We start from the raw sequence: 119,995 nt of genomic DNA, 5'->3' as shown, positions 1-119,995 counted from the left end.
AGTTAATTAATGAATAATATACATCATTATTTAAAATACGGGTCTAAAATCAGCCATTCATTTGGAGAAATTAATTAATGAATATTAAAAGTTTTATAGCTATTTCAAACCAATGGGTCGCATGATGTATAAATTGTAATCAAGCTCTCCCTCAAATAATATCTTGTCTTTGAAAATTGTTGATAGTAAGATAAATGGTGACAGAGATGTCTCTTATTCAGTCGGTGGTCTGAATTACTGTTTATTTATGAGAAAAATATATATAATATAATAAAATAAAAAACTCAAACACAAATTTGGAGTTGAGAAAATTTCATTCTAATTATATAATCATGTTTTTTTTATTGTAAAATAAAATTAAATTTTATGAAAATATTTACAGATATATATATATATATATATATATATATATATATATATATATCTAATTGGAGCAATGCGTGTCCATTTCTGTGTATGTCTATATATATGGAAAACACTTGTGTGAGACGGTTTCATGATCAGTCGTATTTTGTGAGATGAATATTTTATTTGGATCATCCATAAAAAAATATTATTTTTTATGCTAAGAGTATTATTTTTATTGTGAATATCGGTAGGGTTGACCCGTCTCACAGATAAAAATTCGTGAGACCGTCTAATAAAAGATTTACTATATATATATATACACACACACAGAAACGGACACGCATTGCTGCAATTAAGGAGCAGTACTAATTGCAAATATAAAGTCAGTTTCGCCTAAATGCGACAACACTGAAATATACTGTGTGGTTTGGAAATGAAAATAATTCAACGAAAAATGAATGTCGATTTAAGCAATGAAGAACAATAAGTCTTTGAAAATATGATATTTCGACAGATTCTTTTATTTAATAATGGCAGTCCATAGCTAGTAAACAATGCAAACATAACAAATTGTTTCAAACTCTACTTTAATGTTCATTAAATTATAGGAATGCATGGATATAAATAAATTGTAATATAACATATTAGTTTATATATTATATTTTTGTGTGAAGTACATCGAATGTTAAATTATTTTTATATCTAAATATAATGTTTGATGGTTTATCTATTTTTTTAAAAATGGTATTTTAAAAAAAATTTGGTATGTCATGCAAGACCGAAATCTAATTGTTATTACATGGGACTATAGCTTTATATATAGTAAGTAGACATAATTTGGTATACGAGATATGGAAGGGATGATAAATAATCCTCTTATCATACGTTTTGTACCTTTTTAGAAAGCCTATGATAATATCATGGACTTTTGATAAATAACTTTATATAAAGATAAAATATCTCTTCTATTAGGTGTAATATTTTTAATTTAATGATAAAATACACTTCAAATCACTTAATTGCCCTCGATTTATAAAAATCATAAACCATATCTTCTCTCATATCATATAATATAATATATAAAATTAAGTAAAAATAAATAAATCATGCAAACACTGTCGGCTCATGAACAGATAAGAAATATATACTCAAGCAATAACTTTTAAATTATAAAATTTATTATTATAAGGTTAATTTTGTCGTTACAATTTAATATATAAATTTAATCACTCTTATTAAAAGCATACCAAACATTATATATAATATCCTACATCATATTTAAGGGTGGATACGGTACGGTATACCGTACCGAAAATATCGGTATGGAATTTTTCATACCGATACTGATACCGAAAATTCGGTATACCGCACATTCGGTATACCGAATTTTCGGTATAAAAAAAGTTCATACCGGTACCGTACCGACACCGAAAATTTTGTCGGTATACCGAAAACATTTAGGTATACCGACAATTTTTTCGGTATACCGAACATAAATTTTAAAAAAAAATTATTTTCGGTATTTCGGTATATACCGAAATACCAAAAAAAATATTTTGTTACCGATACCGAAAATTTCGGTAAGGTATCATACCGTACCGAAATTTTCGGTATACCAATTTTTTCGGTAAGTTAGGTATTTTTTCGGTACGGTTTTTCGGTATTTCGGTATTTATTCCCACCCCTAATCATATTTATCATTAACTTATCTTTATATTATATATCACATGTTTATCTTATCATGCGTACCAAACTATACCTAAGATAATTAATATATATATTGACAAGAATAAATATTTAAACACAAAAATCATATAATAACATCTCACAAGTTAATTTTGTGAGACATATTTCCAATCTGACTCAGTTCATGAAAAATAACTTTTTGTGTCAAAAATATTAATTTTCTATATAAATATAAATCGGTTCAACTCGTTTCACGTATATAAATTTATTACTATCGTCTCAAATAAATGGACCAATCACAATTGTGGTTGGGAGTAAGAAATATAACATGTCTGGGGTTTGTTGTGTAATGAATGGGCCAAGTGAATTGTAGAAGATGATGGCAGCCCACTAAGCTTCTGCCTGCACTCAATTTGTCAATTATTGCTGGACTGTGCTACTAATATCAAAGTATATGCATTTTTAATTCAGTACTAAATTCCTTAACGAGATTTATGGACTATGAATTTATATTTGAAAAAATAATCTTGAATCAATGAATTTATAATAATAGTTGTTTATAATAATAATAGTAATATGATCATAGTATGTATAATAGAAGAAATACTTTATATTAGTTTATAGTATAATGATAATAATAAATAATTGAAAATTTAAATTATAATAACATTCACATAACCATAATAATAATAATAACATAACCATAACAATAATAATAACTATAATTAGTAGTATTAATGTATTAATTTAATAAGGAAAATATCTATAAAATAATAATAAAGTTAATAATTGACTATTAATCAATTTATATATTATGTTATACAAGGATAATTTTAAGTTGTTATAAAATATATAATCATAATTTGGTATTTAAAAGACATTCAAATCAGACTTAAAAAATAATTTAGAGGTGTCATATTTTTTAAAAATACCTTATAAGATGTCAAGCAATTTATTTTGACATGTTATAAGTTGTTTTTTTTTAAAAAAAAAATTTATCAAACAAAATTTCATAATTTCAAAGTTCTAAAGCATCTTATAAGCTCAGTCAAACACCTAAAACTATTTCAAGACAATAAATATTATTACTACATATTTGCTTATGCATGTTATCTCCATATGTATTTCTACTAATTCATAATTTTCATTCAATTGATGGGCTTAAATCTCTTTTACACATTATCGCATCTTCCAAATTTGGACATAATATCAAAGGATGGTACTAAAGGTAAACAAAAATATTGTATAACATTATTTACATCAATTATCGTGAGATTTTACTATTATATTATGAGATTTTATATTCAATGTATCATAAGATTTTGATAAATTAAATTTTTAACGAAATACTATTGTACATATAACACACTTCATATTAAAAACGTGTTCAAATTATCAATACATATTTTTATTAAATAATTTGTTTTTAAAGTATTATTAAATAATTTCTAAAAAACAATTTATCAAAAATAATATAACTACAAAGTTAGTGAATCAGCGTACAAAAAGGAAACAACATCGCCCTTTTGTGTTTAGGTAAAATTTATTATACATTGGGCTTTTCTCTAAAAAAATAAATAAATAAATTCCTTCGAGCACATTTTTAAAAATAAAAAAAGTCCTTTAACACAATTTATAATACACAAAAATTATTGTGAGATCGATTCACATTTCACGGTTCTCCAATTCGACACAACTCATAGAAAATGTTATTTTTTATATAAAAATTATTTTTATATCTCTAATTCGACTCAACTCATGAAAAATATTATTTTTATGAAAACTTAACGTTTTCCACGCGTGGGAGTCCACGTACCACAATTAGCAGGCATCCTTGACCTTTACTTCAGTATGTTAACCCTCACAGTCAACGGCCAAGGGCCCAAGTGATGCGTATATACATATACATATATTTTCATTTTATACTTTCATAAATCATAATATATTGTACTAACTAAATGAATTTCAAATTGATTTTTGTGTAAAAATACAGGTTTTAAAATTTTCAATGTATACATTAACTTTTATTTATACATATTGATAATTAAAAATTTTAAAAAACAAGAGATATTGTACATAAAAAATAGTTTTAAAAATTTAACTATGTCATGGACTCATGGTGCAAATTTTAGGAAAAAAATACTAATGATTGCTTTAATATATAAATTGCTATAATTTTGAAAATAAATGTGTTCATTTATACCCACACTTTTTTATGTATGAAAGATTTGAAATATCAATTTTTAGAATAATGGACTGGTCATTATGCACAACTTTTTTTTCCCTCTTTTTTATGGGTACAAATCCTAATCATGTCAAAATCAAGCTCTTAAATAAAGTATAATCATGATTATTTATCGAATCATGGGCAGGTAATTAGTCTTTTTCCGTTTGAAAGATAGAATTGAATTTTTGTGATGCAATTGCCCGTGTCAATCAGCAAAAAACATTTGTTAGATGTTCTCACGACTCAATTTTGTGAAATAAATATTTTATTTAGATCACTAACAAAAAAAGATTATTTTTTTTGTCAAAAATATTATTTATTATTGTAAATATGATAAGAGTTGCCCGGATCCATGAGACCGTCTATGCTCTATTAAGTAAATTATTATTTTGATAACTAACTCTTTATTACTCCAACTAAATAGTTTTATGTAATAACATGAAATTTTGAATTAAATTAAACCAAATTATCTGATTTAATAATTACATATTAAGCTTTAATTGCAGCAAGATTCCACTTGTATCAGGTCATTATACTCTTTACTCCACCTTTACCTCTTGTAAATGATTCTTTATTAGTTTCCTCTCTCCAAAAAGTTTGCCAGCTTCCAGTTTACATTCAATATATTTCAATTGGGCTCAAAGATTTTCAATTAAAATCTATTTCTTGTAAACTTCAGGTGAGATATCTCTTGTCATCTGGTCTTCCATGGATTGATTATACTGAATCAGATATTGCTCCTGCTTTCTTGGTGGGGTTTTGTTTTTTTTTTTTTTGCTATTTAAGTGTAAGCCTGAGATTTTGTGTTGATTTTTGGTTTCTAGATGTGAAATTTGATCCGGGCTTGATTCCTAAAAGGTTAAAGAAGAAAGAAAGGATTTTGATTGCAATTTGGACTATTGAACCTTGAACTTTGATTGATTAGTTTAAAATGGAGGCTTTAGCTACGCAACAAAGCTTCCATAAAAAGCAGATGAAGAAACAGTTAACTCGAAAACGAGATGATACGGCGTTACATTCGGCCGTAAGAGAAGGGGATTTGGAAGTGGTTTTGGAGATACTTAGCAACAGTGAGGAAGATGAATTAAAAGAATTGTTATCTAAACAGAACCAATCGGGCGAAACGGCGCTTTATGTAGCTTCTGAATGTGACTATGTTGATCTGGTTAAGGAGCTGATAAAGTACTATGATGTCGGTTCTGCTGCAATCAAGGCCAAGAATGGTTACGATGCTTTTCATATCGCTGCCAAGATTGGTGGATTGGGTAAGCGTTTCTTTCGTTCTTGTTAGAAATCCTATATGATGTTAAATGATTTTATATATCGCCTATATGGTAATATATACTAAGAGAGATTAATAGAGTTTAAGTTTAACTGTTTAAGCATCTTGCCATGATGCAGGGTCTCTATGGCTGAATCACACAAATCTATCTGGTGTCATGTGATCCTTTGTGTTTTCTTGTTTTTGTTTTATATTTAGCTCTAAAAAATCAACATATAATCTTTGATACATGGCGGTTATTCATCACCTTTTACGCTTCGTGCATTTGTCTGGTCTGTCACTAAGGATCGTGTTAAGATCCCTCGAAGTTAGATCGAAAAATTTGTTATTACTTAGACCTAATATGTTGGTTAGTGTAATCTTGAAAGTTCTTTTTTATAACAGAAGTTCTAAAGGTCCTAATTGACGCCATTCCCCAACTTCTAGCGACAGTGGATCAATCAAATGCTACAGCCCTTCATACGGCTGCAGCACAAGGTCATGTTGAGGTGGTCAAGTTTCTGTTGGATAGAAATAGCAGTCTTGCCACCATAGCGAGAAATAATGGTAAAACTGCCTTGCATTCTTCTGCACGAAACGGCCATCTTGAGGTGATCAAGGCCATTTTAAGCAAAGAGAAAGGAATCGCGACATGGGTCGATAAGAAGGGACAGACAGCTCTTCATATGGCTGTCAAGGGAACTAATGCTAACACGGTTGTTGAGCTTCTTGCATCAGATGATACTTTACTTAATATTGTCGACGGGAAGGGAAATTCAGCATTGCACATTGCCACGAGGAAGGGTCGACTGCAGGTATGCTTATTTTTCGTATGTTATCTCTTTCTATGTAAGAGCACCCTTTAAAAACACTTCTCCGAAAGTGTGTTATAAAAACTTGTCATAAAAAAACGATGGTATTTTTGGGAAACAACTCTATATTTTTGTATTTCACTTAGGGAAATCATTTCGTGGAAACCAATTCAATACTCTAACCATAGACTTCAAATATAAGTCTCAACTCGAGTGAAAGTGAAAGGATGGATATGAAGAGGACACCAAGTATAACGTTTGAAAAATAACCCATCCCCAATTAAAGATTCCCAAAATCATTACTATTAAAATATTATCAATCAAAGAATTATATTCAATCATAAAATTTTCAATTTTAATGGGGTGTAATTTTTCTCTATTAGTTTATATGTAAATTTTATCTTTCCAAAAAAAAAAAAAACTACAATGAAATTCTTAAAATAAAGATTTCAACAAACTTTTAATTTAATACATACATAAAACAATAAAAGTAATTTTCTTGATATCAAGTCATACACACAAAGTGTGCACATCATTGCTCGTATAGTTTTAAGGAAGAAGGAATCAAGCTTATAGCAGAAGATACGAATCACAGAATCATATGAATGATGTAAATTTCCGACCAAATCACTCTGTTATAAAGCTGTTTGTTTTGAAGATATTCTCCTTAGGTTTGAGTCACATTAGGTGAGTCGATATAAATTTTAAGAGGGCAACAATGACGACGACGACGATCATAACAATAATAGTAATAAGTTGTCATGTAAACTTGCATGTATCTGGACTTCTGTAAGGCTCCGTCTTGCTAAACTTTGTATTTTACATTTAGAGCCATACCTATGTGCAAAATATAGCTAATTCTGAACCCAAATCATGCAGATTGTTGAAACTCTATTGAAGCACAAAGAACTTAAAAAAGATGCCATGAACAAATCTGGGGAGACTGCTTTTGATACGGCTGAAAAAACTGGGCATGTAGAGATTGTAAGTATCCTACAGGAGTATGGTGTTAAGAGTGCAAAGTCCTTAATTACTCAACCACCAAAAAGTGCGGTCAGAGAGCTGAAACAAACCGTAAGCGACATAAAACATGAAGTTCATGACCAGATCGAGCACACACGCCAAACTGGAAGAAAGGTTCGTGGTATAGCCAAAAGGCTTGACAAAATGCAAACAGAAGGGCTTAACAATGCAATAACTTCAACAACTGTGGTTGCTGTTTTGATTGCCACCGTTGCTTTTGCTGCCATCTTTACTCTCCCCGGTCAATACGCCGATGAACAAACTGAAGTTCCTCCAGGGTCTTCTCTCGGAGAAGCTAACATCGCACCAAGACTCGAATTCTCGATTTTCTTGATATCTGACTCTCTGGCACTGTTCATATCATTAGCTGTCGTTGTCGTTCAGACATCTGTGGTAGTTGTTGAGAAGGAGGCGAAGAAACTTCTGATGACCGTTATCAACAAGCTTATGTGGTTGGCTTGTGCGTTTATTTCAGTTGCCTTTCTTGCTATATGTTACATCATTGTGGGGGATCAAGAAAGATGGTTAGCTATTGGAATAACCGTTATAGGGACACTAATCATGGCTACGACACTTGGGACATTGTGTTATTGGGTGATAATGCACCGAATTGAAGCTTCTAACTTGAGAAACCGCCGCTTGTCGGCAAGAAATAGTAGATCACAATCGTATTCTATGTCGATGATTGTGTCAGATGAGGAAATCCCGGAGGATGACTTTAAGAAACTTTATGCACTTTGATTTTCATATGTAAAGGTATATATCCTTCCACGCACTGTTGGTTAATAAAAATAGTCTTTGTAAGTGATCATATGTGTCATATTGTGTGATATGTTGTCTTTCAATAGAAGGAAATGGATGGTGATTGAATTTTCGGATTGTAAATAGAACAAGAATTAGTATAGAATCAGAATCACTTGCTGACACTCTATTACCTAGTAATTATGAAATAAGTTGTATTACCATAATATATCTTGTTTAAGTTTTCTGTTAACGCTTTTCCTTCTTCATGTGGTTTAGAATCATAAGTTAAGTGCAGTGAAGTAGCAGTGTTTGTTATTTAAGAGGGAATAAAGTGAGATCAACACTTGAGTATTCGCTTTCAAGAATTTATAGATTCATTGTATGGATCGACGCTTTTGTCCCTGGAACATAAGAATCTGGCCGTGGTGGAGATACAACACGAGTGGATCAACAAAACAGGGGCGGTAGACTCGAGAGTGCCGAAACAACGCTGTTAAGTCATCGGCGCGCACTCTTTTGTCCAGTAAGGAGAACTACTGTACCAATAAGTTGTTTGGGACCGAGCAACTTTGGCCTTTTCTTTCATTTAGCTCCTCCTATTTCTACTTTCCAATATTAATAATATTCAGGGGAGTCCTACTGTTCTATGTGGCCTAATATCGAAACCAGACATAGTGCTTGTTTAAGGTTTAAAAATTTCAACAATCGTTTTTTTCGTTGATTTCCTACTCTCATCCAACAATTGATATATAGTTATCTTCGTGACATTTGAACTGTTGTATAGTTTAAAATATTTCCCTTTCCGGCTATAGCTTTTGATTGACCGACCGGGCAGCTCCCATTCCCACCACGTGCAGCATACCTGAAACCTCCAAATCTCTTGCCTGAACATTACACGGATCGCCTGGTCCCATTGCCACCACATGCAGCATACCTGAAACCTCCAAATCTCTTGCCTGAACAATACACGGATCGGTTTCACATAGGTTCTTTTGGTGGGTTCGTTTCATTGATATAGTTAATTTGAATGTGTTGCACGTAATTCTGGATCACTGGTTTCACTTTTAAGAAATTGAATTTCAAGACAAAAACGAGCGCAAATAATTTGAAGGGTGTCACAGCAAAGACTTGATGACACTTTATGCTCAAGAACAAAAATACTAGCTGGTTTCTTGTATTTCCTCCCTAAAACTGAAAAATTCAGAATAAGCTCCATTAGCAAACTGGTCCTACATTGCTAAAGGTGGCCACGAAAATACACGTGATGGGTTTTTAAAAGTGTCCGATACACTCACACTTTAATTACCATAGGAAATTGACAAGATTGGGTGCAAGAAGAACAATCTAATCAATGAACCAACATGTCCAAAGGGATTGTTCTGAATTTCTTGGATGTGGAATGTTTTTATCCACAATTGTAGGATTGCCTTATTTTCTGGGACATTATAAAAGAAGTAAGGATTCAAATCCTGTGAAGACTGTTTCTTAGGTGTCCAAGTATTCAAGTATCTTGTAATCAATTCTTTTAGGTCCAACAGATAGTAAATATATTTAATAATAGTACTGAAATCATACATTTTTTTGTCATTTGTATTTTCTTTTTTTGCTAAGTTTTGAGATTTTTTTTTTTATACCAACAAAATTGAAAGTCGAGATTAATTTCCGATGTCTCCAAAATTCAGGAGTAAATTTGAAGAAAAATTAGTGGGGCACATTGCAATCAACAAGCTTCATTATCTAATAATTAATCCCTTTTTTTAACTCTAAATTGTGTTCAGATGTAGCCCTTCTTGAAAATATTATTGGCAAGTGGGAAAAGAAATAATTGCCAATCCGTGTTCAAAAAAGTACTCAAGGAAACAATGCTTGGTCCATTTTCAGCAATCAAAATTAGATGCATCTACGATATGACTTGTCTGTACATTGCGAGTACTTCTGTGTTCATGTCTCTTTTCTTGTGAAGAGGGTCCGATTCACTAAGATTTCACGTGCTTTTCTCCTCTTTTTGCTTACCCTTTTATGCCATGGGGACGGTCATCCTTCGGAAGGGGCAATGGGCGGAGAAGAAGAGGAAAAACCGCTTGCGCGAACATGATCCCGGATAATTTTTAAAAAAAAAAACAAAAATATTGTGCATAGATATACTTGGGGAGTAGATTAAAATGCCCTATGATGAACAAATTTGAGATTTAAATTATTGGTTTGGTGTAGAAGTTAAATTGTCAATGGCTTCAACATGTCACTTTAAAGCATGTGAGATTTTTGTTTTTTGTTTTGATTTGAGGCCAAACACGTGTACATGTTTACATAAATGAGTGAGAAAAATTAGTTTGAACGTTAGGCTTATGCATGTTTCACAATATTGACAATGGATGATATTTTTTTTATGGAAATTCTTGGAACTTTTGCTTGGCCCGTTTGATTCTAATTGCATGGTTAAACAATCGAGCATAAAATATCAAATAAAAAATCAGGAGTTCAGAAAGGAAAATTTATAACTGCCTGCCTAAAAAAGGTGATGAAAAGTCCTTGTACTTTAGACAAAAACTTATGTGAGACGTTTCACGGGTCGTATTTTGTGAGACGAATATCTTATTTGGGTCATCCATGAAAAAATATTACTTTTTATGCTAAAAGTATTACTTTTTATTGTGAATATCGGTAGAGTTAACTCATCTCACAAGAGACCTACTCTGTACTTTAATAATGCATGTATTGGTTTATTCATTTATAATGTGGAATATCTTTACAATTTTGGCAATATTTTAATCGTTATCAACGATTCAAATGCACATTATTAATGTTATCATTGAGTATCTGTTTTCTTCGTCATTGATTTACACCTCTCAAGTAAAAAAAATGAATGTAGATATTGCGAGAATACAACTATATGTTAAGACAACTGTTTCGTTGTGAAAATTTAACCTCTTATAAAATATTTATGTGGACATGTATCAACCTTTAGAAGCATATATATTTTAAAGTGAGGTTTATGAGCCAAAACAGATTATATTAGGCCATCTCCAACCCAAAACTCTGTTTTAAAGCAACTCTACTCTAAAATAGTGCAGTTTCTGCATCAAATACAATATTCATCTCCAACCCATCTACTTCAAATCTTACTCTAAAAAAGAATATTCTCGGAATATTCTTTTTATTTTATTTATTTCATTTTTTTATAAGTTATTAAATATATACTTGAATATTTAAATATTATTCAATAAATTTGTGTGTTAGACGTTTAATTATAAAATACTTTGTAAATTTAATATAATTAATATTTTAATTTTTATGATTTATATTTAATTATTAAGATTATATAATAAATATTATCTAATTATTAAAATAATATAATAAATTTTATACTATTATTTAAATATATCTAATTATTAAATTAATATATCTACTAATTTAAATATATCTAATTATTAAATTAATATATCTACTAATTATTAAATTAATATAATAATATCATATTATTATATAAAAAATATTTATAATTCTTAATATAAATACTTATAATTAAAAAAACAAAAAAAAATTTTAAAAAAAATAAAAAACCACTCTGCACCACATTTGGCGCAGAGCTTCTCTCTGCGCCAAATGTGGCGCAGGGAAGAATGGAGCTGCGCTATTTCCATTGGAGAATCCCAAGCAGCAAAATAGCGTTTAGCGTGAAACGCTATTTTGCTGCTTGGGTTGGAGATGCCCTTACAAGTGGTTTGAGTCGTATATGTCGGCTCTCGTGTTAGCATTAAGTGAAAAACAAATAAAAATATGTTTTTTTTTCCAATTATTTATTTATCATATATATTTGCTCGTCGTGCTTTGGCAAGTGATTGGTGTAGCACAGCGAAGTAACAAGCAAGTTGAATTTCCATGTATAGTGCCATAATTTTGGAGGAGACAAGAATCTCTGAAATTTAATTCGGAAATACAATTATTTCATCAGCAAGAGACTGCCACAAATCTTATTTTTTAAAAGAAAACACAAGCTAGCCTTGAATTAACAAGTACTTGCTACTACAAATCTATACAGTAACAATCAAGAAACTTGTCTAAAATCGGCTGAGAGTTCTTGCAATGATAAATGGCTGCCTCTATTGAACCCTCAATCTCAGTGGCGCTGCTGCTCCTTTTAAGCACCGAAGAAGAAGAACTCGACGAGGATAGGAACTCGACCGGAGAATTTTGATTCTTGGCATCAGAAACTGACTTCCTGCACACATTTTCCTCGACCCCTTTATCAGTATTAATCTTTGTTACAGCATCTGCAGTTTGATTTGTATCCTTTCCAATGAATCCAAACCGTTTTTTCTTGGCAAAAGTGGTTAACTTATTCGAACATTCCTCGGTTTTCTGCAAGTTTTGGGGTTCTGAATTGGGATTTGCTTTGGCACAGGAGGACTCATCTGTTACTGCGCCAGCAGATTTATGGAAAAAAAAATTCAGCTTCTGCACAAGAATGGAATTCTTGATCAGCTTAAGTTTCTTGGACCAAGACCTTTTCGTTGGGTGATTATCGATGAAACCGGTGAATTCAACAGGCCATTCGAATAAACAGTCATCAAGATCCATTTCGCAGCTCTCTCTGCAAGAATCCAATGGCAATGTGAACTTATTAGCATCTTCTTGTAAGGGTTGCTTGGCAACTTCAACTGGGGCAGCGGCCGTGTCGTGGTGGAGGAGGATGTCTTGGACCATTTTCCGGCGAAGAGTGAGGTGGAGCGGGAGGATTTTGCCATTGTAGAAGAGCTCATCAGCTGTGGAAATGGTGGGCTGTGTGCTATTGGAAGTGGAAGGCATTTGGAACTCAAATTCTTGGCTTTGTGGGGAAGAATTTGCGGTGACATGGAGCGAGTTCGAAGGTGAATATGTCATTTCCATCTCTATGTATCCTTCCTCTTCACATTCATATAATGCAAGATTTATAGCCATAATGGAAGAGAAATGGCAGACCCGTGCTTGTGTGTGTTTGTGTGCGAAAATGAACCATTGAGAATATTAGATGAGGGGACAAGAGAGAGTTTTTTAAATAAGGGGAAAAATTAGGTAAATTTCTTTAGCCTTTATTTATTAAGGAAAAATATTTATAAATGTAACTAATCAAACAGTGTCAGTTGTATACGATAAACTTTTGGGCTAAATAACATTAATTGTGCAAGAAGTTTTTTCAATATTCATCTTTTCATTGGCGAGATTTCAAATTCAAGACATTTGAACACATTATCATTCGAACCAACAAAAACTAAAATCTTAGGGAAATATGTAAGGCAAAAACTTGTGTGAGACGATTTCACGGGTAGTAGTTTGTGAGACGGATTTTATATTTGGATCATTCATGAAAAATTATTGTTTTTTATGCTAAAAATATTACTTTATATTGTGAATTTCGGTAAGATTAACCCATCTTACAGATAAAGATTCGTGAGAGCGTCTCACAAGAGACATACTCAATATATAAATGTTTTACTTATCAGTATATGCATATATCTAAATCTATATACAATACACTTTCGCATTGTTTATACAACCTTTTGGTTTATTCCGCATCGATTGATCACATGACACCTGACAAACTTGAAGAAGTGAATTCCCAAAAATCCCTTGACGTGGCCCATACACATTGGCTTCTTATTATTTTCAGAAGTGCTGACATGTAATTCCAGGAGGGGCAAATGGGGTATTGCAGAGCACATCCAAAAGACCCTTTTTCTAGCAATGCACTCGAGCACATGCGACAGCTACACTCTTAGTTGTAGATATATTCATATTTGAAATAACGATAATTTACATAGTACATTAATATAACATTAGTTATAGAAACAAAGATAATGATATTTATTGTCTAATGTTTCATGATTATAATGAATTTCCAAATTTACAAATCTCATAGAAAAAATATGACCCGGCGCATTTCATCGTATCTTGATGTTGTCTCGCGATGTTTTTTGTCAATGGAGTTGGGACCTTTAACCATTAGATTTGGATCATCATGGTCGTCTAACAATTCACCATCTTGTTGGATGACTTGGTCAATAATAGTGGGTCTTCCTTGGACTTGTTCTACATGCATTTTCGTGTGTTTAGCCCGCGAAATGTTGTGCTTATAATTACGAGAGAAATACAGACACAATGATTATCCAATCGGTGTGATCCGACAACGGTTCCTTATTTTGAATCTGTGTCATTAAACTCCTGGTCTCAATCTAAAAATTTTAAGAATTTATATATGATAATACATCGAACTACCAAATTTTCCAAAACGATGATCTTTTACCAATTTCAGTGAATTGAAAGGAGAGCTGAAAATGATCTTTCTGGATCCTATTGAGTTTTACGAAACAAATTTCACACCACAAAATTAAGCATTTCGATCAATGGGCCAAATCAAACGCCAAAAAGCTCCACTTATTTTACACATAGTATTTGTATGTTAACAGGTCCAACCGACAACATATAACAAATCCCCATTTAATATCCATATTTTATGGATGAGTCCACTGTTCTTGGCTCATCTCAAGTCCAAATAGAAGACAGACTCATCAAGGGTTCAGGTATTATCTTATAAATATCAGGTTCGAGTGTATAACTCAGGGATTCATATTATTATTTTTCAGCAGCACCCTTAACTGCTCCCCTTTATATCCTCAGTCTATGACTTGAGCGTCGGAGGGGCTAGGCCAGGACACTCTCATGGCCACTTCTAACGACCTTATTCGCGATTTCAGGCTCAGGGCTCAGGGGCGGAGGCACTCATTTGTTCACCCGGGCTAAAAGCCCGGGTGTTCCAAAAAAAATTAAAAAAAATTATGTGTAATTTTTTTAATAATTTTGGATAAATTTGATATTAGCCCGGTAGATCAATTTAAAATATTAAAAGATTTTAGAGGTTAATATTCTAGCCCGGGTATAATCAGATTTCTGGCTCCGCCCCTGTCAGGGCTATTTCGAAACCTGCTTCTGGATTAGTGACATTTGCTGGAATCAGACCCTAAATTTTTCGTGAGTATCAAATATGATTATTCATCCATCAAAAAATGAATATAAAATACGTATTATCGGTGAAAGAAAATGATTGATTGGTTGGAATTTAAGCGACACATTAAATTCTAATGTTTTAAAAATAATAACATGATCTAATCAGGACTGAAGCGGAATATTATTGAAAGAGTGAGGATACAAATGCAATATACCACAAACACGGGAATTTAATTGATATTTCTTCAATCCTAGGATCCTTAGAGTGTGTTTCCTTAATCATGGAATTTAAGGAAATTCAGTGGGATTTGAAGTTGAAAATACAATTTTAATGTTTGAAAAGATGGAGAGATAAGTATTTGGTGCAATTTGATTTAGCTATGTGAAATTTTTGCAAAATATGTAAAATTTCATTGGATTTCGTAGAATTTGGGTCATGAAAAGAAATAAAAGTTTTTTACTAATAAATTTTATAGATCATTTATAAATTTTAAATGTTTTTATATAAATTACAATAAAATCCAAAATACATATGATCAATTCACAAACATTTATATCATATATATTTTTGAGAAAATTATTTAAATATCAATTTTAAATAATTTATGTTAAAACTTCTATAGATAAGACGCTTCTATTAAAATTTGTTGTTTCAATAGTAAAAACTGAATTTATCAAAATTTGATATTTTATTTTTAATGATAAACTTTATAATTTTTACATTTATCTACAAAAGTATTTAATTAAAAATATTTTATATATGCTTCAAAATAATTTTTTTTAATAAAAAATGGAAATATTTATATAAATATTGTTAATAAAAAAATCATATTAAAAATTTTAATTGAAGATCTTTTTAATATAAAATAAATCGATTTTAATAGTTAAAATAAAATTCAAATTACGTTTAAAAATTTAACCAAAAAGTGATATAATTTCAATTTTAAATCTATTTTTTTTTCCTTGTCCAAACATACTGTTGATTTGCCTCTTTCTCGTAGGAAGTCGCAGTTGACTTGAATTGCTTCCTTCTGGCGATGCAGATCTTGGGGGCGTTATCGGAATATAAATCCCTGTGCACGCAACATTCAACTCCTTCCTCCGAACATCAGCAGCCTTCAGCCGTCTCCATCGTACCCAAATGACGAAATTATCCTTCTTCTTCCTCGTATTCTCCCTCATTGTCATCCTTCCGCCCATGGCCGCCGAGATTAAAACCATAAAGATTTCTTCCGATACTCGTCCCGTGATTCTCTTCCAGCGATTCGGATTCACCTTCACCGGTCAAGTCAACATATCGGTGTCCTCGGTCTCCGTCGATTCCCCCGGCGCGTCCGCCAATCTCTCCCACCTCGGATTCTTCCTCCTATCTGAGGAATCTCTTATTCAAGTCCTCATTGAACTAGAACAAATTTTTTCCTTCTGCGTTCTTGAATCCAAATACATTACCCACCTCTTCACTTTTCGAGATCTGTCTCCGACGCCGAGTTCCTCGTTCGAGCGCTCTTATCCGATCACTTCCCCGAGTGAGTACTCGCTCTTCTTCGCAAACTGTGCTCCTGAAGCTACGGTGTCGATGGAGGTGCGCACGGAGCTTTATAATTTCGACGGCCACGTGAAGGATTATTTATCGGCCGGGCTAACTCAGTTGCCCTCGTTGTACTTTTGTTTCTCAGTTGTTTATTTTGCTTTTTTTGGGTTCTGGATTTTTGTATCGTTGAAAAATAGGAAGGTTGTCCATCGGATTCACGCCTTGATGGGGTTATTAGTAATTATGAAGGCGTTGAATTTGTTGGCTGCGGCGGAGGATAAGCATTATGTGAAAGTTACTGGAACGCCGCATGGGTGGAATGTGTTGTTTTACATTTTTCAGTTTATTAGTGTCGTTTTGTTGTTTACAGTGATAATTTTGATTGGTACTGGGTGGTCGTTCTTGAAGAATTTCTTACAGGATAGGGAGAAGAAGGTGTTGATGATTGTGATCCCATTGCAAGTTTTGGCAAATGTGGCTTCCGTTGTCATCGGGGAGACAGGCCCTTTCATTAAGGATTGGGTTGCTTGGAATCAGGTTTTGCTGTTGGTGGATATCATCTGTTGTTGTGCAATTATTTTTCCGATTGTATGGTCGATTAGGTCATTGAGGGAGACGTCTAAGACCGATGGGAAGGCTGCCAGGAATCTAGCAAAACTGACTCTTTTTAGGCAGTTCAACATTGTAGTTATCGGGTACCTTTTCTTCACGAGGATTGTGGTGTTTGCACTACGGACAATTGCCGCTTACAAGTACCTGTGGGTGGCTAATGCAGCTGAGGAAATCGCCAGTCTTGCATTTTATGCTGTGATCTTTTACATGTTTAGGCCAGCGGAGATGAACGAGTACTTTCTACTTGATGACGAGGATGAATTGAGAAGCAGCGGAGTTGGCTCTCCGGGATGAAGAATTCGAGCTTTGAGTCTGGGATTCAAATGTTACTCTTTTTTTTCTTTTTACACCAGGCTCACATTTGAAATTTTTGACTCTCTTTAGTCAATATATACATGTATTTTTCTTGAAGTTAAGCTGTGTACCTGTTTCTCTCTCACTTCAATTCTCCTTGAGTACTATATTTTCGTCTCGAATAATAGTCGGACAAAATTCTATATTTCTTCATACTTTTTCAATTTTAAGTGTTGTGAAGATTGTAGTTTTGCTCAAGTTTCATACCCATGTCTGATCAAATTTTCATCTTTTTATTATTGATTCAGAAAGTTTGCACAATGTTGTCCTTGCATATAAATTTTTTTTTAAATATGCCAAAGCCCACCAATTATTTCGCAACAGTATTAGGCTTCTTCACTCCTACAAAGAACCGAAAATTCTTGAAGCAATCTGGATGTTGTTGGTTTAGTTAATACATCACGAATTGGGAGATAGCGTTTATATCTTAGCTCCACTTTGAGCAGGTCTCTCGGTCTCAGAATTTTTATCTGTGAGACGGGTCAATCCTATCGATATTCACAATAAAAAGTAATATTCTTAGCATAAAAAGTAATATTTTTTCATGTATGACCCAAATAAAAAACCAGTCTCACAAATTACGACTTGTAAGACCGTCTCACATAAATTTTTGCATTCAATAACCTAGTTTGATGTTAATTACGATATCGATTGAATACATAAGACAAATTTGATGTTCTTGAGGTTTGAGTTTTTGGTAGTGTATAGGTATAAATTTAATTATTATTTATTTAAAATAAAGTAGTTAATTATATATTTTTTGTAGGGAAACAAATATAAAATAAATAATATATAAAATAATTTAAAATATAATTCGAGCCCGAACACTTTGCAAATGCTCGAGCGTACGTATGTAATGTTCAAATTCAATTTGAACATACCTTCGAATTAAGATAAGTTTATTTTTATTTATAAAATAAAGTGCACACGAAATAAAATATCTAAACTATATGGAACATTAGTGGTCCCAAAACTTGCAATAATTAAACTATGTGCATATACAATATTCGTTGAAAAGTATTTGTTAACGTGAATAACTGTTTATGTTGAGAGCGCGATTGAACCGTGATAATATATAATATTGTCTCACGTATTTTTTTTAATATATAAAATAAGAGTGATTCCAAAAAATGATTACAAAGGCCAACTACTTTATGACCTAAAGGTTTATTGTTATGACAATTGTAATTTAGCTGAGCCATTTCCACTGGTGGATGACCTCAAATTTCTCCTCAGTTTTACCAACAATCGTGATGGATTAATCTTTTGGGTCCGGATCTCTTCGGTTCATGTTTGGATTTGAGAGATATCAATGCCACTTTTTTTTTTTTTTTTTAAATCGGAATATGGTTGTGTTAGTAATTTTAAATGACAAAAACTTGTATAAAACGCACCCGCTGTATTGAATCTAGCCGGCTTACGAGCTCACGGGTCATATTTTGTGAGAAGAATCTCTTATTTGGGTCATCAATGAAAAAATATTATTTTTTATGCTAAGAGTATTACTTTTTATTGTAAATATCGGTAAAGTTGACAGATAAAGATTCATCAGACCATCTTACAAAAACATGCTCTTTTTTCTAAAAAAATTGTCATGTGTTTATTCGCAAAACCAGAAACCAAGACCTTGTTTAGAGATAATTGAGATTCTTTTTCCAATTTTATTTTACTCATTCACAAAGTTGCATACTTTGATTCGGATCCAAAATTTGTGTCCTAAAAGCCAAATAAAATCTTACTAATTTCAGTTAAATCTTCAAATTTGATTGCGGTGACACAATAAATGGGAGTCCGAATGAATATATATACAAAGCAAAGCAGCCGTAAAATGCACATAAATAAAAGAAACATTCGACCACTTAAAATTCACAAATGTCCCAACTTTTATTAATTATTATCGAAAATTGACGTGACACAGTATTAAATTTATACAGAAACATATTAGAAACGAATAAACCTTTTCACTCGTTTCTCCACATCTACAGGCGTAGCGCAGGACCGAAGCTGCCGGAATATGGCTCTAAACGCAGCAGCAGAAAAGTCCTTCACCTCCATCGTCACTACGCGCCACCGTAATTTCCTTCCCGCCGCCACCAACTCCCTAACCTTAACGAGACATTTCAGGGTTTTTTCAAGCAGTCTCTCTTCTCTTGAAAATGTGTAGCTTCTGAGGTACATCTGCCTGCACGATATACTGTCCGTCACCCTACTGTGCAGCCGCGCGCAGCCATGCTCGGCGGCGGATTTCACGAACTCGGCATCGGATTCCGGCCACTTGTAGAGGTTGACATAGGTGGCTCTGACCGGAGATCTTTCGTTATCCACACAGCTGGATATGCAGATTTTGCTCATTTTATCTGATATGTTCTTTCTTTCTTGATTGACTCGGAATACAGATATCGTGTAAAATTAGGCCTTTTAATTGGAAAAAAAGGGTATGCATCAAGAGGTGTACGTGGGGCGTGGCATATTTTAGGATAAAAATATAGAAAATCTAATTAAAAAAATAGCTTTTAGGAAGATGAAGAGTTGAGTCACCATATCATATCGGTTTATTAAGGATATTTTATAAATTAATTAAAAATTATGATTAATTAAAAAATAAGCAACGTGATGAAATGGATTACTTCAACATTTATCAAATCTTAAAAAAAAAAATTCTGATATATATAGAGTAACTATTTGTTAGGTGGCATTTTTACAAAATTACAGAGCTTATATCTTTTAATATATTAAATATTTACGGAATTAAATTTCAATTAAAGAATCAGCCTGTAGCTAAATACATGATAGTAATTTATAAATATGCAAAAACTTGTGTGAGACGATTTCATAGGTCGTATTTTGTGAGATGAATCTCTTATTTGGATCATCCATGAAAAATATTACTTTTTGTGCTAAGAGTATTACTTTTTATTGTGAATATCGGTAGGGTTGACCCATCTCACAGATAAAGATTAGTGAAACCGTCTCACAAAAGACCTGCTCGTATAAATATTTATGATATTACCCAGACTGAAAAATATATCATTCGCAAATTCAGTTTTCGAATGTGCATTTGTTACAATGTCAAGAATAATTTCCATTTACATAAATTAAATGTTAGAAAATAAATCTGATATATGTATTAAACTTAACTAAAATATAAATTAATATACAAAAAAAAAAAAAACAGAGCTTGACAGCGCAAATTTTAAAAGTTATTGCAAATTAACTACAGAAAGAAATAATCTATCGTCGTATATTTATGATATTTAAATTCCTTCGTAAACTAGAGAAGAAATATAAATAATTGTCGTAAAAATTTGAATATTGCAGCATATTTGAACAAGGACATACCCATTGCAACCTTAATTTCCAACATTATATAAAATAACACACAACAAAGGCCGATAACCAGTGGCGGAGCCACATGCTCGGGTGGCCCAATTTTTTTTAAAAAAATTATATGTAAATTTTGAACAATTTTGAAATAATATGATATTAATCCGTGTAGATCAATTTAAAATATTAAAATATTTTATACTTTAAAATTCTAGAGCGGACAATTATATTTTTGGCTCCGCCACTGCCGACAACGCACTACATATCAGAACAATATGAACTCTCATAGATTTCACACTGTATGTCATCGCAACTTATTTAACCTTCACCCTGCATATGAAAATGTAAATCAATCCATGTGAATATCACAAAAGATCAACGCAAAGACAAAAATTTTGCGGGTTTTAGACAGAAAGCAAATAACGTTTTTCCATATCACGACTCACGAGTCTTTCGGGGTCACACTTTGTTGGCTCGTAAGCATCAATCTTGTTTATTGCCTGGACAAAGATTACAACACTGCATATAAGAAGATAGCCTCTGTTTTGCTATTCTCAATCAACTGCTAATCAAAGTGCAAACCACCGGATATATAACCACAAAAACACCATACTGCTGAGGCACAAGGCATCAACAGATTCAAGATAACAATGCACGTTTTAGCGCGTTAAGACCTTTCATTGTGAAGAAACAATAAATGGATTTAATACCTCAATCCATGCTGCGAGCATTGGCCTGCCGGCATAAAATCATGTTTAAATATTATTTGGAAAGTGATTTTAATCCTCTCTACAAATGGAGCATAAACAACATCTACCTGTACACAGATTGACATTAATCAGACGAATACCAAGCTAAAAACAAGCTCTCCTGCAGAAGGTAAACTAACCAGTCACGCAGTTTACCACTGAAAAAACATTAGGTCATCAAAGAGCGGTTCAGCTTCCACTCATCCATAATGATGAAAATAGTTCCAGAATCGAGAAAAACACATACAGTTTTAATCGTAAAATATCGTTGTAGGAAATTCTGATCACCTTTTTGTGCACACTACTTTTTCTAACAAATATTACACATCATCAAGCATTACCAATCACATTAATTTTATTATCCATAAACCAACTCAGAATTTTGAAACAACTCTCTCTAAGTTCTAAAGAGTTAACTAAGCTTCTCTTTTATTCATAAATAAAAATTTATAAATAAAAAAGTATTAATGATTAATGTTGCTGCCCAAGCTTTTTCTTTTTTGTGCTTTTCCTCTTTTGGAGTTCAATTCATTATATTCATACGAAAGGGGAACCTTGGGGGATAAAAAATCACTTACGTGACCGAACTGACAAGGGATGAATGGTCCATCCTTAAACTTATGAAGGCTAGTTTCCAGATAATCAAATCCAGCAGCTGTATGACAAAAAATATTCATACAATTTAAAACCAATCAATATCAAAACACCTAGATTCATGAAGTAAAAATGAGACGTGCTATAAGAATACCAGCTGCTTCTGCAGAGTCTCCCTTGAATGATACATTTTTTTTAATTAAAGAATCAATATAGGATACCAACTGCTTAGCTAATTTCTGCTTCGCCGGATCCTGCTGTGCTCTCACATTGAGATTTACTTATATGAAAAACAACAATGTGAGGAAGGAAAGGACTACATTTAGAAAAAGAGAACTCAAAATATATCTTACATCAGGTAGCAGAGCCGGTCCATCAAAATTGCCATCGACATACTTAATCAAATATAGGCTCTCTCCAATGACTTGGTCATTATGCTCTAATGATGTAACCCACAAAAGAGAAATGATAAAGGTAAGTGGGATGGAGCATCCAGTGCCTTGACTAACTAATAAGTTCATTGCCATCTGACAATAGATCATATCCTGCTATACAACATTTATCATGCCAACACGAGAAAATTCAGCAAAAAAAGAAATGATAGTAATAACAATAATCACATGGATTTTGAAGAGATGCCTTTCAAGAATTTAGATTAAACTATAACAGTGGGGTACCAACCACATGATTTGAAATTATTTTCCCTTTCTTTTTCTTTTCGCAGAAGAAAGGTGGTCCTTAGTTCCAAAATAATCAGTTTACGCGACGTATAAAGGGAGAGATTTTTGTAACAAACCCTCCTCTGGAAATATCGAAAATACACACTTCTCCCATGTGAAAATTAAATGGACATATTAGACTCTAACATTTTATAAAAGTTGCACAAACACCTCTTGCTTGAAGTATTTTGATGATATCTCATAGACCAATGATAAAAATGACCAGCGGTCCAAACAGTTAGAAAGAAAACTCGATTTGCTACAAGTCACATATCAGGCTGTTCAACTCGTCAGATTTCCAGTTGGTGCAGGGTGTTCGTGCAACTTTTATAAAAGGCTAAGGTCTAAGATGTCTATTTAATTTTCTTGGGTGAGAATTGTGAATTTTCTATATTTCATAAGAAGGTTTGTTAGAAAAAAAACCTCTATAAAGGGAGCATCGCACAATGCACATAGTTAAATATTAAATCGAAGGAAACAAAAAATAAAGTCAAATATGAGCAAAAACATGAATACCACCATCCATCAAGAACAGAACTTATTTTCTGGGTCGACTTTCTCCTTATACCAAGCAGGCCTGTTCTGAAGGTCAATTGGAACCAACTTTATTTTATAATGTAAACACAAATTCAAATCAAATCCAAAACTCTCTCGGATATCTCTCTTAGGCTTCAGCCATGAGAGTTGAACAATTTATGTTCCAGTTAACCCCAAAAGCAACGAAACACGCATAAAATAAAAGAAGTCAATACTAATGCATTGATTTAAGCTTAATTTAACAATAGACATACAATACAAACATATTTTGCTACTTTCCAATTTATGAAAAAAGAAGTAATGGCAACAAAAATTGACGCAAGGATTTCGATTCCCCCCGACAAGCATGCTTGGTAGATGGTCAGGAGTTTGCAAGCTATTATGTTAGTTCGTGTTTCTCCCGTGTGGTTTGTGGCGGCGGGTTCTCCTGTCATAAAAAAATGACATAAACTAAAAGGGCACACCATATAGTTCCTGACAATCCACACACGCTGAGCATACGGGCACATGTAATTGATATACAACCTTCAAAAAACACACACACTTGGAATATTAAGCATCGGATCCCTAACATTAGTAATCATGCAATAAAACCCAATTCACGCATAACAATGCCTAGTTGCTCCATCAAAGAGAGGCGGCTGATCCGAAACCGGAGGAAGAACCTCTAGCATGCCGTTGCAAGTTATAAACAAAAATTATTTCGTAGAAGAATTCGTAACACATCAAAATCACACAAAATCAGCATAAATCCGCACAAAAATTAGAAGACATAAGAGTAAGCTGATTTTCAAGAATTCGAGGAAAAAACAGAGTATCAAACAAAAAGCAAAAATGAACTTAAAGATACCTGTTGGAGCACTGGCAACATTATACTCGACATCAGCTAACAAATTACGTTCGATCGTAATAGGAAAAAAAAATCGAATGGCTTTGATTTCGTCACTGATTACGAGTATCGAGTTGAGAGCTTGATTGGCCTGGATTTGGTTTAAAGAGTGGATGAAAAAATTCAAGCAAATAGAAAATTCATTATTAACTTAACATTTGATGTTGCAACTTGCAAGTATTTCCATGGTGATGAACTCGTTTGATTGATTATAAAAAAAGAAAAAGAAATATAATGTTATGTTGCTTTGGTTTTATTGTTGATTAAGAAAAATGGGCAAATCGATATTAGAAATTGGTTTTGGTCTTGTGAGATGGTCTCACAAATATGAGACGGGTCAACTCTACCGATATTTATACTCTTAGCATAAAAAATAATAATTTTTCATGGATGACCCCAATAAAGATCCGTGAGACCGTCTTATACAGATTTTTGCATGTACGTGAGATAAAATTACTCAAGGGCTACTGATGTATTTATCCGAGGTTGGATACGATTTATTGAATAACGAATATGATCGTTAGGACCTCAAAAATTGCAACTAAATTTATAATCGTCTTTTAAAATTTGTTATGATAACGGAAGTCATATAGATAAATCAAAGTTTACGAGCGCTAATTAACTATAAGATCTTCAAAAATAAGGAAGATCGTTGCTATTTCAATGGATTGATTATGCGAGGATAATATGATCGTAAATATAAGTTTCATTATATGAGGACACACCACCAAGCATGTTTGCGAATTTTTTGAACCAATTCGAATAATATTTTATTTGTATTTGAACTTATAAAATTCGAGCTGAATTCGAACATGTTTGAACTTTTTTCAAGTCGAATTCGAGCCTATCAAACACTAACCGCTCGCGAGTTTTAATATTTAATTAATATAATATGAATATATATTAGATAAATAGATTTCGAGTACTTATTTCCAAATAGTTTACGAACATGCTCGAATTTTTCAAATCGAATTTGACCCATAAGTTTTAAAACTTTCGAACTTCGAATCAAGCTTGAACTCGAAAAAATAATTCGAACCTTCAAATTTTCATCATATTCGTCTCGATTAAGTTCTTTTACACCTTAGATCAAGGTAAACTGGGACACTATAAAATTCTCGCCATATACATAGTTTATAATCTAAATAATATATCCCCATTGGTTATAAAAAATGTCTATTCATTTTGTAGTAGTTTTTAACCTTGGCATTCACTTTTTTGATGGAAAAAACTTAGCAGTCACTTTTCCGTGCAGAATTTCTTCAAGAATATTCAAAATATTGTAATGGGCGTTACCTCTTATTATGAATATTGCAGTGAATTTGAACAAGGACATACCTGGTGCATCACATGCTTTATTTATAACAGTATTATCACTTACAGTAACATACAACAAAGTCTTGACAACTCATTACATATCCGAGCGGTATAAGCACAAAAACAATATTATTTCAGCAGCAGAGTATGCATCATCACAATTTAGCTTTCACCCTGCACATGCAGATGTAAATCAAACAATGTAACTATCACATAAAAATGAACATGAGCATTAAAATTTGTGCGGGTTGTGGACACAACTTACCAGAAAACGTTTTTTTACATATGCCAGGAATTTCTCGCGGTTGCACTTTGTTGGCTTGTAAGCATCAATCTTATTTATTGCCTGGACAAAAATTTGCAGACGCTAGAATTTCAGACGCTCAGACAATTGAAGACATGAGCAATCAACTGTGAAATGTGTACAAGGTTCAGGTGAAATTTCTGAGAATTCGTATAAGTAGTTTATATGATCCAAAGGCTAATAGCTTACATGGTATTTAATCGGTTGCATAGCTCAAAATCATATATAAGTGCATTCATCCATAAGAAAACCAAAAAGGGCTGAATCAACTCTTGGGCTACCTCTACGTTTGGCTCGTGGGATGAGATAATCAGTATCTATTATACCGAATAATGTATTGAAAGATATGAATAATATAATTATTTTTAACTCTAAAACTTTTGGATGAGATAAGGACACAAAATCTTATCCTTTGCACCAAAGGGTGAATGTAAACAAAGACGAGATAGCAATATAGCAATCGCAGAAGAGAGAGACATAGGACAAACTGATTTAAAAATTTATTTAAATATGCCATAATCTAAGATCCACATCAAACCCCCTCGTGATGAGAGCACTGAGAAATTGCAAAGATGGCTTGCATCACCCGACCCAAGTCTCCAATACACACACCATAAAGTTAATTTAGCAGATACAGGATGTGGAGGAGCGAGGAGATTTAAAATCACTGGAGAGGCTATTAATTTCTAAAGATTTGCTTAAATTAGGAAAAGGAACTGTGGACAAGATGAAGCCTCTTGAAAAGGTTTGAGCATTCACAATTGCAACAAAACAAAAGACAAAGCATTGGATCCTAATAACAAAATAACACAAATATTGTTAGCTGTAATAATAGAACTCCAACAGCAATAGGCATTCTAATCTCTACAAACTGACATTTACCCCTCCACCAAGTGAAACAGCAAAAGAATCCAAGAATCCAAGTATCCAACAACACAACATTTAAGAAGGCGGTCACTGTTTTGCTATCTGAATCAACTGCTCAAAGTGCAAGCAACTATTTCAATAATAACTACTAAAACACCTCAAGGCATGAGCAGATCCAAGAAAACAGTGCATGTTTAGCATTAGGACCTTTCGCTATCAAGAAAAAATGAATGGATCAAGTACCTCAATCCATGCGGCTAGTTTTGGCCTGCCTGACGTAATATCGTGTTTAAATATTTCTTGGAAAATGATGTGAAACCTCTCCACAAATGGAACATACACAACATCTACCTGCACATATAACAAATACCAGGTTAAAGATCTATTCCTGTGACACGTAAACTACTGGGTCACACATTTTACCTTAGAAAAAGAAACTAGGTCATCCAAGGGAGGTTTAAGGCCTCGCTTGTTTTTTCTTTAAAGTGAGTTTTTTAACCCCCAACAGTTGCTTTAATATTTCGAAGAAGCAAATTATAAATCCTTTATCATGAAAGATAGTTCTATGTTTTGGGAAAATGCACGTCTTTTTAAACATGACACATCGTTTCACGAAATTATGACCCTTTTGGTACACTACGTTTTCTAACCATCATTACACATCATCAACCATTACCTATCACATCAATTTTCGAAAACCATGACCAGAACCAACTCAAAATTATAAAACAACTCTCCAGAAGTTCTAAAAAAAAAATTAAGCTTCTTTTTCGGTTCAATTCATTATATTCATAGAGGAACACCGGTCAGGCGGTTAACGTTGGGAAGAAAAATAACTACCTGGCTGAACTGAAAAATATAAGATTCTTTGTTCGGTTCAATTCACTATATTCATAGAGGAACAACGGTCAGGAGTTGAGCCTTGGGATGAATAATCAATTCTTTTTTCGGTTCAATTCATTATATTCACAGAGGAACAACGGTCAGGAGGTGAACCTCGGATGAAAAATCAATTACCTGGCTGAACTGACCAAGGAAGAATGGCCCGTCGTCAAACTTATGAAGAGCAGTTTCCAGGTAATCAAATTCAGCAGCTGTGTAGCAAAATTATCCATAAAATTTTGAACAAATCAATATCATGACGCACAGAATTATGGAGTAAGAAATAGGACAGGCTGCATCAATACCAGCTTCTTTGACAGCGTCTCCTCTGAGTGATGCATACAAATTTGTTGTGAATGTATCGCTATAGGCTATCAACTCCTCACCAAATTTCAGTTTGGCCGGATCCTGCAGTGATTTCACATTAAGATCTATTTATACGAAGAAACAATGGAGGCGAAAAGACCACATTCACAAAAGGAGAACTCAAAATCATATCTTACATCAGGTAGCAGAGCCAGTCCTTCGAAATTGCTATCGACGTACTTAACTAAATCCAGGCTCTCTCCAATGACTTGGCCATTATGTTCTAATGCTGGAACCTACAAAAGAGATAATGAGGAAAGTAAAAGCAATGGAGCATCCAATGCCTTGACTAACTAATAAGTTCATTGCCATCCGACAGCAGTTCATATCCTTTTATTCAAAATTTATCATGCCAACCATGAGAAAATTCAGTAATAATAATAATGAGGATGATGATAATGACAGCTATTTCTCATGGATTTTGAAGAAAAACCTTTCAAGAATTTAGATTATTTTATCACAGTGGGGAGCCAACCATAGTACTGACATGGCTTGAAATTCTTTTTCCTTCTCTCTTTTTGGGGGAGAAAGGAGGGTTCTTAATTTCGAAAGAATCAATTTAGGCGACATAGAAAGAGTGTATTTCACGTAGTCGAATATCAAAATGATAGGATCAAAAAATAAACTCGGATGTGAGTAAAAAACGAATACCAGAACCATCAAGAATGGATACCTTATTTTCTGGGTACACTTTCTCCTTATACCAAGCAGGCCTGCTCTGGAGGTCAATCGGAACCAACTTAATTTTATCATGTAAACCCTGCATTACATAATTTGGGGGCATAAGAACAAAAGCAATTTAATTAGCAATGGATCAAATCCAAAACGCTGTCGACTATAGTTATAAGACTTCAGCTCAAATATTTCAAATTCGAAATACAATCCGGTATCATTATGCAACTTGACCCAAATATGAAAATTTACATCATAAATGTAAGCCACTATACCATTCAAATGAAAGTATAATAAAAAAAAGAAACTCGTGACGTGATTTCCTTAACATATTATCGTAAATCTACCAATTTATGAAACAAGAAGTAATGGCAACAAAACTGACATAAACTAAAAGGGCAGACCTTGTAGTTCCTGACGATCCACACACGCTGAGCATACGGGCACATGTCGTTGATATACAACCTTCAGAAAACAAAACAAATATCAAATTACTCGACATCAGATAAATCATTTTCCTAAAAAAAAAAAAAAATCATCGCACAAGCATTAGTAATCATGCAATAAAACCCAATTCACGCATAAAAACACCTAGTCGTTCCATCAAAAAGAGGCGGCGGATCAGAAGTCGAATCCAAAACCGGAGGAAGAACCTCAAACACGGCACTGCAAATTCACAAACAAAAATTACTTCCACACCTCAAACGAGTAAAATTAAAATAATCCAGATCTACATCAAAATGATATTAAATTCAGAACAGTCGAAATGGCAAAAAAAAATCCCCAAAAAAATTTGAACTTACGGAGCAGCCATTGATTCTTTTCTTCGCGTTCAAAATCAAAGGTACTGCAGACACCTACTTACAGGAGCAGTTAATCCTTTATATATAAGATTATCAGGTCCACATTAGCCCACAAACTTCGAAAATATATGGCCTCTGATTCCGTCACTGCTTACGCGTGTCGAGTGGGATTTCTGATGGGTGCGTACAAAGTAAACTAAACGTGGTGTTGAATTGAATTTTTGATGCATGCAGACGGGATTTGTGTCCCAATTCATTTAAATACTCATGGCCTGAGCATAGATATCCAACACGGTCTGAAACAAAATCTTAATTTGGTTTGAATATTTTAAATCGGACAGAATTGGAATCCATTGAAATTATGTTATGGAAAGATTTCAAACAGACTAATTTGGAACATATTAAAAATTAAAGCAAATAAATAATAATAATAATAATAATAATAATAACAATAATAATAATAATAATAATAATAATAATAATAATAATAATAATAATGGATTTGTTGTGTAAATTTGAAATGAAATAATCAAATCATTTCATCCGAACGTAATTTAAATTTAAATTTTTAAGTTTAAAAGGGTGAATGGAAATTTCAAATCTACATAATTTTCACGCATACAGACAAATAGAAAGGATTTAAATAATAAATTTAAAATTCTTTCGAATTAAATTCTTGATTTAAAACTACGTCAGATCACTCTTATGATAACATGACGAGGAGAAAGTAGATCATAAAACCCTCTAACCAGGAGTCAAAAATAAATTCAATGAGGTAATTGTAGAACTCCAAGTAGTCTACAATATCAAAATTACAAGAACCAGCATTGCAACAAAATGCGAGTGGGCTTGCGAAGAAATGGCAAAGAAGATAAACATATATGCTCTCTTTTTTGTTTGAATTCTCACTTAATCCACCCTTTCACACATTATTCATCAGAGCTCTTCCGTAGACTGAGCAACACACCTGTGCCAAGAGACGTGGCCACAAACCCAAGAGCAACCTCGGTGGGTATATGGAAACCTGGATGACAAATGTGGAAATGTTGGCTACAACTTTTATGACAGCGGCTATATACGAGTTAAAGAAACTCAATGCAATCAGTTTTACGTACCAAAGAAATCAAATATCATCTTACACCCGACGAACCCAAGAATAACACCAATTGCAGGCTGATCAACAGGATTGGAGATTGATGTTAGCACATGGCTTAACAGTATGAAGAGGAAAAATAATGATATTTAAAAATAGTAGCAGAGATATGGGATACTAGTTTTTCTAATGCTAGCAGCTGGCTGATAGCTTTTGAATCATAGACAAAAAATGAGCATATATAGCAAATGAAATATCAAAGTTAATTCGTAATCTGTCCTTTTTAGATTATGGCATGAGTTGATGATTTCACAAAGCTTTCCCAAAGCAATCTCAGTGGGGACTCCTTTGGTGATTGCAGACTACCACATTACCTTTTCAATCATCTTGTTTATCAACACCCACTAATCACTTATTTCCCATCTTCCAAGACCAAATTTAAATGAAATAATAACACACAGGCACCTACCTCACCAGATCGAGCACCAATGTAAGATGCTATATAGTGGAGGAAAGATGACAAGTGGTTTAAATGAGGGTCCACGTAGCAATATTTTCACCCTGATATTTTTGGAGTTCATCAGAAGGCACATTTTAAGAATGAAAACAATAACATGCTTCTTTACTTTTCAGTATCACTCACTTTGCACCAGCATAAACTAGGTCTGGCATTGGCTTAGTGGGAAAAGTTACTTTGCTCTCTACATTATTCTTGTTGTTTGTTTACTTCTCCTCATGCTAACCTCATTCCAGGCCTAGTTTTAACAACTATCATCAGATCTAGCAAAATCAGAGCAGGAATGTAGAAAGGAAACGCACAGGTTATGGAAAATGGTGGGTGTTGATGATAACAAGAGGATGAGCTCCGGTTATGGAAACTGGTGCGTGTTGATGATAGCAAGAGGATGAGCAGGGCCGAAAGAGCTGGAAGTAGCAGGAAGGGGGCTACAAAATTTCATGGTCACGAATTATAGAGGTGATGCTGGAGGGAACAGAAAAAGGATTTATGGAGTTTGGGGGTTTGAGGATATGGAGGCACTAAAACAGGGTATACATCCTAGAGAATTGCAATTTAATCCTGTGAACTACATGCCAACACTTAGAGCTCCAGCTAGAGCTGGCTTCAATCAGACATAGATTGTGTTGATCATATCATAAACCAATGCAGCCAAACAAAAACTTTGTGAACACAAACTGCATATAAATCTCCCAATTGCACAGCTTCATGCTGAAACCAAATCAAGCTGGAAGAATCTTACTTGCAAATACTCCAACTCTGCCATTTTTGCAGAAATGAGTACGTAATACGATCTTAGACCTACAGAATGAAAAGTGAAGTATAAGAATCCTGGCAAATCATAGATGAACTACGAAGTCCTGGAGCTTTATATTTTATATAAAATTTACTTAACAAACCAGGTGACCTTCGGCCGAGGAAAAAAATCATCTATATATTCTCAGTTCGACAAGAAGGTCAAATACAAATGTCCAAAGATTAAAGAAGCAATTAAAACAATACATTTAGCATTGTGATGTTTACATGTTATTATAATCCAGATTTTGAACACAAAAGTTACGAATGATATTTGTTCCTTGTACAAGGAAATAAATTCATCTTGAAATCAGTAGTTATCTGGCAAACAGGTACCAGATACCACAAAAACAATGGAAAATACTATAGGATAAAGAGCAAAGAAAGTACCTAGAATGGCAAAGAGGTTAGATGTATAAACTATAAAAGGATCCCGTGTGACTCCAAAAACAGCTGGTATGGAATCCACCTGACACACGACAAATATTAAACCCGTTAAAATAGAGAAATAAAGCCTTGGGGCTTCACACATGTTCCCCTTGTTGCTGAGGAATGAAAGACCTACAGCAAATGCAATATCGCTGAGTTCAATAACTGCTACTGTCAGAAGTAAAGGAGTAGCCTGCCCAAAATGTTTGAATCCTGTTAGAAACGAAGTTAAAAATCAAATCAAAGCAAAGTTAATTCTATTTGAACATGGGATGCTGAAGATGCTATATCATAAGCTGTTAGAAATGTAATGACGCGCTCTAGGGCAGTATGACTCATCCAGAGAAAAAGTTTTGAGTCTGTGCTTGAATAGCCTCCAACAGAAAATGGTTTAATAAAAATAATAATGCCACAATCTTGGACACTTTAGAGTAGCCAGAACTGCTGCCATCTGAAAACTTACTTTCCACATGTCATCTTGAATAGTTATAAATCGATCGCCGTCATAATCAGCTGCAAATTGAGAGCATAAAAGATCATAATCAATAACATAATAAAGTCAAAGACTTAGACAACACGATTCAAGATGCGAATATAAAGGCAAAATTCGTTTAGGCACAAAGAAATAACTCCAATCAAACATATATGGGCCCTTGATGATAAGTACAGGAACAATAAGATGGTGACATGATGAGAAGAAGAAAAATGACAAAAATATGGGATCGCCAGTTGATGAGCCAGAAATTTCGGCTACAGCATCGCTAAACTCAAATTCAATATATATTGAACTTCAGTAAAGCTTTTCAGAGCTCGTGTTTTTCTAAATTAGATCATTAAGCTGTCAATCATATGTTACTCTGTATGCACACACACATCCCCAATATATTTGAAACTTTAGTAAGCACTGAAGGCCTTAAACTCTTCTGCATTTATGTACATCTGTCTCTCCCTTACCGGCTTTTTTTTAAAAATATAATAAATTTAAAAAGTTTTTATAAAAATATTGTAATTTGAAAACGTTTATAAAACTATGGCAATCCGTGGGAATCTGCTCCGGATTCTACAGCGACGGTTTACAGCCGTCGCAATTAGCGACGGTTTTTTAATGTTTGCGACGGCTTAAAACCCGTCGCCCATAGCGACGGTTTAATAATCCGTCGCTATTGGTTTCTCTGCCACATTTCCTTTTTATTTTTTTTATTTTGTTTTAAATAAGTCTGAATCCGGTGCAATGAAATACAGATTGTACTAGTTTTATAAACACTTTCATTTTACAACATTTTTATAATGTTTTATTTAATTTATAATATTTTTAAAAAAGCCGACAGAATATTGCATGATATTACTGTAAATAATAATATTGACGGCGTGCGATTAATGTACTCCGTTAATGTCTAGACACAATTTTTTTTAAATTTTTTACTACTAACGACAGCGCATATAAACATGTACACTTTTAGTAATACTATTAACGACGTGTTTTTATTGTGCGCTGCGAAAATTGCATATGTAATTTTAACAACACAGTAAATTCCATAGTAATATCCGCAGAATGCATTTATGTGTGCTGTTAAAATAACATATGCAATTTTCGCAGCGCACAATAAAAACACTTCGTTAACAGTATTACTAAAAGTGTGCATGTTTATATGCGCTGCTGTTAGTAGTAAAAAATTTTAAAAAAATTGTGTCTAGACATTTACGGAGTACATTAATCGCACGCCGTCAATATTATTATTTACAGTAATATCATGCAGTATTTTGTCGGCTTTTTTAAAAATACTATAAATTAAATAAAACATTATAAAAATGTTGTAAAATAAAAGTGTTTATAAAACTAGTACAATCCGCATTTCACTGCACCGGATTCAGATTTATTTAAAACAAAAAAAAAAAATAAAAAGGAAAGGGGGCAGAGAAACAGCGACGGTTTATAATTGTATTAAACCGTCGCTATGGGCGACGGGTTTCAAGCCGTCGCTGTTTGCGACGGATTAACAACTGTCGCTAATTGCGACGGCTGTAAACCGTCGCTGTAGAATCCGGATCAGATTCCCACGGATTGCCATAGTTTTATAAGCGTTTTCAAATTACAATATTTTTATAAAAACTTTTTAAATTTATTATATTTTTAAAAAAAGCCCCTCCCTTACCCACGCGTAGCTGCTCTGCTAAAATATTTCCACCCCTATCGCTGTCACCTCCATATCACCCACTTCTAAGTAATTGCTTTGCTGACGCTGGAACAATTTTCAAGCTTCACAGCTTGAAGTTAGTTCTTTAGGTAATGCTGCACTATTATTGCAGAGATGTACAACACGGGTTCCAAGAAATAGATAACATGCTCTATCCATGGACCTCTCTTTCGTCCCCACTTCTAAAAAATAAATGATCACACGGGTTCATTTCATGCCTTACATCCCTAATTGTAGAGCTATGGGTTGGTTTGTTATGATCACAAAGATATAGACCATCTGTTCCATGATATTTGGCGTCGATGCGCAGTTACACATGAGCGTCTGTTTGCACATGTGTGTCACACACACACACACACATATGGAGAAAGAGAGAGAGAGAACATTACAAGTTACAGGAATAAATTTCTGACACGTCTTTACAATGAAGTTATTTGAGAGATCAGTATCTTCATCTTCTTCAGCAAATAACTAGAATACATCGCAAACCAATAAAGTATATAAGATAAACTAAGTTAACAGTGACCACGTTACAAAATCGAAGAAAAATGGAAATAGATGGTGATATTATTTAGCATGAGAACATAAAAAAAATATAGGATGCCAATCAATTAGCAGTATAAAGATACAAATGAATGATCCTAGAGATATTTCTGGTTACTTCATGAATTGGTACAGGAAAGTTTAATTTCAGAAAAGGGTCAGAATTACACCTTCATCAAGCAAAAGGCACCAAGAAGACTGTTGACAAAAGGAAGATAAGACTAAAAAATATGTTCAATAAGAGTGTCTGAACTGGCTTAGTTACTCATGAATGCACAAGGGGATAAAGTAACTTAAACATCAATTTCACTTTTCACCGTCAAGACATTATAATAGGAAGCAATCCTGTAGTTTCCATTGATACAGCTGAAGACTAGCAGAGCTAACAATTTTTAAAAAAGCACATCTTTACACACTTTATTGTAGCATTTCACAAACTCTGCTAATAATTTCAGAATTACATGTCATGGAAACTAAATAGCCAAAAAACAAACAGAAATATGAAGTACGAAATGCGTAGGTAGAAACCACGATAACAAAGAAAAGCAAAATCTACTTATAAGTGGATCCCAGGCATGCTTATTCAAGTCTGTCAATGAATTAACTTAAAACATTTATCCATTATAAACTTGTAGATGAAATCTGGAGAGCACAGCATGCAGGATAAAAAACAAAATGAATGACAGCCGTAAACGGTTACACGTGAACGGGTAAGAATGGCACCTTAAACGACGAGTATAATAGTATTGCTGCCAGCAATAGATTAACCGCCTCAAATCTCTGGAGATGACATAAAACAATAACTTTAACATATGATTTAAAAGAAAGCTGCAGGATGTAAAGTTTAGAATAAATCAATGTTGATGAACTAAGGTATAGCCAGTGACCTGGAGGGTTGCTGTACCAAGAAGTATCAACAACAATCTGAAGATTATTGCACCAGCAATACCATAAGAGAGAACCCGGTTCTAAACTTGATCAAATTGTGGATGTTAACCCCAAAGAAAATAGTGGATTTCCACCAAATAAATTACAAATTATCAAAGTATATATGACTCTATTTTGAAAGGAAATGAAAATAGGAATTGATAAATGAATGAAACTGTAATACTAAACCTGGTAATCAAGTGGCACTTTGAAGTAGTTAAATACTAAGACAAATACGAATAGATTGTCCACAGATAAAGACTGCTCCAGTAGGTACCTGAAAACAAACAGTATATACATTCATGAACAAGCCAGCAAAAAAAGTTCCACATGGACATTAAAAAAACATGGTGATGACACAAAATAAAGCCAAATCATTCCCAGCATTAGCTAAAAAAACTACTAGTACATATGGTTTTTTTAGCGATTTGTTAAAGAGTGTAATACCAACTTTAGCAACACATGGTATTTCTTCAAACAATATATAAACTATAATCATAAGTATAGAGCAGCAACTTCAATTAAATTATATAAACCTATCACAAAATCCTATAATCATTTTAAATTCAGTTAAAAACAATACCAGTATTTTACACAAATTTACGGTAACATTCCTTTGGTAACGCCATGCAGAGACATTGAATATAAAAAAAGAAATTGATGTGTCATGTATTGTTCTCTTTTTTTTATTGCATATTCATGTTTCATTTTAAGTCGATACAAAAGGGGGTAATGGGAAATTGGGTTCATTTAAGGCGATTAAATATAACACTATAAGTTTAAGTTCGGTGTACTAATGCTAACATACTCTGACAATATACATGAATTTTTTTTATAATATACTAGTGATAGCTGTGTTTCCCAATTTCTTCGACTCTCCAGAAACTGGATAAAGTCTTCAAAAAAAAGTTAATTAATAAAGTCAATATTCACTTCACATTTCAAACGCCATAACAATAACGAATTCTCAAACTGTGTGATCTTTTACATAACACTTTCAAATTTGTATATTTGGTTCAATTACACAACAGAAAGCGAGAAAAAGGTGAAGTTTTGTTAGCTCCAGCTGAAGAAATTTGCATAGAGCATGCATTTGTAAACCTTTTAACCAGTTTGCTAGTAGGTCTACGATCATACCCAGTAAAAAATTCAGAAGCCTTGCTAACTCCATCTTTGAAACCCAGACCAATGCCAAACACCACAGCTGAGAATACCTACAACATCAATTGACTATAATGATACTAATTCAGGTTACTTCAAACCAAATATGAATAATTATGAATTATAATCTGAAAAATCATACGCATAAGGCCACTGTTCTTAGAGAAGAGGAATAATCTGCCATGCTCAAAGGCACTTCTCCTGAATTATCACTAGAGGAATCATTGCAAGAGCTGTTGTTGCCATCAATTCCATCATGGGGCTGAGATCTTGTTATCTCCTTCGCTGCAATAATTATTCACCGGCCAAATGACTTTTAGATATGCCAGAACTTTTCACATTTTCATTAATGTAATTTAGCCTTCATGTTCATTTTAGAGTTGCCACCTAGAAATCCATTTACAAGAGGGGTATACAGCAGAAAGCACATCACATTTTCATATTATCATTTAATGAAGTTCAACCTTCAAGCTCATTCGAGTTATTGCTACCTTTTTTTATTCCCATTCACAAGAAGCGTATACTACTATACAGTAGAAGACACTAGAAGCCATCCACAGGTTTTGTTTCCATACTCGAAAATTGATTCAATCTTTAGCTATATAGTCGTTTGACTAGGTTTAGTCCAAAAAACGAAGCCATTGCTCTATGTACCCCTTGCATAACGAATCAAAGCCAAAATGCCGCCAAAAATCTTAAACAAGTAAAAATTTTTCATGCGGCGAGACATTTTAAAACCAACTAGTTGTGCTGGTAACCCTGAAAGCATGGACTCTACTAAAACTATAGTCAATATCAACAAAGTCACAATCAACAAACCTGAACAGATTAATTAAGTCGATAAACTTTTAAAAATATCCAACTGCTAAGCACTCTTACATCGAACAGACGCTTCTTGCTCCCGCTCAGTTCTCCTTGCGAATACAAATGTGGAACAATAAGAGACATTGCGACCACAAACACACCCCGCTGGAATTCGACAACAAAAAAAAAACGTGAAAAAAAAAATTTCTTTACATATGCAACTACTATCAAGCAGCAGGTGAACATTACCAGGTAAAAAGGGGTACGAGCGGCGAAGAGCGAATCGAATTCGAACACTCGTAGCCGAGGAAGATTTCAGCAGAATGGATGGAAATCGAATAGCATCGGCGTGGACAGTAGAAGCCAGTTTCATGGCTTGAGATTTTGTTGTATGTAATCAAGCTGAAATAAAAATGGAAACCCGCGACGATGCTCGGCCATGGATCCAGTTATCCACAGGGTATTTTGTTAGGAGGGGCGTAATCGTCAATTCCCATGGTAATTTTTGCTTGTTAAATATCTTTAGATCTGATTTAAGATCATATTTTTATACACAAATGTGCAGCTTCGAAAATAAAAGATACATTCCTTTCCAAAACATTAAAAAATCAAAATAACATTCCATCTCACAGCTCAATTTTATGAAACATCTCTTCGACTCGACTGAATTCATAAATATTATTTTTTATATCAAAAATATTATTTTTCCCATTATTGTCATAAAATTTAGCGCCCTCAAAAATTATTTAACAACATATCTTAACTTATCAAATTTTGGTTTTGGAATCAGATTCACTCAGTGTTGTCTAATCAAATTAATGATATTGCTCCACGAGCCCCCGAAGCATCTCTTTTAGAAAGAATTCGCAAACTACAGTGCCAACATCTTTATAATTTAATCAAGTATACTCCTCTGGTTCATCTAATATGGCATCAAATATTGTAGGTTTTAGCTAGATGTGTTTTTAGGTTGCGTTTGGTTGGTTGTATAAGATTAATAATCATATCAAATCAAATTTTTATAGTGCAATTTTGCGATTTATTATATGAGTATGTCTCTTGTGAGATGGTCTCACGAATCTTTATCTGTGAGACAAGTCAACCCTACCGACATTCACAATAAAAAATAATATTCTTAACATAAAAATTAAAAGTATGTCTCTTGTGAGACGATATCGTGAATCTTTATTTATGAAACGAGTCAAACCTACCGATATTCACAATAAAAAGTAATATTTTTTCATGGATGACCCAAAGAAAAGATTTGTCTAACAAAATATGACTCGTGAGATCGTCTCACACAAGTTTTTGCCAAAAATTAATAGTTGTTCATATATGATCCAAATAAGAGATTCATCTCATAAAATTCGATCCGTGAAACCTTCTCACACAAATTTTTACATTATTATATATCGACAACGATAAAATCTTTAGTTATATATATCACGTCAATCAACTCATTGAATTAAAATTATAATATTATATTTCATGTCTTTATTTTATTTATATTAATTATTTATTGTCAATTATTAAAATATAATAAATCATCGTATCTCAAATTTAATCAATCAAATCAGACAATATTCTTTAATCAAAATTATTCTGCATCCAAGTTCACTTTAATGAAAACTAATGTTAGAATAACTACGTTGGTATGACTACTTCGAAATTACAATGGTCACCCTAATTGTTATTTAATTTATTAACTATTTATTCGATAAATATGAAAACTGCTCACGAAAATAGAACATAATTTTCTAATTAATTAAACAAATTATTTTTTTATAAATATCCCGAATAACTTTTTAAGAAAACTTAAAAAATAAAAGAAGCCAAACCCTCGTAAAACTAGAAACCATAAAGGTGAAAATACTAGTCAAATTCCAATGTTCACGACTAAAAAATATTAAACATGAAAAACATTTATATAAATAATTATTATAAAAAACAATTATATAAATAACTATCTATCATCTTCTAAAAATTTTAATATCAATAAATTTTTGTCTAAAATTTTAGAAATTATAATAAAATTTTATTTTTTAATTATATTTTTTTTCGATTTTTTTAATTATTAATTAATTATGATATAGATACGGTGTCTGACTCTGTGTTCACTTTCAGAATAAAAGCGAAGAGCAACCAAATAGAAACCCTGAAGAAATCGTCTGCCATTTCTTGTGCTTCAATTCGCATACGTAACGTTCTAACGCTACACAGAAATACTCCGAACACACACCTGCTATGGCGGCGGCGACTGCTATTAAACTCGAAAACCCTAGAAACCTTTCGAACCTGGATTCGGATCCGACGACCAAAGACGCCTCCTCTGTCATTACGGCGACGTCTTCCGAGTCAGGCGCTGATAAATCGACGGGTAAGTTCGACGAGGTAGATGGGAAAACGAGCGACGTTAATGACGGCGCTGCGGTTACGGATATTCAGAAGAAGATGAAGCGCGCTGAGCGCTTCGGAGTGTCCATCAAGCTTACTGAAGAGGAGAAGCGAAATACTCGAGCGGAGAGGTTTTGTTTTCTGTTCTCTCGTTCTCGTTAACTTCTTTTTTATTTTCGGTGTGTTGCAGTGTAGGACGTTTTTGTGCCAGGATTTAGCTTAGGGGTTGTATGAGGAGCTTCAAGATGGATGCTTATAGAATTTTGAAATGAAATTAGAAATTACGCTATCAATCTTCTCTTTCCACTTCAACTTTTCTTTCCTGTTTTATCTGTTTCTCACCAAGCAATATAGGTTCATTTGGAGATGATTAAACACATTTGTTGTTCTGCCCCTAAGTTTTTCTCCGTAGGAATTGCTGTTATTTGTTGTTCGAGGAAATTATTATCATCTGTTTTGAGTTGGTTTTCAGAAAGTGTTGCTTATGCTATTATCCCTTTATAGTTATCTCTTCAGTATATAATTGCAAATAAAATTTACTAATTTGGTGAAACAATTTTGTGGTCGCATAATTCAAATTTAGGTTTGGAACTGGTACTGCGGTCAATGGATCAGATTCTCCCAAGAAATCAGAGGAGCTGAAAAGGAAGGCTAGAGCTGAGAGGTTTGTCTTTTCTTATTTGATGTTCTATGATATTGTTTTTTGGGCCATTCTGTTTAAATCTTATTTTGTGTTTCCCTAGATTTGGGGTTGTGCAAACTGCTTCCGCTGACGAGGAAGCAAAGAAGAAGGCCCGACTTGCTAGGTTTGGGTCCATTTCCAAGCCTGATTCGGTGGACGAAGATAAAAAGAAAGCTAGGGCAATCAGGTTCCTGTCATTCCACTTATAGCGTCTTTCTTGCATCAATAAAAAGAGTTTCGAACAATTATGTGATGGGTTAGACCACCTCTGTTTCCTCAGGTTTTCTAAAAAAACTCGTTCATTGTCAAGCGAAAAGGGTGAAAAGGACATTGAGGAGGTAAGATTCAAAATTTCCAGCATCTAGCAATTATTTTACTTTTATTCTAATTCTTGGTCTGTTCCTACTTTGTGCTATTTGCAAAAATTTTTAGGGGGCATTTATTACAGGCGAGGCTGGTGTAGGAACCTGAAGAAACTATTGTTTTTGAAAAACTGTAAGACATTGCTTATATATTTTCTTATTTCAAATTTCTACGCTCTTTATTCTGGAAAAATTTTATCACCTCAGATGTTTTTATTCTCGCTTTCTTTCACTCACTTCTGTCCCTAATCGTCATTCTTCTTTTCCATTATTTTCAGGGTGGCTGGTTTGAGTACTAATGCCATGCTTTCAGATTTCTTTCTTTAGTAGCAAGTTATTTTACATTACTATAATTACAGTACATCTAGGGCATCTTGTTTCTGTAATTTTGAAGTTGGTAGTTCTGGTTTACCTGGTGAGTCCTGGAACAACTAAAAGCCGCCTCCGTGGAGTTAATACATTGAAAACAGCCACCAATCTTATCAGAAGTTTGAATTACGTAGAAAACTAGAATCTCGCCAGTCTTATGCAGAATGGGTATAACAAATATTGCACGCCTTGATCTTTCTTCTGTTGATTTTTTTTCTTCCTTTTGACCTGATGGTTATTGTGTTTTGTTCTTTGATGGTATGCCAGTGTCGAATCAAATTTCGTGCTCTATGAAAATCTTTGAAAAATTTGCAGTAAATTTTGTTTTAGTCGAACTCATTTTTAGTTCCAGAAAACTGTTTTAAGTGAACTCATTACTCTTATTTTCAGACTGTTGAGAAAGAATGTCATAATTACAAGATATAATAACGAGCCTAGTTTACGATATTTTCTGTTGATGTGGTGTTAAGATTTCATAGATCGAGTGTATTCTGCTGGCCTAGTAGATGGGGTAAAATCTTTTTCCTCCCGTTTTGCATTTTCCATGTTAGTTTCTGTACATATCTGGAAACTGTTTTTTCAAGCAAGAAACTGGTACGTATATGTTCTTCTGCAGTGACTGCTTTTTCTCTCTGTTTGAGGCTCTACGGCCTTAATAAAAAATATTCTAAAATTTCAAGAATCTTGCAGATTTACTAGCTTGACAGAAAATGGTTTGTTTTTCTTCGGTGTTCATTTTTTCCCTGAATAGGGGAGCTTGCATGTTTTCTAAACCGCTCATGTGTTAACAGAGTTAATGCAAGTGCTTGTGTAGGTCTGGCAGTACTGCAATCGATAGATGACTGTGTTTAAAGACTCAGTAGTCGATTGCCTAATTTATTAAGAGTTACTAGTAACCCTTTCTGTATGACTCATATATTCTGATAAGGTTGGTGGTTGAGATACACACCATTTCTTTGGAGGCGGTTGTTGTTTTCTAAGGTCTGACCAGGTGAATCGGCTATGATTTTTAAAATGTTGAGAAATATGTTGATGTTTCTTCAACTGAATCTTAGTCTAGCTTATTTTCTTCTGTTTTTGGTGATACTTCTAAAGACAAGGTTTACTGATCTGGGATCCATGTATTGAATCCACTCATGTCCATTTTGTGCCTCGATTGCATGAACACATATGTTTGCTTTCTGTTCAACTGGAGAAACCGCGGTGAATGTTTGTGCTTGCTTAATTTTAACGCACACCCTTAATCGGACACCCTTAATCGGTTCTTAAGCTTTTCTTCTCGACCATCAAACTTGTGTGAAAACAGGGCGAAAATCTGTTCTTACATTGTTGTATATTTTATGAAAGCCATTTTTTTAATCAGCGATGAAGTTGTTTTAAATGTAATATTTTCTATTGTCAGATTTAAATTGTCGGTTAAGTTGCTGTTCGGTGCTTGAATCAAGTTTAATACGTGAAACGTGCTACCTCGCCTGTGTGTCTGTGCGACGAGCTCTATTTTTTTTAAAAAAAATTATTTTAATGACGTGGGTTATATTAAATTCGGTCAAATTTCATAATATTTCAGTTGCTGCAAAGTAGACCTCTGGGTTACCAAAGGGTATTCAATTGTTCTATGTTTTGAGTAAAGAAGCGTATGATTGATTATAAGGACAATAGGTGCGAGAAAGGTGGTTAAAAACGTGACAGATTATACGTAATTCTTTTAGAAAACCATTGGGTTTGTGCCATTTAACTTAAATTGAATTAGCTTCTCCTTTATTCTTGTTATTTCCTAAGAGAGCCTTATGTTTGCTCCACTTCCATATGTGCTACTCCTGTTTTCAAATAACACTTTTTGAAGGCTCCCATGTTTCTTTTTTGACTTTACAACGTGTACCAAATTTGTTTTGCAAATCATCAATGTATCTCGTGCGTACCTAGAATGCAACCGTTTTTGGTTTTTTAGGCAGAAATGGTAAATTTGACTGAGATGTGCTTTTTGTTATCCTGGGCTACTCTTTTCAAAATCAACCAAGAATAAAAAGTTGTATTAAATACAACTTCATTTTAACCAATACACCAGTACTCTCATATGCTATTTTTAACAAAGCTTGTCTAAGTGTCCACAAATAAGTATACATGCACTCCAAAAGTAAAAAGCATATGTGGGAATCTGGGTAGAGAAGCTTCTTCACAAAAAAAAAATTATTTCTTTTTTTTTTTTGTAAATAACATGTATTATTATTATTATTATTATTATTATTATTATTATTACAAGTTGTTTGCCATTAAATGATAAATCGGCCCTTTCTCCGAGAGAGTTGTGTATGTTAAATTTGTAATATTGAGAATAACATTGTTTCAAATAAGCAAGGACTAAACTAATTTTTAACTATATAAAAGGGATGCAAATGCAACCATTTCCGTCAACAGCCAGAACCAGAGAGTACTCAATTTAAGCTTTTTATTTCCTTCAACTCTACTATTCAGACATTGATCTATTTTGTAACAAAACCTTAATTTAGCCTACTATATCTGTTCTGATACATCGTCTTTTCTACCTTAAGCTAGGCTACTATAACCGTTTTGATACATTCTCTTTTCTCCATCGAGCTTACCTTAATCTAGCTTACTATAACCGTTTTGATACATCGTCTTTTCTCCATCGAGCTTTTAAGTTGTTCTTTAGCATGCCTTAGAGCATCGAGGACCTCTTTCACAGTAGCATCAAGAACTTCTGGATCGATGGTTTCACTCTTCTGTGGCGTATCAATTAGAATTAAAGCCATCGAATTATCCACAATGTCCTCTGGATCATCTTCTTGGTCATGTCCCTCTTCAGCCGATGATTCTTTACTGTAATTGTAAAATTTACATCCGAAAACAATCAGCATTAGAAATTTAGTGGTTTAAACACGAAGTTGTGCTTGGATTACTGCATTTATCAATACAAGTACTTAAATAAAGAGGAAATCGATTTGAAATCCTCAAATATAATATCCAATCCAAATAATTCAAATGGATTAAATTCATGAATATGAAATTCTTGACCTCAAATGACAGTGTCATAAAAAGATGTAATTTTGAATACCCACCTATGCTTATCCGTGTTTGAAGAATTTTCTGCCGAATTTAGCACAAGGTCTTCCGAAACTTTCGCAGCAATTGGGATTTGATCCAACCCCCTTTCAGTTTCCTTCCAATTGAGTCCATTTTTGCCCATATTTTCTGACCCTTTTTGAGACTTGAAATGCTCCACCGATTCTTGATTTTCACCCCTTCCTTGAATTTCTTTGGCGCCTGAAGAAGCTAATGACGAGACAGAGGAAATGTCGCTTCTGTCCACTAAAATCGACTGCTCCGATTCATCAGAAACATATGATATGTTCTTGGATTCGAGCTTCTTGATCAAGAATCTCAGCTTCCTCTCGGCCCTGTCTCTTGATTTCACCTCCTGTTTTAGCATGGTTTCCAGTTGAATCAGCTGTTATTTTCAGACATTAACGATGATACATCAGCTGATCTTTTTATAGCCTCGACTCTATGAAAAGGTGGAAAAACTGTATATCAAACACAAAGAAGAAGTACCTTGTTTCCTAATTGCTCTGCCTCCTCTTTAGCATTTCTTGAAACCATTCTCTCTGCAAGCAATCTTCCCCTTAAAGAATCCACTGTTCTCACCATATCTTCTCCTTCCAATCTTTTCTCACTGAATAATAAAAATCCCATTTCAAATCGTGGAAAAAATGAAAATAAGCAAAAAGAACAATATAATTTTTCATAAAACATTAATCACCTCCGTTTCGCATCACCGTTGTCTCCTCCTCCTGACATAATATGTTCTTGACCTTTGCGCCTCAAGATTTTTTTTGTGCATCAGGTGGGAATCAATCAATCTGTAGAAAACAAGGAAAACAATTCTGCATACTTTTCTTTATCTCCCATTTTAGTCTCAAGCAGTTGGAAAAACAGTGAGGAAATTTATTTATAATAAGTTCATGGAAAAACATGTAATTTTTTAAAAATAAAATAAAATTTATGTTGCGCCTCTGTTTTTTCGAAAAAACAAAGGTGCTCCCAACCCAACTGCTAATGTTGTAATAATAATAATAATATACAATAAAATAAAATGAATGATTTTTTTGGTGTGTCAGAGTGAAGCTTTGGCCTTTTCCTTGCCCCCCACCATGAATGATTTTCAGGCAACGCCTTCTCTCTCAGTTACTTTACATTAAAGCAGTAACCACGCTTCTCTGTAACTGTTACTTGCACCATTGTTTCTCATTATTTCTTCATTAATACCCATTTTATTTCATTCTAATTGCAATGAATTCTATAAATATGTTATATGTAATTAATTAAATTAAATGCCCCAAAAGTATTACTTGCAAAGTCTTGATCTCGCGAAGAATTGCGATTCTTTAGAATGATGTATAAGAACAACATAAATGTTAAGAAAAACCCATAAATCGCATAATCTATAATGCTAAATCATTAATAATTTGATTGAAAACATAAATGAAAAGTTTTTTTGTTTTCTATTCTGAACTATTTTTTTAACGAGAAAATAGAAAATGGAACGTGATGTCGCATGATCTAGGTACCATGACTCATAAATAGATAATGTCTATCATCATCTTTAGATATTTCTGTTTTAGCTTATTATAAAATCACAAATTACACTTATGTCTTTACATATTAAAAACTTACAATCTATCATATACATTAAAGCTCAATAACCCGAAACTTTATTTGATCACTTTATTTTTTGCTTAACTTAACCAACAACGCATAATTATTCATATATAAGCTCACATAAATAAAATCGATCCAACAAGAAAACCCGATCGACGATTGATTTAACCCTTAAATATCGGGCACCAAGACACAAAGTCATGTAAAATTTGATTTCAATTATTCTATATCACAACATATTCTACCACAATTCTGATGTCTCCAATGACATTGACGTAGTTAAATATTCAGTTGACCATCTTTAATTTTGACATTTTGTTAGTTTAGAATACTTTGAACTTTCAAATGTCAACAAATTAATATATTGCGTTGCACTCCACGATACGAATAATTGTCCAAGTAACCGACAACATGTGTTATAATTTATATACGAATAAACTAAATTAAGAACAATAATTTTCTGGGAATAATATTTAATGCAATATAAACTTTATACCTCTCCGATTTTCAAATTCTACGAATATAATAATTCGATCTCCAGTTTTCTAAGAATAGTTATAAAATACGACATGATCGGGTTGGATACCCGAATCCGAAAACCCGACTCGCGTCCACCCCTAGTTGTACTTGTAATGGCCTACCTATTTGTCCGATAATAAAATTTCTTGATTTAAATTATTAATTTTTTAAAAAAAATTGGGAATTTTTGTATTAAATTTTAGTCACGGGATATGGTGGTGTGGAAATTTCACCGCCCCATGCCTCTTTGTATCACTCTTGGTACGTGTTGTTAACTTCACGTTTAACTTGCTGACACTCGAATTGTTATTATTTCATATTCTCTCTTGTTTTTTTTTAGAAAAAAAAACATGTTTTTTTCCTATGAGACAGTTTTACATATTAATTTTGTGATACGGCTTTCCAACCTAACGCAGCCTATAGAAAAAAATATTTGTTATGTTAAAATTATTATTTTTCATCGAAGTTATAAATCACGAAATTGACAGGTTTCACAAATATTGACACGTGATGTTGCGTTACTCTATACCTATTTTTCATCATTTTGTTGAGATATTTTGGGTGTGTCAGTATAGATTTGAAAGGTAAACTTGTGATGAATATTTATCAAGCTTTTGTAGATTTTGTTTGGTTGATGGTGAATTTTCTCCATCGTTTTTCTCATGGAATAACCAAAGGCCCGAATGTTTTAGAAATTTTCTAATAGTTTTATTTTCTTCGTCAATTTTTAATCCAGTCACTTCAATAATTAAATCTGGTTTTAACCAATCCTGTCAATTGGAAAGAACACTTATTTCCTGTTTCGCATTAATTTTTTTTAAAAAAACTATAACAAAACACTTGTAATTTATTTTTTTAAAAAATAAAATTATTTGTCCAACAGCTAAAACAAAAAATAAAAACATTATTCTTCTAAACCATCTTATTACAGAGGCTAAGGCGCGTATTTGGTGCCCCCAGGGGGCATAGACGGTATGATAAGGGTTTGGAGTGAATGATATTTTAATTTATGTTGGTGATGGATCGAGTCTCGACTTTTCTTTTATGGATAATTTATCTTGCCAACCTCTCCTCTGGATACCTGCTGCTGGTGTATAACCTTGATTTACCTTCTTTCATGCCGCGGCTTGAGGCGACTCTGTGTAGGACTCTCGGGGATGGGATTCAACTTTTTTTTTAAGGCGCGTATTTGGTGTGGCCACTTCTAAAAAAACAAAAAAAAAAATTGTAATAATAATAATTGCCTGTTTACTTTCCTGAGAAGCTAAGCCTGGAGAAAGCATTATCTTATTAATGCCAATTATTGCATCTTCCCATGCGTTTGGGCCATGTAATAAATAATCACCAATGACCAAAATTTACTATTTAACTTTTCAAGTTATTACTTTTACATTTTCTGATATTTTCTTAAACGAGTAAGATGTTGATAAGAGAAATATAGAAATAATCTAAGTTTCGTTCGTCGAATTTGAAACTAAAGATTTCATATGAGGATAATAATTAAATACTTCATTCGAATCCAAATCCTCTTGTACCTGAATCTATTACATGACCAAATTGATGAATTTGGTTTAAATAAATCCGAAAAATAAAATTACACATTTTTTGAACAAATGAACGTGGTTTACATTTAGCCAACAAGGGTTGTACATTTGGCGCAGTGACCAGCAGACCTTCACTCATGTCCATTTCACCAATCTTTTTCCAATCAAAGCACTGTTACAGTGAGCCCAGGCCCAGAACAATAGCAGAAATGGCCAAATTTTCACCTGGGCAGGACCGTCTGCCTAACCCAAAAGGAATTAATCCAAAGCCCAAATATTTCTTCCACCTAAGCTCACAAATTTCTCGGGCCTAAATTTCTCAGGATCCGCCCAAACATTTGGATCGCGGGGATTTCCAAAGAGAGGACAAGTAGTATAGTTCCCTCCGGGATCCAGTATCCTCCCACCGTGCACTCCGCCGAGGAGCGGTGGGGAAAAATAACTGATACCGCAGAATGCAAGAGGAGAGTTTCTAGGATGATGTGGCGAAGATACGGAAGCGCCGCCACGTCAGATTCAGAGATGAGGCTGTCTGTTCTGACATATGTGTCGATTTCGGATTAAGCTTTTTTGAGGATGTGTGAATTATCGAATAACAGGGAAAATGCCCACTCTACAACGATTGCAGATGTTAAAGATAACTATTTTAGAGAACATCAAAATATTTAACTCCATAATTCACTACAAAAAAACGGAAAGATTAGCGATAGCGACGGTTTTTATATAAACCGTCGCCTTTTAAATTATAGCAACGGTTTTATAATACCGTCCCTATAATAGCCACGGTTTTATAAAAACCGTCGCTATAATAGCCACGGTTTTATAAAACCCGTCGCTATATAGCCACGGTTTCTAAAAAACGGTCGCTATTATTGCGACTGTTCCACACACCCGTCGCTATTTTGTTCAACGGGTGAAACAAAAGCGACCGTCTTGTATCAAACCGTCGCTAATATAGCGACAAATTTTCATAAACCGTCGCTCAATTAAACAGACGACGGTGTTATTAAAACCCGTCGCTATATAGCGACCGTGTAAAAACCGTCGCTTAATTTAATAAGCGACTGTTTTGCCACAGTCGTCGCTATATAGCGACGTTAAAGAAAAACCCTCGCTATACTAGCGACGGGACCACAAAACCCGTCGCCGATCTAGATCAGCAAAGGTTATGCAAAATTCGTCGCCGATCTGGATCGGCGACGGTATTTCTAAACCCGTCGCTATATAGCCACGGTTTTAATGTAACTGTTGCTATATAGCGACAATTTTTATAAAAAATCGTCGCTATAATTCTATATATACGAAGGTTCGCGAAAATTTTCTAAACGATTGTTCACGGTAGTAGCGAAAATTTATCTATTTATTCAAAGTTTCGATTTTTTTGTTTTGTACTAACATTTTCTCGTATTTATTTTGTAGATTTCTTCGTCGGTGCGATCTTCCGTTACGTAAAACTACATGTCTTCGCTCAAATTAGGTATTAAAGTTTTTGTTTAACAGAAAATTTTTTAGTAGTTTTTTTACAGAAATTTTTCGGTACGATATTTCGTTCCCAAACTATTCAGTAGTTTTTGTATACGAATTTTATCGATAAACACCGTCGCTAATTAAGCGGCGGTTTTTTTAAAAAACCGCCGATTAATATAGCGACAGATTTTTAGGACCGTCGCTTAATATAGCGACGGTTTATTAAGAAACCGACGCTTAAAGTAGCGACGGTGTTTATATAAACACCGTCGCTATATTCGCGACGGTGTTCTTCATAAAAACCGTCGCTATATAACGACGGGAGTTTTAAACCGTGACTTTTTTTGGGCGACGCAGCATGAGGTCACGGGTTGACTGACCGTCGTTATAACCGTCGCCTTAGGGATTAGCGACGGTTTTAGCGACGGTTTTGACCGTCGCTAATCCCGTTTTTTTTTGTAGTGATTAGTCTTCTTACCCTACTAAAAACGTCTTCAAGTCATTCCATATTTTACATAGAAAAAAATTTAAACAAAACTCCATTTTAAATCGAACAACTGTTCTAAATTGAAAATAATTTCGTGTTAATTATTTAGTATTATTTGATCAAATTCAAAATAATAATAACACATACAACACATATACATCTTTTACTAGTGTATATATATATTCTCTCTCACTGAGGCGAATAAACTTGCTAGATTTCTTGAAATTCGTTTCGGTTCGGGTCAGTCCACGAATAATGGGCTTTGTGATTTGGTATTTCCTAATTGGGCTTTGAGCAACTATGGATGCATTAGGTTGTACTCTGAAATCGAAAGCCCATTGTATCTTATAGTTAAAACTTCAGGATGTGAGAACAGAGAAAAAATATCAGGAAAAGAGATCCAATCTGTTAATTAATATTATCAAATACATCTGACGTTACAACTTCAATGCCATTCAAAAGGGATCCAGGACAAGAAACTAATTGCACGAGTCTAATATCCAATTTTAGACTAACACTTGAAATTTTATAACTAAAAAAATATTCTCAAACAGATAAATCCTAACCTAAACCACACAGAGAAAGATTCAACGACGTTTTTGTTATCACAAACGAGTGATACTCACCACTCATTCTTCACTACCATTCGTTTCATTCTAACACTAGAGATATATTTCATTCTCCAATCAAAGCAATCATAAAACAAAAATAAATTAGTATGTATAATCATTAATTTTATTTTTCTTATAGTAAAAATGACCAATGTTCCAAGTACCCAACTACGAGACATGGTGGAAAATTACATTTAATACTTAGTCCCCTGTTGCACGAGTATTATAGAGTGGCAAAAACTTGTGTGAGATGGTCTCACGCGTCGAATTTTGCGAGACATCTATTTTATTTGGATCATTCATAAAAAAATATTATTTTTTATTGTGAATATCGGTAAAGTTGACCCGTCTCACGGATAAAGATACGTGAGACCGTCTCACAAGAAACATAATTTAGTGCGAGTGTATATGGTTTTCTGATTAGTTTAAAACTGACGAGATTATATGTAAAAACTACAACATATTACCATCTCGGAGACAAAAATTCTACCAGAAAATCTTTGCTAATATTTTCAATAATTGTCTCAATATTATTTACTAGTCAATATGAACTAGACAATCATGTGCAAAAGCAACCGCCGATCCTGGCGAGATCCTCAAAAATCCGATCAATCTCACGGCGGGCGTCATCTGTTGGCAGCCGGTAACGACAGCAGGGGCACGTATTTTTGTTCCGCAGCCACCGCAGTATGCACATCCAATGAAAGTAATGGCCGCACGGCAGCTCACACACTTCTCTCCCCTCCTTAATCTCGTCCTTACATATCACACACTCCCCTCCGGCACTCACTTCCACTGATGGCAGCGCCACCACAGCCGCAGCTGCGGCTGCCGCACTTGTTCCCGCCTTTCCCAACTCACCGCCGCAACCCAGTACATTAACGAAATTACTACATTTCGCCACAATTTGGACGTACTCGTTTAATACTTCAAACGATGAGAATCCGCCGAACCCGGAAAGATTTAATATTTTACGGGAGACGTGATTACACAGAAGAATCCGCCATTGCGAAGGCGGTGTTTCGAGGAGTTGTTGACCGTCGTGTTGATGGAGTTCGCAGAGGAGGAGGAGGAGGAGTACGGCATCGAGGTCCCGGAGTTTCATGGGCGCGGAGGAGTTCAGAGGTGTCGCGGCGGCGGCGGCGCCTTGCATGGAGTTTTTTAGAAGGGTGAGATTGTAAAGAAGATGGCGAGCTATGAGGAGGGACTTGTGGTGGAGGGATAGGGAACGGAGGTGGCGGAGGGTGAGGGAGAAGAGGGTTGGGGAGGAGAGGAGGTAGGATTGGCGGCGGTGGTGTTCGCGGAAGATGGCGGAGATGGAGTTGGTGAGATCGGAGAGTTGGGGAGGGGAGAGAGTGGAGAGGGCTGCCATGATTATGGTTTGGTTTGCCATCATAGGATCATGTGCAAGACTACCAAGTGAAATGGGAAATAATTATTTATAGGAAAAAAGAAAAAAAAATATTTTTACCTTAAAGGAGACAATTAGGTTTTATTAACATGTGTTGTTTGATCACGATGTCTAACATTTTTAGTTTCCCTTCCCATTCACTAATGCGTACATTAATCCCATTTAAACCCAACAGAAAAAAAATTCCATTTAAAATTAACATTTATATGTTATAAAATCAAGATTTTTTTTATTTTTATTTTTGGTTTAGAACTTATGCTATATTTGTTAGTAACTATCTAGTAAACTAAAGTTTGGTTTCCCTAGTTGAACTTTTTAGTAGTTACCTTGTGAGACGGTCTCACATATCTTTATTTGTGAAACAAGTCAATTTCACTCATATTTTCAAAAAAAATAATACTTTTGGCATTAAAATTAATATTTTTTTTAATACGTGACCTAAATAAAATATCTGAATCATAAAATCGATCAATGAAACATCTCACGAGAGTTTTTGTGTAATTTTTTTGTAAATGTAGATTTGTAAGAACGGATTCAGAGTTAATTATTTTGTTATGGAAATTATTGATTTTTTTATATATTTTAGAAGATATGATTTTATTTACACTAAATTTACTCCAGGTACGATGGGGAAAGGTGTGGCATTAGAAAATTGAGGTGGTGGAGTAATATGGAAGGGAGTGGATGGAAATGTTGGGATCTTGTCCACAAGTACGTGTCTTGGTTAGAAAATGGCTCACACTTGTTCACATTTTATGGTCTCCAATTATTCTCTTCTAAACAGTATGGTGAAAAGAACAACAAGAAGAGAATGAAAGAGCCAACTGCTGCTGGATCCCTTGGCCAAACAAAAATAATATACTGAATCAGGGGAGAGAGACTAGGGTTCGATCTCAAGTGATAACGAAAAGGAGAAAAAAATCAACACATACTCATTCAAGAGTAGGTCTCGTTCAAACACAAATGTTTTGCTGATAATTTACTGAATCAAGATGACTCACACTCTAAATAATTAATCTTTAATTCACACGCTTATAATTAATTAATACACATGCACGTAAGTTGAACACAATGTACACAGTTTTTATACATCTAATTATTATCATTATTTTGTGCTAGAATTATAATCTTCCCATGAACTTAAATTTATTTATTTGATTTCGCCCACACAATTTGATCTTTGATATGTGAAATTCACCAGCGACCAAGAACAATGAGCAGCACAATTCCCTCACAGAATCCTCCACAGAAACCTTCGGAACACTTCAAGACCTAATATTTACAGCCGCAACAGCTTTACTTGAACTGGCGAACTCCCACATGAGACCCGACCTCGAGGAGTCGTGCAGCACAAAATCGTCTCCATGTCCCAAAAACTAGCAAATTTCCATGAAGAAGAAGATCGGAGATAAACCTTACTCAACCCTTCGTATATACTTCCTCTGATGGCACCAAATCCACAGCTGCTCCAATAGGAAAGGTACATGGCAGCAACAACCTAACAAAACTATTATTTTTAATGATAATATTGGGGTATTGGTGTTGGTCGAACATTAGTGTTGGTTACATTTTATTTTTTAGTAGTTTTTTGTGAGACGGTTTCACGAATTTTTATCTACGAGACGAGTCAACCCTACTGATATTCACAATAAAAATAATACCCTTAGCATAAAAAGTAATATTTTTTCATAGATGACCTAAACAAAAGATCCGTCTCACAAAATATGACCCATGAGACCATCTCACACAAGTTTTTGCCTTTATATTTATATAAAATCAGAGTTTATTTATTTTATTTTTTAAGTACGTGCGGTATTTGTGCAACATGTTTTGAACAATGGGTACTAGCAATCAATGCACGCCAAATTGATTTTTCCTAATTATTTATTTCTAAAAATCTTTAATTTATTTTATATGATTAAAATTATAAATAATTTATGTTATGTTAATTATTTAGTTATTTCTAGAATTTAAAAAAATAAAGTATAAGTTATGAAAATTATAAATGGGTAATAAATTTACTAAATACGTCCTCATAATAATTTTTTAAATGAAACTCTTGTGAGACAATCTCTTCCTAAGATCAATGTGTTTAACACGTCAAAAACGTTAAGAGGATGTACTTTGGTACAATAGAAATGAAACGAAGCATTTTTTTCTATAACCTATTGCCTGTGTTAATTTTATGTTTAAAGGATTGATTTCAACAATCCTTTCAATTTTTTTAAACAAACAGAAAACACAACATAATATTATAATAATAATGCTCAAATTCAAAACAAAAGCAATGTCTGCAGGCCTCTCAAATCAAAGAAAGAAAGTTTCGAGTACTTCAACATTTCAACTACAATACACTGATAAATAAAGCAGAATAACACACCAACCTCAATGAAGAACCTTAACTCGACCAGATCAAACCAACACTTGCCTTCCAACAATCTCATGGAGACTCACTGCCCCGAGGAGAGCGAATATTATCATTATCATTGTCATCGACAGGGCTTAGGTCATCTCTTGGACTGGGGCTTCTGCCCCGACCATTGGCAGCATAAGGGCTTTCATCGTCCCCTCTCGTAGCAGGGTCCCCAGGGCTCTGACTAACCTCCTTAGGACTTCCATTATACCTATCATCTTGCTCAGTTTCCATTCTGCTTCTCCTCGGAGAAGGGCTCCTTCCCTCAATTGGACTATCATCCCTAATAGGTGTTGGGCTGCGCTTCCTGTTCTTGGAGGGAGAAGAACCCCGTTTTCGTTCAGGACTTTTGCCTGCTGGACTTCTTGATCTCCTTTCATCGTACTCAGCATCACGGCTTCTTCTCGGAGGCGACCTTGACCGGCTGGAAAAATGAAGAATTAAAAATGGGGGGAAATTCAGTGGGAATTTCGTGCAGGAGCTTAGTAGCATCTCTTCACGAGTTAAAACTTGTAATCGGAAAATTTTGTTCAAAAATAACAATCAACCTGTAGCTGCGGCTTCTGCTGAAACTTCGACTCCTACTCCTGCCACGTCGAGGAGAACGTGACCTCACAGGAGAGCGTGAATAACTGCGACCACGTTTACTGAAACAGGGCCAGATAAAAATGTTAATAGCCACATCACAGGGCAAAGCAGTGCACTCACTGCTATATATATTAAACTTACATAAATTAAGGCAAACATGTCCTGGAAAAAACATCAGGTGGAACTTAGAGCGCAAATCATTACGGCAAATTAAACAGACTTACCTCTGCTTCTTAGGGCTTTCCTGGCAGTTCTTCTCAATATGACCTCTTTCCCCACAGCGATAACACTTGTTTTTCCAGTCTCCAGCCTTGCAATCTCGAGCCCAATGGCCATCAATGCCACAATTGAAGCACCGCCCAGAACCTGGAGCAGGACCTTTGCCAACATATTCTCTAACTCCTCCAGGCCCACGTGGTACCTGCAGCCACATCATTCATTTAACATCAGAGGCTAAACATGCAGCACAAAAAAAAAAACTAAGACAACATTGTACCCGAGGAGCTTATTTATATGTCTCTTAAAATTCAAGAAGTCCCTACATTTAATTATGTCAAAACCGCACCTCGAGTGACGAAAGCCATGACACGACCACATCCGGCCACATTTTTGGCTTAAAGTAGCTAAAAATTGAAGGAACTAGCCTCAAATTCACTTACTCCCTTGGCAAATTCAACAATGATGCGCCGTCCATCAACATCTCTTCCATCCAAGTTATATCTAGCATCATCAGCATCCCTAGGATCACTGAATTCCTGAAAATTGTGATAGGGAACACAGAAACCAACACAAGAAATCCACACGTAATCGTCAAACGTGTAATCAGCTCATACATGGAAAGATAGAAGAAATCTGTTAATAATAATCATAACAAAGAAAGATAAGAGTGATGATACATACAACAAAGGCGTAGTCTCGCTTCATATCCACGTCGCGTACTCTGCGGAAATGGTTGTCAGAAACATTAAGGCCATCATAACTTACGTACTGGAGTGCATGAAACTTGGTCCTCAAGACGAACTAAACACCAGTTTGATTGTTGCAAAATCCATAAAAACATGCAAAGACAACACAAAGAATCGCCAAAGGCTTCTAACAATCGCCAAGATAATCCACCAAGTCCACCCTCTCACCATTGACCACCAGGTCAGGAATAGTCCACCCTCCCACCATTGACCACCAGGTCACGGAAAGGCTCAGGAACCTTCAATAGAATCATTCAAGTCAAACACAGAAGCACCTATGCCACATCGTTCCTTCACAAATAATACGATCACAGAGTCGCCAAGGTAAGAACCATGCTTAGAAAGCAAAAATGTTCTTACTTGGAGGTGAGAAGCAGAACCACATTCTCCAGTGCTAGATCTCTTGTGACAGAGATAGAAGTATGGGTTTGCTAGAATTCTCATAAATCTTGTAAGGGTGGAAAACTATTTCATTACATAACCTAGATAAACCAACTTGGAGAGAAATAATAAGTAGCCTCTAAAGAACGAATTGATTCGCAATGTAGCAGAGAATTTTAAAGTAGGTGATGATGGAGATATTATCAGTACATCGGCTCCATGGTGAAAAACACCACGTAAGAGAAATTCAGAACATGTCTCAGAAAAGTAGAGCCATTTTCGGGAAATAAGCTCGCATTACACTTAAACAAGCTAAGTCAGCTACACCAATTTACACAATGGAGGTGGTAACTGGTTAAGTAAGCATGTATAAAATTTAAAATATCTATAAAAACATCATCAAGAACAAAAACACACCATCCATAGAAAAGGAAATTCATATGAACTAAATTAAACTATTAAAGTACTAAACCTCACAACCAATAGTAAAATGCATAAAATAAGCAAGATATTTCACATTCGAAAAAGATTAGCAGCACTATCACTAAACAAAAACAAGGAGGACACTGCATTAATTACCTTCCATATCTACTGAAAACATGCTCCAAATCTCGAGAACGGGTTCTAGAAGACAAGTGACCAACATAGAGGCGAGTATTGCCGCCATACCGATCATCATGACGAGGCATTTTTATGCTGTAGCAACAAAGCTTAAGCTCAAGAATTGCAAAAAGGCGAACAACGTCATCAAGGTACACTATAAAATCTCAAATCTCAAAGTAACAAAATACACCAATACCAAAAATGAGCCAGCTAGTCTTATTTGACATAAAAAGATAACCCTAAGCAGGCAAAACACTGAGATCGACAAGTAGCGAAGAAAAAACCCAGGCACAACCAGAATAGAGAAACTAAACTTTATCACAACTGTTTACTTCTTTGATTACGACCAATTTTTATTGATACCTCTTAACAATTCAAAATTCCAAAAAAAAAAAAAAACTCAATTGGAATACAAGAAGAGATTGGGAAAGTACGAAATTAACTACCCATGCCCTGGAGAAATCAGAGAGGAATAGGAAAACAAAACAAAAATCAGATTATTGGAAAAAGAAAAAAAAGCTTAGTTCTTTAAGATATGATACTTAAACCAACTTGAAAGAAACGCTGCACAAAAAAAAACAGAAAAAGAAAAAAGAAAAGAAGACTTTCAATAGAACAATACGGTATCGGAATAAATCCAATAACTGCCATGAACATTAACAAAATAATTTAACCAATTACGATCATCCAATTCCCAAATATTACCGCGGTGACAGAAAGTACTGAAAAAATTCCCAGAATCCCCGGTCTAAAAACGAATTCTCACGGAAAACATTGGTGAGAACCTAAATGAATAAAAGATCGAGTATAATTCACGTAAGCAGATAAAATTCATGCAAATAAACCGAAATATTGAGCTCAAGAATACCCGAAAAACGAAATCGAAATACAAATTCTGTAGACGCAACCCTAATTATCAAGAAAACAGCGAGAATGGCACGGTTTCGAAGTGAGAATATATTTTTATAACCTAGTGCTTTTACGGTCAGGATGATTCGCATGACATCTAAGGGCCAAAAATTAGCACAAGGTGGGCCGAGATGTATCAATGAACTTTAACCCATGTTAGAATGACGGTTTGGTCACATGATGCCCAAACATTGGTTTTTTTTTTTTGCGCGACAAAAACTTACGTGAGATGGTTTCATGAGTAATATTTGTGATACGGGTTTTTATTGGATTATTATGAAAAAATATTATTTTTTATGCTAAGTGGATTACTTTTTATTGTGAATATGAGTAGGGTTGACTTGTCTCACAGATTAAGATCCGTGAGACGGTCTCACATGAGACTCCCTCCTTTTGTGACACTGTCTTATCTCCCCAATCCATATCTATATTATCTATATTATATCTATATTATATTATTAATTTGAGACACTTAAAGTAACTAAAATTTGATGTCATTGTTTGTTTTAATAATAATATATATTAATAAAGTATTAAAATTTTATTGCAAGTCACATGAAATTTAGTAAATAGAGTATCTGTTTTTTAATTACCGAGTTTCATGTTCAATTCTTGCTTATGTCTTTTTTTCCTTTATATATTTATTTTTTAAAATTCATATATCAAAATGACAGTATACTAATTACTATTTCTTATAATTACATTTTGATCCTTATTTAAATATAAACAACATAAATTATTTTTAAATATAAACAAACATGAATTATTAAAAAAATTGTTGCGTGCGTCAGTATACTAGTATTTATTAAGCTTAAACATTTGAGTTCATAAATTTCTTTTCAAAATTTAACTCATCACACTTAAATTTATCAAGAAGGTACAAAATAAATTTTAGTGAAAATTAGGCATAAAAAATGTTCAAAAAATGTGAGTCCGTCATATTTTTGAACCAAAACAGATCAGACTTCATTAACTCAAAGAAGGTTCGTTACAATCATCGTAAATAAAACTAGGAGCGATAGAAGACACAAGGACTAGCGCTAGAATTGGCCGCTCGAGCAAGATTGTGAGCAACCCATATTCGTTTGTCGCCTTGCAAACTGAACATTGTGGTGGCGTTCTTTTGACAGAAGGGAGCAACATTCTCCGACGATTGTTCCAAACTCACCACGATCTACCAAATTTGAGTAAACCGCCTCCACCACAGATTTAGAGCCTGTTTTGAAAATAACATGCTGCAGATCAAAAGAGACCGTCCAAATTATGGCATCGAGTAGTGTTTTGCTTCATCTTCCTGGATTTCGATGAATCCTTGGTATTTGACCATCCTGCAAACCATAAACTCACCATTTGAATTCCGACCGAACAACCGCTGCAATCCCGATCGAACACGTCCCCTTGGAGATGGCTGCATCAGCATTACATTTCATAAATTCCCCGGTTGGCGGCCGTTTCCACGTAAGCACCTCGTCATTCGCAGTCGTGCGAGTGTCTGTGGCTTGGGGCGATTTGTGAGCATCTAGCCATTGTTTGAGGAGATCCAAGGCCAGAGATATATTGACCTTTGTTGATCTTGTCAGACTAATTTTATTTATATAGATTTATGCGTGAATAATTATGTATTGTGAGTTGTCTATGAAGTGATCGATTAATAATAGGTTATGAGCTTTTAATTATAGAGACATAAGTGTAATTTTTGTTTTTATGATGTCTAAAACAGAAATATTATAAGATAATGATATAATTATCTATATATGGATCATTGTCTCCGGATCGCGGGACATCACGTTGCCTATTCTCTTCCCCATTAAAAAAATAGTTTAGAAGATAAAATTGAAGGATTGGATCCTGGCTAGACCTGCACTCAAGAATCCAATTTTCCGATAACATTCATCCATTTCTGGATAAATAATCGGTACATAAAATGCATCAATACATCTAGGCTCCGTTTGGTACGTGTGATAGGATAAGTAATGATTAATAATTAGAGTGATTAAAAAATGAGATATATGGATTAATAGTATGGTGAGATAAATAACATGGTGTTTGGTATGATTTTAAAATGATGGATTAATTTTGTAAATTTTATTATAATGACCAAAATGCCCCAAATGTTAATTAAAAATATATTCTTGAAATAATTAGATAGATAATTAAATATTTATTAAAATTAATTTAAATCATTAAAAAAATAAATTAGAATTGAAAAAATATTTATTTTCATAAAAAAATTAATTAACGAGATTACAAATTTATAAAAATTTAATTTAAGATAGATTTGCATTACAATTTATTTTCTTTAAAATGATTGAAAATAATTAAAATATATGAAATTAATTTATAAAAAATTTAATAAAAATTTAAATATTATATTAATTATTAAATTCACTAATTTTAATTTTCATATTATATTGAAGAAAACAATTCAAGGGTATTATGGTCAATATATAATCTTATCATGATCACTATTAAAAAATTATTAATTATCATACTTTTTGAGGAGCGATATTTAATCACACAAATAACATGAATAATGTGGGCTTTCAATCATAATCAAGGGTCTATAGATTAATAAAAAACGAAGCAAACGCGAGATAAAAAAATGATATTAAATAATCATTCCTTTATCATAGCTACCAGGCATAGCCCTAAAGTAAACAAACACATCCTAAATGGCAGAAGGACCAGCTGCTCTTCATTATTGGAAAAGGCTATCTTTGACAAGAAATTCGACTCAACTTCCTTTCAATATCTTCTTGATCATGAATCCAGATGATGTCACAATAAAGAATGGTCTACGCAGATTTTATTGTAGTTGCTTGTTATTCGGGGGATTATGATTTGTGATGTACAAATAACTTTTTACCTATTTTAATGAAAATAATTTCATTTTAAAAAAATGGCCTACGCATGACCACTGTCGAGATGTTTTCGATTACATGAATTAAGTTATTTGTATATATTATGAGATTTTAAAATTTAATATAATTTTGTACTGTCGATATGTTTTTCGCTGAGTTATCTCAAGGTGGAAGATTCAGTACTCTTCATTATATATACTCTTCCAATATGATGTACATTGGGATTAATATTTATGATGTCATCATTGTGTGATAGTTGAAATTTTCGGAGAACACAAATAATTTATCTATAAATTATTTTCTTTTTCTGTTTTGATTTAGTTCCATCGTTTTCAATTATTATATCAATGAGCAAAAATATTAAATGGCAATAACTTAATTAGAATATATATTGAGTTGGCAAATCCATTTTGCCTGAAAATTATGGTGGAATGTGTATATTTATTTAGTAATATGAGTGGTGGAATTATAGTGTTTTGAGAAGCAATTACAAGCTTAAGCTATATATCAAAGAAGCTAGCAGTTCGAGCACATTATTGTTTTTTTACATTTTTCGTCTGAAAAATGTATTTTTGGTCATGTATGTTTTGTTCTTTATAATTTTAGTCATATTAATTGAATTTATTACATGATTGGTCCGCAAAAATTGAATTTGTCAATGTTTTAAAAAAAATTAAAAATTAAGGCTCAACCAATCAATGGGCGACATCATCACGTTCACAGCCTATAAATACATGCTCCATCCAGGAAAACTCTCAAACTAAACAACTCAAACACCAGAAAACAGATAAAAATTAATCAAAATGGATTCCACCGCAGTTTCTGATAATCTTACCTCTACGATGGAGGATTCCAACTTCTTGTTCGCAATGCAACTGTTCACTGCTTCAGTGTTCCCCTCTGTGCTCAAGGCTGCCATTGAGTTGGACCTTCTCGAACTCATCAAGAAACAAGGGCCTGGCGCCTTTGTTTCTACGGCGGAACTCGCCTCCCAGATTCATGCCACCAACCCGGAGGCGCGTGGCATGCTGGACAGAATCCTCAGCCTGCTGGCTAGCCATTCTGTGCTGAAATGCTGCCAGAAAACACTACCCGATGGCGGGGCGGAGCGGCTGTATTCTCTGGCCCCGGTGTGCGGATTCTTGACTAAGAACGAAGATGGAGTTTCCATGGCTCCTTCTTTGCTCATGACTCAGGACAAAGTTCTCATGGATATCTGGCAAGCTATAATATTTTAACCATACGTCATTTAGAATTTTTTTGTGAATTTGGCAACTCTATTGCATACTTAATAATTATATATTTTATTACATGAAAGGTACTATCTAAAGGATGCGGTTCAGGAGGGAGGAACCCTGTTCAACAAAGCACATAAAAAGAGCTTGTACGAGTACCACGCGACAGATCCTAGATTCACACGATCTTTCACGAGGCCATGTCCAATAATTCGACGATTCTCATGAAGAAATTTGTCGAGACATACGATGGCTTCGAGGGTTTGAGTCCCTCGTTGATGTGGGAGGTGGAATCGGTGCTTCACTCAACATAATCATTTCGAAGCATCCAACTATTAAGGGAATAAATTTCGATCTGCCCCACACTACCCGAGAATCTCCATCTTATCCTGCTATGTATATACATATCACCATTACAAATATTAATCTCTCATGTGAGACAGGTCTATATAATTACCAAGAGATTTACTACTACCTTCAACATTACCCCAAAAGAAACTCTTTTTTTAATTCATATATAAAAAACGCTGAGCATTATTTGGCAAAAACTTGTGTGAGACGGTCTTACGAGTCGTATTTTGTTAGACGGATCTCTTATTTGGGTTATCTATGAAAAAAATTATTTTTTATGCTAAAAATATTACTTTTTATTGTGAATGTCGATAGGTTTGATCCGTCACACAGATAAGAATTCGTGAGACCGTCTCACAAGAGACCTACTCGCATTATTTTATAATGAATGTGCTCAGGTGTGGAGCATGTTAGTGGAGACATGTTTGTTAGCGTGCCCAAAGGGGATGCCATCTTGATGAAGGTGCGTCTCATAGTCAATCCAAAGCCATCACAAATTAAATTATTTAATAATTAATGTGAAAACGTGTAGACTGCATGCATTGAAAATCATTGTTTAATTACAAATTCCGACACAAGTCATCACATAATTTTGCATTTAATTAGTATAAGGGGCTCACAATCAAGGCAGATGGACGATTAATTATCAACGATCATACTAATATAAATTTCATTGTTGATAGATTTGTGAAGTGCATAGACTGTTACAACTGTTTTGTGGACTTACGTAATTTAATTAATTGTATATTGACAAGTTATATAATAAAAGGTCCAATAAAATGATATAATTAATTATGAGTTTCCAAAGTATTAAATAAATTGGTATGATGCACCTTATTTATAGAAACTCAATTTAATTAAGTCTTCTATGATGGGTCGAAAACTGCTAATATTATATAAGGCTATGGTCCTGAGGCACAAAGAATAATAGATAGATTATATATACGACACACATATTCTAGATCTCTCATTCTCTCATCTAAGTCAATAATAAGGTGGTCGATTCTCTGTTAGATTGGAAAATCTATAACTCAAATGCTAGATCAATCAATGAATTCTGGTGCATGTTTACTATTATTTATATTTTCTGATAATTCGACATAAATTCTTTATGTGTTGTGATATATGGATTTAATCACATGATATTTTATTAAATCTCCAACATAGACATCTGTTAAGTTTTAATTTTAAAAAAAAAATCTAAATTTTCACATTAAAATGTAATGCTATTGGAATAAGTTTTTGTTTCGAACTTTATGTTTGTTTTGTTTTTGTTAAAAGAAAATTAGTTCGTGGGAACAAAAGGCAGCTGGTACACAGGTCTTGTAGGTGGAAGATAATATTTACTTCTCTATTTCTCGGTTGCAGTTCGTTCTCCATAACTGGGGCGACTCCGAGTGCTTAAAAATATTGGAAACTGCCGCGGATCGCTGCCGGAGAACGGGAAAATGATCATCGTGATTCGTGGAACGTATTCTTCCAGAGACCCCCAACGAAGATATAAGTTCTAAGCTGGTATTCGATGTTGATTTGATAATGTTGGCCTATATTCCAGGCGCAAGAGAGAGGACGGAAAAGGGATTTCAAGCCCCGGCAAAGCAAGCCGGTTTCAAAGAATTTCGTAAAGTTTGTTCGGTTTTTACTCTGGGGATCGTGGAATTCCAGAAATAAAGAGACCGAAATGAGAGATCAAATGGGCTTGACGATCTGAAATAAGGTTTATTATACGAATAATGGAGGATTTTTATAATTTATAATAATTGTTCTAGAGATTGAGTTCTTGTTTTCAGATATGTATGGATAAAATTACAAATGAAGTATATATATGTCGAAAGCTCAGTCATGGAAGTTAATTCTTGATCGATACTAATTATTTTTATTTATTGTAAAACTTTGTTGAATATAATTAAGTTGCCAGTTGCCATACGTTGTGATATAAAAATGCCGTGCTTTGGCAAAATCATTCAAATTAAATTTAAATTACTTTGAAAATAATCATCCATTAATTATTGTAAAATAACGTATCAGCATGAATACGTATAACCATCTGCAATAAATAAGATCTAAACCAACTAACTACTATAGTAGCTAGTCGAAGCCTGTCTCGATTCCTATTCCTTTTTTGAACCATCGCGGGAGTCCCTGATGTTAAGAAATTCAAAAAGATCTTTAAAATAAATTAAGATGATAATATTTGGAATCTGATGTAAACAAAATTTTAAATTTTCTGTTCAGAACAATTGTTCGAGAAGAAATGGATATTGTCTCTACCATTTTTGGACAAAAGAACGCACATATACTGTATCGACTATGCTTCCACTAAACGTGTGTTCATTCTATACTAGACTGAAAATGTTATTCTCGATATATTTTTATACGAGAAGATTGATACTTAGTGTCAAAGCGACATTTAGCAGCTGCAGTTTTTAATTTGCCACGACCTATTATTTCTCGTAGGTCCTTTGCGTTTTTCATTTTCTATCAATTTAAATAACTCGAAAGTTCAATCTAATCACAATTCACAACCATTCAAAATTCGAAGTCATTTTGAAATATATATAATATCGATACGTGGTCGAACTTGCTTTCAGTTGCACATTAAAATTCCGATATGAGTACAACTTATTTTGAAGTAATCAATGGCTATGGCTTCTAGTTTGAGTACAACTCATACTCGACTTGACTCAAAACTTATTTGGGTCGAGTTTGAGTAATATTAAATTGGTTTATATGATATATTGAATATTTGATGTTCTCTGACAATTTCAAATATCATCTTTTATATAGTATTTTGTAATCTTTCTAGTGGATTTGGCCGAGATTATAACTATGAAATCGACATGACGATAAATTTATCGTTGAATGAATATTGTATTTGCAAAATGTGTTAAAAAAAATGATAGGAAGAATATAATTGAAGGGTGATCATTTAAGTGAACTGGTGGGCTTGTTGCCTGAACTCAAGAGGCCAAATATTATGCTAAATGGACCCTAAAAACTTAATTAAACTTTGTAGAATGATTTATTATTTTAAATCGATTTAAACCGTCATAATTAACCAATCTTTTATTTTTGCATACCACTTCGTATTGTTCCCATTATACACTATATAAATTTTATGCACGGCCTTCTTAAATTCTATTTTATATAAAGAAAATATTATTAACATTTTTAATGTAAATAAACAATTATCTCTTAATAAAATTCAAGAATATATATTTGGCTGCTACTCTGTTTAAATCTCTAATCGGGCCTTTATTTTGGATATTACTTCGTAACTCATGATTATCTATACTATATTATTAAGTTTTGAGATAATTAGTAGAATGTATACAATTAAGACTTTTTCAAAATAATAAACTTTTATGAATTTGATAAATTTTTATTGACTACTACAGAATTTCATATATTTAAGTGAATTTATATATTTTTTTTTGCAAGATTTTTATAGGCTTTTGTGAATTTTTTTTTTTTATAGAATTTTATAAATTTTGTACTTAATTATAACATATTATGAACTAATAATTAATTGACATATATAACATATTCAGTTTAAAATATTTTTCAATATTTATATTAATGAATAAATTTAATTATTTTAAAGTTGAATCATTTAATCCTTACATGTGTATATACGTGGGTTTGTATTCATGATTGTAAATTTTTAAAAATACATCAATTGATTAATCTGTAACTTTGTTTTTGAATTGATAATATACACGTACAAAGAATAATATTTATTATTGTGTAGATATAATTTTGTATAAAAATATTATAACTTATATATTAATTGAAAATGCTAAAAACAATTAAAAAACCATGGTTGTTGTGAGGATATTTAATTATTAAGAATTAAGCGAGTTTTTTTAATAATCTTTTATTGTTATTGAATATTACATTAATGTGTATAAATTATAAAATAAAAATCACAAAATCAAATCTAGAATTCAAATTTTTTTATGATATTAAAATAAAAAATTATTAAATGAAAAATCAGCCAAAATACGAAAAATTTAAAAAGAAAAGATGAAAATATATATAGATATATTTTGAAAATTTGAGAGAGTGATAGATATAAATGATAGGAGATATAGATAATAGCAGAGAATATAAGAAGAGATGTGATGTGAAGCAATAGAGAAAGAAATAATTAGCTTGTATGAGTTAGAAGTTTTAAAAATCCGTCTAAATCTTTGGGTTGAACCAAATACAGTTTTGATAATTTATAGTTGTACTTTAGGCTTTAATGTTTGTATGATAATGAATTTTATGAAGTTATTAAAAGTCTATTGAAAATTTGAATTTTTCTAGACTTTTATAAAGTTTTTAAAAGTCAATGTTGAATGTCATTTGACTGTGTAAAACTCCATGAAAGGTCTATTTTGAATACCACCAGACTTCAATAGAGTACGCAAAAGTCTTGATTGAATACTTATAGGCTTTTAAAATCTGCGTATGTCGTTAAAATTCAATAAATTTCCTGCATTAAAAACACTCTTCTTAGAATAATTAATTTTTGGTGTCATGGTCTATTTTAATAATTATATATATATATATATATATATATATATATATATATATATTCATAAAGTGTTAAAACTTTAATGCGAAATATATGTAGTTCAACAAATAAAATATTTGTTTCTCTTTAGGTTCAATTCCTCCTTAGATCATTTTTTATTTTTTATTTTTTAAATTTATATATCAAAATTACAGTATAATCCCTCATCACTGTTTCTTATAATTATATTTTGACTCTCATTTAAATATAAACCAAATAAATTATAAAAAATATTAGACAAACAACGTCGATTCACTGGTGTATATATAAAGAATTTGTCAAATATGAAGAAAATAAGACACCGATATTTTATACTCAAATTGTACTTGTACGACAATGTTTCTCAAAACTATATATAATTGAATGTCAGGATTCTGGATCGAAATTTTCGAAACACAAAAAAAGAAAAAAGAAACCGGTCATATGAACCAGTCATTTTCCAGAATTGGATCAGCACTGCAGTAATCCTAATTTGTAGGCGTGTATATATATATAGACACACACACATGCATCTGCCGATTTCTCTGGATTCGCAGGGATCGATTCATGATTTGCTCCTAGTCCTTGTATTAGATGCCTCCGAATTTGCAAGTTTGATTGGCATTTCATGGTTGTGCCGACCCTCGTACGTCGTTATGAAAGTGGATGGATCTTCCGAAGTTCTCTCGACATACTTCCGCACCTTGCACTTCGGGCTGGTGCACTTGTAGTAACTCCTGCAAGGACAATCAAACATATACAACCTATGAGCCAACAACAAACGGAACTGATGCCAAGTGGTACTGTCTTAAAAAGAGCCGACTATTTCGAGATTCCCACTCCCCCTAAATTGACTCAAAATACGAACATAACTGGTGATGCAAATTGCTGTGAAATGCATGTCAAGATGCCAGTAATTTAAAAGAATAGCAACCAAAATTCATCACGTCAAAGAAGTATTTTTCCGCTATAAATTCTATAAATTTGATTTTTTTATAAAAATTGTTGAAAAGATTATTTTAGCATTTTTTTGACATTTTTAATGGTTGCTCATGCTTGTTATATACTAAATGTTCCAACAAAAATCAAGCATCTTGATCTAAAAAAAATTTCCCTATATTTTTTTGAACTTGTAGACTCGCATTTTATTTCTATTCTAGGGAAAGCCAAGAAAGTTGACAAATAGAATACAAACCTTGGGTATGAATTCCCCTTGACAACTTTCTGGCCGTACTTTCTCCATCGAAATCCATCCCCGATAATCTCAGAATCCATATTGCTCTGCACACCATTCCCAGGTTCGGACGTGGCTTTCTCCGTTCTACCTGTTTTTAGTGATTGGATCTCACATTTCCTGCGGCATAAAACCCAAACTTCAAAATGCTATTCAAATATCAAAACTTCACATATGACTAGGAATGCAACTGAACTGGACAAGTTCGGTGCTTTTCGAGCTAGTTTCAAAATTTTTTAACTCAAACTCGAAAATATCAAACTTGGCAAGTTCTGACATGTTTGAATAACATGTTGTTGAGCCTAAATTATTAACTCAATAGCTCTCAAGCCGCTTGAGAGCTTATAATAATATTTTATAAATATACTTCAAAGTAAAATATGCTCTCACAAGTTTAATTTAAAAGAATCGAGCTAGAATTTGAATTTTTAGAACCGAACTCACGCTCCAGAGAGTTCATTCTTGTAGCTTGAAGTAAGCTAAAAAATATGAGCCCAATCTGAGCTAAAAAAAAAAGAAGCAATTAAGTTCAATTCGATTTGTTTGCAGCTCTGTACATATCCTTGTGCCAGCGTAAAATAACTATATCACCTTCTTTTGCTCTTAAAACCATCATCTTCCGCTACCAAAGCTTCACTCCCTTCCTCCCATCCCCCTTTCTCAGCATCATTGGAAGTTGAGGCACTAACCTCGAACAGAACATCCGTAACTGGTTCATTGATTCTCTGGGAAACACCAACAAAACCTGATTGGGTAAATGACTCGACAGAAATCTGATCTTTAGACTCGCTTGCATGCCCTTCAATTCTATAAGCCTTTTGATTATTCGACACGGGACTGTTTCCCTCAATTTGAGCAGCATCACACGCAGGTCCCTGAGGTTTTGAATAGATGTGCTCACCCTTGTAGACCACCTCCGCAATCTGGCCATCAAGTGTTCTTTCCACCATCTTTTTCACCAAACAATTTGGGTATGTACACTTGTAGTAACTTCGTGGATACTCACTTCCCTTAACCTGTTTCTGTCCATATTTCCTCCAGCTATGTCCATCAGATGAAGCTCGTTCGTCGTTTTTAGAAGGTAGCAAGAAACATTTGTCTTTGATAGAATTTTCTAGCACATCATTTCTCTTCAATTCTGGTATTTTAATACATGAACCAACCTCCGCGATTTCTTGTCTGGGATAAACATCATTACTCCCCTGATCAAAAACAAGTTCATAAAAATCATTATTCCCTTGGTAAAAAAAAATTTCATAAAATACATACATTTACAACAAATGGAAACATTGTTCTAAGAACATTTTGGTAACATGTCATTTTCAGTTCCATAACTATGTTGGAGAAACATATTTGGAACCTTATGGATGTCCTAGTAAATTGGAAGATATAGATCGAAGAAATGCTAAACTTGATTGTTGCAACATAAATATTGAACCAAAGTTAATACTCGCATATATGAAAGACTAAAAATGTCACACATCCGCTATTGCAGAATAAAAAATGATACCTAGCCAAAATTTTGGAAGATTGGAAATATGACCACGTTGTACTAACCAAATTTGCCAAGACGGAAAGAGTTGCACTTGTCACGAATTTAGCAATTGGTTTGTATACCACATTTGATGTAGCATTTGACTTTGGGGCCAATACCTCCACCTGGATTCATTGGATACCAAACAACAAGGACAATAAAAATGAAAAAATTACATAAACAACAACAGATATAAAGGGCCTTGAAAGAAGTAACTACCTTCCCGGTTGGCTTGAACCGAACAGTCCTCGGTCTGATGGCTACAACCGCAGTTTGAGAAACATCGGCAGGTGAAGAATCCTCAACTGCATCTGAAAGCAGCTCTGAGAAAGATTTATGATGGGAGAAGCCTAGCCTCCTGGCTATTGGTTTCTTAATTGCAGTTTCATCCTCTTCTCTGATTTTCGTCATAATTGTCGTTACAGCAAATAATTTTCTGCATAATTGACATTGTACATGGGATCAAGCTCACATGTCCTAAAAGTGTACAAAACAGCAAATTTTGTGACACAAGCCGACCATCAGTAATTTCAAAATAGTTTTCTCAACCATCGATCATGGACCAATTAAACTTAGGTTCGAATCAGCACCGAACCAAATTATCAACAAACAAATCGTTCTCACTTTCACTTTTTATTGGAAAATCGACACCCAGTTCTTGAATCATGATTAGTTATCCCAAGCCTTAATACAGTCACTTCTCTGACAGAAAGATCATCTTTTTGAACAATAAAACAACAATTCATTAAAAAAATTCCACTCTCCATGGTCCTTATACGAGGGGAACAACAACAAAAAAGGCAGTAAATTAAAATCCTAGTTCCATCCCTTCTCAATGGCAGCTTCTATTTTCCCAATTCAACAAGTTAAAGAACATATAATTGGAGAAATCGTGTGCTTATAGAAGCGGCAATTTTCTTAACAAGTAGCAAGGAGTTGGAGATTAAAGAATGAACTAACCAGAAAATACCAAAATCCAACGTTCTCTCCACTTGAACATCAAGTCATTTTGCTCCACTTGCATACACAATATTCAAATTCAAACAAAACAAAACATGTAAAACAAGCATTTCCAAAATCCCACCAAATTGATCAGCTGTTCCACCCCCAAAACCCAACTGTGTACTCCATTACTTACAACTTTGTGGACAAACAGACAAAACCCACCAACAAAATGTATAGAAGGTCGGAGTGAAAAAGCTAAAAAGAATACCCAAGAAATTGTGCTCCACTCTCTCCAGTGTTGCCAATCTCTCAGCAAAAGAAAATAGCCAAAGTTTCTCGATTTGTGCACATATCATGGCAGGGGCAGGATGGGTAATGACTACGAGGCCAACCAACCCGGGAAGCCGCATCTGAGACAGATTCACTGATTTTAACCCCAGAAGAATGGTAGTTGAATACCAACAGCCACGTGCTCAAACCCCATCCCACCTTCCTATCCATTTTCTTGCTAAAGGTACCCCCACTAATATGTTGGTTCCACCAGTGTGAGAAATTATTTTCTTTTCTTTATTGTTTTTGAGAAATCTTGAAAAGAGAACATATAATCGGATCTCTGCGAGATTTCACATTCCGTCTGTGTCTTTGTCAGCCTCGATTCGGAGATCCCTTCAAGAAATTTTAGAAATATTTACCATCATCAACTTTCATAAAAATACGAAATATTTACATTATCTATTAACATTTAAAAAAAAAAATATTTTCGTTATATCATAAACTAACCTGAATATTAATAAGACAAATCAGTTTTATCAGTATTTTTGGAATACCGTTTAGATAATTGAATTGAAATCTAACACTTTTTAATGGCGTTAAATTATTTTATATGATAAGTCTAAAATTTTAATTCTGGAAAAGAGTTTTTAATTATTAATAAATTTTTTTTTATGGAAATTGTTGATAGACTTGGTAGCAAAAGAAAAGTCTTCTGTAGGCAAAAACTTGTGTGAGTCGGTCTCACATGTCGTATTTGTGAGACAAATCTCTTATTTGGGTCATCCATGAAAAAAGATTACTTTTTATGCTAAGAATATTACTTTTTATTGTGAATATCGGTAGGGTCGACCTGTCTCACAGATTAATATCCATGAGATGGTCTCACATAAAACCCACTCTTCTCCGTATATACTCTACGTTGAATTAAATATTTATGTTAAGAAATATCTTTGTTTAATTGGATGGTCAGAGATGTAAAAATATTAATGTAAAAAGTGATTATATTTTAGTATTAATTTAAATAAATTATTGTAATTTGGTAAGTGAATACGAACACGTTCAAATTTTTTCGAGTAATATAAATATCGTGAGTCATTCGTGATATTTAATATTTCATTAATATAATTATATATTAAATAAATATATTTCGAATATTTATTTTAGTTGATGAATATTTTCAAATATTTCGATTCGAAGTCGAAATTCAGCATTGATTCAAACCAAATTCGAACAAAAAATATTTTAATTTTCGATATTTGAATCCAACTAGCTGAAACTCATAGATATTTATTCCAAGTTTTAATTTTTTTTTTATATGCAACTCAATTGGTTAGTTTATACCATAGTGCAAACCATCCAACCCGAAATGAACTATCCACGGGTCGGGTTTAGTCCAGTCCTAATTTGGCTCCAAATTAGTGGGCATCGAAAGCAAAAATTAGCAGATATTCTTTTTCCCGCCGTTCAAACAGAGTAGAGAAATTTCAATCGACCGGTGCAGTGGCACCGTGCCCCACCGTTTTCAACCGCGATGTATGGCAACTCGGCGGCAATGACTGCTAAATCGAAACTCCAATCGAGGTCGGTCAATGATTGCTGGAGCGTCCTGGCATTGTATTTTCCCCACATCAATCCTAAAGATTCAGAGCTCAGACATTGCATAACATCCGATCTATTTCACTTCTTCTCCTCTTCTTCAGGTCAACAATTTATTTCTCAGGTACGTGTATTCTCGTAGTGCTGCGTTTGGACCTTGCATTTTAAGAAATGTAGAAGCATAAGATGTGATTACTCATTTTTCCTCGATTTAGGTAATGGTCTCATTGAAAAATAAAAATGCAATGGAAGTTTGGTTTCAAATGATATTTTCTCGGTTCGCATTCCCGAGATAAATACAAAATCTGAAGACAGCTTCTTCATTGGCATAAGAATTTTGGAAGCAGGGTAGTTTTATAGCATGATTAATGTTTGATTGAATCTACTTATCCTATACTGATATCCATATGCAAAGTATCATCATATAATCGTACAAGAAAGGCCTATTTTGTGTAACTTTCTAACTTGACGGATAGGTAAAAGAGGATGGCCACTTCTTCTACTTACCTTTGGACTTCCAGCAGTTCCGGAAAGTATGTGCAGTTGAGGCATTTTTCGTAGCATTAGAGGAAAAATCTAAAGATGCTCTGCTGTGCATGAGTGCTGCAGTGCACAAGGTACATAGAAAGAGTAGTGTTGGTGTATTTTAAGAAGCCAATGCATGTTGTGCGTGGAAATGATATTTACATGCTGTCAAAATTCGAGCAGGTCCTTTTCATAAGAGAAAATCTCAGTGAAAATCATGCAAAGGTTAATATCCGTCTGCACAACTACCCGGAGTCCATGATTGCTCTAAAGAATCTGAAGGCCGCCTATATTGGTAATGCTGTGAATCTTTTCAACTATTGTTTTTAATATATAGGAGTTATTTGTGATGAAAATTGCTTTACAGGGTAAATAATTGTAGTTTCTTAATTGAATGATGAAATAGATAGGCTTGTCTCAGTACGTGGAACAGTGATAAAAGTTAGTACAGTCCGCCCTATGGTGATGCAAATGAGTTTTTCCTGTGCTAAATGCGGGACTACTATTACATGTGGCTTTCCTGAGGGGAAATTTTCTCCACCATCAAAATGTGAAATGCAAGCTTGCAGGAGTCGATATTTTGATCCAATCAGATCTAGTGCTCGGTCAATCGATTTCCAAAAGATCAGGTGTGGCTGCGGACATTTCATCAACTGCCATACTTAAGAAAATTCCCTCCTTATATGTTATACCATACTATTTGTCTGATACTTTCCTAATGTAACGTAATGTGATTTATAGGATTCAGGAGCTGCTGAAATCCGAACATCACGAAGAAGGGCGTGTTCCCCGGACTGTTGAATGTGAGCTGACTGAAGATCTTGTGGATGCATGCGTTCCTGGTGATGTTGTGACTGTCATTGGCATAATACGAGTGATCAATAGTTATATGGATATTGGAGGAGGTATGTGAAACTATCTGCTGCAACATCCACAATATTCTCCCAGTCTTTTGCGCCATCTAATGAGGACTTGGAAGGATTTTTAAGCTGAAAGTCAAACTTATGCCGTCTCCTCGACTTTTGTCCTGTTGACATATCTTCTTATATTTATATCGTGTTCCCCAAACAATAGGTGTTTTTGTCAGATATAAAAATTAGATCTATCTGACAAAAATATTTCCATTGCAATTCCTGAAATTCAACATAATATTTCCATTATTTACATGATTCCTAAACATGTACTGAACAGAACTGCTTTGATTTCTTCTGTGGCAGGAAAGTCAAAAGGCAAAAATCAAGCACTGTATTATTTATACGTCGAAGTTGTTTCAATAAGAAACTCAAAGTCACAATCCTTGACTGAGGATGTGCAAAACGCCAATGCCAAGAATATAGAGCGTTTTGATTTATATTCATTTTCTCCCAGAGATCTAGAATTCATTGTAAAGTTCTCCGAGGAGCATGGCTCTGATGTCTTTCGTCAAATTCTGCAATCAATTTGTCCATCCATTTATGGGCATGAGCTTGTTAAAGGTATATGAAAATTATTCTGATTGACTTTGTTTCAGTTAATCTACAACCATGAAAAATGAGATTAAGAACCATTGTGTCGCTATACCCTTTAATTTTAAGAATGTTATCCAGCTTTATCCAAGAATAAGCATTTAGATTGTAGGTATAATATTGGCATTGTTCAATCAAAACCATGATTCTGGTGACGTATCAGATTTAGCTCCTTCAACACACCATATTACTTTTTCTAAATATGACAATTATATACAACCCAAGAATGGTTCATCTCTATGAATACGCAACTCTGAGGTTTCCGATTTATTATCAGGCAATAGCTAGAAATCTGTAAACCTTGTCTTATTTTTGAACTAAAATGCCACACTGCCATTCCAGTGAAAAACTAGAATAGAATCTAACCCATCTTAACCTGTAATTTGTGATGGAATATTGTGGTGCCATTCTCCGGTACTTAATAAATATACTATTTATTGCAATCATTCTTTACCAAGAGATATTCAGTTTCGCTCATCACATGAGCATCTGGTTTACAAGCAGCCTTCAGAGGTTCTATTGTTGTTTATGCATTTGAATAGTATAGCTGGTTTCTTGAATTTAAAGCATAAGTTTGGATGTCAGAAAATGGTAAATGTTCTATTTTTCTTCTTTTCTTTGTTTGCTAAAGCCGGAATTACATTGTCCCTGTTTGGTGGTGTTCGAAAGCATTCTATGGATCAGAATAAGGTACCTGTCAGAGGAGATATCCATATAATTATTGTTGGTACGTAATTTATGTTCTTTTTTTTCTTGCATTAAATTGGAACCAACTTTGCCAGCCCTTTTAGTTTTTTCTGTTTCCAAAATTCACCTACAATTGATGGGAGTCTTTAAACTCTTGAAATTTTGATATTTATAATTATAATTATTATTTATCCATTTAACTAGGTGATCCTGGACTTGGTAAAAGTCAACTTCTTCAAGCAGCAGCTTCGGTTTCTCCACGTGGCATCTATGTTTGTGGTAATGCCACAACAAATGCTGGCCTTACTGTTACAGTGGTAAAAGATCCTATGACAAGTGACTACGCTTTTGAGGCTGGTACATTGTCTTCTGCCACTACTATAACCAAGTTGACTGGTTTGGGAGTGTCAAGTTTTATTTGGAAATTATAACTAGCATCTTATTGCCGAAGATTAATACAATTTTGGTTTGATGTCCATTCCTTCTTTCTTCTCTCTCTATCTCTGTTTCAAACCAAATAGTTAGTGGTTGTTTGATTTCAAATTCTACTCTTCCAGATGTTAATTTACCGTGCAGATCCTTGTATTTACCCTGTTATATACTCAAAGACACGAGCACTATTCCATAAAGTATGAAATTTTTCTTCACATAAATAATTCTTTCATGCATATTTTTAGAGAGCATAAACTTACTGATATTTTGTTGGATAAGGTTTTGCAACTCTTATTTAACCTTTATCTCTCAGAGAATGTACAAATATTAATAAACGTCGTTTCAAAAAATTCCTTTTTATAAGTAAGAGACAATTTCGGTCTTTGTTCTCGGTTAACTTTGAAATAATGTCGGGTGAAGACTGAAGACCAAAAGTAAGGGGAAGGGATATTTAGAAAAGTAAAACATCTGTGCTTGGTACTCATATAAACGGAATATCCTGATGTCAAATGACCTTCAAACAAGCCAAAAACCATTGAGATTGAATTATTAGTTTCCACATATACAAATATATAACATTTAGGACAACTAAACACTTCACCCAGAAGAATCCCTGAGCTGAGCTAAATATTATTTTTATCTGTTCCTCAGATATAGAAATTCAATCAGATTATACTTATATAGGCTTTGTAAACAAAATAAACACACATGGCTAAAATCAACAATCGTGTTCTTTTACAGGTGCCATGGTACTCGCTGACAGTGGATTATGCTGTATTGATGAGTTCGACAAAATGTCAGCTGACCACCAGGTTTGTCAACTCGTGACTCGTTCCATGGACAGGACTTCGTTATCCAAATGAAACTTTGTTATTATGTAATGTCTTTAGGCACTATTGGAAGCTATGGAACAGCAGTGTGTGTCTGTTGCAAAGGCAGGACTTGTGGCAAGTTTATCAGCAAGAACATCTGTTTTAGCGGCGGCAAACCCTGTTGGGGGTCATTATAAGTATTGCCACTAATCTAGATCCAAACTATGGTTTACTGCGTCGTTTTCCCTTTTATTGCCCCAGCGTTCATTATCTCCAAAAATTTCCCTTTTCCTTTTCCTTTTCTTTTTCCAAATGGGAAGAGGAACAAAGGATTAGCTACAGGCTTTCTGTATGCATACTCTGACTCAGATGCTCTGGTATTTATCACATCTATACAATTTATTTTAAACATTAGTTTCAACCGTTTTCAAGTTTGTAGTCTGTTGCAGCCGTGCGAAAACTGTGAACGAGAATCTGAAAATGAGTGCTGCACTCCTCTCACGATTTGATTTGGTTTTCATATTACTTGATAAGCCTGACGAGTTGCTGGATAAGAGGCTTTCCGAGCACGTAATGTCAGTAAGTCATTCCGCCAGCCGTCAAAACAGATGCATGAGTACAAGACATTTAATAGCTGGTTTTATGCACTTGATTTGAGATCACTTTTCCGGATAGATGCATGCTTCACTGTCTTTCTGAACCTTAACATTCACTCTATACCAGCATTTCGCGGAGTTAAAATGAGTAGTTTGATAACTTGATTTCCCGAGTCTTGGGAGACAATTCCAAATGCTCAAGTATGGATTTGTTAGGAAATTATTGCAATATTTAAAAGTTAAGGACATGGAATAATTCAGAAGCCCGAATGCTTGCATGTTACCTTTTCAAAATCTCAGGCTAAAAATTCCTGTTAATACTGTTTCACACTGAATAATAGAAATCATATCTGGATGAATCTTAACATTCTTACTGTCACAGTACTTTGTTCATTGCTTTTATGGTTCTGCAATTCCTGTAGAACAATGTATCACCTACTCCTAATGAAGGAAACGCAAGATAGAACCAGCTCTAGATGAACGTGTTCTCTTTATAAAGCTTCTGGAATCATCAATAAATTAGCTTCTTGGAGTCTTAAAATACAATTATACCATCATATTTAAAATATTCTGATTTTAAATATTAATCATGGAATTATATTATTCACAGCTTCATGCTGGTAATGGCCATGCGTCACCCTCCGGAAAGAGGTTATGTAGAGGTGATGTTTCAATATTTGTAAATCATTCACCATATGACTCTCTTGACGCCAAGTTTAAATTGCCACAATGCAGAACCAAGGGATATTAGGGGCGTAGATATGACTTTAAAAAGTGGTTCCTTAATTATGAGGTTGAGACTGGACCCTAAGAAAGAAAGTGATTTTGCTCCACTGCCCAGTCCACTTCTGCGTAAATACATTGCTTATGCTAGGACTTTTGTCTTTCCAAGGTGATCTTTTTTTCTTATTCCAAATGTCAAAAATCTAGTTAGTACTATATTTACTTGCAAACTTTTGTTCAATTAAGGATGACAAAACCAGCAGCAGATATTCTGCAGAAGTTTTACTTACAGCTAAGAGACCATAATACGTCTCTCGATAGTACTCCAATAACAGCAAGGCAGCTAGAAAGCTTGGTAAGATTAGCAGAAGCTAGAGCTAGGGTGGACTTGAGGGAAGAAATTAGTGCTCAAGATGCTTTGGTAAGTTTATCCTGTAAAGAATGGTTGTTCCAGATGGTTTTCAACATTATTCAGAATTGTTTTTTGTACTGAATTTTCACAGGATGTTGTTGAAATAATGAAAGACTCATTGTATGATAAATATGTTGACGAGAATGGCTTTGTTGATTTTGGACGAAGTGGTGGAATGAGTCAACAGAAAGAAGCCAAGCGTTTTTTAAGTGCACTGAATAAGCAATCCGAAATGCAGCAGAAAGATTGTTTCTCTATAGCTGTATGGAAGCAGGGATTATTCTTTTCTTCCTTTGATCTGTATTTAGCTAACCAAAACAACCGTGGAGACAAGAGTCTGATTCACTGATCTTTTGTGCAGGAAATATATAGTTTGGCTGATAGAATTGGTTTAAGGGTTGCAGATATTGACACATTCGTCGATAATCTAAACAATGTTGGTTATCTTTTGAAAAAAGGCTCAAAGACATACCAGGTTTTGCGCTATTTTGACTTCATAAATCCATTTGGATATTTTTGGGCAAAGTGCTGGTGCTATCTTTAAGTACTTCAGTTAAATGCCAACGCACATAAATAATATTCAAACTTCTGCATATGAAATATAACCGTATTAAGGATTTCCAATTTTTTTTCGTACTGCAGGTGCTATCTTCTTCTTATTCTCGCAGTCAATCATCATCTAGGTTAAGATAAGACCTGCAGCTCTATGGAACAGGCTAAGCTGTGAAGTCGATTGGTTAGCCATTACGTGATGGTCAACTCATGAGCTGGCATTATTTGTGTTTTAGATTACATTGAGTGTCATTAGGCTTGTATGTTAAGATCCCTCATGCAAGCAGAATCATAACCCTCCCAAAAGTCAGCAGTCGTTAGCCAAAACAAACCACCGGATTGTATTTTAACTTAGAAGTTTAACTATGCGTTCGCAATCTACAGTTCTTTCGCTATATTATACCTATAGTTTTTTATTCCAAGTCACCCAATTAGTCATTGAAAAAGCCATTGCGATAGTTGCAGCCTAATGCCATCTTTTTTCCTTATTTGAACATGTGGAAGCATCCTAAAAGTCCATTATTTTAGAATGGTTTCTTTGGTTATGCATATTCATTCTGATTCACAGTTGCCATTATCGTATGCATGATTTATCATGCCAATCAAGGGCATATCCTTTAGCTCATGTTTTTAATAACTCAAGGCATGAAGGCATTTTTACAAGTGAAAATGGATCTACATGCGGTGCCGATAATGGATCTCAGTTGTGACCAGTTTCTCCTTTGAGATTCAGAACCAAGGTATCCAATCAGCTTGTACTGAACTTAATATGATTCCATCACAAGTCCACGAATTCCAGTTTATTGTGGGTCACTGTTCCAGTAAAGGCTCGAAAAAAATGGTATGATATGTCGAAAAGAGTCAATGATGTGAAAATTTCCATTTTTTCCTTAATAAAGTACATTACTATTACATTGACTGGTAAGCAGACTAGGAATCGCCTTCATCTTCGTCTGCAGGATCAAGCTTCCACTCACTATGATAATATGAGTTTGGCAATCCCAACCAAAACTTGAAAGCCTCTGCTGCTCTTTTTCTTTCCTTTCTTCTGTCTTGTCTAGCCCTAGAGGCATGCTTACTGGTAAACATCCTTGAGTGCATTTCTACATAGATTCTCTTATACTTAGTTTTATTCGGATGTATCCCGTTTTCCTCCATGCACGCAACAATCTCCAGAGCTTTCTTGAAGAAAGCTGCTCTGACACAAATATCCGCCACAGCATCTAAGAGTCCTTCATCCGGTTTCAATGGTGGCACAGCGGGTGGGGTGCTAGATTCTTCACCTCCACTTTCAATTGCGCACCTCTCCTTTATTTCATTCCATAGTAAAAGTGCTTCTCCTGGCTTTCTAGCCAATGCTATCCCATTTGCCAGACTTCCATAAGTGGCCACGTTTGGATACAACCCATTTTCTTTCATTCTCTGAATTACACTTTTAGCTTCATCAACCTTTCCGAGTTTGCAGTATCCTTCCACAAGCATGTTCCATGCAATTAAATCAACTTTCACCCGAGAGTCGATGAGCATCTCATCAAACACCTTAGCAGCTAATTTTGGCTGACCAGATGAAGCAAAAGCTTTCATCAAAGTAGTATAACTTACTTTTGTAGGGGGGATACCTCTTTTCCGCATTTCATTAAAGTATGATAGTGCACCTGCACTGTCATCAACCAATATGCATCCATCAATTAATGTATTATAAGAAACTACATCTGGTTCCATTTTTGCCTCATTAATCATCTCCCTGATGAGAATCTCTGCCTTGTCAATCTGCAGTTGCTGACAATATCCCTTCAGAAGAATATTATAAGTGACGAGGTTAGCGGGCACATGTATTCTGGCCATCTCAGCCAGCACTTGTCGAGCCTTATCCATTGATCCATCCCTTACAAATGCTGAAATAACTGTCGTGTAAGTTACATGGTCTGGATGGCTAGCACTATCCTTTTGGTGCCTCATGGCTTCCAGCATCCTCACCGTGTCAGCAACACGACCTGCCTTCATATAACCTTTCATTAAGGTTGTGTAAATTCTTGAATCAGGTGCAAACACGGTAGGCAATTCCGGTGGCTCGCTGTTAAAATCCATTGAATTTGGGAGTAATATTTCAAATACATCACTCTCATTACTCATTTCATCATCCGTATACTGATCTTCATCACACGATTCTCTCAAAATCCTACATAGGTCTTTCCTTCCTTCTCTCATACCCTGAACCATTTTCTCTGCAGTCTCTAAATCACCGAAACCTACATAAGCAGCTACTAGGGAATGCAACGTTGTCATGCACAAAGCTATTCCCTTTCCAATCACCCTCTCCAAAACAAACACAAGCAAGTCTTTCCTCCCGACTCTTGCGCACAGCTTGATCATGATATTATAAGTCAACACATCCGGCTCACATCCGAACTCTGGCATTTCAACAAACAGTTGGTGAAACCTCTTTGTATCACCAAGATTGGCACAAGAATTGAGCACCGCGTTGTAAGCACCTGTATCCGGCCTCGAGTCCTTAACTATCTCAGCATCCGTAAATCTTCTAATCCTTTTCATCACCGAATTGAATAGTTTTATTGCTTCAAAAGGGCCGTCGTCTCCCGAAGCAGCGAGCCTACTTATCACAGCACTCCACGCCTTGACGTGGGGAAGATAACCAGACTTGAGCATGGATTTGATAATAGATGTGGCATAAAGAGTGTTCCCCCCTTTGGCAGCTGCCACCGCGAGTAGCCCAAGGGAATTGGCATCGAGTCGGTGGAGCTGGCGTTCGTGGCGGAGCCTTTGAATTATCGATTGGGCTCGAGTCAAGCCCTCCACCGTATTTTGATAGGATAATTGTGAAACTAGTCGGCTAAGGCACGTGGGATTTGCGAGATGGGCTTGTTGGTTGTAAAGCAACCAGGCTTCTTCAGTTTTTCTTTGCTGGAGTAGAGTGAGTAATGCTTGGTCTAGGGAATTGGGACACTGTTTTTGAGTAGCGGGGTAAGAAAGATGGATATCAGAGGAATTGGTAGCTGTTCGAACAAGAAATGATGGAGGTTTGTGAGTTGTAGGAGGGGAAGATGAGCTGACGGAAGGGAAGAGGGTGGCGGAGGAAGGCGGCGGCGCGGCCCAGTGGAGAATGAGCTTGTGGGTGGTGCTCATGGCTGGCCCATTTGGTTTGCAAAAAGTCTGGATTTATTTGGGAATCCTGGAGGAGGGAGTTTCAGTGATAAGAATTTAGATGGATATTTTTTTTAAGGTTAATTAATGGTTTGATTTTGGGTGGAGGGCAAAGTACTACGTCTGACTTATGCTTGTCCTCTTGTTTGGCATACATTGATTGGGTTATTTCTGCACTTCCTTTTAGTTTCGTTTTTAAAAAAGAAAAAATTGGAGAAACATTTTTGTTGCCTTTTTTTCCCCTGGAAAAACGGTTTTCTTGGTTTTCAAATTAATCCCTCGTGAGACGGTATGTTCTTAATGTCTAAAATGAAAAAAATATTTTTAAAACGAAATATAAAAGATTTATTTTTTGAAAATTCATAAAACAGGATCATAAAAGTTTTTGTGATAATATAACCGAAATATTTTAAAATCAATAATATTTAGACTAATACTTTTATTTTTTGTAGAGATGTAAATAAACCAAATCGTTTGTGAGTTATTCGAAACTCAATTCGATAAAAGTTCGTTTCATGAATCTCGTTAAGATAAAAAAATTCAAGTTTTACAATATTCGGCTCATTAGCTCTTGAACATATCCGTTGGTAATTTCATGAGTCATTTTTTTTAAAAAAATAATAGATTTGATATTTAGTTTATTGATTTTGCACTTTAGTTATGAAATATATAGAAAAATCTATTAAATGTATTTATTATAATAAATTTACAAGTTTTAATAAGACTATTATATTTTTATCTAAATATATAACTTACTTTTTAATTAATTTAATGAAAAATTTAAATGTATAATTCATATTTATTAAGCTCATTTAAATTTGATAAAAACTTAAATAAGCTCGTACCATGAATATATTCATGGAATAAAGCTCAAATTTGACTCGACTCGATTATATCCTTAATCCTTTGAGTTTAAAAGATATATATCACATTTATCAAATCCAATATATCGATTCGACTTACGAGTGATATCCATTTTATTATTTGATATCCATTTTATTGGTACGATACAATTTTTTATTTGAGTTTCAAATCAGCCATATTTGAATCTCAAGCAAATGAAACCTGATGCATCCATATATCTGCAATAGGGTGTTCACATCGTGTATGAAATGATATGTTATAAAATGACCCTAGTATATGTATATATCGATTTTTTTAATATAAGATGTTCATCCGAATTCAAAACAAAAAAAAATAAAAATAGAATACATTTTTATATTTTTTTATTGAATTAATTTGTTCATATGAACATATGACACAAAAACATCGAAAGTGTTGTTCTCGATGTAGCATAGATCTATTTCTACAAATGCCCAAGGGAATTTGATATGATTTATGGACTCCAGCAAAAACAAATAATTGCTTTAATGAGCACTGATCTAACACATTCTTCGATGAAATATACTTCTTTACGTAAAGAAAATAAGAAATCATGCTTAAATCCCAAGAAACAAGATTCAAACACCAACCAACAAATCAATCAAATATAGTTTTTAGTTCACAAAAAATGGGAAACTTGCTTCAAAAAGAATAAGAATCGGGACCCAAAAAAATTTATCGAGCAAAATGCACTGAGCTATCGTGCAGTCGGCCGCGCGATGGAGTCATCAATGGACAAATAAGGTTGATCAACACCAAAATCCAATGACCCCATGTTAAGTGAAGACTTAGCAGAATGCCTCACTGTTTCAGCTGAACTACTTTGTCTCACAGCTTCTGCTTCTTTCTCCATAACAATCGCATCTTGGATTTCTTTAATTACTTCAGATATCGATGGTCTCATGCTCCCGTGGGGCTTTACACACATCAGGGCCTTTTCAGCTATTTTCCACACTGACTGGATATCGTATTCATCCAAGGTAGGGTCGATAATACTTTGTATGTCACCACTTTCGATGCGAAGCTTTGCCTGTAACGAAAATGATCGTAAGCAACAAAGTGGAACCGAAATCTTGACTTCGAAGTTATAGATATGATACAAGACCACATGTCCTACATCAGATTATAGAGGAGGTCGTGAATGACTTTATAAGACTTATGTAATAAATTTTCCTAGTAATTTATGATTTAGTCATAATTGTAGGGTAAAGATGAATGTCGAGTAGTTGCTACTATAATCTATCAAGCAGTCTCACTTGCATGGGCCGTGTTAAGCTACAAAAGAACGGTGTATTCCAGAGGAGAGGGTAATTGTGATATCCGGCGTCAATTGTAATGCGGGAGAGGTGTGAAAAGGCCTATAAGACCATAAAATGACAATAGATATTCATTGATTGGTGACTACAATCTTACCCATTGAGCTATATTTCTGCAATTTGCACCAAAGCTTTCGCTAGAAATTGCTTCTTGACCAGAGATGAGCTCAAGGAGAATGACACCAAAACTATATACATCGCTTTTGTCCGTCAACTGCTGGGAGATATAATACCTGAACGACGATAGCGCTGTTAAAGGTATATGCTGCCATTATCTCAACGCTTTGAATCACACACATTATTTCATACTGAACAAACTGAGTGGCATATATCAAGACTGGTTTTTTTAAGGGAAGTATTTATTTCGATGATCGATTAGTGGATTTCTGTCTTTGAGATTTCTTTTAAAAAAAGAGTAATAGCCTGTTTCGTAATGAATATGAATGATGATCAAAGAAATGCATTCCCTAATTTTTGCAAGTTAAGATACAACAGTAGCTTAGAACAGATAAAGAAAGGCATACTCGGGGTCCAGATAACCAACAGTTCCTCGAACCACACTAGAGACATGGGAAGCTCCATCAACTGCAAGTTTTGAAAGGCCAAAATCTGAAACCTTAGCTTTCATGTTCTTGTCAAGAAGAATGTTGCTTGTCTTTAAATCACGATGGATGATTGATGGAACACAGCCAGTATGAAGGTACTCGATTCCTGAAACAAGCACGACAACGCATGTAATTTTATTTTCTTTTCCCTTTCTCGATCAAATAAAATGAGTGGATCCAACTGTACCCAGAAGAGGGTAAAATTTAATCGTGTTTAGCTGACCTTTTGCAGCTTCTTCAGCAATTTCTAGGCGCCTGATCCATTTAAGAACCCTCCCACGCGTTAAAGGACCTACCATAGTTTTAAATACATTTGATTGAACAAACATTAATTCAACCACTCTCGTTTCAAATGAAAATTCTTACCATACAAATGTTCCTTTAGAGTTCCATTATGCATGTACTCGTAAACAAGAATGCTCCTCTCATCTTCTTGGCAATATCCAAGAAACTGAACTAGTTGTCTGTGATGTATCCTTGAAAGAAGAGACACCTGGTTCATTAGCACGAATCAGTTTACAAACTAAGTTGAAAAAAAAAACAGTTCTGTAATTTAGAATTATCATTGGAAATTATTAGAGACCACAATACAATGATAATACCTCGTTAGCAAATTCTCTTTTCCCTTGATAGGAATCATTAGTCAAAACTTTGACAGCAATTTCTTTTCCATCTTTCAGTCTCCCATAATATACAATCCCAAAGCCACCTGATCCAATATCTCTCTCGAAGTTATTTGTTGACTCTTTTATATCAGATAACTTGAAGCAACACACAGAATCTGATGTGGCGTCTCCCAAAGAAGAGGAAAGATTTTGCGCAGACGAACCATGTTGAAAATTTTCTGAAAAGACAGAATTGTCAATCCAAGTAAGCTTTGTGCTACATAAAGTTAACTTGATTACAATTACTCATATTTAAGTTTGCTTACGATTTGTTTTCTTTCCTTTGGGCAATAATATGCAGGAGATAATAGTAGCAATAAGCAGAGCAGCTGCTCCCACCGAAGACCCTATAATTAATTTCTTATGGTTTGATCCTTTCCCATTGGCATGAAGATCCGAGTTTCCGGTGAAGCTGATGCCCAAATATTCACATATAAATTATTATACACCAGGGATAAAACAATGATACAAAAATAATTTTTAAAAATAATGCATATGTACAAAGCCACCATTGTTCAAGAAAATACAACATAATATGTAATCAAGAAATTGCTCCTCAAGTAGTCAATATTGACTACAATCTTATGATTTCAACTTATTGTTTATATATATATTATGTATATATATTATATATACGCACTTCAAAATCAGATCTTTATTTAGAAGGCCAGGCGGCACACGTCCTGACAACATGTTGTTTTGAACGTACCTGCAGGGTCAACATTGAAAATTTTACAAATCTTGATCAAATGAATTTGTTTGAAAATGTTAATTATAAGACGATATTTTGGTTCAACTTACAACTCCTTCAGATTTGGCAGCTCTTCCAAGAAAGAAGGCAACTCGCCAGTCAATTGATTATTCTCAATATGTCTGCCACAGTTAGAAAATCATCAAACTTACTGAGAAAATTTGATAACGAAATAAACATAATGAATGATTTGCACTTCACATTTTTTTCAAGTTCGGGCAACCGGAAAAATCGGGAATTGAACCGCTCAGTGAGTTATTATCAAGCCATCTGCCATGAAAAGACTTGGTGAGTTCATTGAATTGAGACAATGGAAAGTACTTTACAAATCAATATAACAAATGGCAGAGCTTGCAACTTACAACTCGACTAAGCCACGCAACTTTGTCAACCCTAGAGGAATCATTCCTGTCAAATTCTTCCCCGATAAGTGGCTGTAAAAACACAAAAAAGGTATGTAAAAATTCATGGAAATTGAATTCGTAGGTGCTTGTTGTCTATTATATACTCAAATAGAAACTCATTCGAGGATCTATAATGTGTACACCGAAATTCAAATTTATGCAGCAGCACGAAACCTCGTGGAACTAAAAAAAATTTGAAAAATGACTGAGAAAGTTACATTGATGTTATTCTTGGTTGGGGATCTGAACTACAATGGACCCAAGACCATGGAACTGGGAGGCATGGGTCGCCCCCTTCCTGTGCCCACTCTGTTGATGAATAAGCTGCAACTACAGGAGCAAGAAGTGGTCCTGCAGCTCATGTAAATACTACAAGATAAGTAAGGTTTGAAGGAAAGCATTTAATTCTAAATTTGTATTCTCCCATTCACACCAAAAGGGGCACTCCTCGGCCTATCAAGAAAAGGAGAAATAAATAAGGCCACTGTTATTTCCATTCCCTATTTTGTTACACTCACGTCATGGTGTCAAGATGGTTGACAGAATTTTGCCAAACCAAGGGGAGTCATCAACATAAGCCAAAAATGCCCGTGCACGGTTTGAGGTTTAAGATCATGGATAGAATCAGGAAACCGAGGGATGGAAGGGGATCAAAGTTATTTGGGACTAAGTGAAATTTTTTAAAAAAATTTGTATATGAAATATCAAAAGTTTTTCCTATGAGGTCCCCCCTGCTGGATCCACTACAGGGGAAGATTATTAATATTACAGGGGCCAGGACAGACTACTATATGACATTAAGATGGAAGAACCAAAGTAAAAGGTCTTAAGCAATCCCTTGTTTTTCTCTCAAAGAAATCTCTATCAATTTCCACTATTAGACTCGACTCTTTAACTCAATGCAGAGTCAAGAGTTCATTTGTGTGAGTTGTGCGAGTAAGGTTGTTAACAAAATTCACTCATTTCTCACCATCTGTAGAGCCTTCGCTCTTTTTCAGATACTTGTTAATCTCAAATGCATTGAGTAGAGGACCCAGAGTAGAATCAGAAGTCTTCCCAAATCTAAATGATAATACAAATGGGAAAGAGATGTTGTAAAATCCTGGCTCGTATAGCCGATATCTTCCGTGGGCATTCTCCTGAATATTTACAACGGCCTGGCTAAGAGTAGGTTCACCCGGGAGTATTAGCATGAATTTTCTCGTATCACGAGGGTCCAAATCTTCAATTTCGGCAAAATATGTGAATGCCCATCCAAAACCAGGAAAACCAACAAGATTTAGACGATAATTCAGTGATCCATTTCTTCCTACTACGGCTGTCTGCATCACTTTCTGCGGTGGTCTTTCACCACTACTGACATCAATGGGCAATCGAGTCGAGATTCTTTCAGTTCCAGGAGCAACATCAACAAGGTAGTTGGCTTTTCTCAAGGAGTCAGACTGCCATATTCTATCGAACGGATCATCTGGATACCTTACTGGAGCATCAGAATCTGCACCAAAGTTTATTCTTGCTGACACACTAAGCAAGAACTGGTTCTCATATTGATTAAGATAGATGGAACCGTTAAATTTCCTTAGCTCAAGAGTAGATATAAACGGCTGCCCAGTTGGAGCATTGGACAAGCAAACGCTGATTGTGGGATCCGTAGCTAGAAAAATTAACTCCTGAACTTCTATTGTATTGGCATCAGTAATGACTATTGTAGTCCAATGAGTTGGCCCAAAAGAAATGTCAAACTTTGGATATACATTATTGTTGTCAAAGTTACCATACAAGAATGTCGCTCGTATAAGGTACCTCGTCCTACTAATGACATCAATCGAGTAGCAATATTTTTTGTGATCTGCTGGGAAGTACCTCAATGTTTTATACTGTTGTCTGGTCTCATTCGCTACGGATATGTTGGCCACTTGTCCACTTACAATCTGGCTATCGGGACTCCATTCGAGTCCTAGCTCATCTATGAAATCATCTGTACCACCACAGTCTAAACTTACAAAACCTGCATTATAATTTGCTCTGATGTTAGAAGTACTGCAAGATATGTCATTCACAGAACAGAATCAATAAAACCCTGCGGTTATATACTTGAGCAATACATGACTATCGCTTCTCACAGATTCTTGCACAGGCCAGACATCACTCAGGTTATACTAATCTTATTTCAAGCAATAGATTATATTTAGTTCGAAAGTGCAACAGTAAACAAGCCGGCACAGTTTCAACTATTTTTTTTGGTTGCCATTGTTCCACCAGCACATCGCATCTGTATCACAACCACCAGTTAACATCTCTTGCTGAGACCTAAATTATTTTCAAATTCCAAGAATCTTTTCGACAGGAACAAAATATTTTTCACCATATCTCACAAAAATATATCTTCTGTTCCGGACCTCCGGTAATCGCTGCAGCTTCACAACATTCAACTTCCTGTTCTTTAATCCCTTCAATGTCCCACACAGTTTCATATTCTTTTCTAAACTTGCGAGTATAAGACTCTAATATAATATATATTATAATCGCCCTCTCCCCGCTGCCCAGGTCAATAAATTATATATCGAACTAAGTTAAAAGTGAATGAATCTTCAGCTGCTAATTCTCCCAGCGACATTTAAGATACTAATCAAGAAACCCATCCTCACGAGCAGAACAATGTTTGATTACAAAAAAAAAAAAAAAAGAACAACCAAATAATAAAGAAACATCAATAACAACTAATATTGAAAAAAAGAGAAACCTGGCATCTGGGCAGTCGAGGAATCCATCAAAAGAAGAACACATAAAGAAAGAAAAGTGAAAATAACTCCAACACTCCCCATTTCTCCAGTATTTCTTGATTTCTTGATGTACGTATGAAAAGCGACGCTCTAATAAGATGAAGCAATGAAAATGAAGAAACGAAGTGTACAGGTAGAAAGTGATTGCATATGACAACGATATTGATTGGATTGCTGTGAGTTGAAAGCAGACTAAAGGACAGAGAGTAGTTGCAGAAGCAAGATTCCCTTTCTTCTTATACACAGATACACACACACAGAGAGATATATATAATTTTATATAACTGTATACGTTTACATGCAGAAAATCGAAGAGAATGAATGTTTTCAATTTACTGAATGCGAGACATAAGAAATAAAGCTTTCCCTTTTGCTGGCACACAGGTCATCCCACTCCCACCACCCATTTCTATTAGACTTCGCCCAAACTTAATCGGGATTTTGACGTCAGGTGGCTATAATAATTGATCTTTACAATTATTAATCAGAGCAATATTGTAGATATATAGCTTAAAAAATTATTTCAGATTTATGTATAATACTTATTAAAATAAATGAAATATTATGAAGGTATATTTTATATTTAACGATACGTTAAATTATTTTAATATAAAAATATTTATGGGTGTGTATCGAAATTACCAATAATAATATATTTTATGTTATTTAGATTTTACATTATAATCGTAAGCATCTATAGTAAAGAAAAAAAATTACACTTTTTTTTAAATTTTTTGTACTAAATAAATAAATATTTTACTTGAATATTGTTTTTATCTATAATATATCGATATGGATAGATGGTTATAATAAAGAAAAACTTTGATATAAGGTCTGTATTTAAAAAGAGTAGGTTTCTTCTGAGACGGTCTCACGAATTTTTATCTGTGAGATGGGTTAACCCTATCGATATTCACAATAAAAAATAATACTCTTAGCATAAAAAGTAATATTTTTCCATTGATGAACCAAATAACTGATATTCACAATAAAAGTAATATTCTTAGCATAAAAAGTAATAATTTTTCATGGATGACCCAAATAAGATACATGTCTTTCAAAATACGACCTGTGAGACCGTTTCACATAAATTTTTGTCATTTAAAAATAATTTATTTTAGTAATATATAAGATTAAAAAATAATTGGAAAAAAATCCAAACATTTTTCAAAAAATACAATTTATTTTTAGTAATATATAAGATTTAAAATTATATTGTGACAAAAAATGAATTTTACAAATCCAGTTAACAATTTCAAAGAAATCAATTTTATTCTTTCATGCATAGTCTAACGTTCTCCTCTATTAATTGAACTTTATTTTAGGAAAAAAGTAAAGTTGTAGCATAGTATATAATATTCTCTATTAATTTATGTGCCTACTTTTTGCTTTTGGCTGGTGGTTTTTGGACTTTTTTAAGGGAACCCTAATGCCAACGTTTTGAGGATGTTGTCATATGCTTGTAATTTTGTATTTAATTGATACAAAAATATTTGCTGACCTTTGATTTATATATGCCTAAGCTCTCCAATTTTTGGGCTTGCTTAAATGATAAGTTAGCAATTCAGACCATATAAAATATCATATAGTTTATAATACGGGAAAATAGTTTGTTCCGTTCATTAATTTGTTTAATTTTGAATTTTGGCCTATTATGTACTTTGATTTTTATTTTTTTAACTATTTTGATTTAATTGTTGATGTGACGTTAGAAAACACTGATATCATATCGAAAAATACTGATATAATTTTCTTGTATGCAGTTTAAAATTGAGACTTTTTATCACTGATAATTATAACTTTGCTAAAACGAAAATGGCTTGAAACGATAACTTGAATAAATAACTTATATCCGAACCAAAATCACAATTTTATTTACTTTCTAGATATTCTTTTTTTCCCTCAAATTCATGTTCTACCATCCCAAAATTTTCCTTGTTTTTTTCTTTATAAAGCGCCTTTTCGAAACGCGACATGTAATCGTTTGTCGCCTGCAACGTGTATAGTACCAAATAATCTTGAGGCTGAAATTTCAAAATCAATCAATCAGGGGAATTACTCAAACAAAGATGTACCAAATGGACATTCAACTTCCGATCGGAAGCATTTATTCCCATCATTTATGGATTTCCCCAAGAAATCAAACAATTGTCAAGCCTTTCTGCTCAACGAGGTCATCACCCCAGCCGAACGGCGACAATAATGGCAGTAAAGGTGTGTTTTTTGTCTTTCTCGGTCACAATCTGCTTATGCATGCACGTGGGTTTTGACCATCGACCTCTAGATTGTTGATTTCATATTGAAATATTACACGGAATCGGAATTATTTGTAAGCAAATGATCACGTTTTTGGTTGATTTGGATTTGGAATAAAGGGGGGTTCTTTTGACTCTGAGATTTGGGATGTGTGAATTCGCAAGTTGGTTTTGATTTCAGTACTTTTTTGCTTTAGAGCTTATTGCATAAATTTTTTGCGCGCTGGAAATAGATTTCCCCGGTTATACATAAGCAATTTTTACTTGCAGTATAGTAGTTGCAGCTTTTACTCGGTTAATTGTAACTGTAGTGGTGGAATCTTCAAGTTATGAAAATGTATAGGACTATGTCGATTTTGTCCAAGGATGAATTTTATTTGTTAGTCCGTTTGGACCATATCTAAGCTGGGCTATTAGAGCTAGCCATCCCTGTGGAAGAAAAAAATATCAAACTTGGTTGACAAATCTCTGAAATGTACCCCCAAAACATGTTAGGTCATTCCCCAGAACTAAAATTCTGTGTCTGGCCCTACGTCCATGCCCGATGTATTATTGACTGTCAAGGCATTTTTTTGATTCACGATTCAACTTACATCAGAGTATACTTTCAAGCCATATAACATTAGTAGCCCATTTCATACCTGTGAATCTGAACAAGTCATGGGCATTGATTCTTTGATGCTACTCATAACCTCTCCTCGTGTGCTACTCAGCTCAAACATTGGACATTGCCATCCGAGACGCACTTCTTCAAGCCATCGAAACTGAGGTGTTTTTGTACCTTTTGCAAGCCCATACAATCAAGAAACATCTCAGATATATGGCTTGAATTTATGGATGCATGCACTTGGTGGAGTTTTCATGCTAACATGCACTTTTCAGTAGGAGCCATGCGGAGTGACATGTTCGATTCCCCTCCTCACAAACAAAAATCATAGATACGATAGAATCATGCGGTTGATCTGGATATCTAGCTTTTATCAGAAAATGAAGGTCACCACAATAACTATGAGATGCGAAAAATAACTTGAAAAACTTTGATGGGTTTTCTGCAACTATACAAGTGATGTGTCGATGGATGAAGTGCATATTGACCTTGCATAATTGTATTTGGCCCTGAAGAAATATTAATACACAACAATTCTACTTGTTTTGGCCCTTGCTTGTGGGCGAAGATCAATGAAGTAATTTCTGGTTTTCGTTTTGCAGGTGATAAGTTCTCAACTGATTGGGACAAAGCTTGGTCCAAATTCAAAAAGCAAGGGAAAAAGACACTTTTCTCAGATTTCTCACCTGACAAGTATGTAAGCTGGAATCCTAGGCGCTCTGAATTCCCATTATCGGAGGAGGTTGATCCCATCAAAAGAACGGAGAGGTCAAATCTCAGGTTATGGACCAGTCCGAGTTTTACTCTTGTAGGAGCAATTGTCATTGTTACTTTTCTTTTGGTGTACACAATTCTAGCACCAGTTAAGTAACTTTCCCCAAGCTTTTGTTTTGAGACACGTATATTTCTGTTACTGTATATTGGTTATTATTTTGGTGGAACAATCTTGAGTCAGGAAATTTATAGCTTGTACTTACATCTCGTGTTTATTCTTTTCGGTGAACTTTTATGAACGAACATTTAGCGTAAAGAAACTATCCGATATTTTCTTTATTCTTCTTTTGAAGGCCCGGACTCTCTTTTGAACCACTGTCAAGAACGGCATGCAACAGAAACTTGTCTTATCTTTTATCCGTTATCTTGTATTTCAAAATTTATGGTATATGATGTGCTTAAAATTTAAAAAAATAAAAATAAAATAACTTTATGTTATATGATGTCCTTGATTTTATTTTGTGGATGAGTAATTTATGAATAAAATATCGGACATCGATGGTGCTTTATTCATCAGTTGAAAACTGGCATTCCTCCATCCAACCATTACTTGTAAGCGTAAATGTTGAAACATGACTAAATCTTCTATACATTCACTTAGATTCTTCAACTTCCAAAGCCTAGGCCTTGTGAATTTTATGATCAGATCAATGAGGTTTTTTTTTTGCATTAACTCCTCAATTGTTCTCATCGATCAACTAAATACTTTAATTCATCAAGAAGGAAAGATAATTTTGGTTTAATCCACTTAACTATGAGGTCCCTAAATATAAATAATTAGTGCTTGCAAGAATGTTGAGTGAAACATAGAACATTTCTGATACAATTAAAAGAAAAAAAGTTGTTCACAAAGTTGACTTAGAGCATTTCAATAGTTCATCAAAAACCTGAGCATCACTCGGCCAGGAAAAAAAAAGATGACTTAAGATCTAGGCTTCTCCTTTTTCTCCTTAAAGAGGGCAAGGAGAGATACACCAGACACCTTCACCACCTTGAATCTGACACCAGGAATATCTCCCACGGCATGACCCTTTCGTCCAAATCCAGCAATCAATACTTCATCCTGTACAAACAGCATATCAAGTTTCGACTCTAATTCTGAGGGCAATTAAGCAATCATAGCTGAGGAACTGATAACGGGAACTCACATTTTCTTCTATATAGTTTAAACAACCATCATTAGGAACAAAAGCTGCAATCTTTTTGCCATTCTTAATAAGTTGAACCCTCGCACATTTACGAATAGCAGAGTTCGGCTGCTTAGCTTCAATGCCACTGCATATGTAAACAAATCGTAAGACTGGTTAAAATGTAAGCCATGTATGGCATGATTAAGAAAAACTAGAAGGCCAGAGGGAATGAAAATTTTTCACATTTTCTCGAGAACAATTCCCTTCGCATGAGATGATCCAGCAAACGGTTTCTTCCATTCGTTCCCCAGGTGAGATTTCTTGTAGGCCTTGTCAGCCCACCTCTGCCTTCTGCGGTGGGACTTGAGCTTACGACCAGCTCCCATGCCACGTGTCTTCCTATATGACAGATAGTAGACAAGATAATGAAGCCACATGACAAAGAATAATACTATCCATGAATGTTGTAAAACAATTTCTTATCAATCTTTCTCACAACAGAAATCTCAAAATCTGAACTAACAATAGAATTGACAAGAAAAACGCCTAATCTTAGAAATTATACTACAAGGTCAAAGAACGAACCATGATTCAAAATCCAAAAATAACATGAAACTATGAATTCCCTTTCCCCCAAATACATATTCCATGCACCTTAGTCACATTAGATATTAACCTACGATGGACAGAAGTAAACAAAACCTCGTTTGTCATCAAATTCACCTCCATGATCTTTAAAAACGACTCTCAGACCATTAAATTACACGAAACAAAAATATTCTCCCATAAAAAAATTTAAGAGTTGCACATAAGCATTCGCAGTCGCAAAAGCCAGTTCTTTGCTCTTTCTTTCCGTAGAGAAATTGCTTAATCACTTGAGATCCCAAACAACCACCGTGAAATTCTTCACACCACAAACTGAACAAAACAACACTCGATTTTCCATTTCCACCCACAGTTTATCGATTAAGGAAACACAAAACAAGAGACGCATTCCAGAGATTTCTGCACGTACCCCATGATTGCAGAATCGAGCGACCGAAGAGATTGCGGCTACGGAATCAGATGAGAGTGGAACAGCACTGAAATCCCACCTGCAAATCCCTAATCAATTAAAAATAATTTAAATAGTTTTTGGATACAGAAGATTGTCTTGGGCCTAATGGGCCTATGGGCTCAGCCCAACTAGTTGAAACTCGAAGATAATATTTAGATAAGCGTAAAGAACACACCTAGTTAACCCATACTCTGGGTTTTAAGGCCCAGGACCGTATGTAGTGATGTTAGGTCATCTAAGTTATGAAGCCCAAATATGTGGGTACTTAAGCGCATAGCTTACTATATTAGTAATACAGTCTTTAGCCCGTGCTCCTATGTTTTTCATTGAATTAAATTAAAAGACTGAATATTACATAAAAGATAAAAATAAAAATTGTATAACCACAAAAATTCTAGTAAAACCATTCACGGATCAATTTTATAAGACGGGTCTCTAACCCGACCATAATCATGAAAAAAAGTATTTTTTACATAAAATATTATTCAGGTATATGTCTCATGGACATAGATTCATGAGATTGTTCACAAGTTCGTTTTGAAATGATGGCTCGAAATATAGAATATTTTTATGGCTAAGCATGACTTTGTTCGTTTTTATCATAGAACTTTACTCCTATCGTACTCTTCAAAACTAAATTTACACACCGTACTTTTTACTGTAACTACCAAGATCATAAAAAAACTAAATTTTAATTTTTGTCTAGAATAATTTTTTTCTGGGTTTCAGAAACTTTTATACCAAGTCCAAAAATTTCTTCACTCGAATAAAAATACTCTTTATTTTTTAATCTATGGTTATCTTAAATTTGTGCATAAAATTTATCTTGAAACCACCCAAATTAACCATGTAACAATAAATTAGATGATTGAAAATTGAAGGCCGTAACGGCTCTGAAATAAACCAAACACAAATACACAATGTCTGTTACATCAAATTCTAGTAGAATTTATCTGCAACCACAAAATGGTCATTTTGAGATGGAGAGTCGCTGATTTTGTTTTTAAGCAAAAAACTACTGAAATGGCATGATAACCTCTCAATGATCCTGAAACTTTCGTTAATCTACTTCTGCCCTTTCTTTAACAGTACACCACCAATCTTCTTCAACATATTGCCATTTTTCTTTTTACCGAAGTCATCATTGATATCTTCAGAATATGGCGAACCCAACTTCCCAGAAATCGTGTGATAGTCCAAAGAACCTGTTCTTTTCACATATTTACCATTATTTTCGGTCGAGAGCATTGCGGCAGCTGCCTCAGCAGCCTTTCTCCATTGATCTGATTGCACTTTCAATCTCCTCAGTTCAGTTTCCATCTCTGAGTTAGCAGCTTGAGTTGCATCAAGCTGTTCGATAACACGTACGGTTTTTCTTCGGCTTTTTTCGGATTCCTCGGTCAAATATCCAATTTTTATCAAGGCTTCTTGTTCAGCTGCTCTTGATGCCTCAGTTAAAGCAATGGCCTCATTAGTTGCTTCGTTTTCCTTCTTCAAGATTTCAGATTTCAGAATCTTGTTTTCTGCTCTGAAGGTTTGCAACTGAGTCTCTTTCTGAAGTAAATACGCATGCAGATCTTTGAGGAGTGACTCCGACTTCTCTAGCTCCGTTGCAAGTTCGTATTCCCTCTCAGCTGGTGCATTTTCTTCGATCTTTAAACTCAACCCCTTGTTCTCCTGTGAAATGCTTTTCAAATCATTATCTCTTTCAATCAGTTTTGCCCTCAATGTGTCAGCTTCGACTTGGTATTCTTTAATTTTTGCCTCTAGTTCAAGTTGTTTCTTGAACGATTCTGATTTCACATTCTCAAGAAGTTCATTGGCATTATTTATCTCAAGGGTGCTACGATTGTAATCATCTTGATGCCTTCTTTCAGCAGTCTCCAGTGCTGATCTTAGACTATCAACTTCATGTTTCAAATCCACAAGTTCGATTTTCGGGACTTCTGTTTTAACATCATCAAAATAATACGCTGAGATCTTGTTGCTATGACCTAAGTTAGACCGGAGACTCCTGACTACTTCCTCCAATGAAACTACTCTATTTTTTGACTCTTCCAACTCCGAGATCAAATTTTCGTAAGACTCCATGGCAATAGCTTGTTTAGAGTGTAATGTTTCTTCAGCATTCTTCAAATCTTTCAATTGCATTTGGGCTCGATTAACATCTTCAATAACCCGAGCTTCAGATTCTCGGGTATTATTTAACTGGGTCTTTAATTTCTCAACCAACTCAAGAGTTCCGTTGAGTTCGCACCTCAGCCTCTGTATCTCAACACAAGCTGACTCGGCATGCCTAGCATGCGAAACTTCTGACTCAGAAACCATGTCCAGTTGAATCTTGAGATTATGAATTTCATTCATCGCAGACGCCAAAGCAGAAGAATCCATAGAATGTTGCTTTTTTAGTGCCTCTAGTTCAGATTTCCATGCTTTATCTCCATCATGAGAGATCTTTCGTAATTCTTGGAGACGGGCTTCTTCTGAGTCCGAAAGTTCCTTAAGTTGCTTCTGAGTCTCCTCGAGTTTAACAGACATGGCTGCCAGCTGTTCCTTGGCTTCTTCGGCTTCCTGCTGAGCCCTTTGCCTCAATGACATGATGGAGCTCAGCTGATCCTTCGCCTTCTTTGATTCCTCTTTGAGCTGAGCTATCTGAGATTCCAATCCAGACACCCTGCTCGATTTTTTCTTCTGTGGTATTGCACAGAAAAACATATTTTTAAAGAGTGGATTAGAATAGTAGCATCGAAAAATATGGATTATGATGACAACCTGCAAAAGAAGGGAGACTCCAGTGATCCATGTATCTGACATTAAATATCTTACGGTAGAAGTTCATATTGTAAACCACCCCTTAGTTTGGATGATCTCACGGAATTTCAAATCCTTCATCCAACATTTTGTTCCATCTTTTTAATGACGTCACGTGATGCATGTCAAATCCTCCAATTTTCAGAATGATTTGAAAATCCATACCTCAAAACTAGTCCTAGAATCTACTCTTTGGTCAAAATATTACTAAAGTGATTCTTGGCTTTCTCATGATCATAGCTATGTAAAATATTCACAACTATATACCTCAGTGGCTGGACTTCTTGGTGACTGGTGACCAACAACCTTAGGACTTCTGTTTTTAGGTGTTCTGCTAACCGGATTTGGCGACAAAGCAGGATCAGATTCCATTCCCGGAATTTTGAGTTTCCGGACCGTCCGTGACATGACCGGAGATGCCTTTTGAGGTGCATCAAGAGAACCAGGTCTGCGGACAAGCAACCATCAATTTTTTTATGAGACAAATTTGAAATGTACCGTGAAATATAACACATTATCCCGCCCAATCTAACAAGAAAATGAATCTACAACCCAGTTTGAATCATTAAAACTTCTTAAGGCCATACAACATACGCATTAGTCATGGAACTTGTTGATCCAAGTGAAATATACCCTTTCCCTCACAGGGTAGTAATGTAAAGAGGCAGGGATTTCAAGTGAAAATTTTTTTTTTTAGTATTTGAGACGAACTAACAAAGCAAAAGCAACAACAGAAAACCAAGAAAAATGGCATTTCGTATAATAAGGTAAACTTACCTAGCATTAGAGGCCTGCATACTTTATATCAAGCGATAAATGTCTGCAACTCTGCAACACTTTACAGAAATTTGACTGAGGAATAAAAAAAATGGGGAAACAATAACATAGGGAAGATAAAAGTTCAAAGAAATAAAACCGATCTTTAAATTTTTAATACATTTTCAATGAAAAACAAAACTAAATGGGAAAAGCACCTAGAAGCTAAGTTATCCCTTGAAAGGAAAAACACATAAACAACCTTCTCCGACGAAATCAAATCCATTAAAAAAAATATGAATTTTTTAAAAAAAAAACAACAAAGAAAGAGAGAAAAAAGGTAAACAGAGAATGAAAATTTGTATTGATAAAATACAAATTTACTAAAAAAATTAATAAAATGATAATATAGTGAGATTATTTTAACAACTTTTTAGTGAGGAGGATTCACTTGTTTTTCCTAATTGTGTTAACCAAATAATGATATCAAAAATAAGTTTTCACTATTTTGAACACCATCAGCAAAATCTTTACCTGTATTTTTTATCTCTTTTTTTCAATAATAATAATAAAAAAGAAGTTTATACTCTCAACCATATTCAAGTAACTTATGGTAAATAAAACATCTACGCAAACGGCTAACATAGAAAATAATTGAAATAAACCGTAATAGCAAGTGATAAAACCGCGATAGGCAGAATCATTAACTTTCAAAATGCCGAATCATAGACAAGAAGCCACACTCAAGCACAAAGATTTCAAGTAGTCAGCATATTTTCAAGAAAATCAAAATCTACATTGAGATATTTATGTGCCTTTTTTTCTTCTGAACTACTTATTAAATATAAAAAAGCCAAAAAAAAAAAAATTACCACTATACATTCAAACTCGCTATTCCTCCAGTACTCGAGCTTTGGATTATTCACAACTCAACGGAAATTTTTTAAGCACATATACGCAGAAAAAGGGGAACCATTACAAAAATCATACAAATAGCCAGAAGAAGCAGAATCTACATTGAAAAAAAAAATAACAAATTTGAAGGGAAAAAAAGACAGCCATTAGACTCACCAAGCAGAAAAAAGTAGTCAAAAGACAGCGAAAGTTTGAACCTTTCTTCTCACAGATCCTAAATTAATAACAGCTGACTTGTTACTGCTGTAACTCTCACATGATTCTCGAGAAAACTAGTGAACTGAAGTCTAAAACCCTAATCTCAGTAGACCAAGAACGTTTGGTTTGAAGTCTGGGACAACGTGTGTGGGTTGTTCCCGAGTATTGCCTCCATTATTTGTTTTTTGGTCAAGAAATAAAAATGGAGGAGTCCCGCCAACTGTATAGGGCGTGTTTGGTATCGTGGAAATTTTGGATGGAAGGAATCCACCGAGAAGCAAGAAAACAAAAATAAAATCTGTGCAAGATCCTTAATTTAGGTCCTGAATCCTGATTGGTTGTTTCAACGACTACACTGGCACATTTTCGTAATATTTATCAAATAACTCAACAAAATGAAGAAAATAAAAATTTGCTTGTGATGACATTTTTATATATCACCATCAGTTTTTTTTCAAAAAAAATAAGATAACATTTTAAAGCTCAAATGTTATTTTTTAAGAAGCTCGAAAAGTCACGATTTTTTTTCTCTTGACGAGCCATTACAAAAATCACACTACTTCAATAATTGTTTTCATCAACAACTGACTACTATAACAACTTATTTTGGCTATTTGCGTAGAACAATAATGAATATTATAGTTATAAAACACTAAACGTGACACAAAAAAATTCTGATATACAAATTTTCTGATATTATACTTAGAGACGTTTGTTAACAAGAACACCCAAAAACAAGTATGTATGCGGGCAAAGTGCAAGGTAGTTGAGTCGCCTCTTGAACTTGTGTGACGGAGCACAACATTACGGGAGTTATCTCTTGGATACGTGAAAGTTATTTTTAGATTTCTGATATCGATGATTGTGATACCTCACCCACATTGATGAATTTATAATAGACAGCAATAGACTTCTACAACAATTTAAGTGAACTATTTTCATAAAACAATAATGAATATAATGTTACACACTCTATTTTCGTAGAGATAAAAAACCTAAATAATTATTATAAAGCTCATAGTACAGTCGCACGTCAAGAAACCAAAGGCGTGACAATCATTGGCATTTGCAAAAAAATCCCGTTAAAGCAATTATGCATTTTATTTTATTTTTCCCATCCCAAACACGGTCTTGTATGGAAAAGCCTCATGGCGCTTTTAAATTGGAATTTGAAAAATAAAATATTTGAATAATCCGACAAAACTCAGAAGTATCCTGGGATATGTGGGCTGCTTAATGGGATCGATCCACGTCCCAAATTGAACATAGATTTATGTTTGACCTCTCGAATTGGATCTAAACATAAATAATTCTCGAAAATGAATCATGATGTAAGCTTGGCTTGAAATCAAATTCGAATGCTTGAAATTTATTTAATTAATATATAATATTATTATACTAATGAAATGTTAAAAGGTGGAGAGCGAGCTATCGAAAGATAATTTAGATCAAATTTGATCTGAAAAGAAATAACAAATTGAAATATGTTCGAGTTTGGTTCAAGCTATATAATTTCGAATACAGATTAAATATTGTTTTTTGCGTCGTGAGTTACAAACAAAATTGTTTGGAAATAAAATTATTTTATAATTTTAATATTATTCTATAGTTCAAAAACCACATATATTATCTTATCAAGCTTATTTAATATGATACTATTGTTATTGGATTTCAAATAATTAATTGTATGATTGTTATGCACAAGCTTTGTTCGTTTAAACTATTATTTCAAATTATCTTAAAAATGATTTATAGAAAATCCAACGATGAACTAATGATACGCCGGAATAATACTCTACTTTTTCTTTCCTTCTTGTTTTCAGAAACAAAATTTACCGAAAGAAAAAAGGAGGTGGTGTTCTCCTATGTTTTTGTGGTTTCGTGGGGCGTATACAAATTGTTTCAGCTCGATTTGTATTCGAATTTATCTTGAAATTGATTTTGATATGAACTCGAACTCAAAGTATTATGTATGGCAGTTCGTGAGCCGTTTGCGGTTTTTAATTATTTAATATATTTATATATTAAATAAATATATTTCGAGCTATTCATTTTCGAGTAATAGTTTGTTATGGTCAAATCATGGTATTTGAGCTATTATATAATTTGAAAATTTTGATTATCAGATAACTTAAAGCTTAAAAAGCGACGATAAGTATCAAAAATAATATTTTTTTTTAAATTGAAAAAAAAAATTGATGTGATAGATGCAGTTTAGATAGTTTAATCACTTTTGCAAAAACATAAAATATAATTTTTAATTAAGTATTAATTTAGTCAAAAATGGTTATTGTTGGTGTGTTGGAGAGTAAAGATTCGCCAGCAACTCGCACAGGCCTACAGCCTCCTTCTTTTTTCTTTTTCCCTCACTTTTTAAGGCGAATATATGATTCTTCGCAGCCATGGTCGGCTATACGTTTGTTCTTTTCCACTTTATTAGGTTAAATAATGGCAAAGAACTATTTTTTAGCTCTTTGAAAGTGAGAGTTAACAGCACTTCCTATTACATAAATCCCTACATTATATGTATTTTATTTATGGATTTTTATTGAAAATCGTGTGACAGTTTAAGCACAATTCATTGATGTGAAGGGATTAAAATGGAGCATTCCACGTTTCATATTTTTCGCTGTATTTATTTTTTCACTGTGTTTGATTAAAACACCGTCTTACTTTAACATGGCGTGGAAAAAAAATAAAATAATACGAAGAACTAAAATAATAAATCCAAGCTGAAATTTGATAAGATTGCAGTTGATATATGATAATGTCGGGTTCAGTTGCTTGTGATATAATCTTGATGATGGGAAAGGTACGCTGTTGATAACGTGGACGAGAAGTTGACAGGGAAAAGTGTGTCATCTGATGAAGAATGTCTTTGATAAAGTCTAAATCTTTTTCTTATTTTATCCACACCACCACTGCGTTTTTGCTCCCTAGCTCATTCATCACCGCTTCCGCTTTATTTCATCATTAATGCTCAAAATTTGGTAAATCGCTGATTTTGCTGATCAAGATTTTTGTAATAGTATTGGTTTATGGAGGTTTCGGCAGATTTGAAGTCTTGGAGAGATGATCTGGCGAGCTTAGTGGAAGACTCGGGTATAAGATTCCCCGGTGAGTCAGTCAGAGCTGCGGCAGAGGAGGAGGAGGAGGTCGCGACGGCTGGGGAAAGGGAGAGTTTGAAGGATCAAGTCAAGGGTTTCGCGGAGGCGTGGGGAGAGATGGTGGTGGAACTGGGGAGAGGGTTAAGGGATGTTGTGCGGCAGACGGTGCTGACTGAGGATTCTTACGCTGTGAAGAGAATCAGAGGACCGCTGGCTGAGGTTTCGGAGAGACTGAGGTTTTTGAATGCCTTCCTGCCAGAGGATCGCCACCCGCTGCACGTGTGGGCGGTGTTTTTCTTCGTTTTCATTCTCGCTCTTGCTGGTAAATTCGAAATTATCTCATGATTTAGCTCTCTGTGATGATCGTATTAATTTTCGCCGAGTTACTACTAGATAAATTTGTTGTTCCAAGTGAACAGTAACTGCGAATCTTTAACGTTCATGGGTTTGGAAGGAACAGGGACACGAGCAAAGGAAATTCTGCACCATTGGACTTTCATTGTAAATTTTGAGTCTGACATTCATTCATTACTAGTTCTCCAAGCATTTTCTTTGTCTAAATATTTGCAGTCCTGAATGTAAATAGTAGATATGAAAGTTACGTTTCGACAATGAAGAAAATTTCTATACATCCACCCAGTGCTGCGCGTATATTGCTATCGGATGGTAGGTATATAGCATATCATCAGACGGGTGTTCCGGCCGATAAAGCTAGATTTACCCTTATAATCCCGCACAGTTTCCTTTCTTCTCGACTTGCAGGTACTAGGCTTCTGTAAATTATTGAATAAAAATGACATATTATATGGACTATTTGAACAATGAAATGACAGGTATACCTGGTATGAAAGAGTCGTTGCTGGAAGGATTCGGTGTGAGGGTCATTAGTTATGATCTTCCTGGTTTTGGAGAGAGTGATCCTCATACTATTCGAAATCTTTATTCTTCGGCTCTGGATATGTCGCAATTGGCAGATTCGGTGGGAGTAAAAGGCAAATTCTGGGTTGTGGGATACTTGAGTGGCTCGTTGCATGCTTGGGCTGCTTTGAAATATATTCCAGACAAAATTTCTGGTAAAAATCTGGCAGGATGCTGATACTGGAATGATCTTGTCGTATTTTCCTAGTATAATTTTTTTATTGAAATTATTGTTTTGACCACAGGAGCTGCCATGTTTGCGCCTTTGGTGAATCCATATGAGCAGAGCATGACTAAAGAAGAGAAGTCGAGAACATGGGAAAATTGGACACGGAGAAGAAGATTGTTGTATTATCTGGCTCGAAGGTTTCCAAAGGCCCTCGGTTACTTTTACGGTCAAACTTTTCTCTCGGGGAAGCATGGACGAATAGATAAATGGTTATCTGTGTCACTTGGAAATAAGGTAAGTCATGTCGCATATAGCAAATGAACTGGATTACTTGAAAACCAGTTCTTTATGACCCTTGTATAGGCTCCGTAGAACAACGTTAAAAACTAATAGTATACTCCACAAACACCTTTGATTTTATGAAGACGACTTTTAGCCTTTAAGATATTGTGTCGTGGAAGTAGGCCTTCATGGATGGAACCCATAAATATACTGTTTTTTTGTCCAGGACAAAAGTCTCGTTGAAAAACTTGCCTTCGAAGAAATCTGGCACAGAAATGTTGAAGAATCGATCCGCCAAGGTAACACAAAACCTTTCGTGGAAGAAGCTGTGCTGCAAGTTTCGAACTGGGGTTTTAGCCTAACAGAACTTCAAGCACAGCGAAAATGTCAAAGAAAAGGCCTCCTCCCTTGGCTGCAGTTCATGTATGGACTACCCGAATGTGAATTAACAGGATTTCTTGGCCCGATTCACATATGGCAGGTCCGTATCTGTTTCATAGTACTTTTGTATTTGAGTTTAAACATAACCTTAACGGGTCGCTCTTTTTTCACAGGGAATGGATGATATGGTGGTTCCGCCATCAATAACTGATTACATAACGCGCGTGCTACCAAACGCCAGTGTTCATAGACTTCCGGAAGAGGGTCACTTCTCATATTTCGTCCTCTGCGATTATTGCCATGGGGAAATATTATCGACCCTTTTTGGTATTCCGCAAGGTCCACTTGATACTGAAGATAAAGCTCCAATCAACCACGACGAAATCCGGGATGAGGCAGATACTACTTCTGTATGAAACATTACTTCTCTTTGGTATACGACGACAGGGATGTTCTGATTCTTAAACGGATCATGGAATTTTTCTTCCCTTCTCATCTATTTTCGAGATGGTTGGCATCCACAACAAGAGTCGAGATGAAAGCACTCCTTTTGTTTTCTTGAGCGTAGAAAGCTTTCTGCCCTTATAGTAAGAACTAAGAAAGAGAGGTGTTGTGTACACGAATGCTACGTTTCACTTCAATTCCAAAATATTGATATACTAATATGGAAAGAGTAACAGAGTTTCAGTGTTGCAACTTACTGGGGTATGATGTTAAAAGAGGCCATTTGGATGAATTTTTATCCATTTTCAATGCGAGAGATGTTTCTAATGAATAAAAAAATTAAAAATTATTTATAATTTGTATTTATATGCACGTAAATTTGTGGATTTAGCTGATTTTTTATAATTGTGAAAAAAAAATTCAATTACCTTACAATTATTTTCCTTGATCATTAATTTATGAGTTTCTCATTTAAATTTACTCATAAATTATGGATTTGCAATAAATCATATTTTAACTTTTGAACCACCAAGTTTAATGTGATTTATATTTACTAACGTTAAATTCGCTAAATTTTGGGTTATTCTAATAGATTCAGGTTTAGGTTTTGGAAATTAATGAAAATATTGTTGCCTTAATTTATTCAGTAATTATTTTACGATTCTTACAACTGGTCCTTCGAGAAATTATATGTTACATGTTAGATTTGATGGACTTCACTTTAAAAATGATCCTTCCTTTTAGTTTTGACTATGTTATAGTCATTCACATAATTTTTCAAAACTATTTATTAAGAATATGAACAAAGGAATTAACTGATTTAATTATAATCACGAGAACTAGTCACTGTGGTCCAGAAAAAAAGGTAGACGAACACGATTAACGAAATAATATACATAAAAATAAATATCAGACATTTAATTTTTTTTGTACCATATGAAATATGAATTTTGTGTTCGCAACATATGATTCTTGTTGAATTTCACAAAAATGCAGATAATATATATCAATGCTGGCTAGGAAATAAAAAATGTCGAGGGCAAAGGAATCCATTGATATAAATAAATTCTTACATGCAGAGAAAAGAACCATTTCAGAAGAAAGAAAAATAAACACTTGCCTTTGACATATGTTTCAGAACTGGGATAAATGTGTAAGCTGTGATTGCACCAAAGCGATCATGTATTACTCCTCATCTTCAGGTTTGGTAGAAATTGATTCCCTTTGAGGCCTATGTTTCCTCCATTTTTTCTTCTGTAAAGAAGTTATCCAAGCCGGGACTTCACACCCAGAAGCTGTCATGACATTAGCTACGTTCCTTAAGAATGGAACATCGGTTTCGGTGTATAAGGTTATCGCCTCTCCGTGTCTCCCAGCCCTACCCGAACGACCTTTATGAAATGTCAGAAAACTTGGTAAAAAACACAAGGAATAATTTGAACAGAATACAAATAGGCTACTTAAGATAGATTTCAATGTAATTAATAGCCAAACAAGAAAGTGGACTGATTGACACCACCCGTCTCCTACAATTGAACTAAATTGCAATAATGAGGCATAACATGTACCCCCTCGGCTAGTACACCAATTATAGGATTGAACAACTACCATTGTATCCAGAACTATTGCTGATAGTGATGGTGTTAATCAAGTCTTCTAAACTATATGACAGTTCAAGCGCCACTTTTGATCGTTGTGCGGTCAAAGAGGACAAGACGGTTGGCACAATTGATGCCATCGAAATACCCTCTTTTAGGAAAAACGAGGGCATGAGATGAAAAAAAGAACTGGGCATTCAACATTTAACGTACCAATCCTGTGAATGTATGCGGCGGCCGAATCTGGAAAATCGTAGTTGATCACACAATTGACGCCTTTAAAGTCCATTCCACGGGCAATAACATCGGTGGCAATCAAAACCCACGTTTTTCCTGACCGAAAGTTGTCGACTGCACTTTCTCTCTGCATATAGTGATAACTGTCATGGAAATCCTGAAGCAAAAAATTCAAACATTTCAACCACTCATTAAACAATATACCTGTATTTCAGAAAGATCGGCATGTATGACATCAGCTCGAACATCGTCATATTTCAGCTCGTCATATAGTTCCTTAGCTCGTTCTTTGTTTTGGACAAAAATTAACACAGGTGGATTCAAACTCTGCACCAAATATTTTGGGTCATCTCAAATGATGAAGCCATGTTTTTACTCTCCAATTACAGTAATATATCAAAAACACACTTGTAGATTAGCTTTTATAGAGAGATAAGGAAAACCGAAGAAATTGGCCAACTAGGATGTAATATTTATACCTCTGCAAAGCTCTGACGGAGAGCAAGAAGCTTGCCCTCTTCACTTCCTACAAATATGAGCTTTTGATTGATTGATTCAGAAGCAGAGTTTCTGTTCAAACATTTGAGGAGAATCAATTCAGCCACAACAAAATTATTTTTTATCAACATGAGACGATAAATTTGACAAATGTTTCTCCACAAGTGCGGCAGCCAGCTCAGGATAAATACATGATATATCTCCCCAAGTATCAATTCTTACTTTCTGCCAATGATAACACGGACAGCTTCATGCATAATCGTGCGTGCAAGCTCTTCAACAGTATCAGGTAAAGTAGCACTGAACAATGAGCGTACGATAGAAGGATTTGAGCATGCTTTGACCACTGCATCAACCTGCTCAACCAAGCCTAACTCAAAAAGCTTATCAGATTCATCCAAGACGAGAAACTCAACCCTGGACACAACAAAAAGAAAAACAATTGAACAATCTTAAGGATATTTCTCAAAATCAGAGGTGAAATAGGAATCACAGTTCCTACTTCCTACTGGCCCAAAACTAGAAAGTTTATATTCAGGTTCAGAATGAAAAGAATCAGCTAGTGCACACATAGTTATCCACTCAAGTAACAACAGATAAAAGACATATTAGGCCTCACAGAAACGCTAAGTACAATACATTTGGCCGCATATTAACACAAATTAGAATCTATCACTTTTCAATAGTTCTTAGTTTAAGGTGAGAAGGTGCTACAAATTTGGACCAAATAAATATTTCCATATTTCTATCACAAACTTTGGCAGTTTGGAGAAGCCTAGACATTAAGACCTGACACAAACAACAATGACAGAATAGAGATCTTACTTGCTCAAATCAAGTTTTCTTTTGCGAATAGCAAACTGCACCCGAAAAGGTGTAGATATGAGAATATCACAGGGCAATTTTGAAAAATCAGCACTTTTAGTGAGCTGTTTGGTCATTAATTTGATTTTAAACTTCTTTCCTCTGGACAACTTCTTGCATTCTCTCGCTGTCTGAGCAGCCAATTCACGAGTGGGGCAAAGAATCACTGCCCGAACACCATCCTTTGAAGCATGCTGATGACAAGAGATTGCTAAGTAGAATTTTTCGAAATAAAATTTAGAACACATAAAAACCTGATGTTTGCATACCTGAAGTTTCATAAGTATTGGGCAGACAAATGCAAAAGTTTTTCCAGAACCAGTAGGAGCACACGCGAAACACTCTCTTCCCTGGAAAACAGTAGAAAAATAAATTCATTAAAAATAAAAATAATAATGGCATACACACGAACATCAGAGCAACATTTGGATAAACAGTGGAAGCTCATAATTCCACGATGTATGACAGCCAGTCGAGCCCAAAAAAATAAAGAAGAAGCAACAACCCAAATGAAAGATCATACATGTAATATGACTGGAATAGCCTGCCTTTGGATGGGTGTTGGTTCTTCAAAACCCAGATCAGCCAAATTGCGCAGTAGGTATGATTTGCAATTATACCTGCCCAGAAGAAGTTTCCACTAACTCTTCGTCTAAATAATTTGGCAAAGAAATACGGGAAAAAACAACATGAAGCAGTTGATAACTGAACAAATTTCGTTCTGTCAACATACATTGATGAAAAAAGACACGTCTCTACAACTATCGTTTTGGTTTAAAAAATAAAATCAAGTCCTTTCATACACAATATAGAAACTACCTATGATTAATTCAGCAATCATATATTAATTTTGGTGATGTTCTTTGGGTGGCATTAAAGGTCTAATTACTGTATTGTTTCGGTGATTGCTTGGCAAGAAGCAAGGTCAGGTATTCCAACCCTTTCACAACCTTTAAAAAATATAATTTTAAAGAAACGCTGTACCCCCTTAAATGTAGAGACATCTCTATTACTATACTCGACAATCAAAATACAGCAGCTACTCAGCCCAACATATTTTCCAAGGTAAATGCACTTGCTTCGACAACTTATTTTTGGTTGGTCAGTGGTATTGATTCCAAAGTTTTTTGGTTTTAAAATGAAGGAACTATTTATTCAATTGAGCAAGTATAACAAACTATACTCCTTGTTGATTAAAAGGTCAGCTCATTATAAAGAAGGCTCTTAATATAAGAGTGCAATATTTGAAATTTTGAACTACCCCAGTTCTTAAACAGCCAGATCTCACAAAACTCTATGTTTTAATTCTTTCAGGCAGAAGATTGTCTGATGACCATTTTAAGAGCAAACGGTGATTTTAAACCTTCAGAAGGTGAGTTTACGGCCTCGTTTTTTTACCTTCATATCCTAATATTAAGAGTGTTTGGACGGAGAAACAAGATTTAAAAAAAAAACAGAAAAACCATGTTTGGAAAGAAAACTTGAATTGAATGAACAATTGGAAAGAAAGAAGTAAAAAAAATGTTGCTTTTAGAGTTTCAACTTCAAAGTAAAAAAGATAAACTCTCTCAGCATATTTTATCTAAACACAAAACATCTTCTTTTTCTGACGATAAAAAACTCTTTCTAAACCAAGTGCTTCTGTATCCAACCTGACCCACAGTTCAACAATCTAATTTAGATGCATGGATATGTTTAAAGAACTAGGAAATGAAACCAATATATTATGGCAGAAATACACAAATCAAAAACCGAAACAGAAGGAAAATTCTATCGAGTAATAACAAATGAATCTTTTCTTACCTTGATCGCAACTCCGTGAAGCTCGTCTGAAGTGGCGATGGAATATTTCTCCCAGAAACATGAATATTATGCTTCTTCCGAAAAAGAGCGTCCCTCTAAAACACCACAAACAAAAGATTGTGTTAATTTCACCTGCCTTCGCATATTGAAAAAATACAAAAGTTTCTAGCAAAAAAAATAATATCAAGATATTTCAGTCCTATGCAACTATGATTTTCGTATATGGATGAAAATATGATAGAACCCATGAAGAAATAAATACGAGTGTCCGATAGAGAACCTCCAATCGACGATGATACTCTTTCTTTCTGAGTAGAATTTCCTCTTCATTCCCGTCACCTATTTCATCTTCAGCTTTCAATTTGGAACGTTTAAACACGCTGAAGCCTTCAACTGGATCTAAAAACCATTTAAATGGAAAAACAAAATTAGACCGTGAAGCCAAGCTTCACACGTCGCTTACCCAATACCAAATTACAACAGCTAAAATATCCATAAAATCTATATTTACACCATTGGTTGTATGCTTTTGAAATTTGCACTATATTCTAGCTCACATAACCAATTACAAGTATTTACTCCAAAACAGTGAAACAATATCACCTCTCAAACAAAAGGACTTCAAAATTAGTTTGTTTCATTTCCATTAACACCAATAAAACATGGGAAAGAAAAGAAAAATACCTGAAACTACTGCTTTTCTTTTTCTCTTCTTCTCAGCACGTGATTTCGTGCCTTCTTCCGTGGTAATATCCCCATTTTCAATCAACTTAGGCTTATCTGCAACACCATCATCCTCTTTTTTCACCTATTCAGGGTTGCACCAAATAAGAAAAAAAAACTAAATTCGAGAAAAGTTCACATATTAAAGAGCTACGGATTCAAGAAAACCTGCAAGCCACAATCAATAAAATTCACAACATGCCGTGTTTCCTTGATTCTGCACAATTAATTAATACCTTGAATCTAGCAAAATCACCGGAAAATTTCTGGCGATTGAACTTGATGCCGGAGAACAAAAAAGAGCCGTCCTTTTCCATTATTTTTTTTAGAGAATTTATGACGATATAATTCAAGACTACGGTCTACGCAACAATGGTCGATTTCTTTTTGTATATATTATATTGTTTCCGAGGCATAAATTTGATGGCTTCTCGGTATATTTTATGATGTATCGAAGGCCTGCTGGGAATTAGGGTTTTAGCTAGCGCACCGCTTAGTTGGGATATTATTATTATTATTATTATTATTATTATTATTGTTATTAATTAAATGATGATGAATGATCAAATATTCACATGTTTTATTGCACATGATAAAGAATTGATAGAGGAATCGACATTTATGTAATTTTAAATATCAAAATATTAGTTTTAGATTATAGAATGTGGTGGTGCCTCAACGTTCGTCAAAAGACTTTAAAGGTGTCTACACAAGATGTTTCAGTGCCTGTAGTGAAACAGGGCAAATGTCCTAACACATCAAATTATGTCTTGCAGTGCCTGGTCAGCTGAAACATGATTTTAAAGATTTAAAAACGAGGATTTCAAGAAATTAAAGACATTTATTCATTTCCAAAACACGAAATATGGAGAAAGAAACTTTGGGTTTGATTTTCTTCTTCAAATCAACGTGGAATCATCCTAGATTACGAGCCAGATATAACTTTTGATTGATTTGCACGACTTTTTCACGTTAGTATCGTTCTTGAATGTATCATACTCACTCTTTGAGATGATTGTTCCATGTGTATTGAAATTCCTCCCCGATGTAGATCGAAATAAGAATTTTTTTTTTTTTTTTTTTTTTTGCATTAAACTCTCTGAATGCAAAAAAATTCCTTAATAAAAATCTAACTTCTTAAATTCAAACGCCCAAATATAAATAGTGTCCAATCTTTTTATTCGATTGGAACGCAAAGCTCGACTAGGCACCGATGCTCTGTTGGGCTTCGGTGTGCTGGACTGGGCTTTGGTGAATATAATTTTCAAATCAAGCCCAACATAGGCCCACTAAAACACGTCGACTTTACGAACCATCGGAGCCCCAAACCTAACTGACATGGTGACACATTCGTAAACTCGAGGTGCAAAGCAAAATAACGAAACTATAAAACCCGGTTCAATGGAACCCAAACCTGTTAAGTTTATTAAACCCTAACCAGTTTTACACGAGTGAAATCGTGCTAAAAACTAGACTGTTTTTCCTTCCCAAAGTTCAATTTATCCGAGTCAAACTAAACTCGAGCTTGAACCTTGATTGATTAACTCGCCAACTTAGACCCGCATGAATGCGTGTAGATTCCATACTAACTCAATATGAAGTCGAGATTTACAAAATGAAGTGCTTATGAAAATGATCGTCTCTATTCTCTAAGAATGAACATTCAGAACCATAATTTAAAATCCAACAACTAAAAAGTGGACCACTTTCCTGCTGAAATTTAAAAACCTGATATTCGATAATTTAAAAAAAGAGGCCCATCATCTAAAACTGACACATCCACCCAATCAATGCCTTTACAAATCTGGCACCTTCGCGGGGAAATATCGGAGAATCCTATTACACCAATTCTGTCTCGATGTTTCGTGTGTTTCATGAATGTCGCAACATGTAATCTAAGGTCCAAGATAAACCGCGTGACATATCAACCACGGAGTTACGTATTTTGTTATATCTTGAATAGTAATAATTGACAGACCGAGAGACGCAACGCGGTGGTCGTCGTGTCAAGAAAGATATAAATTTGAACTCTTATTTTTCAAAATATCATGTCTACGCTTACCACTTTCGAGTTTTATTATATAAGATCCAATTACGGATCATTTTATCATGGGAATCAAACATGAAATATTAGTTTCAGTATGTATAAAGTTGGGGTAAAAGTTAAATTTTCCCCATTGACCGGTTGCAACTAGCAGCACTTTGAACCATAACAAATTCAAATTTAAGATAATTTTTTTGAAAAATTCAGGATTGTACTCCAAAGTAAATTGAAATATATGTTAATAAATTCACGCGCCGACCTTATTCACGGGCTATCTATGCCATCCAAGCCTATGGGAAAACAACGTCTCATCCCCAATAAATCCTTAGTCCTCTCCCAGCATTGTATTAAATTTCCCAACTACAAATGGTCACAAAGATTAATGAATGATGACGCCAAACTTGATCGTCACTCAGAAGTGCAATTAAAGAAAAATGCCCACATTCCAAATTTTTTTTTAAAAAAAAAAGAAGAAGAAATTAGAATGTGTCATTACAAACTTACCAAAAATTTCTCAGAATGATGACGAAATATGGGAACATATATAACGTGACGAAATGATGATTATGCAGAAAAAGTTGGGGAATTCACGATATTTATATTATTATATTATATATAACAATGACATGCATAAAATGATAGACTATTGCGTAGTGAACTCCAGCCAAAACGGTGGTCCGGTGAATGGGATGTATATCTAAGACATTTTCAATAATACACACATGGGAATGTCCACAGTTTGCCCACAACGACAATGGGTACACTTATCCCATTCACAATATTCTTGTTAATATATACAGAATATTATATATATATATATATATATATATATATATATATATATATATATATAATTTTTGAAACGAGGTTTAAATTTGATCAGACCTTCGTCGTATGTATTAAATATATATGGTTTGTTTGAAAATAATATATTATTGATCACATGCATGCATTTATAAGGCACTGTTTGCTCGTGGAGTATTGTGATGATCATGAATGAATCAATTGTCGGGATGATACAAGGATATTGAATCTCATGTTTGTGTTAAGACGATATCACGAATCTTCTTATGTGAGACGGGTGAGTCCTACCGATATTCACAATAAAAAGTAATACTCTCATCATAAAAATAATATTTTTCATAATGATACAATAAAAATCTGTTTCATAAAATACGACTCGTGAGACCGTCTCACACAAGTTTTTGTCTCGTGGGCTAAATTGTTATACATTAATAAATAATCATTGTCTCGGTAAATATAAATACGAATCTTATAATAAATTTTTTATTAAAAAATATTTGACCAAATATATAATACAATGGTTATCTTTTCATTCTTTCTCCACATCTAAACACTGAATGATATATGAAAGTGCAGATCTCACACTATATAAATGTCACCAACCGACACATCCCAATCAGGTCATTGAAATATATTGCTGTGCAGATGGTGATGCTCTCACTTACCGAATTCTCTCAAATATCATTCTTATTTCTCCATACATAAATTTGGTCTTTCTTTTACGAAAAATCGCCCAAAACAAACAAAAAGAAAAGACAGGGGAGTTAATCCATTACATCGATATCTTGGGACATGGAGTTTAAGGCTAGACTCATCGGAACACTGCTTCTCTTTATCATCGTCGTGCCACCGAGTTTCTCCGCAGGTTTTCTCCCATTCCATATTCTTTTTACTATGATGTCTCCGTAAGTTTGTTGTCCTGTGCGTGGTTACTTTGAAATCATAATTGATACTCACGGGAAATCTAGGGTCCGATCCCAACGAGCGTCACTAGTTCAGACGTGGGCTTTAAGATGACTCTGAGCCTGAAATCAAGAAAAAGACCGTTAAGAGGGGGCCAGGTGTCCTGGCGTAGCCCCTCCGACGCTCAAGTCAGTGACTGAGGTTATATCGGGGGAGCAGCTAAGGGTGCTGCTGAAAACAATATAGTGAATTCATCAACTGAACACCCAAACCTGGTATTTATAGGAGAATACATGGGCCTTTGGTGGGCCTGTCTTCTATTTGGGCTAAGGTCCTTCGTGGGTCTGTCTTCCCTTTGGACTAAAGATGAGCCAAGGGTAATGGGCTCATCCATGGGGTATCAATAATCTTGATTGGGTTACTCGGATTTGTTAGGAAATGAATGCGAGTCGTGTGTGTTTTTCTCAGGGAAATCGCAAGTGAAAAGTATGGAATCTGACGTTTATGATATTGATTATCGAGGCCCAGAGACTCACACGTATCTCCCGCCACCAAATCTGGCTGCGGATCAGCCCAATGTCGACACAATAGCAGGCTTGGCCGATCATGGATCTAGAGTTCCAGAGGCCCAAAAACATGTAAAATCTCTCTTTCGAAATAAATATTTTGTTACGAGAAGATGTTGGGATATTTGATTTTTTAACATCGTGTGATTAATTTGAAGATTAGAAAATGATTTGTTGCATTAATATATAAAAAATAATAGAGTTGTTTTATGGAGTTGCGATAAATATGAATATATGTTTTGTAATTTTTGTAATTGAAAGATATATGTTATAATTGAGTTTTACACTTGTGAGACCGTCACATCCGTTGAATATTAGTGTCATATAAACTATAAGCTTATTAGTCAACATAAAAAAAACATTGCACAAAAGATGAAAATCACCCTTACTTATTCTTTATATCAATTATTTGATTGTTATAATAGATCTTCTCTTCATGAAACCTTGTTTTCAGGAGAAGAATTTTCGAGGCTGATCATGATCGAGGAACCCGTGAATCACATTTTTGAAGGGAGAATTGATGTGATTCATTTAAGTTTTTCTATTTCAAATTAGTACTATTTGAGTTTATAACTACTAATATGTATTTTGCCCTAGATTTAGAGATTTTTAAAATAATTATATTGTCATGAGTTTTTTAGTTAAATAGGTAACTTATATATAGAGTTATGACTAGAGTTTGATGTAATCAGTTAGCAATTATTTTGGTTTTTATATTTCACAATAAACAATGTAATATGTATAGTTGTTGTCATACATATTAATAGTGATGTCATTAATAAAAACAATTCCAAATCACTATAAAAAAAAAACTCATACATATCAATTTTGTGATATGAATGTATTATTTGACCTTATATATCAATAAGTATTACTTTTTACACAAAAATATTATGAGACAGTTTCACATGTTAAATTTTATGTGACGAATTTTCAACCTATCATATACCTATTATATTTTTTATGTCAAAAATATTATTTTTTCGCTTAATATATGGAATAGATCTACTTTTGTTATCTATACTTCTATATTAAGTGTGAGGGCCTTAGAATAACTACTTTGAGGACACCAAAATATTTAATTCCATAATTACCCTTCTATCCTACTAAAAATCTTTTCAAGTCACCCCATATTTAAATAGAAAAAAAAACAAAACAAAACTTCTCTTTTAAATCGAACAACTTTTCTAAATCGAAAAAAATTTTGTGTTAATTATTTACTATTATTTGATCAAATTAAAAATAATAATAATACATGCAATGCATGTGCATTTTTTTACTAGTATATATAAATCTTTTAATTGTTTTATCATAGGAAGAGATTGACCGTTTCAATGCTAATGTTAAAAAGAAAAGGAGAAAAACGAGAGCTTCACGCGGTCAAATTCTCTTTAATTTATTTAGGTGTCTTCTTCTTTAATTATTTCAACTTGATATTATTTATTCGAATATATTTTTAAATCATTTACATCTAAGTCATTATATTTATTTATTTTAAGATAAAAACTTGTGAGACGGTCTGACGAGTTGTATTTTGTGAGACGAATCTTTTATTTAGGTCAATCTATGAAAAAATATTGTTTTTTATGCTAATGTATTACTTTTTATTGTAAATATCGATATGGTTGACATGTCCCACAGATAAAGATTCGTAAAATTATCTCACAAAGACCTACTCTAATTTCAATCTATGATCGAGTTGTTATGCATCATAGAATCAATAGAGTTTTGGGAATTTATATAACTTAAAATTTCAGTTTTCACAATATAATTTATGAGTTATTTTAATAAAAATAATTGTATTAAAATGAAATAATTAATTTTAATAAAAAAATGTCTCGAATTATCATCGAGTAATTTTAATAACATATCCCAAAAATACACCCACAGATATTCTTTTTTATTGTTTCCCACTCTACCCAATGAAAACTATTGTTTAATTATTTAAAATATATATATCAATAAAAAATAAATTAATAATAGCCAGCAGGCCGCAACCGCGTGGCGAGATAAGCATTTCGAGAAAGAATTTCTTGATCTCACCGCTTAACTTACCACGACGCACAACTCAGATTTCGACATTTTTCTGCGTTATTCGAATGGCGAATTTCGAGGAATCAAACCCTTTGCTTCCCAAGCAACCCCAAGAATTTGAGGCTGCAAAGGATGAAAGAAGCCCACCGCCAAGAACGGTGCAGCTCATCCTCCTGCAGCGGTGTCGATTGGCTGGACTGCCGATGGGCTTCCGGTTGGTGAGGTCCATATGCAGAGGTCCAATGGGATTCCGGCATCTTCGCTTGTCTTGGGAGAACCGATGAGTTTGTAGCAGTGATCTTGAAGTTTGTGAGTCATTCTTTCCTGATAATTGTCCTGCACAAATCAAGATTTATTTTTATATATTTGGCTTGTTGAATCACGTGTTTGCAGATCATTCCCCTTATTGGTCATGATTGACTTAAGGTAAAAGTCAAACAAAATTGGCTTAAATGGAATCGAATTGCTTGTGTTGATTAGGCAGAAAAAATTTGTTTCTTAATTGTGTGACATAGTAAATAAAATGAAAGATATGATCGAGAAAACGTATATAGGAAAGGGGGATATCTGAAAAACTAACACGATTTGTTTGATCATGCATCAACCTAGTTGTATCAAATGAGTTCTCTGGTCTTTAAAAGTCCGCCATAGGGTGCACCTAGCCACCTATGCTTAGGATCATAAAGCCAATGCCTTTGTGCCCTCTAAATGCTTCATGCTCCTTTGAACTTTACTTGCTAATTAAAGTAAATTGGAATACAAAGACTACTCAGCACAGCGGTCGTTGTTTTTTCTGAAAAAGTTGTGAAGTTTCTTGTTTTTATTTTTTTTTATGTGTTTTCTTCATATGTTCTTGCTTACTGTTTTGATGGTGAAGAAATTGTATTTTATGATGCGCCGGTGGATTTAGTCCTTTCAAACTATTCAAATATCTGGGGTCTTCTCTTTGATCATGTTCTTTTCTGCAACATAATTTTTCTTGAAATTATTCATGTTTGTGGTCATATTTCGCTACTTCCTCTTTGTTTTGTCCAACTGCTTCATTGCTTCCAGTGAATTTCATTAAGATTTCAAAAGCATATTGCGTTGTTTTGACAGTACATCTGGAAAACGTAACTTTCCCAATTTTTTTTGTTCTATTCTTCATAGAGTGTTTGATTATTCTGCATCGAGTAGGTTTGCTGGGTAGTATCGCCCCTTGCTTGCTCTATGGAAGCAATGTTGAGAGACTCGGATCCACTTCCGGTACTTTTGCAAATCATTGCTTGCCATACACCGCTTTGTACTTAATTGGGAATTCATTTTTTTTCGGTGGGAACTGCCTTGCACCCTGGTTCTCTTATCCCACCCGTACTGCCATGCGACGGAAGTTTAACCTAGAGGTTGGTTTTGTTTTTAAATTTCATGCCATATTTTGACCTTGTGCTGTTTGCCTTTAACTTTTAAACAATCAAAATGCATTTTTCCAAATGCTATTTTCTGTATCTATTTTTTACCAAATTTACGATGGTTGCAACTTGCAATATGCTATCTTGAAGTAAGTCAAATATGGATATCAATGTATTAACTTGTGACTGTTGGTGGCAAAGCACTTTGTGTTAGGCGAGGAAGAATGCAGGCCATCTTAGGCATTTTGGGGTTTAAATTTTTAGAGAATCGTGATTAAATTTAATTCTGTTTAACTGAGGGTGGCATGAATCCGGACATGCTATTTGTCTGTAAAATTTGACTAATACTTTCAGTCATCATTCCGCGTGAACAGCTTGTTTTGATCCCTTAGTGCTGTCCTGTTTTTAGATCAACAAATGAAATTACCATTGAATGCGATTGTTTCTACTTTGCATGACGATTTACAGTAAAAAATATGTATACACTCCTATCTATATTCATGTTTCACAGCAGATAACTGGATCACTGTCATGCATTTTAATGTCTCACTCTTTACTACGGATCCAAACTTGATAGTCACCCCCAGTTTATGATAAGCATGTAGAAAATTTATGATTCATGCCTCATACACTCACTGCATGCAAATAGAAGAAATATGTCTTGCATTTTCTGGTTTATGTGTGCAAGGAGAGATTTATTAGTTTATAAACCTATCATCAGCATCTTCTTTAATGACCCGAATCCTTATTTTGAATGAATTACTAATTAGGAGATGGATAAAGAGTTGTTAATTAAGCATTATTAAAGAATTGATAATCCGGAATCATCGAAATTAAAATAGACCACCCAATCTACTTCAAATTTCATTATCCCGAGAAATCCAACTAGACGAATGAGAT

At 34.3% G+C, this 119,995-nt stretch overlaps 17 protein-coding genes, 1 long non-coding RNA gene and 3 pseudogenes across 31 annotated transcripts; 7 read left to right on the top strand and 14 right to left on the bottom strand.

Annotated features, from left to right (window-relative positions):
- Positions 1-4,793: 4,793 nt before the first annotated feature.
- On the top strand, positions 4,794-8,588 carry LOC140839858 (ankyrin repeat-containing protein At5g02620-like). Of its 3 annotated transcripts, XM_073206832.1 has the most exons (5): positions 4,794-4,940; positions 5,086-5,526; positions 5,928-6,337; positions 7,214-8,113; positions 8,397-8,588. In XM_073206832.1, exons 2-4 carry the CDS (start codon positions 5,193-5,195, stop codon positions 8,096-8,098), a joined length of 1,629 nt encoding a protein of 542 aa, XP_073062933.1. In that variant the 5' UTR covers positions 4,794-4,940; positions 5,086-5,192; the 3' UTR covers positions 8,099-8,113; positions 8,397-8,588. The 3 variants fall into 3 exon arrangements, with proteins under 3 accessions (XP_073062933.1, XP_073062932.1, XP_073062935.1); XM_073206831.1 differs by lacking the exon at positions 8,397-8,588 and having other exon boundaries at positions 7,214-8,325; XM_073206834.1 differs by lacking the exon at positions 8,397-8,588 and having other exon boundaries at positions 4,804-5,012; positions 7,214-8,325.
- Positions 8,589-11,983: 3,395 nt separating this feature from the next.
- LOC140838006 (probable membrane-associated kinase regulator 4) lies at positions 11,984-13,125 on the bottom strand. Its single transcript, XM_073204092.1, has one exon. The coding sequence runs from the start codon at positions 13,037-13,039 to the stop codon at positions 12,125-12,127; it is 915 nt and encodes a 304-aa protein (XP_073060193.1). The 5' UTR covers positions 13,040-13,125; the 3' UTR covers positions 11,984-12,124.
- A 2,915-nt stretch (positions 13,126-16,040) lies between these two features.
- On the top strand, positions 16,041-17,724 carry LOC140839857 (protein CANDIDATE G-PROTEIN COUPLED RECEPTOR 7-like; annotated as a pseudogene).
- A 1,796-nt stretch (positions 17,725-19,520) lies between these two features.
- Positions 19,521-19,931, bottom strand: LOC140839285 (uncharacterized). The gene has a single exon (XM_073205924.1). It carries the CDS (start codon positions 19,929-19,931, stop codon positions 19,521-19,523), a length of 411 nt encoding a protein of 136 aa, XP_073062025.1.
- A 1,021-nt stretch (positions 19,932-20,952) lies between these two features.
- On the bottom strand, positions 20,953-22,788 carry LOC140839856 (glutathione S-transferase L1-like; annotated as a pseudogene).
- Positions 22,789-25,669: 2,881 nt separating this feature from the next.
- Positions 25,670-29,757, bottom strand: LOC140839855 (glutathione S-transferase L3-like). Its single transcript, XM_073206829.1, has 10 exons — positions 29,603-29,757; positions 29,391-29,465; positions 29,204-29,264; positions 28,801-28,887; positions 28,265-28,363; positions 28,067-28,169; positions 27,897-27,973; positions 27,123-27,230; positions 25,974-26,054; positions 25,670-25,882 (listed from the first exon to the last, which is right to left on the bottom strand). The coding sequence occupies exons 1-10, from the start codon at positions 29,611-29,613 to the stop codon at positions 25,871-25,873; spliced, it is 714 nt and encodes a 237-aa protein (XP_073062930.1). The 5' UTR covers positions 29,614-29,757; the 3' UTR covers positions 25,670-25,870.
- Positions 29,758-30,334: 577 nt separating this feature from the next.
- On the bottom strand, positions 30,335-38,565 carry LOC140839854 (thylakoid membrane protein TERC, chloroplastic-like). 3 transcript variants are annotated; one of them, XM_073206827.1, is made up of 14 exons: positions 38,316-38,564; positions 38,142-38,231; positions 37,405-37,547; positions 37,239-37,315; positions 36,291-36,378; positions 36,062-36,142; positions 35,898-35,954; positions 35,021-35,102; positions 32,900-32,949; positions 32,573-32,629; positions 32,398-32,476; positions 31,955-32,013; positions 30,718-30,775; positions 30,335-30,626 (listed from the first exon to the last, which is right to left on the bottom strand). In XM_073206827.1, exons 1-14 carry the CDS (start codon positions 38,437-38,439, stop codon positions 30,532-30,534), a joined length of 1,140 nt encoding a protein of 379 aa, XP_073062928.1. In that variant the 5' UTR covers positions 38,440-38,564; the 3' UTR covers positions 30,335-30,531. The 3 variants fall into 3 exon arrangements, 2 of the variants coding, with proteins under 2 accessions (XP_073062928.1, XP_073062929.1); XM_073206828.1 differs by lacking the exon at positions 38,316-38,564 and having other exon boundaries at positions 38,082-38,182; XR_012119802.1 differs by lacking the exons at positions 30,335-30,626; positions 30,718-30,775 and adding an exon at positions 30,789-31,256 and having other exon boundaries at positions 31,339-32,013; positions 38,316-38,565.
- A 1,635-nt stretch (positions 38,566-40,200) lies between these two features.
- Positions 40,201-43,040, top strand: LOC140839853 (uncharacterized). The gene is made up of 6 exons (XM_073206825.1): positions 40,201-40,591; positions 41,044-41,124; positions 41,204-41,329; positions 41,423-41,480; positions 41,575-41,637; positions 41,783-43,040. Exons 1-5 carry the CDS (start codon positions 40,311-40,313, stop codon positions 41,611-41,613), a joined length of 585 nt encoding a protein of 194 aa, XP_073062926.1. The 5' UTR covers positions 40,201-40,310; the 3' UTR covers positions 41,614-41,637; positions 41,783-43,040.
- Positions 43,041-44,270: 1,230 nt separating this feature from the next.
- LOC140838005 (uncharacterized) lies at positions 44,271-45,980 on the bottom strand. Of its 3 annotated transcripts, XM_073204090.1 has the most exons (5): positions 45,652-45,970; positions 45,444-45,564; positions 44,951-45,339; positions 44,474-44,711; positions 44,289-44,416 (listed from the first exon to the last, which is right to left on the bottom strand). In XM_073204090.1, exons 1-4 carry the CDS (start codon positions 45,687-45,689, stop codon positions 44,480-44,482), a joined length of 780 nt encoding a protein of 259 aa, XP_073060191.1. In that variant the 5' UTR covers positions 45,690-45,970; the 3' UTR covers positions 44,289-44,416; positions 44,474-44,479. The 3 variants fall into 3 exon arrangements, with proteins under 3 accessions (XP_073060192.1, XP_073060190.1, XP_073060191.1); XM_073204091.1 differs by having other exon boundaries at positions 44,271-44,711; positions 45,444-45,555; positions 45,652-45,980; XM_073204089.1 differs by having other exon boundaries at positions 44,273-44,711; positions 45,652-45,967.
- Positions 45,981-51,633: 5,653 nt separating this feature from the next.
- Positions 51,634-52,583, bottom strand: LOC140838004 (E3 ubiquitin-protein ligase SGR9, amyloplastic-like). The gene has a single exon (XM_073204088.1). It carries the CDS (start codon positions 52,572-52,574, stop codon positions 51,738-51,740), a length of 837 nt encoding a protein of 278 aa, XP_073060189.1. The 5' UTR covers positions 52,575-52,583; the 3' UTR covers positions 51,634-51,737.
- A 2,417-nt stretch (positions 52,584-55,000) lies between these two features.
- Positions 55,001-58,540, bottom strand: LOC140839851 (serine/arginine-rich splicing factor RS2Z33-like). 2 transcript variants are annotated; one of them, XM_073206823.1, is made up of 7 exons: positions 58,408-58,540; positions 57,516-57,632; positions 56,491-56,530; positions 56,250-56,345; positions 55,815-56,011; positions 55,551-55,649; positions 55,001-55,426 (listed from the first exon to the last, which is right to left on the bottom strand). In XM_073206823.1, exons 2-7 carry the CDS (start codon positions 57,623-57,625, stop codon positions 55,030-55,032), a joined length of 939 nt encoding a protein of 312 aa, XP_073062924.1. In that variant the 5' UTR covers positions 57,626-57,632; positions 58,408-58,540; the 3' UTR covers positions 55,001-55,029. The 2 variants fall into 2 exon arrangements, with proteins under 2 accessions (XP_073062924.1, XP_073062925.1); XM_073206824.1 differs by having other exon boundaries at positions 56,491-56,794; positions 58,408-58,439.
- A 3,518-nt stretch (positions 58,541-62,058) lies between these two features.
- Positions 62,059-64,682, top strand: LOC140839852 (caffeic acid 3-O-methyltransferase 2-like; annotated as a pseudogene).
- A 3,079-nt stretch (positions 64,683-67,761) lies between these two features.
- LOC140839850 (WRKY transcription factor 44-like) lies at positions 67,762-71,820 on the bottom strand. 4 transcript variants are annotated; one of them, XM_073206820.1, is made up of 7 exons: positions 71,164-71,819; positions 70,423-70,639; positions 70,227-70,328; positions 69,261-69,871; positions 68,631-68,789; positions 67,964-68,172; positions 67,762-67,933 (listed from the first exon to the last, which is right to left on the bottom strand). In XM_073206820.1, exons 2-6 carry the CDS (start codon positions 70,612-70,614, stop codon positions 68,001-68,003), a joined length of 1,236 nt encoding a protein of 411 aa, XP_073062921.1. In that variant the 5' UTR covers positions 70,615-70,639; positions 71,164-71,819; the 3' UTR covers positions 67,762-67,933; positions 67,964-68,000. The 4 variants fall into 4 exon arrangements, with proteins under 4 accessions (XP_073062921.1, XP_073062922.1, XP_073062923.1 ...); XM_073206821.1 differs by having other exon boundaries at positions 67,762-68,172; positions 71,164-71,221; positions 71,417-71,819; XM_073206822.1 differs by having other exon boundaries at positions 67,762-68,172; positions 71,417-71,820.
- Positions 71,821-72,833: 1,013 nt separating this feature from the next.
- LOC140839848 (probable DNA helicase MCM8) lies at positions 72,834-79,800 on the top strand. 2 transcript variants are annotated; one of them, XM_073206816.1, is made up of 17 exons: positions 72,834-73,145; positions 73,501-73,634; positions 73,726-73,837; positions 73,949-74,171; positions 74,284-74,447; positions 74,760-75,017; positions 75,679-75,774; positions 75,939-76,091; positions 76,908-76,978; positions 77,057-77,175; positions 77,428-77,557; positions 78,185-78,236; positions 78,310-78,466; positions 78,544-78,718; positions 78,801-78,971; positions 79,071-79,184; positions 79,352-79,800. In XM_073206816.1, the coding sequence occupies exons 1-17, from the start codon at positions 72,953-72,955 to the stop codon at positions 79,400-79,402; spliced, it is 2,373 nt and encodes a 790-aa protein (XP_073062917.1). In that variant the 5' UTR covers positions 72,834-72,952; the 3' UTR covers positions 79,403-79,800. The 2 variants fall into 2 exon arrangements, with proteins under 2 accessions (XP_073062917.1, XP_073062916.1); XM_073206815.1 differs by having other exon boundaries at positions 72,835-73,141; positions 73,494-73,634; positions 79,352-79,799.
- A 326-nt stretch (positions 79,801-80,126) lies between these two features.
- LOC140839849 (pentatricopeptide repeat-containing protein At3g09650, chloroplastic-like) lies at positions 80,127-82,519 on the bottom strand. The gene has a single exon (XM_073206817.1). It carries the CDS (start codon positions 82,403-82,405, stop codon positions 80,192-80,194), a length of 2,214 nt encoding a protein of 737 aa, XP_073062918.1. The 5' UTR covers positions 82,406-82,519; the 3' UTR covers positions 80,127-80,191.
- A 1,378-nt stretch (positions 82,520-83,897) lies between these two features.
- Positions 83,898-90,275, bottom strand: LOC140839847 (probable LRR receptor-like serine/threonine-protein kinase At1g67720). Its single transcript, XM_073206814.1, has 15 exons — positions 90,196-90,275; positions 89,790-89,902; positions 88,017-89,054; positions 87,265-87,397; positions 87,005-87,076; positions 86,844-86,912; positions 86,693-86,764; positions 86,532-86,600; positions 86,158-86,303; positions 85,829-86,070; positions 85,593-85,719; positions 85,450-85,518; positions 85,146-85,332; positions 84,719-84,854; positions 83,898-84,335 (listed from the first exon to the last, which is right to left on the bottom strand). The coding sequence occupies exons 1-15, from the start codon at positions 90,234-90,236 to the stop codon at positions 84,003-84,005; spliced, it is 2,847 nt and encodes a 948-aa protein (XP_073062915.1). The 5' UTR covers positions 90,237-90,275; the 3' UTR covers positions 83,898-84,002.
- Positions 90,276-91,727: 1,452 nt separating this feature from the next.
- On the top strand, positions 91,728-93,667 carry LOC140838003 (uncharacterized). The gene is made up of 2 exons (XR_012119520.1): positions 91,728-92,043; positions 93,294-93,667. It is a non-coding gene; the product is annotated as an uncharacterized lncRNA (long non-coding RNA).
- A 593-nt stretch (positions 93,668-94,260) lies between these two features.
- LOC140838002 (small ribosomal subunit protein uS12) lies at positions 94,261-95,712 on the bottom strand. Its single transcript, XM_073204086.1, has 4 exons — positions 95,611-95,712; positions 94,839-94,994; positions 94,614-94,740; positions 94,261-94,528 (listed from the first exon to the last, which is right to left on the bottom strand). The coding sequence occupies exons 1-4, from the start codon at positions 95,613-95,615 to the stop codon at positions 94,388-94,390; spliced, it is 429 nt and encodes a 142-aa protein (XP_073060187.1). The 5' UTR covers positions 95,616-95,712; the 3' UTR covers positions 94,261-94,387.
- An 808-nt stretch (positions 95,713-96,520) lies between these two features.
- On the bottom strand, positions 96,521-100,598 carry LOC140839846 (interactor of constitutive active ROPs 2, chloroplastic-like). 3 transcript variants are annotated; one of them, XM_073206811.1, is made up of 4 exons: positions 100,291-100,598; positions 99,241-99,315; positions 98,731-98,911; positions 96,521-98,343 (listed from the first exon to the last, which is right to left on the bottom strand). In XM_073206811.1, exons 2-4 carry the CDS (start codon positions 99,258-99,260, stop codon positions 96,718-96,720), a joined length of 1,827 nt encoding a protein of 608 aa, XP_073062912.1. In that variant the 5' UTR covers positions 99,261-99,315; positions 100,291-100,598; the 3' UTR covers positions 96,521-96,717. The 3 variants fall into 3 exon arrangements, with proteins under 3 accessions (XP_073062912.1, XP_073062913.1, XP_073062914.1); XM_073206812.1 differs by having other exon boundaries at positions 99,241-99,299; XM_073206813.1 differs by having other exon boundaries at positions 99,241-99,291.
- Positions 100,599-103,061: 2,463 nt separating this feature from the next.
- LOC140839845 (uncharacterized) lies at positions 103,062-105,924 on the top strand. The gene is made up of 6 exons (XM_073206810.1): positions 103,062-103,761; positions 104,010-104,201; positions 104,273-104,512; positions 104,603-104,820; positions 105,035-105,289; positions 105,363-105,924. The coding sequence occupies exons 1-6, from the start codon at positions 103,371-103,373 to the stop codon at positions 105,603-105,605; spliced, it is 1,539 nt and encodes a 512-aa protein (XP_073062911.1). The 5' UTR covers positions 103,062-103,370; the 3' UTR covers positions 105,606-105,924.
- A 733-nt stretch (positions 105,925-106,657) lies between these two features.
- LOC140839844 (DEAD-box ATP-dependent RNA helicase 57-like) lies at positions 106,658-111,848 on the bottom strand. Its single transcript, XM_073206808.1, has 12 exons — positions 111,593-111,848; positions 111,318-111,441; positions 110,914-111,032; positions 110,634-110,728; positions 109,354-109,450; positions 109,100-109,180; positions 108,792-109,024; positions 108,189-108,383; positions 107,948-108,038; positions 107,673-107,795; positions 107,445-107,595; positions 106,658-107,024 (listed from the first exon to the last, which is right to left on the bottom strand). Exons 1-12 carry the CDS (start codon positions 111,671-111,673, stop codon positions 106,819-106,821), a joined length of 1,596 nt encoding a protein of 531 aa, XP_073062909.1. The 5' UTR covers positions 111,674-111,848; the 3' UTR covers positions 106,658-106,818.
- Between the last annotated feature and the right edge of the window lie 8,147 nt (positions 111,849-119,995).

This window comes from Primulina eburnea, chromosome 8 (assembly GCF_022965805.1).
Source record: "Primulina eburnea isolate SZY01 chromosome 8, ASM2296580v1, whole genome shotgun sequence".
Classification (NCBI taxonomy): Eukaryota; Viridiplantae; Streptophyta; class Magnoliopsida; order Lamiales; family Gesneriaceae; genus Primulina; species Primulina eburnea.
The sequence above is the reverse complement of the archived record's forward strand: the minus strand, read 5'-3'. Positions and strand labels throughout refer to the sequence as shown.

Bases quoted from the DNA above. Each gene is read 5' to 3' on its own strand.
- LOC140839854 (XM_073206827.1), bottom strand. From the start codon at position 38,439: ATGAAACTGGCTTCTACTGTCCACGCCGATGCTATTCGATTTCCATCC. The intron at 36,379-37,238 runs GTATGATCGTAG...GTTTGTTTTCAG, and splicing joins GCTTCTGAATTTTTTACTGG to GTACCTACTGGAGCAGTCTT. The intron at 36,143-36,290 runs GTTTAGTATTAC...GATCAAGTTTAG, and splicing joins AAGTGCCACTTGATTACCAG to AACCGGGTTCTCTCTTATGG.
- LOC140839855 (XM_073206829.1), bottom strand. The intron at 28,170-28,264 runs GTAAGATATGAT...AAATCACTGCAG, and splicing joins GACTGGCTCTGCTACCTGAT to GATCCGGCCAAACTGAAATT. The intron at 26,055-27,122 runs GTACTTGATCCA...ATTTTTGTCCAG, and splicing joins AACTAGCCGCATGGATTGAG to GCAATAAATAAGATTGATGC.
- LOC140838004 (XM_073204088.1), bottom strand. From the start codon at position 52,574: ATGATGGCAAACCAAACCATAATCATGGCAGCCCTCTCCACTCTCTCC.
- LOC140839845 (XM_073206810.1), top strand. From the start codon at position 103,371: ATGGAGGTTTCGGCAGATTTGAAGTCTTGGAGAGATGATCTGGCGAGC. The intron at 104,513-104,602 runs GTAAAAATCTGG...TTTTGACCACAG, and splicing joins TATTCCAGACAAAATTTCTG to GAGCTGCCATGTTTGCGCCT. The intron at 105,290-105,362 runs GTCCGTATCTGT...CTTTTTTCACAG, and splicing joins GCCCGATTCACATATGGCAG to GGAATGGATGATATGGTGGT.
- LOC140838005 (XM_073204090.1), bottom strand. From the start codon at position 45,689: ATGTCAGGAGGAGGAGACAACGGTGATGCGAAACGGAG. The intron at 45,340-45,443 runs GTACTTCTTCTT...TGAAAATAACAG, and splicing joins CAGAGCAATTAGGAAACAAG to CTGATTCAACTGGAAACCAT. The intron at 44,712-44,950 runs GTGGGTATTCAA...TTACAATTACAG, and splicing joins TCAAACACGGATAAGCATAG to TAAAGAATCATCGGCTGAAG.
- LOC140839847 (XM_073206814.1), bottom strand. From the start codon at position 90,236: ATGGGTGGTGGGAGTGGGATGACCTGTGTGCCAGCAAAAGG. The intron at 89,055-89,789 runs GTTTCTCTTTTT...ATTATAATGCAG, and splicing joins CTCGACTGCCCAGATGCCAG to GTTTTGTAAGTTTAGACTGT. The intron at 84,336-84,718 runs GTAAGATTGTAG...TTTTCGTTACAG, and splicing joins GCAGAAATATAGCTCAATGG to GCAAAGCTTCGCATCGAAAG.
- LOC140838002 (XM_073204086.1), bottom strand. The intron at 94,741-94,838 runs GTGAAAAATTTT...TTACATATGCAG, and splicing joins GGAATTGTTCTCGAGAAAAT to TGGCATTGAAGCTAAGCAGC. The intron at 94,529-94,613 runs GTGAGTTCCCGT...CTGTTTGTACAG, and splicing joins TAAACTATATAGAAGAAAAT to GATGAAGTATTGATTGCTGG.
- LOC140839850 (XM_073206822.1), bottom strand. From the start codon at position 70,614: ATGACGAAAATCAGAGAAGAGGATGAAACTGCAATTAAGAAACCAATA. The intron at 69,872-70,226 runs GTTAGTACAACG...GTTTTTGATCAG, and splicing joins TTTCCGTCTTGGCAAATTTG to GGGAGTAATGATGTTTATCC. The intron at 68,173-68,630 runs GTTTGTATTCTA...TTGTCCTTGCAG, and splicing joins AAGGGGAATTCATACCCAAG to GAGTTACTACAAGTGCACCA.
- LOC140839853 (XM_073206825.1), top strand. From the start codon at position 40,311: ATGGCGGCGGCGACTGCTATTAAACTCGAAAACCCTAGAAACCTTTCG. The intron at 40,592-41,043 runs GTTTTGTTTTCT...ATTCAAATTTAG, and splicing joins CGAAATACTCGAGCGGAGAG to GTTTGGAACTGGTACTGCGG. The intron at 41,481-41,574 runs GTAAGATTCAAA...AAAAATTTTTAG, and splicing joins GTGAAAAGGACATTGAGGAG to GGGGCATTTATTACAGGCGA.
- LOC140839844 (XM_073206808.1), bottom strand. From the start codon at position 111,673: ATGGAAAAGGACGGCTCTTTTTTGTTCTCCGGCATCAAGTTCAATCGC. The intron at 107,796-107,947 runs GTATAAATATTA...TATTTGGTGCAG, and splicing joins TCCGTCAGAGCTTTGCAGAG to AGTTTGAATCCACCTGTGTT. The intron at 107,596-107,672 runs GTATATTGTTTA...CACTATATGCAG, and splicing joins CCGATCTTTCTGAAATACAG to AGAGAAAGTGCAGTCGACAA.
- LOC140838006 (XM_073204092.1), bottom strand. From the start codon at position 13,039: ATGGCTATAAATCTTGCATTATATGAATGTGAAGAGGAAGGATACATA.
- LOC140839858 (XM_073206832.1), top strand. From the start codon at position 5,193: ATGGAGGCTTTAGCTACGCAACAAAGCTTCCATAAAAAGCAGATGAAG. The intron at 5,527-5,927 runs GTAAGCGTTTCT...TTTTTATAACAG, and splicing joins TGCCAAGATTGGTGGATTGG to AAGTTCTAAAGGTCCTAATT. The intron at 6,338-7,213 runs GTATGCTTATTT...CAAATCATGCAG, and splicing joins CGAGGAAGGGTCGACTGCAG to ATTGTTGAAACTCTATTGAA.
- LOC140839849 (XM_073206817.1), bottom strand. From the start codon at position 82,405: ATGAGCACCACCCACAAGCTCATTCTCCACTGGGCCGCGCCGCCGCCT.
- LOC140839285 (XM_073205924.1), bottom strand. From the start codon at position 19,931: ATGAGCAAAATCTGCATATCCAGCTGTGTGGATAACGAAAGATCTCCG.
- LOC140839846 (XM_073206811.1), bottom strand. From the start codon at position 99,260: ATGCAGGCCTCTAATGCTAG. The intron at 98,912-99,240 runs GTAAGTTTACCT...GCTTGTCCGCAG, and splicing joins ATGCAGGCCTCTAATGCTAG to ACCTGGTTCTCTTGATGCAC. The intron at 98,344-98,730 runs GTATATAGTTGT...GCAATACCACAG, and splicing joins CAAGAAGTCCAGCCACTGAG to AAGAAAAAATCGAGCAGGGT.
- LOC140839848 (XM_073206815.1), top strand. From the start codon at position 72,953: ATGTATGGCAACTCGGCGGCAATGACTGCTAAATCGAAACTCCAATCG. The intron at 77,176-77,427 runs GTATTGCCACTA...AGTCTGTTGCAG, and splicing joins CCTGTTGGGGGTCATTATAA to CCGTGCGAAAACTGTGAACG. The intron at 77,558-78,184 runs GTAAGTCATTCC...TATTATTCACAG, and splicing joins TTTCCGAGCACGTAATGTCA to CTTCATGCTGGTAATGGCCA.
- LOC140839851 (XM_073206823.1), bottom strand. From the start codon at position 57,625: ATGCCTCGTCATGATGATCGGTATGGCGGCAATACTCGCCTCTATGTT. The intron at 56,531-57,515 runs GTAATTAATGCA...CCATTTCCGCAG, and splicing joins GTTTTCAGTAGATATGGAAG to AGTACGCGACGTGGATATGA. The intron at 55,650-55,814 runs GTAAGTCTGTTT...GCCCTGTTTCAG, and splicing joins GAAAGCCCTAAGAAGCAGAG to TAAACGTGGTCGCAGTTATT.